The sequence below is a fragment of the Coregonus clupeaformis genome, chromosome 33, assembly GCF_020615455.1.
Source record: "Coregonus clupeaformis isolate EN_2021a chromosome 33, ASM2061545v1, whole genome shotgun sequence".
Taxonomy (NCBI): domain Eukaryota; kingdom Metazoa; phylum Chordata; class Actinopteri; order Salmoniformes; family Salmonidae; genus Coregonus; species Coregonus clupeaformis.
The window spans coordinates 40,525,032-40,669,210 of NC_059224.1; the positions used below are offsets into that span (position 1 = coordinate 40,525,032).

At 43.8% G+C, this 144,179-nt stretch overlaps 3 protein-coding genes across 15 annotated transcripts in view; 2 read left to right on the forward strand and 1 right to left on the reverse strand.

Moving 5' to 3' along the window:
• The window catches only part of LOC121549138 (eukaryotic translation initiation factor 5), a 20,743-nt gene extending 18,849 nt beyond the window's left edge, over positions 1 to 1,894 (forward strand). For all 3 annotated transcript variants that reach the window (XM_041861000.1, XM_041861001.2, XM_045210290.1), the window contains one exon: positions 662 to 1,894. In XM_041861000.1, the coding sequence (XP_041716934.1) occupies positions 662 to 751 (90 nt within the window). In that variant the 3' untranslated portion in view covers positions 752 to 1,894. The remainder of the gene's footprint in view (positions 1 to 661) is intronic.
• A 7,497-nt stretch (positions 1,895 to 9,391) lies between these two features.
• LOC121549137 (MAP/microtubule affinity-regulating kinase 3-like) lies at positions 9,392 to 105,916 on the forward strand. Of its 11 annotated transcripts, none has more exons than XM_045210292.1 (18): positions 9,392 to 10,131; positions 25,098 to 25,289; positions 25,816 to 25,869; positions 59,661 to 59,709; positions 63,428 to 63,493; positions 64,121 to 64,191; positions 64,981 to 65,037; positions 66,815 to 67,051; positions 67,666 to 67,806; positions 79,093 to 79,192; positions 82,238 to 82,350; positions 82,932 to 83,082; positions 83,353 to 83,573; positions 90,302 to 90,408; positions 92,353 to 92,526; positions 93,245 to 93,511; positions 95,425 to 95,451; positions 103,876 to 105,916. In XM_045210292.1, the coding sequence occupies exons 1-18, from the start codon at positions 10,081 to 10,083 to the stop codon at positions 104,249 to 104,251; spliced, it is 2,454 nt and encodes an 817-aa protein (XP_045066227.1). In that variant the 5' UTR covers positions 9,392 to 10,080; the 3' UTR covers positions 104,252 to 105,916. The 11 variants fall into 11 exon arrangements, with proteins under 11 accessions (XP_045066227.1, XP_045066226.1, XP_045066230.1 ...); XM_045210291.1 differs by lacking the exon at positions 95,425 to 95,451 and adding an exon at positions 102,381 to 102,425; XM_045210295.1 differs by lacking the exon at positions 95,425 to 95,451 and adding an exon at positions 102,381 to 102,425 and having other exon boundaries at positions 82,980 to 83,082.
• A 4,978-nt stretch (positions 105,917 to 110,894) lies between these two features.
• On the reverse strand, positions 110,895 to 118,364 carry LOC121549136 (creatine kinase B-type). The gene is made up of 8 exons (XM_041860998.2): positions 118,259 to 118,364; positions 117,275 to 117,479; positions 115,859 to 116,013; positions 115,448 to 115,580; positions 114,487 to 114,658; positions 113,580 to 113,703; positions 113,082 to 113,271; positions 110,895 to 111,321 (listed from the first exon to the last, which is right to left on the reverse strand). The coding sequence occupies exons 2-8, from the start codon at positions 117,465 to 117,467 to the stop codon at positions 111,143 to 111,145; spliced, it is 1,146 nt and encodes a 381-aa protein (XP_041716932.1). The 5' UTR covers positions 117,468 to 117,479; positions 118,259 to 118,364; the 3' UTR covers positions 110,895 to 111,142.
• Between the last annotated feature and the right edge of the window lie 25,815 nt (positions 118,365 to 144,179).

The following is a 144,179-nucleotide window of genomic DNA, read 5'->3' on the forward strand; positions in this document are numbered from 1 at the left end:
CTATACTAGAGGTGCTTACCAAGAATACAGTGAATGTTTCTGAGTGGCCGAGTTAGTTTTGACTTAAATCTGCTTGAAAATGTAGGGCAGGACTTGAAAATGGCTGTCCAGCAATGATCAACAACCAATTTGGCAGAGCTTGAAGAATTTTGAAGAGAATAATGGGCAAATGTTGCCCAATCCAGGTGTGGAAAGCTCAGACTCAGAAAGACTCATAGCTGTAATCGCTGCCAAAGGTGCATCTACAAAGTATTGACTCGGGTGTACAGAATAGATTTCTGTATTTCTTTTTTTTAATCGTTTTTATTTTATTTTTCCTATTAGTCATTTAATCAATTTCGAATTCAGGCTGTAACACAACAAAAGGTGGAGTAAGTCGAGGTATGAATACTTTCTGAAGGCATTGTACCAGTATGAAAATGTATGCACTCACTAACTGTATGTCGCTCTGGATAAGAGCGTCTGCTAAATGACTAAAATGTAAATTGTAGAAATGTGTTGAGCTGACACGATTCCCCTTTTCTGCATGACAAAGCACCATGTCTGTTCAACACTATTTATTTATGTTACTTATGCATCCTACTGAAGCGCCTGGTGAGAAATGAGTGACACTACAGTGTCTTAATTTCACCCAATTAACATTCCCCCCCTTTCCTCCCAGGTGGTCTACTCAGCCTCTGCCCGCAGGCTGAAAGTGGAGACTGAGAAGCCTGCAGAGGAAGAGGATGACTTTGACATCGACGCCATCTAAAAACAAAACTTAACAAACCTCCACCGTCATGGAACATAAATCCCTTGCAAGCGTGCTGACGATCATGCTGAAAATAATAACGGCATGCCTTTGGTTCTGGTCGACCCACCCCCACCCACCTGCAGCTTTACGAGATTAATCTATTTACTTTGTGCTTGTTTGATCAATCTCGCTAGATGGAGTGATGAGATGTTTGTACATGGATGAAGAGTTTTTATTTTTGGGTTGATACTAGAGAATTAAATGCAAATTCTGCATTTGTTTTCTCCCTGAAATATTTTCCTCAGTTCAGATGGTAATGTTATGATCTCAAGTAGTAAAGTGTAACCTGTTTGGGACTTTCCTAGGTCATGTGAGAATGGAGATGCCACGCTAAAATGACTGGTGTAAAATGTGCAACAAGCAACTCCTGTATGGATTTGCAACAGCCTTTGGTTAGAGAAAGACTTTGGGGTCATTTTTGATTTGGCACTAGGTTCTAAATCTACAAGACTGACTTCACATAAGTGCATAATCTGTGATTTAACAGGGAACTCCATCAGGATGTACGGTGCCCATAGAATGTCTACGCCCCCCTTGAACTTTTTCACATTTTGTGTTACGAAGTGGGATTGAAATAGATTTAATTGTAATTTTTGTCATTGATCTACACAGTACTCTGTCAAAGTGCAAAGGGAATTCTACAAATGTTTACAAATTTAAATAAAAAAAAGTCATTACACAAGTATTCACCTCCTTTGTTTAGGGTAGCCTAAACTAGTTGACATTTAAATTTGGCTTAACAAATCACAATTGTTTGTGGACTTTGAAATAATAGGGGTTCACATGATTTAAAAAGAAATTTCCCCATTCCTTTGTCCCATACATTCAACATCTGAGGTCCCTCAGTCAAGTATTGAATTTCAAGCACAGATTTAACTACAAAGGCCAGGGAGCTTTTTGAAAGCCTCGTAAAGAAGGGCAGTGATTTGGTAGATGGGTAACAATAACCAATCAGACATTGAATATATCTTTAAGCATGGTCAAGTTAATAATGCTGTGGATGATGTTTTAAACCACAGAGATGCAGTCCTTCTGAACTGAGCTGCTTTGGGGTGTAACCACGAGGCCATTGGTGATTTTAAAACGGCTACAGAGTTCAATGGCTGTGATGGGAGAATTGAGGATGGATCAACAACATTGTAGTGACTCCACAATAATGACCTAAATGCAGGGTTGGGGAGTAACTGATTACGTGTAATCTGATTACAAAAAACTGACTAATCAGTTACGTTACCAGCAAAATAATGTAATCAGATTACAGATACTTTTGGAAAAACTGAATTGCTTATAAATTTAGAAAGGATGTTTGCGAAAAATGCATTATGCCACCTTTCTGTTTTCTCAATGACATTCAGATCAGCATTGAAAAAATTTGGAAGTTTTACTTTTTTCTGCTTGCGTGAGTCTGACCATAAATCAGAGACCACTGACGACACAATTGTTTGATGGATCCTTTTTTTGTCACTCTTAAGGGGGAAAGTAATCTAAAAGTAACAAAGTAATCAGATTACGTTACTGCGTTTGGGTCATCCAAATGTCATGTTACTGATTACAATTTTGGTCAGGTAACTGTAATGGATTACATTTAGAAAGTAACATACCCTGCCTAAATAACAAAAATATACCACAACATGCATATGTATGCAACAAGGCATTAAAGTAATACTGCAAAAAAAATAAGGCAAAGGAGTGTACTTTTTGGCCTAAATGCAAAGCCTTATGTTTGGGGCAAATCCAACACATCACTGAGTAACTGCCTCCTTATTTTCAAGCATGGTGGTGGCTGCATCATGGCTGACATCGGCAAAGACTGGGGAGTTTTTCAGGATGAAAAGAAAATGGATGGAGCTAAAGACGGGCAAAATCCTAGAGGAAAACCTGCTTCAGTCTGCTTTACACCAGACACTGGGAGAGGAATTCACCTTTCAGCAGGACAAAAACCTACAACACAAAGCCAAATCTACATTGGAGCAAGACTTGAAAATTGCTGTCAAGCCATGATCCCCAACACCTTGACAGAGCTTGAAGAATTTTGAAGAGAATAATGGGCAAATATTGCACAATACAGGTGTGCAAAGCTCTTATGAGACTTACCAAATAAGACAGCTGTAATCGCTGCCAAAGGTGTTTCTAACATGTATTGACTCGGGGGAATACTTCTCTAATCAAGGTATATTAATGTGTTATTTTTTTATTAATCTTTTAAAAAATGTTAGAATTTTTCTTCCACTTTGACATGATATAGTATTTTGTGTAGACAAAAAATGAATATTTCGTTGACAAAAAATGACAAATCAATTTTAATCCCATTTTGTAATACAATAAAATGTGTAGACTTTCTATAGGCACTTTCTACAGTGCTTTCGGAAAGTATTCAGGCCCCTTCCCTTTTTCCACATTTTGTTACGTTACAGCCTTATTCTACAATGGATTAAATTAATTGTTTTCCTCATCAATCATATTTAGGACAAAGTTTAATGCTATGGAATCATCCGTTTTCACAAGATGGCGCCATTGACTTCAATTTAAAGGATAATTGATTTCATGAAGCGCATACAAGTAGTCATATTCCCACATAAAACAGAGGGAGCTATTACCTACAATTTCAACTTCAAACCAGCAACAACAACAAGAAGGCACCGATGTAAATGAATAGCAGAGCAGTACATCGACTCAAGTAGTATATTCAACATAGGAAAATAGACTACACTATCCTATGAAAATAATTAATAAACCAATGCCTGAGTGCAAATAGAGAACTGAATATCAAAACCGATGTTACCGTCTGTAGCTGTGATTTAAGTTAATAAACATCTTAAGTGTATTCCATATAAGGGGTTAGGCATACTTAAACTCATTAGATGTATTTAGTACCAGTATTGTTAGATACGCCTTAACCATGCACTTACAGAGATTGTGGACATCAACAATACTTAATCTAAAGGAATGTTCTTCGTTGTCTAGAATACACTTTGTCGAGAAATTGTTATACTATATATGTCGAGAAATTGTTATACTATATAGTAGGGTTGAATCCTTCAACACTGGTAGATAGAAACCACTTTCCAGTTGTAGATTCATATAAATTAACTTGAATAACAAATCCTGTTGGTGGCAAGATGGCGCCGACAGACATGGCAGCTCTGCTTTTAGCTCCTAAGCAACTTTTGTTTTTATGTGTGTTATTTCTTACGTTATTAGCCCAGAACGTTTTTTTGTGTTATTCCATTCAGACGGAAATAACTTTTGGATATCAGAGTGGCGGTATCTAACCAGCATTACTACCAGGAATACGACTTTCCCGAATTGGATCCTTTGTTCGTACCCCCCAGGGCAATTAAACTTATCAAAGAGGCTGCGCCAAGACGCCGCCGGCGGAGAAGAGGTATTCGGAGTGGACTTCTAGTCCGACTCAGGAGGAGTGCACACCATCCACCGCTTCTGAGTATATTACTCGCTAATGTTCAGTCTCTGGACAATAAAGTAGACGAGCTCAGGGTGAGGATCTCCTTCCAGAGAGACATCAGGGACTGTAACATACTCTGTTTCACGGAATCATGGCTCTCTCCGGATATACTGTACATAGTACATCGCACAGACAGCAATAAATAACTCTCAGGGAAGAAGAAGGGCAGTGGTGTATGTTTCATGATTAACTACTCATGGTGTGATTGTGATAACATACAGAAACTCAAGTCCTTTTGATCACCTGACCTCACAATCAAATGCCGACCGTATTACCTCCCAAGAGAATTCTCTTCGGTTATTGTCACAGCCGTGTATATTCCCCCTCAAGCCGATACCACAACGGCCCTCAAGGAATTACACTGGACTTTATGCAAACTGGAAACCACATATCCTGAGGCCGCATTTATTGTAGCTGTGGATTTTAACAAAGCACATTTGAGGAAAACGCTACCGAAGTTCTATCAACACATTGACTGTAGTACTCGCTTAGGAAAAACACTAGACCACTGCTACTCCCACTTTTGACATTTCTACAAGGCCCTCCCCTGCCCTCCCTTCGGCAAATCAGATCACGACTCCATTTTGCTCCTCTCTTCCTATAGGCAGAAACTCAAACAGGAAGTACCCGTGCTAAGGTCTATTCAACGCTGGTCTGACCAATCGGAATCCATGCTTCAAGATTGTTTTGATCACGCGGACTGGGATATGTTTCGGGTAGCCTCTGAGAATAACATTGACATATACACGGACACGGTGACTGAGTTCATCAGGAAGTGTATAGGGAATGTTTTTCCACTGTGACTATTAAAACCTACCCAAACCAGAAACCGTGGATAGATGGCAGCATTCGCGCAAAACTGAAAGCGCGAACCACCGCATTTAACCATGGCAAGGTGACTGGGAATATGGTCGAAACAAACGTTATTCCCTCCGTAAGGCAATCAAAAAGGCAGAACATCAGTACAGAGACAAAGTGGAGTCGTAATTCAACAGCTCAGACACGAGATGTATGTGGCAGGGTCTACAGACATTCACGGATTACAAAGGGAAAACCAGCCATGTCACGGACACCGACGTCTTGCTCCCGGACAAGCTAAACACCATCTTCGCTAGCTTTGAGGATAACACAATTCCACCGACGTGGCCCGCTCCCAAGGACAATGGGCTCTCATTCTCTGTGGCAAAGCTGCCGGCCCAGACGACATCCCTAGCCGCGTCCTCAGAGCATGCGCAGACCAGCTGGCTGGAGTGTTTATGGACGTATTCAATCTCTCCCTATCCCAGTCTTCAAGATGTCCACCATTGTTCCTGTACCCATGAAAACAAAGGTAACTGAACTAAATGACTATTGCAACGTAGCACTCACTTCTGTCATCATGAAATGCTTTGAGAGGCTCGTTAAGGATCATATCACCTCTACCTTACCTGACACCCTAGACCCACTTCAGTTTGCTTACCGCCCCAATAGATCCACAGACGATACAGTCACCATCGCATGGCACACTGCCCTATCGCATCTGGACAAGAGGAATACCTACGTAAGAATGCTGTTCATTGACTATAGCTCAGCCTTCAACACCATGGTACCCTCCAAGTTCATCATTTAGCTCAGGACCCTGGGTCTGAACCCCGCTCTTTGCAACTGGGTCCTGGACTTCCTGATGGGCTGCCCCCAGGTGGTGAAGGTAGGAACAACACCTCCACTTTGCTGATCCTCAACACAGGGTCCCCACAATGGTGCGTGCTCAGCCCCCTTCTGTACTCCTTGTTCACCCATGACTGCGTGGCCACGCACGCCTCCAACTCAATCATCAAGTTTACACACGACACAACAGTAGCAGGCCTGATTACCAACAATGACGAGACAGGGAGGAGGTGAGGGCGCTGGCGGAGTGGTGCCAGGAAAATAACCTCTTCCTCAACGTCAACAAAACAAAGGCGCTGATCGTGAACTTCAGGAAACAGCAGAGGGAACATGCCCCTATTCACATCGACGGGACAACAGTGGAGAAGGTGGAAAGCTTCAAGTTCCTCGGCGTACACATCACTGACAATCTGAAATGGTCCACCCACACAGACAGTGTGGTGAAGACCTCAGGAGGCTGAAGAAATTCGGCTTGGCCCTTAAGACCCTCACAAACTTTTACAGATGCACAATTGAGAGCATCCTGTCGGGCTGTATCACCACCTGGTACGGCAACTGCACCGCCCGCAACCGCAGGGCTCTCCAGAGGGTGGTGCGGTCTGCCCAACGCATCACCGGGAGCACACTGCCTGCCTTCCAGGACACCTACAGCACCCGATGTCACAGGAAGGTCAAAAAGATCATCAAGGACATCAACCACCTGAGCCACGGCCTGTTCACCCCGCTATCATCCAGAAGGCGAGGTCAGCTCAGGTGCATCAAAGCTGGGACCGAGAGACTGGAAAAACAGCTTCTATCTCAAGGCCGTCAGACTGTTAAATAGCCTTCACTAGCCGGCTACCACCAGGTTACTCAACCCTGAACCTTAGAGGCTGCTGCCCTATATATATAGACATGAAATCACTGGCCACTTTAATTAAAGAACACTAGTCACTTTAATAATGTTTACATACTGCTTTACTCATCTAATATGTACTGTATTCTATTCTACTGTATTTTAGTCAATGCCACTCCGACATTGCTCGTCCTAATATTTACAGTACCAGTCAAAAGTTTGGACACGCCTACTCATTCCATGGTTTTTCTTTATTTTTACTATTTTCTACATTGTAGAATAATAGTGAGGACATCAATGAAATAACATATGGAATCATGTAGTAACCAAAAAAGTGTTAAACAAATCAAATATATTTTATATTTGAGATTCTTCAAATAGCCACCCTTTGCCTTGATGACAGCTTTGCACACTCTTCGCATTCTCTCAAACAGCTTCACCTGGAAGGCTTGAAGGAGTTCCCACATGCTGAGCACTTGTTGGCATCTTTCCTACACTCTGCAGTCCGACTCATCCCAAACCATCTCAATTGGCCTGATTGAAGGCCTGAAGGCCTGATTCACACAGTCTCCTCTGAACAGTTGATGTTGAGATGTGTCTGTGACTTGAACTCTGTGAAGCATTTATTTGGGCTGCAATTTCTGAGGCTGGTAACTCTAATGAACTTATCCTCTGCAGCAGAGGTAATTCTGGGTCTTCCTTTCCTGTGGCGGTCCTCATGAGAGCCAGTTTCATCATAGCGCTTGATGGTTTTTGCGACTGCACTTGAAGAAACTTTCAAAGTTCTTTAAATGTTTCTGTATTGACTGCCCTTCAGGTCTTAAAGTAATGATGGACTGTTGTTTCTCTTTGCTCATTTGAGCAGTTGTTGCCATAAAATGGACTTGGTCTTTTACCAAATAGGGCTATCTTATTCTTTGAATAAAAATGTACACTGAACAAAATTATAAACGCAACATGTAACGTGTTGGTCCCATGTTTCATGAGCTAAAATAAAAAAGGCCAGAAATGTTCCATACGCACAAAAAGCTTATTTCTCTCAAAGTTTGTGCACAAATTTGTTAACATCCCTATTAGTGAGCATTTATCCTTTGCCAAAAAAATCCATCCACCTGACAGGTGTTGCATATCAAGAAGCTGATTAAACAGCATGATCATTACACAGGTGCACCTTGTGCTGGGGACAATAAAAAACACTTAAAAACGTGCAGTTTTCTCACAAGCCACTATTAATAATTTCTCTACCATAAGCTGCCTCCAACGTTAGAGAATTTGTCAGTACGTCCAACCGGCCTCACAACCGCAGACCACGTGTAACCACACCAGCCCAGACACATAGTGTGATTGATTGATTGAGTCACTATGATGCAACATGGTGAGTGATGAGTGTGTTTTGCTGTCAGATGTTCCTGAAACTGTGGGATGTGCTTTTTGGATGTTTAAAGAGTGAGGTGTGTGTGTGTGTGTGTGTGATTGTGTGTGTGGGTCTGTGTGATCTCCCTGGGCCCGTGCAAAGACACCTTTTTTCTAATGATATAATATAATATAATATAATATGCCATTTAGCAGACGCTTTTATCCAAAGCGACTTACAGTCATGCGTGCATACATTTTTGTGTATGGGTGGTCCCGGGGATCGAACCCACTACCTTGGCGTTACAAGCGCCGTGCTCTAGCAGCTGAGCTACAGAGGACCATATGAGGTCAGTGTGACGTGAGTGAACTCTTAGGCTCCTCTCTGCTGTTTGCGTACTCTCCCTGCGACAGCCAGGGCAAAACTGCACAATGTTGCTCCAGAGTCCATCTCATGGTGAGAGAAGAAGTCAGCTGTTATTCCCACGTGAAGAGATAAACTATTTTCCTATCTTTCTTGTTTGCTCTTACTCTCCCAGTCTTTCTCGCTCTCTCCATTTTCTCTCTCTCTCTGTGAATAGACCCTTTGACAGTGTGTGTGGCCCACACAGGAAGTGCACTGCTAGAGGTGCGGCTCATCCTCCCTCTCATGTGAGAAACACAAGACAGGACGCTGTGTGTGTGCACACTATTTTGAGTGCCAGGGTTCCCCTAATGCAATACAAATCTGAGAGTTCCATCTGTATTGTAACTATAACAGTCATTAAGTCTCACATGCTTCATCACCCCCCCTCCCGATTGTTAGTCCCGATTGTGAGTTTATTTTCTTTCAAATCCATTTCAGAATGAAGTGTGGCAATGAATGTATTTGCACTTCCTTTTTTGTTTCCACCCAACCTCCATCCAGCAATCATTAAACTGTAAAAAAAAAAAAAGTCTGTCTGTGTGTGATGAAGCATGTGAGACTGAATGATGGTGGTTACAATATAGATGGATAGATTTGGGTGTTCAGAATCATGAGAGATGGAGCAGCACACAAAATAAAAAACAGCAAAGTCAATCTGTGCTTTCAGTTGATTCAATGACAATACATGCATGGGACAGAGGGGGCAGCCTAAATGCCTTTAGGTACAGTAGGCAGGGTATTTAATGTATTGTGCAGCAGGTAGAAGGAATCACCCTAGCAACAACAACGCGCTACCCTCAGCCGAAGCGCCAATAAGCTTTAAAGCCGTCTCTTTCCTCACTTCCTCTCAAAGCAATGGGTTTGGCTTGGCACTCTCCAGCTAGTTGGCGGCCATCTTGGATCTAGCAATCAAGCAAACAACCCTTACTTTATAGATGGGAGGGAGGACTTTAACCGAATTTGAGTCTTTCGGGGTACCAGCACCATCGGAAAGCGAGGCCGTGGGATGGGAGGGAGGACTTTAACCGAATTTGAGTCTTTCGGGGTACCAGCACCATCGGAAAGCGGTGCAGTGCGCGTCGGAAGCCGAAAATCAACAGGAACCCAAGCCGCGAAAACTGTCTGCAAATCTGAGACAGGTTTTACGTGAACTCCCCCCCCCATTTCCTTGTCTAAACGTTCTGTGAATTTGGTGAGGGCCTGTGAACTATTGGAACACCGTTTGAGCTTTACGATAGATTTGTTCCCGAAAAACGGATTGTTACATTTTGGAGCTCGGGGTTATGGTTTGTTTTTGGACAACTTTTTTGGGGGAATTGTCTTTGTCGCAATCTGTCCCACCGGTGTACGGTGCGTTCTGTACAGTAGTGCGGTTCGATAATTTACTTAATGAGTCTGTGCTATAGACATCTTCCGGCGCATGTTTTGCTGAACTTGGCTTCGGCGTTGCGTTAATGTGGGCGAACGAATGAATCCATGTTCTTCAATATCCGTTCTAGACCTGCTTTCCTCTCGTTAGACTAAGGTGCAGCAAAAGCAAAAAGGAGACGCAGAACCACTTCGGGGATCAAGACATTAAAATGACAACCAGAACGCCACTACCTACTGTCAATGAGCGTGACACTGAAAATGTAAGTATTTGTTCAAGTTGACAAACGTTAATTCTTTACCATTTTCAGCTCTCAAATTGGTGTTGGTTTGAATTAATTGGTGTTGACCAACTTTTAAGAATTATGCTTCTGAAAATGTGTCAAATGTTAGGTTACTGGTTTAAAATTGCCTTGTACCCAACAGTGATACAAAGTAACCATCCAATAGTGCCTAACTAAGCTTTGTATCAGAATGTCAGACTGATGCAGAACGCGTAGACTATGTGGCCCAAACTTTAGATTCACAGTAGGCCTATTGTTACAGAATCGATTTCGGACTGTGACACATTTTCACAGACAATCGGCAATTAGGTGGGACAGAAAGCTCTGTAAGTAAGACTACTTGGCACGCAGTTTATGCAAGATGCACAGGTTGCGTAGCATTAAAAACAACAACAATTTAATCCGTTTTAGAATAAGGCTGTGACATAAAAGTGGAAAAAGTAAAGGGGTCTGAATACTTTACGAAGTATGCATGCATGAACACGTGTGTGTACATGCATACAGTGCCTATAGAAAGTATTCAGACCCCTTGACTTTTTCCACTTTTACCTTACAGCCTTATTCTAACATTTTATTAACTATTTTTTTGCCCTCATCAATCTACACACACAATACCCCATAATTACAAAGCAAAAACAGGTTTAGAAATTTTGCTAATTTATTAAAAATAAACTATCACATTTACGTAGGTATTCAGACCCTTCACTCAGTACTTTGTTGAAGCAGCGATTACAGTCTTGAGTCTTTGGTATGACGCTACAAGCTTGGCACACCTGTATTTGGGGAGTTTCTCCCATTCTCTGCAGATCCTTTCAAGCTCTGTCAGGTTGGATGGGGAGCGTCGCTGCACAGCTATTTTCAGGTCTCTCCAGAGATGTTCTAGTCCGAGCTCTGGCTGGAGAACTCAAGGACATTCAGAGAATTGTCCCGGAGCCACACCTGCATTGTCTTGGCTGTGCGCTTAGGGACGTTGTCCTGTTGGAAGGTGAACCTTTGCCCCAGTCGGAGGTCCTGAGCGCTCTGGAGCAGGTTATCATCAAGGAGATCTCTGTACTTTGCTCCATTCATATTTCCCTCGATCCTGACTAGTCTCACAGTCCCTGCCGCTGAAAAACAACCCCACAGCATGATGCTGCCACCACCATGCTTCACCGTAGGGATGGTGCCAGGTTTCTTCCAGACGTGATGCTTTGCATTCATGCCAAAGAGTTCAATCTTGGTTTCATCAGATCAGATAATCTTGTTTCTCATGGTCTGAGAGTCCTTTAGGTGCCTATTGGCAAACTCCAAGCGGGCTGTCATGTGCCTTTTACTGAGGAGTGGCTTCTGTCTGGCCGCTCTACCATAAAGGCTTGATTGGTGGAGTGCTGCAGAGATGGTGTCCTTCTGGAAGGTTCTCCAATCTCCACAGAGGAACCTGTTTTCGGTTTGTCATTATGGGGTATTGTGTGTAGATTAATGAGGATTTTTTTTTATTTAATCCATTTTAGAATAAGGCTGTAACGTAACAAAATGTGGATAAAGGGAAGGGGTCTGCATACTTTCTGAATGCACTGTATAATGTATGTATGTATGTATGTATGTATGTATGTACAGTACCAGTAAAACGTTTGGACACACCTACTCATTCCAGTGTTTTTTTCTTTATTTGTACTATTTTCTACATTGTAGAATAATAGTGAGGACATCAAAACTATGAAACACATATGAAATCATGTAGTAACCAAAAAGGTTTAAACAAATCAAAATATATTTGAGATTCTTCAAAGTAGCCACCCTTTGCCTTGATGACAGCTTTGCACACTCTTTGTACTCTCTCAACCAGCTTCATGAATGTCACATGGAATGTGTTTCAATTAACAAGTGTGCCTTGCTAAAAGTTAATTTGAGCCAATCAGTTGTGTTGTGACAAGGTAGGGGTGGTATACAGAAGATAGCCCTATTTTGTAAAATACCAAGTCCATTTTATGGCAAGAACTGCTCAAATAAGCAAAGAGAAACGACAGTCCATCATTACCTTAAGACATGAAGGTCAGTCAATCCAGAAAATTTTGAAAGTTTCTTCAAGTGCAGTCGCAAATGCCATCAAGCGCTATGATAAAACTGTCTCTCATGAGGACCGCCACAGGAAAGGAAGACCCTGAATTACCTCTGCTGCAGAGGATAAGTTCATTAGTTACCAGCCTCAGAAATTGCAGCCCAAATAAATGCTTCACAGACACATCTCAACATCAACTGTTCAGAGGAGACTGTGTGAATTAGGCCTTCATGGTCGAATTGCTGAAAAGAAACCACTACTAAAGGACACCAATAAGAAGAAGAGACTTGCTTGGGCCAAGAAATAATAATAATAATAATAATTGGTTATTTAGCAGACGCTCTTATCCAGAGCGACTTACAGGAGCAATTAGGGTTAAGTGCCTTGCTCAAGGGCACATCGACAGATTTTTCACCTAGTCGGCTTGGGGATTAGAACCAGTGACCTTTCGGTTACTGGCACAACGCTCTTAACCACTAAGCTACCTGCCGCCGGACATTAGGCCGGTGGAAATGTGTCCTTTGGTCTGGAGTCCAAATTGGAGATTTTTGGTTCCAACCGCCGTGTCTATGTGAGATGCAGTGTAGGTGAACAGATGATCTCCCCATGTGTATTTCCCACGTGAAGCATGGAGGAGGTGTGATGGTGTGGGGGTGCTTTTCTGGTGATGCATTTATTTAGAATTCAAGGCACACTTAACCAGCATGGCTACCACAGCATTCTGCAGCAATGCGCCATCCCATCTGGTTTGGCCTTAGTCCCACTATCATTTGTTTTTCAACAGGACAATGAGCCAACACACCTCCAGGCTGTGTAAGGCCTATTTGACCAAGAAGGAGAGTGATGGGTGCTGCATCAGATGACCTGGTCTCCGCAATCACCCGACCTCTGACCAATTGAGATGGTTTGGGATGAGTCGGACCGCAGAGTGAAGGAAAAGCAGCCAACAAGTGCTCAGCATATGTGGGAACTCCTTCAAGACTGTTGGAAAAGCATTCCAGGTGAAGCTGGTTGAGAGAATGCCAAGAGTGTGCAAAGCTGTCATCAAGTCAAAGGGTTGCTATTTTGAAGAATCTCAAATATAAAATATATTTTGATTTGTTTAACACTTTCTTCGTTACTATATTATTCATAGTTTTGATGCCTTCACTATTATTCTACAATGTAGAAAATAGTAAAAATAAAGAAAAACCCTTGAATGCGTAGGTGTGTCCAAACATTTCACTGGTACCGTGAAATTTTAAAGCCTGTGGGCTATTTTTTGACCATTTTGTTGCACTTCGTAATGTATGAATTTAAAATGGAATAAATTGAGATTGTTTTGTCACTGGCCTACACACAATACCCCATAATGTAAAAGTGGATGGTATTTTCAGAAATGTGAGATGCAGTGTAGGTATACATGTGGATGTATTTCAAGGCCTACCTTGCTTGACATCATGGGAAAATCAAACGAAATCAGCCAAGACCTCAGAAAAAAATGATAGACCTCCACAAGTCTGGTTCATCCATGGGAGCAATTTCCAAACGCCTGAAGGTACCACGTTCATCTGTACAAACAATAGTACGCAAGTATAAACACCATGAGACCACGCAGCCGTCATACAGCTCAGGAAGGAGACACGTTCTGTCTCCTAGAGATGAACGTACTTTGGTGCGAAAAGTGCAAATCAATCCCAGAACAACAGCAAAGGACCTTGTGAAGATGCTGGAGGAAACAGGTACAAAAGTATCTATATCCACAGTAAAACGAGTCCTATATCGACATAACCTTAAAGGCTGCTCAGCAAGGAAGAAGCCACTGCTCCAAAACCACCATAAAAAAGCCAGACTACGGTTTGCAACTGCACATGAAGAAATGTCCTCTGGTCTGATGAAACAAAAATAGAACTATTTGGCCATAATGACCATCATTATGTTTGGAGGAAAAAGGGGGGACTTGCAAGCCGGAGAACACCATCGCAACCGTGAAGCACGGGGGTGGCAGCATCATGCTGTGGGGGTGCTTTGCTGCAGGAAGGACTGGTGCCCTTCACAAAATAGATGGCATCATGAGTAAGGAAAATTATGTGGATAGATTGAAGCAACATCTCAAGACATAAGTCAGGAAGTTAAAGCTTCCAAGCATACTTCCAAAGTTGTGGCAAAATGGCTTAAGGACAACAAAGTCAAGGTATTGGAGTGGCCATCACAAAGCCCTGACCTCAATCATATAGAACATTTGTGGGCAGAACTGAAAAAGCATATGTGAGCAAGGAGGCCTACAAACCTGACTCAGTTACACTAGCTCTGTCAGGAGGAATGGGCCAAAATTCACTCAACTTATTGTGGGAAGCATGTGGAAGGCTACCTGAAACATTTGACCCAAGTTAAACAATTTAAAGGCAATGCTACCAAATACGAATTGAGTGTATGTAAACTTCTGACCCACTGGGAATTGGATGAAATAAATAAAAGCTTAAATAAATAATTCTCACTACTATTATTCTGACATTTCACATTCGTAAAATAAAGTGGTGATCCTAACTGACCTAAGACAGATAATTTTTACTAGGATTAAATGTCAGGAATTGTGAAAAACTGAGTTTAAATGTATTTGGCTAAGGTGTATGTAAACTTCCGACTTCAACTGTACATAATCCCAATTTTAGCTTCAAGACGCCGGCAATTTAAAAACCGTAAAATGTAGATTGGGCTCTGTGTGCCCAGCCGCTTTGAATTGAGCGACAGGTGGCCACGATTTGTTCACACTTGTCTGAGCATCACTGAGCGCTATTTGGATCAATAACCTGCCACCAGCACAAAACCGGACAGGCACTCTGTTTTGATGCCATTCAGATCGCCAATGCTAGAATGAAGGGCTCACACTCTGTAAAAAGGCACCGCATCACCATAGTAAGTATCTATTTTCTTCCAGAAGTGACGCATTTTAGTTAAAGCTGCAATATTTAACTTTTTGGGCAACCTGACCAAATTCACATAGAAATGTGAGTTATAGATCTGTCATGCTTATTGAAAGCAAGTCTAAGAAGAGGTATATGTTCTATGTTCACAGGCCTCCTATAGCTCAATTTGTAGAGCATGGCGCTTGCAACGCCAGGGTTGTGGGTTCGATTCCCACGGGGGGCCAGTATGAAAAATGTATGCACTCACTTAACTGTAAGTCGCTCTGGATCTTTACATTGGGTTTCTATAAATCGTCAAGGCGACAGTGAAGATAACGTTGAAGTTATTGAATTTGCAAAAGTATCAATCAGGCTATTTTAAATATCAGGGTTCATAGTTTTTATTGTAAGCCTTGGTTTAGGTGTTTGGAGATTTTCGAATTCTGTGCATAATGTGCGCAAATCGGCTAATTTTGTGCGTTCGTGTGCGTCCTATTAAGACAGAACTGCAATTTCGAAAACCTGTATTCTGCTACTCAGACTGATGTCACATTCAAGTTTGAGTTGAACAACCGGTGCTGTGTTTAAAATTAGCCCCCTCGCTCACACAGCACATACTGTAATTAGGCTACATCCGACCCATGACACCATTAATGGGAGAGCCTTTCACAATGGAGCCATTCCTTGACACCGACCGACTCCATCCCTGACCAAGCCTTTGACACTACGGTCGCAACCTTGGTCTGTTATTTTGGGACACAATGTTGATTCATTGTCTGTGTGCTTTACTTTGAAAGGCATTCAACTGCAAGTGGTTTGGCAGAATGAGAAACCCACAGATGGGCCTTCTGACGCTATCAAAGAGGATCGGCTGTACCTATCTCTTTTTAAATTGTATGTTTTGTGTGGGTTTTATTTATTTTATTGAGATAGGAAAATTTAAGAGAGAGCGAGTCAGAAGGGCAGTGGGTCATATTTGAACTCTGGTAGCCTAGGCTGTACATGACTGGGTCCGCAGCACTAACCGTTGGTGTAGCCTACCTATATCAATACTGGGTTCACATCGCTATATGGTCCTAGGATTTAAGATGCTTTGATTCTTAGGGCCTGTTCCATAGAGCCAAATTGTTATGGTGGCATACAGACTCCTCCTCAGTCCCATTGAACTGCACATTGTAGGATTATATTTCACAATTGCCTTTTGGATTATCTTTTGAAAGTTCAGGAGAATCAGGTTTTCTTTTTAGTTTGAGCTTTGAGCGTGCCCCAGTTCGCTCAGAGCTGTCAGAACTAGGGTATATACAGGGCAGGGTGTCTGTTTGCCGGTAATAGCCAGCTTTTGGCAATATATATATATATATATATATATTATGCCCCGTGTAGCTCAGTTGGTAGAGCATGGCGCTTGCAACCCCAGGGTTGTGGGTTCGATTCCCACGGGGGACCAGTATGAAAATGTATGCACTCACTAACTGTAAGTCGCTCTGGATAAGAGCGTCTGCTAAATGACTAAAATGTAAAATGTTCTACTATGGGGGATAGAAGATTGACAGGCTCATAGGCGGCACGTCCATAAGACTAGGGGAAGCTAAGCTTTCCCTAAGTAAATTGAATTAAATTGCCAAAATTATATAGCCTAACTTAGGCTACTCCTGTCTATACAAAAATAAATAAAATAATTAAATGGGCTACTAAAGCATGATTTGGCCACTAAGTTGTGGATTGTTTTAAATCGCATTGCCTACAGTCGTAAGGAAAGGCAGCATGCGCTGCAAATACCAAATAGATGATTGTTGAGTTGCGACTGTCAGTGATAAGTAGAGAGGCCCAGCCAGGCATATCGCAATATTTCAACATTCAATTGTGGGAAAACATAGTTTGGAAAGCAAATGGCTATTGCTGTAAAGAGAAGATAATGAAAAGACTCTAATCTGTCTTTTAGTTATCAAAATTCTCAGTTTAATGGAGCGAACAACAGTAGGGCTATAACCTATCTTATTGGCAGCAGCGGAGAGCATCGGCCATATCCTTTATCATTGTTGTGGCACTAAAAAGATTGTTTTTGGACAATAATTTCCTCCTCCAGTTTAGATGGACGTCATATTCCATTTGCCCCTTCTCTTAGGCCTATTACATGGTCAACGTCTTTTTAATTGATCTGTTTGTCAGTGTCAACAGAGTAGGCTACCCTGTAATTTGTGGTATTAAAAAAAAAAAAAAATTCCAGTGCAAAGAAAGAAGAAACTTATCTGATCTAGCCTATATCCCAGGCCTCTACGCAATACGTGCTCAGCCATGCATAAGAACAATCTTTTTTGCGAACAGTGATTTGAGTTATATTATTAGCGTAAATTATGATTATCCAATCTACTCATCACATTACGAATAGTAGGCTATTTTACATAAGTCTGCAAATGCGATGATACGTGGAATGCTTTATTATAAAGGTTTATGGTGAAAATGTGTTTCTCCAAACTTGAAACTCACGCTCCACCTATGCATAGGCTAGCGATTTTGCTTTTCATTACAAGTCTTGTTGGCTGAGGAAAAGGAATTGTGGACAGTTATTCTAACATCTTCAAAGTGCGTGGTAAAGACACACGTCATTTCATCCTCGACTTGCATGTTCTATTAAGATGAATTACCATAAACTAAATGTGATTTCGGTCCTTCTGAGCACCGTGGGGGATGCCCTAATCAGGTTATGCACGCAATGCAAATGACCCGGTGAATTTCTCATGTCCGGTGAATTAAAATGCTGCCGGTCAAATGTTCGGCGCCACATTTTCCTAATGGAAACCCTGATAGAGGGTAGGCTACTTTGTTGCTGGTGTCATTAGCATTTTAAGGATAGGCCTAATCTGTGAGGAGGGAAAGACAAGTTCAACACAGTAGTTTTAGGCACATAACTCGCTGTGCACACAAGGAGCAAAGATGTTACCCCTCCATGAACAGTGTTTTGTTTCTGTTTTTTGAACAGTCACTGTGTCTTATGAAACACTTGGTCATAGACACATAGAAAGTGTTGTGACTGAAAAGGAGAAACCACAAACTAAGGGGTTGTTTTCACAGCGTAACATCCCAGCAGTGTGTCAATGTTGCCACAATGTTACAACAATGCTCTTTGTGTGTGTGTGTGTGTGTGTGTGTCTACTTAAATGTAGACTGAAGCATCATCTTATGATGGGAGTTGGTTATGATTTCTCTCATTCATCAGTAACCAGGTTTCCATCTAACCATTTCATGCAGAGTTTATAGGCAGATGTAATAAGTTATGATGAACTTCATTAACTTATTTCATAACTTCATGATGTATTGTGGTTATGTGCACGGTGATGAGCTTCATGCAAATTTCCAATAAATATTTGTGAGGGTAGGCTATCGGTTGAATGATGCTGGTGACATGATGATCGGTGCTTGGTTATCATTTATTTGATTTTTGAAAATTATCTTGCTTTTATCTACATCTCATCATATAACATACCCTGTCCACTTTATCAGTGAACTGTTGTCTATAGAGCATGCGCCAAAACGAGATTGGGCAAGTATGCTATTTATCCCAACAGTTTGTGACTAAACCGTCTGTAGAGTTGAAAATGCGCTGGAAACGTTATGTCATCATGCGAAGCATTTTATCTGCTTAAAAAGTATGTTTGATGTAAACCTCTCTGGTGGGAAAATGATAAATGATAAATCTTTCGCCAATTTCATGGAATCCTAGCTACTGAAACCAATGACAACTTAAACTAATCAGGGGTCGCATTAGAGTTAAGAAATCTGCATTTTCAAAACGCAGATCTTCAAAAAACCATTTCACCTGCATTTTGTATTGAAAGTCAACATTATTATTTTTTTTTTTGCTTCAATGGAGTGATCAGGGGCGTACAACTATAGTTTTCCGTCACAGAAGATACATTAGTGCAACACATTCGGCAGAAAATAGCTTCATTTTCATCAGATGACAACAGAAGTGCAACGCTATTTGGCTGGCAGCCACACAAGTAAATGAGCTTACATCAAGTTAATTTTTGCAAAAAACGATGCATGGCCATCATATTTCTAATGTTTATCATAGAATGTAGCCAGCTACATTTCTTAATGTTTTGCTTTAAGTTAATCTTTCATTTTACCAGAGAAAAGTACCAGAGAAAAGTAGCTACATGTCAGTCTGAGTGCTGTCTGCTAATAGAATGCCCGTTTGACATCCGAGTGGTGAAGTGCCATTGAAGCACAACATTTGTTTGATTCCAAGTAGAAATTACAATAGATCTGCATTTACATTTACGTTTACGTCATTTAGCAGACGCTCTTATCCAGAGCGACTTACAAATAGGTGCATTCACCTTATAGCCAGTGGGATCACCACTTTACATTTTTTTTTTTTGTAAGGGGGGGTAGAAGGATTACTTTATCCTATCCCAGGTATTCCTTAAAGAGGTGGGGTTTCAAATGTCTCCGGAAGGTGGTGAGTGACTCCGCTGTCCTGGCATCGTGAGGGAGCTTGTTCCACCATTGGTGTGCCAGAGCAGCGAAGAGTTTTGACTGGGCTGAGCGGGAACTATGCTTCCACAGAGGTAGGGGAGCCAGCAGGCCAGATGTGGATGAACGCAATGCCCTCGTTTGGGTGTAGGGACGGATCAGAGCCTGAAGGTACGGAGGTGCCGTTCCCCTCACAGCTCCGTAGCCAAGAACCATGGTCTTGTAGCAGATGCGAGCTTCAACTGGAAGCCAGTGGAGTGTGCGGAGGAGCAGGGTGACGTGAGAGAACTTGGGAAGGTTGAACACCAGACGGGCTGCGGCATTCTGGATGAGTTGTAGGGGTTTAATGGCACAGGCAGGGAGCCCAGCCAACAGCGAGTTGCAGTAATCCAGACGGGAGATGACAAGTGCCTGGATTAGGACCTGTGCCGCTTCCTGTGTAAGGCAGGGTCGTACTCTCCGAATGTTGTAGAGCATGAACTTACAGGATCGGGTCACCGCCTTGATGTTAGCGGAGAACGACAGGGTGTTGTCCAGGGTCACGCCAAGGCTCTTCGCACTCTGGGAGGAGGACACAACGGAGTTGTCAACCGTGATGGCGAGATCATGGAACGGGCAGTCCTTCCCCGGGAGGAAGAGCAGCTCCGTCTTGCCAAGGTTCAGCTTGAGGTGGTGATCCGTCATCCATACTGATATGTCTGACATGCAGAGATGCGATTCGCCACCTGGTTATCAGAAGGGGGAAAGCCCAAAACGCAGCAAGATATTTATTATGCGTTAAGGTGACCCCTGCTCATTGTAAGTCAAGAAGAAACACATTAAGGTCCTGGAGTGGCCTAGCCAGTCTCCAGACCTTAATCCCATAGAAAATCTGTGGAGGGAGCTGAAGGTTCGAATTGCCAAACGTCAGGCTCGAAACTTTAATGACTTGGAGAAGATCTGCAAAGAGGAGTGGAACAAAATCCCTCCTGAGATGTGTGCAAACCTGGTGGCCAACTACAAGAAACGTCTGACTTCTGTGATTGCCAACAAGGGTTTTGCCACCAAGTACTAAGTCATGTTTTGCAGAGGGGTCAAATACTTATTTCTCTCATTAAAATGCAAATCAATTTATAACATTTTTGACATGCGTTTTTCTGGATTTTTTTGTTGTTATTCTGTCTCTCACTGTTCAAATAAACCTACCATAAAAATTATAGACTGATCATGTCTTTGTCAGTGGGAAACGTACAAAATCAGCAGGGGATCAAATACATTTTTCCCTCACTGTACAAAGTGGGATTGAAATAGATTGAATTCAAATTTTTTGTTTTTGATCTACACAAAATAGTCCATAATGTCATTGAATAGAACATTTGACAAATCTTTACAAATAATTACAATTAAATAACTAAAATATAGTTGTTGCATAAGTATTCAACCCCTTTGTTTAGGCAAGCTTAAATTAGTTCAAAGTAAAATTTGGCTTAACAAATCACACGTTTTATATTAGATTTTTTGAATGTCTACACCTTTCTCTGTTCCCCATACATACAGTAGACGTCAAAAGTTTGGACACACCTACTCATTCTGGGGTTTTTCTTTATTTTTTACTATTTTGTACATTGTAGAATAATAATGAAGACATTACAACTATGAAATAACACATGGAATCATGTAGTAACCCAAAAAGTTTTATACAAATCAAAATGTTTTTGAGATTCTTCAAAGTAGCCACCCTTTGCCTTGATGACAGCTTTGCACACTCTTGGCATTCTCTCAACCAGCTTAACCTGGAATGCTTTTCCAACCGTCTTGAAGGAGTTCCCACATATGCTGAGCACTTGTTGGCTGCTTTTCCTTCACTCTGCGGTCCAACTCATCCCAAACCATCTCAATTGGGATGAGGTCGGGTGATTGTGGAGGCCAGGTCTTCTGATGCAGCACTCCATCACTCTCCTTCTTGGTCAAATAGCCCTTACACAGCCTGGAGGTGTGTTGGGTCATTGTCCTGTTGAAAAACAAATGATAGTCCCACTAAGGGCAAACCAGATGGGATGGCTTATCGCTGTACATCTGTAAGGTCCCTCAGTCAAGTATTACATTTCAAGAACAGAATCAACTACAAAGACCAGGGAGCTTCTCGAAAGCCTCGCATTGGTCAAGTTAATAATTATGCTGTGAATGACGTACAGTGCGTTCGGAAAAAGTATTCAGACCCCTTTTTCCACATTTTGTTACGTTACAGCCTTATTCTAAAATGGATTAAATAGTTTTTTCCCCCTCAATCTACACGCAATACCCCATAATGACAAAGCAGGTTTTTAGAAATGTTGGCAAATGTATTAAAAATACAAATCTGATATCACATTTTACATATGTATTCAGACGCTTTACTCAGTACTTTGAAGCACTTTTGGCAGTGATTACAGCGTCGAGTCTTCTTGGGTATGACGCTACAAGCGTGGCACACCTGTATTTGGGAGTTTTTCCCATTCTTCTCTGCAGATCCTCTCGAGCTCTGTCAGGTTGGATGGGGAGCGTCACTGCACAGCTATTTTCCTGTCTTTCCAGAGATGTTCAAGTCTGGCCTCTGGCTGGGGCACTCAAGAACATTCAGAGACTTGTCCCGAAGCCACTCTTGCGTTGTCTTGGCTGTGTGCTTAGGGATGTTGTCCTGTTGGAAGGCGAACCTTCGCCCCAGTCGGAGGTCCTGAGCGCTCTGGAGCAGGTTTCATCAAGGATCTTTCTGTAATTTGATCCGTTCACCTTTCCCATGATCCTGACTAGTCTCCTAGTCCCTGCCGCTGAAACACATCCCCAAAGCAAGATGCTGCCACCACCATGCTTCACCGTAAGGATGGTGCCAGGTTTCCTCCAGACGTGGCGCTTGGCATTCAGGCCAAAGTGTTCAATCTTGGTTTCATCAGACCAGAGAATCTTGTTCTTTATGGTCTGAGAGTCCTTTAGGTGCCTTTTGGCAAACTCCAAGTGGGCTGTCATGTGCCTTTTTTCTGAGGAGTGGCTTCCGTCTGGCCACTCTACCATAAAGGCCTGATTTGGTGGAGTGTTGCAGAGATGGTTGTCCTTCTGGAAGGTTCTCCCATCTCCACAGAGGAACTCTGGAGCTCTTTCAGAGTGACCATCGGGTTCTTGGTCACCTCCCTAGCCAACAACTAATAACAAGATAACTAATAATGTAAGCATACTGTGTCCATAATAAGTATATAGGTTATAGGTTTGTGAAAGAGCACAGTTAGAAAGATATGGCATATAGAAGCAAACCGGATGGACATCATGAAAATGATCGGAGAGGTTGAGAGTAGAAGAAGTTCAGGAGAAAAAACAAACAAAATATAAATATTGCAAAATTGACTGTCCATAAAATGTATATATTAAGTAGAAGCTGGAAGTAGAGGCCTAAGCATTGTTGTTCACTAGTTTACTCCAATTAGGGAAAGGGTGGTGGGGTTGGAAAGTAATAAAGGGGAATATAAAAAATAAAAATAATGCCTAACCTTAAATTAAAGCACATTCTTGTTTTTACAATATAGCCAATTCTGACATTGCATTTGGCCTATCTAGTGGAAACCGCTCAGTACTGCCTCCAGGACAAAACTCATCCCAATCAACGTCAACCTGCATCTTTGTATGGGGATCTCATTAGTTGATAGCAGTGCCATACTGCACACTGTTGTTTAGTCCGTCAGTCAGTCAATAAATGGATTGATATTGAGCTTATGTGAAGATAAGACACTGCAAGACATTGTATACTTGGATGGATTTCTGTAAAATGGAATTGATTCTGAGAATGTTGTTGGGTGACATGGGTGTCCACATCTAAACATGCCTTTTACTTCAAGTTATTTTTGCCTTGTCCTTTTTTGGTTTTCTTTCCCCCCTCATCACTAAGACATCTATACGGTCAATTTCAATAAAAAAACGTCTCTTAAAAGACAGGCTCTTCTTAAGCTATTTTGAGTCTGTTCTGGGTTAGTTATTACACTGTGTGAACGTTTCTCTAGATGAGTTATTATACCGTGTGAAGGTTTCTCAATGTCTAGTTTGTGTACATGCAGCACGCTCACTCGAGTCATTTACTAAATTTTTAATGCTAATGACTTTACAACGTTGTTCAAACATTTAGCAATCTCTACCAGGCAGTGCTGTTATGATTTACTCACCAGCACTTTCTTCCCCTTATAATGTCAATTCATGCTAATGCCTGTACAACATTCACCAATTGTTTGTATCCTTTGCAATCCTTACCAATGGTGATATAATGTCAACAGGACATTCTTCCCCAAAACATCAGCTTGACGAAAAAGCAATAGTATTTTTAAATTTTTTTTAACACATATTTTAAGGTGTTTTGACACTTAATTCAGACAGTAAGGAAATGAGATGGGGCGACAGTCAAGTATGAAAAACTGTGGGAAGGGTGGACGCGGGCATTGAACCCCGGTCTCTGGTGGATAATTTGATATGGGTCATTCCACCTCAAAAGCACAAGAAAGATGATTTTGACACCCACCATCTCTGATTGTTCTGAAATAGTTTCGGTTAGAAACAGGTAAGATTAGCTTTCCTGCAAATGTTGTTGAAATATAATTTGATCTCCGAGAAATTAAGGTAGTTGATTGCACCCAAATTGGCCATTTGAATTTATAGGATTCATGAAGTATTCAATAAATATAGTACCTAAGAGCCGATTTGGACCAAACCCTTTTCTAACAATGAGGAATCCAAAGAAATGTTCAAAAGCCACCCACGGACCCCCCACACTCACGATAATCCCACACCAACAACGAGTATATAGTATCAGTTCTCTATGTTTGACAAGCAGTGTGGAGCTGTGGCTCAGAGTATTGTTTCTTTATCCTATGTAATGTATTCTCAGTGAATGTGGATGTTTCCTTCCTCTGTTCAGAGAAATTAGTCATTTAAGTTGTTGGGTTTATGTCCCATCCTACATTTTGATATTACCAGTGTCTGACCACTAGATGGTGCTGTTCCTGCTATTAGGTGGTTATTTTTTTTCCTGTTAAACTCGGATCGGTTGTTTTGGGCCCGGTACTAGGTTCGCAGAGCTTAAGTACCCACTAGTCAATGTCGGTCAGAAAATAGAAAGTGACATCCTTCGAACGCTACAGCGCTTATATTTTTGGAAATTGAGCTGAAATCTTACTGCTAGCGAAGCGCCCCACACAGGTCATAAATCATGCGATATGGTCACATTCATAGAGTATGCAATTTAGGTAAAGTCACCAAAAGTGCAAACATTTTGTATGACATGGAACGACCAATATGTGACACGTGCCGGGAAGTGTTACCAGTATACCACGGCTCTACCCATAGTGATTGTTTGAATGTCTATTGACAAGTTGAGCTCTGATCAATGCCCTCTAGGCAAGGAACATTGTACCTTTTCTGGCTTTGGCTTTTCATTGTGTCATGTTCTTTGCTGCTGTCTGTCTACACAAGATCAATGTCCCCTCTAGTCGATATCCTCTGACACGCGACTTCAAATGACTTCTGACAGTCTTTTCATCTTCTGTCCACAGCACACCTCACACACCGATGGGCGCAACGAGGTCACCCCGCGACCCGGCCGCTTGGGCTCCCGCTGCCGGAACTCCATCGCCTCGTGTGTTGACGAGCAGCCGCACATCGGCAACTACCGACTGCTCAAGACCATCGGCAAGGGCAACTTCGCCAAGGTCAAGCTGGCGCGCCACATCCTCACGGGCCGAGAGGTGAGACGCCATCAGACTCCGGAGGGACCTGCCATGTTTGATAGCGCATTATCTAATTTGTTTGGCTAGAATATAATACAGTAAAGTAGGATTGTTTGTACTTTATGGATGAAGTTATTTTCACAAAGTTCGTTGGTGGACTTAGCTAATACCGGCCACCTCACCCTTCCTGTACCTGAAAAGTCAAGGGGCAACGCACTGCACCAATCGTAACAATAGTCACTGTAATTGCAAGTTAATAGCCTGAGAGCAATAGGGAAATTGAATTAGATGTACTGTGCTTAAATGCCGTAAACTAAACTTATTGAAGCAACAAACTAGAGGAACTGAAGCCCATTGTATTAAGACCCCTCCAGCCCTCGCAGTTCTCCTAGAGGCGCAATGCTTTACACACTCTAAAATTGCACCTATGCAATCTGAGAAACACGTTTGTCATTGGTGGCCCGTTTATAGGCTTGCCAATTCCTGAGTCTTTAGGAGTGGTTTCAGCAGGAACTGATTGTTTTCCTTTACTCTTTCTTGTCAGGTTGCCATTAAAATCATCGACAAGACACAACTGAATCCTACCAGTCTTCAAAAGGTAAAAGAAAAACCTGTGTGTCTCCCTATTGAAAAGTACACATCCTTCTCCAACGTTATTTCCACCTTAGTGCATTCTCTGGTTGTGGATGACAGGAATATCATTAGGCCTGCATGTAATATTCCCACTTTGAAAGCTGTATGCGGTGAAAAGCATTAGTAAAACACTTTATATGCCCTATATTCATTATGTATTATAAAATCAATCTTGTTTCTATTTTGATGGAGGTGCCCTGTGAGTGTATGGGACTTCCCTTCATCGAGTAGCCCTTGAAACAATTTTTGTAGCAAAACGTACTATTATAGCTAATTAATCTGATTCCTATGGGTTCTTGACATGTTGTTGTAGTGGGTGCTACACACCACAGTACGTGTCTTTCGGCGACATAACTAGCTTAATTTCAGTGTGTAACTCACTAACTTCACAGAGGAGGTGCGGAGTCCAGACCCCCTTAAAGGTCTCAGTTGTTGTGCCGCACTGCATGATGGGAGGCAGGGGGTAAAGCGGTGGCTGTTAGAGAAACCCTCGGCGGACTTGAATTTCAGAGGCTGCTAATAATAGCCTCGGAGGAGAAATCAGAATGGGTGGCTGGTGAAAGAAGAGCGCTGGCCCTGCCAAGATGGAAAGAGAAGCAATAACTTTGGGCTGTAGTGGGGAAAGGGAAGGGGGCCATTGACCCATTGGAGGGTTGGAGCGCAGAGGGCCTATTGAACACAGTACCCACATTTCCTCCTCAAGGCCCATTTATTATTATGCTCTGATGAAAGCTGGAATGATCCGATGCTAAAACACACCAGCTAGCCCAAAAAATAGTTAAAGGTAACAAATGAGGTGCATCTTTCTGGACTTTTATTTAACTTGGACATCAGGACTTTTTCCCCAATAATGTTTTGTGGCAGATTAACCCTAACCCAATTATTAGGACCTGTGTCAACTGGTAATATCATGTATACAAATATATTTTTACAACCCCCCCCCCTAAATATTTTCTGAGATCCACTTGGAACTGTAGTAGACCTTGCTATGGTGCCCTTGGGTGGCTCTTTACACGGCTGCTGCCCTGTCCTGTCCTGTCGCCTTTCCTTGCAGCTATATAGATCAGACTGTCACATTGGGGCCAGTGTGAAACTGATGATGTTCATCCACCCCACCAACCCCTATAATTAGCCAGCACTTGTTTTTCCAGGCCATCGATTCAGTTTTCCATTCGCTGGCCAATCGACAGCCCGTGGCTCGGACTGTGGGTATTCGGGATGGGTAGAGCGAGGTAGGTAGAAAGGGAGGGGACAGGGACGATGAGGGAGAGGAGAGCGGGCGAGTGTCATGCTGCTCTCTCTAGTTTCTCACTCTCCACCCGGGTGCTCTTCATCAGGAGCCCACTTCTTTCTGGGTCGGCAGCCAAAGCGTACAGGCCTCTGAGTGATGAAGTGGTCTTAAACATTACCAACACAAAAGCCACCCTTTAACCGTAGCTACAGTGGGGGAAAAAAAGTATTTAGTCAGCCACCAATTGTGCAAGTTCTCCCACTTAAAAAGATGAGAGAGGCCTGTCATTTTAATCATAGGTACACGTCAACTATGACAGACAAAATGAGAAAAAAATCCAGAAAATCACATTGTAGGATTTTTAATGAATTTATTTGCAAATTATGGTGGAAAATAAGTATTTGGTCAATAACAAAAGTTTCTCAATACTTTGTTATATACCCTTTGTTGGCAATGACACAGGTCAAACGTTTTCTGTAAGTCTTCACAAGGTTTTCACACACTGTTGCTGGTATTTTGGCCCATTCCTCCATGCAGATCTCCTCTAGAGCAGTGATGTTTTGGGGCTGTCGCTGGGAAACACGGACTTTCAACTCCCTCCAAAGATTTTCTATGGGGTTGAGATCTGGAGACTGGCTAGGCCACTCCAGGACCTTGAAATGCTTCTTACGAAGCCACTCCTTTGTTGCCCGGGCAGTGTGTTTGGGATCATTGTCATGCTGAAAGACCCAGCCACGTTTCATCTTCAATGCCCTTGCTGATGGAAGGAGGTTTTCGCTCAAAATCTCACGATACATGGCCCCATTCATTCTTTCCTTTACACGGATCAGTCGTCCTGGTCCCTTTGCAGAAAAACAGCCCCAAAGCATGATGTTTCCACCCCCATGCTTCACAGTAGGTATGGTGTTCTTTGGATGCAACTCAGCATTCTTTGTCCTCCAAACACGATGAGTTGAGTTTTTACCAAAAAGTTATATTTTGGTTTCATCTGACCATATGACATTCTCCCAATCCTCTTCTGGATCATACAAATGCACTCTAGCAAACTTCAGACGGGCCTGGATATGTACTGGCTTAAGCAGGGGGACACGTCTGGCACTGCAGGATTTTAGTCCCTGGCGGCGTAGTGTGTTACTGATGGTAGGCTTTGTTACTTTGGTCCCAGCTCTCTGCAGGTCATTCACTAGGTCCCCCTGTGTGGTTCTGGGATTTTTGCTCACCGTTCTTGTGATCATTTTGACCCCACTGGGTGAGATCTTGCGTGGAGCCCCAGATCGAGGGAGATTATTAGTGGTCTTGTATGTCTTCCATTTCCTAATAATTGCTCTCACAGTTGATTTCTTCAAACCAAGCTGCTTACCTATTGCAGATTCAGTCTTCCCAGCCTGGTGCAGGTCTACAATTTTGTTTCTGCTGCCCTTTGACAGCTCTTTGGTCTTGGCCATAGTGGAGTTTGGAGTGTGACTGTTTGAGGTTGTGGACAGGTGTCTTTTTTTATACTGATAACAAGTTCAAACAGGTGCCATTAATACAGGTAACGAGTGGAGGACAGAGGAGCCTCTTAAAGAAGAAGTTACAGGTCTGTGAGAGCCAGAAATCTTGCTTGTTTGTAGGTGACCAAATACTTATTTTCCACCATAATTTGCAAATAAATTCATTAAAAATCCTACAATGTGATTTTCTGGAATTTTTTTTCTCAATTTGTCTGGTATAGTTGACGTGTACCTATGATGAAAATTACAGGCCTCTCTCATCTTTTTAAGTGGGAGAACTTGCACAATTTGTGGCTGACTAAATACTTTCCCCCCCCCACTGTAACAGTAGCCAGAGAGCCTCTGCCCCATACACCAATCACTCACTCGAAATGGACAAGCCTCCACATGCAAAGGTAGCTGAGGGGACACCATGTTGTCCCGTTCCTTCCATAATGCACAAGTACCTTCAGGGAACCGTGCCGACTAGATAACTGCATGGCACCACGCAGTTTGGCTGGCAGCCTGCAGTCAGACTGGCAGCGTACCATGCTAAGCCTTACCAGTCTGTTACTGCCTGCTCGGTGCAGTATCAGTCTCACGTCACACCCTCCTCCACATCTCAGCTCTGCTCAGGGCATCGTGACAGGGATGGTATAGGAGCCAGTAATGAATTTAGTTTTGCATTTCGTCCTGAGGGAACACAATTCCCAATGGTGGTTTGAACTGGCCTTTTTTTTATCAATCGTTTGAGGGGTCATGTATGTATGTATGTATGTATGTATGTATGTATTGTGATGTCACGAGAGGCTGTGTCCTGGAGGGACGTTACATCCCCCTGAGGTGGCTGCAAACCCAGACAGCTATGGCTCCATCTGCTGGTATGGTCGGGAACTCCACCCCTCTATGGCCAATCTTCCCACGCAGCTGAAACAAATGAGGAGCTGATGAGCTGAAGGTTTGGGAAGGGAAGAGACACAGTCTCCAACCTGGGCTCTCTGGAGGACAAGAGTGCTGCACGTCCACTTGCATGAGGAATATAAGGATTTGGAGATACTTACCTTTGGGAAATACTCACCTGTGGATATATGCACCTGTGGAAATACGTGTGGGACATTTGGAAGGACGTTTTGCTGGGTTGGCCACTAGCTGCAACGTGGAATACAGTAAGACTGGGGAAAAGTTATTTGAGCGAGGGAGAGTTATGATTTTGGATGTGGAAGAGACATCCCTGAACTGTTAACCCTTAAAGAGCCACCAGAGAACAGAATTGTGTTATACTTTCGTTAGTTTCCCAAGACCTTTAATAAAATCCTTGTTTTGGTTGAACCTGGTCTCCTTGCACTCCTTGAGCAATCCCGCTGAAAGCTGTGTAGCCTCTCGTGACATCACAGATGGTGGAGAATACGGGCACGCTCAAGCGTTAATAGTGCATGTCAGAGGAGGATACCGAAGGTTTGATCACCCAGTTTTCCAAGTTGGCCGTGAGGCTCCCCGCCCGACTGAAATGGAGGACATATTGAAAGCCCTTGTTGCTGGCCAGCAAGCCCAGATGCAAGCAAACATGGCTCTCTTGGAGGAGCAAAAGAAAGCCAACCTTCTGAAGGCAGAGGAATTGCAGTTGCAGAGACAGAGGGTGGTCCAAAATACCCGCCCAATAAAGGCAAGTGACTTTATATCTAAGATGGGAGCTACCGATGACATTGAGGCATACCTGCATGCATTTGAGGCCACGGCCACTAGGGAAGCCTGGCCCAAGCAACAGTGGGTTGGTCTGTTAGCCCCCTTTCTAACCGGGGAATCGCTGAATGCTGTCCGGGACCTGGGCCCTGACCAGGTTACTGACTATGATGCCCTGAAGTCTGAGATCCTCAGCAGATATGGACTCACAAAGTTTGGTATGGCCCAGCGCTTTCACGGCTGGACCTTCCAACCAGACCAACCTCCTCGGGCGCAGATGCATGAACTTGTCCGAATCGCAAGGAAATGGCTGGATCCGCAGAGGAATACAGCAGCGGCGGTGGTGGAGGCCGTTGTGGTGGATCGTTACCTACGCGCCCTGCCTTATGAGGCAAAACGGTTCATCAGTCAACAGGCCTTGACCACGGCTGATCTGACCGTGGAAGCTGTGGAAAAGTACCAGGCCACAGCGGAGATGCTGAATGCTTCCCGAAAAGACCCCAGGAGTGCGGCCCCACCACAAATGGGAAGAACCCGTCCAAAGGACCCCAAGGTCTCGAACCCAGCCACGTCAGGACTTATCCCGGCTCCAGGGGGAGCCAGAAACCAGGCGGGTCCAAGAAGAGTACACCAGGAGGGGGAAACTTCGACAGTGTTACCGGTGTGGGGAGATGGGACATATCTCCTGGCAGTGTGGGAAACCAGCCGATGAACCTATGCCCACTGCGGAGTCCTCCAGCTCAGCCCCCACACACCGTTTTGCCTCGCTCTTGGGAGTCGTAGATGGCGGCCCAGATCGACCCCCACCTGCCCGGTAACTGTGAATCACCATGATGTGGAGGCCTTACTGGATTCTGGTAGCCGGGCCACCCTGGTGCGTAAGGATTTGGTGGGCCCAACGTGTCTGACCCCGGGAAAGTCCTCCCAGTTTCCTGTGTCCATGGGGACACCAGAGAATACCCCATTACTGAACTTACAATGACCAGCACACGGGGAACCATACACACGACGGCGGGGGTGGTTGATTCCCTCCCCGTCCCTGTCCTAATTGGACGAGACTGCCCAGCCTTTTACCCACTCTGGAGAGAGTCTCAGGAGAGGATAACCCGAGTACCTCGGAAACGGAGAGGCAAGACTCATCCTGGGAAGGCTCCGGTGCAATCCTCCGAGTTACTCACTCCCGCCCGGGCTCTGATAGGGATGGCAGGTGCCCAGACCGACACAGAGACGGAGCTACAGAATCTGGACAAAGAACTGTCTGGTCTGAAGGGGACCGCTGAGAGGTATCGTTTGTTAAAGCAACAGTTAGACATGAAGACAGAAGAGTTAGATATCCTCCAGGCTAAACTCCAACAGAGCTCCTTCCATAAGCAACAGGAGGAGCTGGAGAGGCTGCGCAGGACCATCGAGGAGTGTGAGGAGACCCTGCGCAGTAGTAAGGAGGTCCAGAAGAAGGCAGAGGAGAAGTACAAGGTGTTGGAGAACAAGATGAAGAATGCGGAGGCAGAGAGAGAGAAGGAACTGAAAGCTGCTCAACAGAAGCTAAACTCTGCTAAAACCAAGGCTGATGCGTTCAGTAAGAAACTCAAGGAGAGACAACAGGAGGCTGAGTCCCTGGTCCTAGAGGTGGAGGAGTTGAAGAGAGAGCAGGCTGGCAAGCACCACGGCAATGCGGACGCCCCTCTCCCGGCGTGATGCCTTCTTCGCTGCCTTTACCCGACGAGGACGTCGGTCCCGAGGAGGGGGATGTGTGATGTCACGAGAGGCTGTGTCCTGGAGGGACGTTACATCCCCCTGAGGTGGCTGCAAACCCAGACAGCTATGGCTCCATCTGCTGGTATGGTCGGGGAACTCCACCCCTCTATGGCCAATCTTCCCACGCAGCTGAAACAAATGAGGAGCTGATGAGCTGAAGGTTTGGGAAGGGAAGAGACACAGTCTCCAACCTGGGCTCTCTGGAGGACAAGAGTGCTGCACGTCCACTTGCATGAGGAATATAAGGATTTGGAGATACTTACCTTTGGGAAATACTCACCTGTGGATATATGCACCTGTGGAAATACGTGTGGGACATTTGGAAGGACGTTTTGCTGGGTTGGCCACTAGCTGCAACGTGGAATACAGTAAGACTGGGGAAAAGTTATTTGAGCGAGGGAGAGTTATGATTTTGGATGTGGAAGAGACATCCCTGAACTGTTAACCCTTAAAGAGCCACCAGAGAACAGAATTGTGTTATACTTTCGTTAGTTTCCCAAGACCTTTAATAAAATCCTTGTTTTGGTTGAACCTGGTCTCCTTGCACTCCTTGAGCAATCCCGCTGAAAGCTGTGTAGCCTCTCGTGACATCACAGTATGTATGTATGTATGTATGTATGTACACAGATAAAAGCTTGATTCTCTGGGTTTTAAGTGCCGGTCCTGCATTAAAAATCACATTCAATGGAGATTTTCCATTGAGCATGCTTTTTTGTTCAGGACTGGGCTTAATCTGTGTTTGGGAAACTGGCCCTTAAGATCGTTAAGCTAGTTTTCTTATCTATCGAAACCCCATGCAGAGGGCACTTTCACTGAAAGCACACTGGTCACTTAACACTAGAACCGCTGGACCTCGAGGGACCCCCCTTCAAGCTAACGAGCAGACATTCTGACTTCAACATTCTAACAGTGTAATTAATACATTTCATATGCTATTGCTAAAATAGTCATTTGGTTGTGTTCTTGAAGGTGTCAAGTAACATTAGAATAATATTTTTATTTTTGTAAAAAATAAAAAGATAAAATAGTGTTTTCATTAGTTTATGTTACTGTCTGTAAAAACAAAAAAACAAACTGTTCAATCAATTTTATTTGTGGAGTGCTTTTGTTACAACTATGAAACAGAAACCATATGTGTTAGAACACGTTAACGGCTTCTTTTTATTTATTTATTTATTTGTTTTTATATATATATATATATATATATATATATGATCAATCTATAATTTTAATGGTAGGTTTATTTGAACAGTGAGAGACAGAATAACAACAAAAAAATCCAGAAAAACACATGTCAAAAATGTTATACATTGATTTGCATTTTAATGAGGGAAATAAGTATTTGACCCCCTCTCAATCAGAAAGATTTCTGGCTCCCAGGTGCCCTGCACCTCTTTCATTATCAATATGTATTTACGGCACTGTAGTAAACTACAGTCTAATCATATTTAAGTTACTGTCATATTGAAGTTAACGGCCACGTGATTTTCCGTCCCATGTATGTAAAAATATGCGCTTTTAATACAATAGGAAGGCTAACACATACAAAGCAGAAAGACAACCGTTTCCAAATAATCTGTCTGACCTCTCTCCTGCAGCATTAAAAATGCAGACTGTGCTGCAATGATCTCTGTCGGAACCCACAGGTCCTGAGGGCATCCCACGGGAATGCAGCCCTCTAGTGTGCGTTTTCACGCAATGGCATTAGTTGGATTTCACAGTTGACACAAATCTTCGCCACTTACACTTGCTTGACACACTTCCTACAAACTTGTCGCTTGCAGGTGACCGGTGTCTTGGGTTCTGTTCTTTGTGCATCTGGCCACCTGGCACTGTCTCCTTCCTGGGAGCTGTGTGCAATTTGGCTTGCGCAAAGGCTCCTGTGGAATCTTTGCTGCTGCCTTGGCCCTCATGTCTCTCACATAGCCCGTATGCCAGACTCATGATGAAGTCTCACCTGGGCATGGTGTTATTGATGCACTGCTTGAACAACACTGCGTTGATAGCAGCCAAGTCAAGCTTGTTTTAGAGCACAGCATCAGGTCAGCGGTGGGTGCCTCCTTTCACAGAGTTCAGCCGTGCCATCTGATCCAAAACATCCAATCCAACCTATGGAACAGAATAGAGTAGAAAACATTAGGATTATTTTCCCCTAGGAAAAACAACAGGTGTTATACAGAAGAGCATAATGCATTGCAGAAGTTTATCTACACTGAACAAAAATATAAACGCAAGATATAAAGTGTTGGTTTCATGAGCTGAAATAAAAGGTCCCAGAAATGTTCCATACACACAAAAAGCGTATTTCTCTTTTGTGCACAAATTTGTTTACATCCCTGTTGGTGAACATTTCTCCTTTGCCAAGATAATCCATCCACCTGACAGATGTGGCATATCAAGAAGCTGATTAAATGACATGATCATTACACAGGTGCACCTTGTGCTGGGGACAAAAGGCCACTCTAAAATGTACAGTTTTGTCACACAACACAATGCCACAGATATGTCTCAAGTTTTGAGGGAACGTGCAATTGGCATGCTGACTGCAGGAATGTCCACCAGAGCTGCTGCCAGAGAATTGAATGTTAATTTCTCTACCGTAGGCTGCCACCAACGTCGTTTTAGAGAATTTGGCAGTACATCCAACGACCTCACAACTGCAGATCACGTGTAACCACGCCAGCCCAGGATCTCCACATCCAGCATCTTCACCTGCGGTATTGTCTGAGACCAGCCACCTGGACAGCTGATGAAACTGTGGGTTTGCACAACCGAAGAATGTCTGCACAAACTGTCAGAAAGCTCATCTGCGTGCTCGTCGTCCTAACCAGGGTCTTGACCTGACTGCAGTTCAGTGTCGTAACCGACTTCAGTGGGCAAATGCTCACCTTCGATGGGAACAGGCACGCTGGAGAAGTGTGCTCTTCATGGGTGAATCCTGGTTTCAACTGTACTGGGCAGATGGCAGACGGCGTGCATAGCGTTGTGTGGACGAGCGGTTTGCTGATGTCAACGTTCTGAACAGAGTGCCCCATGGTGGGGTTATGGTATAGGCAGGCATAAGCTACGGACAACGAACACAATTGCATTTTATCGATGGCAATGCTCTGGATCGACATGTACGACAGCGTGTTCCAGTTCCGGCCAATATCCAGCAACTTCGCACAGCCATAGAAGAGGAGTGGGACAACATTCTACAGGCCACAATCAACAGCCTGATCACTCTATGCAAAAGGTATCTGTGACCAACATATGCATATCTGTGTTCCCAGTCATGTGAAAGCCATAGATTAGGGCCTAATTAATTTATTTCAATTGACTGATTTCCTTAAATGAACTGTAACTCGGTCATCTTTGAAATTGTTGCACTTATTTTTGTCTAGTGTATAAATGGTAATGCATATTACGTAATTTTGACAAACCTTTGTTTGGTTGTAGTGCGTAATAGTATCCGGTTTTCTCTTTTATTGTGTCCCTGTCGATGGCAACTGTTGGATGCATGGTGCTCATGACAGAAACGTTATTTCTTGCCTTGGTAAAGTGAGTGTTGGCTTGTCGTTCTTCAGCACTGTTGTGGAGTACAACGGCTGTGCAGGTGCCTTATTTTGTGCAGTGGGAGGGAGCTTCCGTCTTGCTTTGTTCATGGTGCCGACTAGGCTTGTTTTATTTGCAAGCAACTTGTTCGCCAATGAAGTGAAGAAATTGTCCATGGCGACAATTTTCCCCTTGCCAACGTAAGGTTCCACAAGCCTCATCACCACATTCTCCGACACTCTCACCTGCTGCACGATGTGGATCTTTTCCCAAACGGTGCAGTCCCTTCCTCTCTCTTGTCTCACCGTTTCATTTGGTGGTGGCGCAAGCACCTGCTCAGTGCGTACCGTTATGGCTTTTTTTGCGCTTAGGTGTAGGTTCAGGCTGAGGCTCAGAATCAGAAGAATAATCATCAGAGATGTCATGATTCATTTCTTGCACACCATCTGAGTCGTTTTGATTCAGATCTTGTAGCAGCGCTAATGCAGCATGTGCATCCATTCGTTTTGGTCTTCTTGAAATTGTGAATTATGCACGATCTCACTGTGTACTCCAAGTAGGCCATAGTAGACTGATAAGACTGCTTGGATTTGGTGGACTGATATAGGGTACAAACAATTTTGAGATTATAATTAGAATATACCAGTACAATAGTACAAATGGCGTATCACATTTTAACAAACCAAACATTGAAATATAGTTATAGGAAAAATTAAAACCAGTCCGTGCATCAATACCGGTATATAGTAAAGTACGGTATATCGCCCAGCCCTAGTCTGGATTAGTGTCCCGCTCCTTGAAAGCGGCATCTCTAGCCTTTAGCTCTGTGCGGATGTTGCCTGTAATCCATGGCTTCTGCTTGGGGTATGTATGCACTCACTAACTGTAAGTCACTCTGGATAAGAGCGTCTGCTAAATGACAAAAAATTTAAACAAATGTAAAATGGATGTACATTGGGGACTCGTCAATGCACTTATTATTAAAGAAGCTGCTGACTGATGTGGTAAACTCCTCAATATACTCCTCATATTCCAGTCTGTGCTAGCGAAACAGTCCTGTAGCTTAGCATCCACTTCATCGTACCGTATTGAGCACGTCACTGGTACTTCCTGTTTGCGTTTTTGCTTGTAAGCAGGAAGCAGGAGGATAGAGTTATGGTCTGATTTGCCAAATGGAGGGCGAGGGAGGGCCTTGTATGCATTTCTGTGTGTGGCGTAAAGGTGCTCCATTTGTTTACTCATCTGTGTCTGGACTCAACCTCCGTTTTCGTAACGTCTAAGCGAGCTGTCTGGCTTTTGCGATTGCGCTCTATTTTGGGGGGTGGGGGGTCACTTCAGAATGAAAAACAGGAATGCTTTCATAGGATTTTAGCATGCGTTCTCAAGTGACTGCACATTCACCAATAGAACAGAGGGCAAAGGCGGTCTATTTGCTTGCTGACATAGTCTCGTCAGGATGCCGCCTCACTTGCCGCTCTTTTGCTGCCACTTCCTCTTTCGAGTCCTGGGGGTTAGGGCCTTGTCCCGAGTAAGCAGAAAGTCCAGAGCTGCCGGCTCGTTGAAGTAAAAATGTTTGAGGTTACTGATCGCTCTTCTGATGTCCAGAAGCTGTTTTCGGTCATAGGAAATGATGGCGAGACAGTATGTACAAAAAAAGGACCTCATTCGGACAACTCAGGACCTCATTCAGACAATGAGCACCTTACCTCCCCTCTTGCGCGCCTCAGTTTTTCACAGAGTCGTTCGCTGCAGCTATTTTAATTTGCGTCGGTGTGACCTCTTATGTAATTGGTGGGAGGAGAACCCCGCTACCGAGTCAGTCAATCTTCCTGCTTTTAGAAGTGAGTGGTTTTATTAAGACTGGGGTCGGGACGCCGGGGATGTGGATAAATGTAGCAGAGGATGACTCTGAAGTGTACTCGTGAAACCCCTCAAACACCTTAAGGGATCTGCTAGAGGTGTGGTAAAGTCACCCTTACCTGGGCGTCATGAGCTATGTTAGTCAGCCATAGGATGTGAGGGGGTGGAAGGAGGGGATTAGAAGGATATTGGTCAGAGATGTTGGGCAGAAGAATAGTGTACCAGCTTTGGTAGATAACATCAGCAGCGAAGTTGTCTTGTCTGCTTTTATCTCTAAGTTAGTGTTACATACACAGTTTATATTCTATACAGCTTCGCAGTGTCGGCTCCTATCAATATAGCGGTTTCACATTCAAAATGTTTTCATACTAGTATGAGGCCATATTCAATCCAAGCTGGCAACAGTGAATGTCTGGGGAAAAACCAAACAATAGTCTGTCTGTGCTGCAAGAATGCATGTTTGAATTAACATAATCAGTAAGAGAATGACACGTGTGAAAGAAAAAGATACCTAATTGGGTAATCATTCACCTTCCTCACATTACGGGAAGAAAATGTTTTTGTCCAATCGATAACTCCCAGTTAGCGCTTTTGATTGAATAATACCATTTAGTGAATCCCAACTCCTGAACATACGGCAATTACCCTATTGTGGAAGCAGAGGGGATGAGCAGGTACTATGAGGTGTTTTTGTAGGTGTAACCTGCAAACCGGTGAGAACAGTTTTGAGAGGGGCTGTGGGGCTGCAGTTAGCGATGCCTCAGGAATGTGTGCACCGGAGCGATCAGGGTTGTCTATGTGGTCCAGTCCCATTTACTTTTGGCAGGCAGTGACCTCATTGGCGTTGACATCAGCCAATAGCAGAAAGGGACTGTTGCTGTTACGTCTGTGTCGCTCCATTTGTTTACTAATCTGTGGAGCTATTGTGTCTGGACTCAACCTTGCGTTTTCATAATGTCTGAGCGATCTGTCTGGCTTTTGCATATTGCGCTCTTTTGAGGGGTGGGGGTCACTTTAGATTCAAATTCAGGAATGCTTTTATAGCATTTTAGGATGAGGAGCCAGCCAAATTAATTATATAAATATGCCTCTGGTACCATTTTAAAGAAATGAGCGTCTACAGTGAAATGTGTAGCACCCCTCACACTTGATCTTTGAGATCCACAGATGCCCATCATCCAAGGGCTCTGCAAAGATAGATTGTGTGAGTCTTTGTATCTCCACCATTACTCAATTTCCTCCTAGTGTTCCTTGCTGATATGTCTTCTACAGACTGAGTCACTGGGCATTCTGTATCACGGTGTGGGCTGCAGCTGCAGACAGTTTTCCTATCGGGTTGGAAAATTCCACCAGGGCACGTGCTAGAGGTGGAGAGGAAACACATTTTGGGGCACTCCAGAAAAGTTACTTTCCCCAGCCACAAAATTGACCAATTCTGTTTTATTAGCTTTGAAAGACTGTAAAGGAAATAACTAGGCCTATCTGGGTCGGCTGATGTTGAGTTCTCAGTCTTGGTTAGAGTCTTGAGGCATTGAGCCTCCACCCTCTGGATCTTAATGTAGGTGCAGGGCATTGGCCTGCCTCAGCTGATGTCTGTTCCCCCAGACATCGTCATTATGTCGGAGGAGAATATTGGTGGGCACGCCCCCCCAGGGGGAAGCACAGGTCCGTAAGTCGTTCCTCTTGGCCCGGACCGGACCCTCTCTCCGGCACTCCAGAGGCACGCTGCCATCCGATGTTACTGGAACGTTTCCTTTCCTGTTTTTCTTTCTCTAGGAGAGTGAGATTTTGTTTTCGCCATGCAATGTAATTGTATTTTTTTCTCCCTTCCACTTCATAGTGCAGCGTTAGAAACAGAACCCTGGGCCTTCCTTTTAAACCATCTCGCGCCACCTTTCGAACGGTTTACTCGACTCCAAAATACTGTGCATGCCGTCCCATCGTCATTGCAGCTTTAGAGTCCATTTCATTACTCAGCATTGTAATGGGAGTGTTTTTGTTTTATGTTTGGGTCAGCTCGACTGAGCCATCGTCATACAGCACATATTATCTTATTTCCTAATGATTCTCTCTGTCAGGCATTTGACCTCGGAGATGCTCATGTCCTGGTCGTATTTGAGGGGCCAATCCAGGCGACAGTCAGAGGCTGGTTTCAATCCCTCCATGACCCCAGGCAGACAGGCAGCCTTACCCAGGCAACACTCACTCCCACACCCACGCCACCGAGTTAGCCTGCTTCCTTCCTCCCAGGCCCTGTTTGTCAAGCGATATGTCACCCGGCATTACGGGTGTTTATCATTCATAACCCAGGATGGCCTCAAACAAGTAATTTCAGCAATGGTGGGAGTTGGGTGACTAACCCCCTCACTGAAATGAATTGCTTCAAGTGTTCATATGAGCAATTGGAGTACAACAATACCTCGAGAGCCACAGCCAATTGTGATTTAGTTTCTCTTTATTACATTGTCCCTTGCCTTGAATGGGTAAACCTCTTTTAGGGCCGCCTCCCTGGTATGAAGAGATATTTGTGCTGTGCTGGACGGTACAATGGGTGTCCAGGTCATATTTCCGTAGGATCTTGTTATTCCCCCCATTCCTGTGTTTTTTAACACGATTTAGACAGACCGGGATTGAACACTGGTCTCAAAGAGTGGTATGTGTGTATAGAACTGGGAGCGTCCGCTGGACCACAGGCTCTGCACTTCCTTATGTGTGTTCAGGAGTCTTGTAGGGGACTGTTTATTTCCTGCAGTGTGTCTTGGGTGCAGCAAATTGGGTCACGGGTGGAGGTATGTCTCGTTTTTGCTCCTCCTCCCAGGGCATCTCTTTTCCCATTCTCCTGGTTCAGCATACGCTGGCCCTGTTGGAGTATTTTTAACATACACAGAACAAAAATATAAACGCAACATGTAAAGTGTTGGTCCCATGTTTCATGAGCTGAAATAAAAGATCACAGAAAATGTCCATATGCACAAGAAGGTTATTGCTCTCAAATTGTGTGCACATATTTGTTTACATCCCTGTTAGTGAGCATTTCTCCTTTGCCAAGATAATCCATCCACCTGACAGGTGTGGCATATTAAGAAACTGATTAAGCAGCATGATCATTACACAGGTGCACCTTGTGATGGGGACAATAAAAGGCCACTTTTAAATGTGCAGTTTTGTCACACAACACAATGGCACAGATGTGTCAAGTTTTGAGTGATCGTGCAATTGGCATGCTGACTGCAGGAATGTCCACCAGAACATTGAATGTTCATTTCTCTACCAACATCGTTTTAGAGAATGTGGCACTACGTCCAACCGTCCTCACAACAGCAGACCATGTGTAACCACGCCAGCCCTGGACCTCCACATTCGGCTTCTTCACCTGCTGGATGGTCTGTGACTAGCCACCCAGACAGCTGATAAAACTGAAAGAAAAAAATGTCTGCACAAACTGTCAGAAAGCTCTTCTGCGTGCTCGTCATCCTCACCAGGGTCTTGACCTGACTGCAGCTTGGTGTCGTAACTGACTTCAGTGGGCAAATGCTCATCTTCGATGACCACTGGCACGCTGGAGAAGTGTGCTCTTCACAGATTAATCCCGGTTTCAACTGTACCGGGCAGATGGCAGACAGCGTGTATGGTGTTGTGTGGGTGAGTGGTTTGCTGATGTCAACGTTCTGAACAGAGTGCCCCATGGTGGCAGTGGGGTTATGGTATGGCCAGGCATACGCTACGGACAACGAACACAATTGCATTTTATCGATGGCAATTTTAATGCACAGAGATACTGTGACGAGATTCTGAGGCCCATTGTGTTGCCATTCTTCCGCCGCCATCATGTCATTTTTCAGCATGATAATGCACGGCCCCATGTCGCAAGGATCTGTACACAATTCCTGGAAGCTAAAAAAAAAAAGACCAGTTTTCCATGGCATGCATACTCACCAGACATGTCACCCATTGAGCATGTTTGGGATGCTCTGGATCGATGTGTATGACAGCGTGTTCCAGTTTCCGCCAATATCCAGCAACTTCGCACAGCCAGTGAAGAGGAGTGGGACAACATTCCAGTAGCCACAATCAACAGCCTGATCAATTCTATGCGAAGGAGATGTGTCGCGCTGCACGAGGCAAATGGTGGTCACACCAGATACTGACTGTTTTTCTGATCCACGCCCCTACCTTTTTTAATTATCCTCCTTTAAGTTATAACTGATCGAACACAAATGGATAGGTTTTAGCAAGGGTTGCATTACATAGCTTTCACCTATCCAGTTAAGTGAAATCAATGACTACTACTTCAAGAAAGGGTGGATGAAATGATGCACTTTTTTTGTATTTGAACAGGGCCTTGATATAGTGGTTCATTGAATATGTACATGGACTGCAACCATCTCCCTGTGATACTGACACTGCCATCAGAGGACATTCATTACAACCTTTTGTCCAGTAGAATTTAAAGAACTGGAGGCCAGTGTCAATCCAATAAGAAAAAGCCACATTCAACATCTTGAACCTAGAAATGTGATTTGTTTCAAGCCCTACCTCAAGACACTGAAAATGAAAATCACGGTGGTGACATCTTGTCAACCTTCGTGGACTGGATCAATGTTAACATTTTCTGCCCGTTCCGAAAAGCACTTGGCAATTGGCGTGTAGGCTATTTGGTGCGCATACAGTTAGGCCCTAAAGCTTAGGCTTACTCTATGCACTAATGCAAGATAGCTTAAAATCATGAAAGAAAAACCTCAATGTAGCATATACAGTGCCTTCAGAAGGTATTCACACCCCTTGACTTTTTCCACATTTTGTTGTTACAACCTGAATTTAAAATGGATTGCATTTATATTTTTTGTCACTGGCCTACACACAATACCGCATAATGTCAAAGTGGAATTATGATTTTTGAAATCTTTACAAATTAAATAAAATGAAAAGCTGAAATGTCTTGAGTCAATAATTATTCAACCCCTTTGTTATGGCAAGCCTTACTAAGTTCAGGAGTAAAAATGTGCTTAACAAGTCAAATAATAAGTTGCATGGACTCACTCTGTGTGCAATAGTAGTGTTTAACATGATTTTTGAATGACTACCTCATCTCTGTACCCCACGCATACAGTTAGCTGTAAGGTCCCTCAGTCGAGCAGTGAATTTCAAGAATCAACCACAAAGACCATGGAGGTATTCCAATGCCTCGCGAAGAAGAGCACCTATTGGTAGGTGATAAAACATTTAAAAAAGCAGACATTGACTATCCCTTTTGAGCATGGTGAAGTAATTAATTACACTTTGGATGGTGTTTCAATACACCCAGTCACTACAAAGATACAGGCATCCCTTCTTACTTCGTTGCTGGAGAGGAAAGATACCGCTCAGGGATTTCACCATGAGGCCAATGGTGACGTTAGAACAGTTAGAGTTTAATGGCTGTTATAGGAGAACTGGGGATGGATCAACAACATTGTAGTTACTCCACAATGCTAACCTAATTGACGGAGTGAAAAGAAGGAAGCCTGTACTACAGAATAAATATATTCCAAACATGCATCCTGTTTACAAGGCACTAAAGTAATACTGCAATAAATGTGACAAAGCAATTCACTTTTTGTCCTGAAAACAACGTGTTTTGTTTGGGGCAAATCCAATATAACACATTACTGAGTTCCACTCTCCATATTTTCAAGCATAGTGGTGGCTGCATCATGTTATGGGTATGCTTGTAATCATTAATGACGGGGAGTTTTTTTTGGATAAAAAATAAATGGAATGGAGCTAAGCACAGGCAAAATCCTAGAGGAAAACCTGGCTCAGTCTGCTTTCCACCAGACACTGGGAGATTAATTCACCTTTCAGCAGGACAATAACCTAAAACACAAGGCCAAATCTACACTGACAGTGAATGTTCCTGAGTGGCTGAGTTAGTTTTGACTTAAATCTACTTAAATCTATGGCAAGACCTGAAAATGGTTGTCTAGCAATGATCAACAACAATTATTATTTGTACACTTTATTTTACCAGGTAAGTTGACTGAGAACACATTCTCATTTACAGCAACGACCTGGGGAATAGTTACAGGGGAGAGGAGAGGGGATGAATGAGCCAATTGGAATTTGAGAGCTTGACGAATTTTGAAAGGAATAATGGGCAAATGTTGCACAATCCAGGTGTGCAAAGCTCTTAGACTTACCCAGAAAGACTCACAGCTGTAATCGCTGCCCAAGGTTATTCTACAAAGTATTGACTCGGGTGTGAATACTTATGTAAATGAGATTTCTGTATTTCATTTTAAATAAATTTGCAAACCTTTCCAAAAAACATGTTGCACTTTGTCATTATGGTGTATTGTGTGTAGATGGGTGAGAGATTTTTATTTTATTTAATCCATTTTGAATTCAGGCTGTAACACAACAAAATGTGGAATAAGTCAAGGGGTATGAATACTTTCTGAAGGCACTATAGATATAAATTGCACAAGAATGATACATTTATGAATTTAAGGAATTATTTTCTCTTTATTCAACCCACCCGCCCTTCATACACACTATTTAATTACCCTAAATCCGCCTGCCCCGCAGATAATACCGTGGGGACTGCGGGTTATGAGTCAACCCGCGCATCGGTAGTGTACATGTGTCTGTGTGTTAGTGTTGTTACGATACCCACATTTTGACTTAGATACCAGGTTTAGTATCACGATACTCGATACCATGATGATACTCAATTCCAAAACGATACCAAGGCAAAATAAGGCACATTAGCCAAAGTCACAGAATGTCACTTGATCCAGACAGATAATCTCAGCTACTGCTCTGTTCAATCGTTGGCCGTCTTGAATTCGATATCATTACATTTGAATTGTTTTACGTACATTTTTCAGAGACATTCATGTATGCATTTAATGAATGAATCATACAATCAATCTGACTTTGTTTTTACCACTCTAACTACATAACATTGGTAATCATTTATTTGAATGGTATATTGATAAACTGTGTAAATCAAGATGTAGCCTAGGCCTATTGACAATACAAGTAAATGCATATTCAATAAGAGTGTGTGCATGCATTGAGTTATTGAGCTTGTTTTGGCTGATTTCATGGGGCTACAGATGAAAATCTGTTTCCCTTCCATTTGGGACTTTTTTATTGTACTGATTAGGGCTGTCCCCGGCCCAAAAAATAATAATATTGGTCGACTGAGTCGTCCTGTTCTTTCGATCAACTGATTGGTTGAAATGTTGAAATGGGGAAGTCAGATCTGTGGAAGACATTTTACTTAGTTGTGGAAACTACTGGAGGTCAAGAAAAAGGAGGGTATAGGAGCAAGCCTTGCATGAGTATTATGTGTGCCAAACAGTTGCCGTTAGATTACAATTTTACTTTTTCGAACCATTTGCAAAAGTGTAAACAACCCTAAATAAATAAGTGTACCAGAGTCCGTTCTAACAAACATGTATAAAGCCTTTACAGCAGACTAAAAACAGTTGCATGTATTTGTGAATTGTGGTTTATTTATTATTTAGGCTAATTATTCAAAGCTCCCTTTTATTAAACGTTTTAACAAAAATGCTTGTTTGCATTTCAAAGCATGAATCTCTCGTATGCTGTGTGCTGGCATGAACAAATGTATGATTGATTGATACAGTAGGCTATATATTGAGAAATAGGCCTAAGTAAGTTACGGTATTAAGACTAAACAGGACGCGCTCTTAGGCCTACAGCTCGATGGTGGTTATACAAGCCTACTATACAAAGCCTACTAATGATAACGACATTACTTATTATTATAATTATCAATTTCAGTTCTGCCCACAAATGTTCTATAGGATTGAGGTCAGGGCTTGGTGATGGCCACTCCAATACCATGACTTTGTTGTCCTTAAGCCATTTTGCCACAACTTTGGATGTATGCTTGGCGTCATTGTCCATTTGGAAGACCCATTTGCGACCAAGGTTTAACTTCCTGACTGATGTCTTGAGATGTTGCTTCAATATATACAAATTTTCCTTCCTCATGATGCAATCTATTTTGTGAAGTGCACCAGTCCCTCCTGCAGCAATGCACCCCCACAGTTGATGCTGCCACCCCTGTCCTTCACGGTTGAGATGGTGTTCTTCGGCTTGCAAGTGATCCCCTTTTTCCTCCAAACATAATGATGGTCATTATGGCCAAACAGTTCTATTTTTGTTTAATCAGACCAGAGGACATTTCTCCAAAAAGTACGATCTTTGTCCCCATGTGCAGTTGCAAACCGTAGTCTGGCTTTTTTATGGCGGTTTTGGAGCAGTGGCTTCTTCCTTGCTGTGCAGCCTTTCAGGTTATGTCGATATACAGTGAGGGAAAAAAGTATTTGCAAAACATGACTTAGTACTTGGTGGCAAAACCCTTGTTGGCAATCAGAGGTCAGACGTTTCTTGTAGTTGGCCACCAGGTTTGCACACATCTCAGGAGGGATTTTGTCCCACTCCTCTTTGCAGATCTTCTCCAAGTCATTAAGGTTTCGAAGCTGACGTTTTGGCAACTCGAACCTTCAGCTCCCTCCAGATTTTCTATGGGATTAAGGTCTGGAGACTGGCTAGGCCACTCCAGAACCTTAATGTGCTTCTTCTTGAGCCACTCCTTTGTTGCCTTGGCCGTGTGTTTTGGGTCATTGTCATGCTGGAATACCCATCTGCGACCCATTTTCAATGCCCTGGCTGAGGGAAGGAGGTTCTCACCCAAGATTTGACGGTACATGGCCCCGTCCATCGTCCCTTTGATGCGGTGAAGTTGTCCTGTCCCCTTAGCAGAAAAACACCCCCAAAGCATAATGTTTCCACCTCCATGTTTGACGGTGGGGATGGTGTTCTTGGGGTCATAGGCAGCATTCCTCCTCCTCCAAACACAACGAGTTGAGTTGATGCCAAAGAGCTCCATTTTGGTCTCATCTAACCACAACACTTTCACCCAGTTCTCCTCTGAATCATTCAGATGTTCATTGGCAAACTTCAGACGGGCATGTATATGTGCTTTCTTGAGCAGGGGGACCTTGCGGGCGCTGCAGGATTTCAGTCCTTCACGGCGTAGTGTGTTACCAATTGTTTTCTTGGTGACTATGGTCCCAGCTGCCTTGAGATCATTGAGAAGATCCTCCCGTGTAGTTCTGGGCTGATTCCTCACCGTTCTCATGATCATTGCAACTCCACGAGGTGAGATCTTGCATGGAGCCCCAGGCCGAGGGAGATTGACAGTTATTTTGTGTTTCTTCTTGTCACCTTCTCACCAAGCTGCTTGGCGATGGTCTTGTAGCCCATTCCAGCCTTGTGTAGGTCTACAATCTTGTCCCTGACATCCTTGGAGAGCTCTTTGGTCTTGGCCATGGTGGAGAGTTTGGAATCTGATTGATTGATTGCTTCTGTGGAAAGGTGTCTTTTATACAGGTAACAAACTGAGATTTGGAGCACTCCCTTTAAGAGTGTGCTCCTAATCTCAGCTCGTTACCTGTATAAAAGACACCTGGGAGCCAGAAATCTTTCTGATTGAGAGGGGGTCAAATACTTATTTCCCTTTTTAAAATGCAAATAAATGTATAACATTTTCGACATGTGTTTTTCTGGATTTTTTTGTTGTTATTCTGTCTCACTGTTCAAATAAACCTACCATTAAAATTATAGACTGATAATTTCTTTGTCAGTGGGTAAACATACAAAATCAGCAGGGGATCAAATACTTGTTTCCCTCACTGTAGGACTGGTTTTACTGTGGATATAGATACTTTTTTACGTGTTTCCTCCAGCATCTTCACAAGGTCCTTTGCTGTTGTCCTGGGATTGATTTGCACTTTTCGCACCAAAGTACGTTCATCTCTAGGAGACAGAACACGTCTCCTTCCTGAGCGGTATGACGGCTGCGTGGTCCCATGGGGTTTATACTTGCGTACTATTGTTTGTACAGATGAACGTGGTACCTTCAGGCATTTGGAAATTGCTCCCAAGGATGAACCAGACTTGTGGAAGTCTACAATTTTTTTGATTTATTTTGATTTTCCCATGATTTCAAGCATAGAGGCACTGAGATTGAAGGTAGGCCTTGAAATACATCCACAGGTACACCTCCAATTGACTCAAATGATGTCAATTAGCCTATCATAAGCTTCTAAAGCCATGACATTATTTTCAGGAATTTTCCAAGCTGTTTATAGGCACAGTCAACTTAGTGTATGTAAACTTCTGACCCACTGGAATTGTGATACAGTGAATTATAAGTGAAATAATCTGTCTTTGAACAATTGTTGGAAAAATTACTTGTGTCATGCACAAAGTAGATGTCCTAACCGACTTGCCAAAACTATAGTTTGTTAACAAGACATTTTTGGAGTGGTTGAAAAACCTATGTGTATGTAAACTTCCGACTTTCACAGGTGAGCCCTGTATACAGATCAATACACAATTATAGAAAACAAACACATTATTCTGTCAAAAGGTACTCATTCAGCCTTTCGAATTACCCTAGAGCAGTGGTCTCCAACCTTTTCTAGCACGATAACTACTTTTTAAAAAAAATGAAACGTCGCGAGCTACTCATTATTTTTATGTTTTTATAGCTTTCAAATAGGCACTGTCTTCTTCTCATCTACCCTGCAACTCTTCTCCAGGTCTTTTGTGTACAAGAGGTGTTTTCTGTCAATATACCTAGTAAAATAATGGTTAAAGGGATTTTTCACCCAAATTACAAAATGACACATTGGTTTCCTTACCCTGTAAGCAGTCTATATACAAGGTATGACAGCAATCCATGCTTTGGTTTAGTTTCCCTGGCAGTGGCTGGCACGGTTTCCAAATGCTAACATTTTTGCATTTGAGGCACAAATCCCATTCAAGTCATGGGACCGATATTAGAATTTTTTGCATATCATGTTTAAGTCCTCTAAGTGACTTTGGTGAGCTTCAAAATACATTTGAGGTACTTTCGCATGATTTGGATATGATGCGCAACAAAATGCTAATATCGGTCTAACATGACCTGAATGGGATTTGTGGAAACCGTGCCAGGGAAACTAAACCAAAGCATGGATTGCTTTCATACCTTGTGCATAGACTGCTTAACAGGGTAAGGAAGCCAATATGTAATTTGGGTGAACTGTCCCTTTAATAAATAAACTCTAAGGGGGCCCATACATTTATATTTAGTATTTTCCTGAATTCTGTTTTATTATTCCTGGTTTGGGATTTTTTCCTTTTTTCTCTCTCTCAATATTTCAATTATTCATAGAGAAAAAATGTAAAATTGATGTTTTGAGTCTGTCAATGCTTAAATCACATCAGAAGAAACATTTTTGGGTCTGGAAACACAAAACGAACAAATTCATATTTTTAAGTGTAATTCCCCATTAATTGCGCATCTAAGAAGAGAGGAACGTGTCGGTCTAACAATGTTTCTGCTGTTAAGCCTACTGCTTTAGAGTTGCCTTTGGCAAACTCTGTGGGCTGTCTATGCCTTTTACTGAGGAGTGGCTTCCGACTGGCCACTACCATAAAAGCCTGATTGGTGAAGTGCTGCAGAGATGGTTGTACTTCTGGAAGGTTCTCCCATCTCCACAGAGGAACACTGGAGCTCTGTCAGAGTGACCATCGGGTTCTTGGTCACCTCCCTGACCATCTTGGTCACCTCCCTGACCAAGGCCCTTCTCCCTCGATTACTCTGTTTGGCTGGGCGGCCAGCTCTAGGAAGAACCTTGGTGGTTCCAAACTTCTTCCATTTAAGAATGATGGAGGCCACTGTGTTCTTGGGGACCTTCAATGCTGCAGCAATGTTTTTGTACTCTTCCCCAGATCTGTGCCTACGACACAATCCTGTCTTGGAGCTCTACGAACAATTCCTTCGACCTCATGGCTTGGTTTTTGCTCTGACATGAACTGTCAGCTGTGGGACCTTTCCAAATCATGTCCAATCAATTGAATTGACCACAGGAGGACTCCAATGAAGTTGTACAAACATCTCAAGGATGATCAATGGAAACAGGATGCACCTTAGCTCAATTTCGAGTCTCATAGCAAAGGGTATTTTGTTTTTATTTTTTATACATTTCTAAAAACCTGTTTTCACTTCGTCATTATGGGGTGTTGTGTGTAGATTGTAAAGGACATTTTTTTTTATTTAATCAATTTTAGATTAAGGCTATAACGTAACAAAATGTGGAAAAAGTCAAGGTCTGAATACTTTCCGAAGGCACTGTAATTATGTCTGGTTTAAAAACTTTAAAGGTTAGACCTTTATGCATTTTCATTTTCATGCTGTTATATTATGCATCTGCCAGTTCTGACTGCATTTTTTAAACTGTGAAATCTGATTTCTGCCATTGTCATTTCGGTGGGCTATCCCTTTAAGCGGGCACATCTCTCTAAGAAATGGAGGAGAGTTTTGAGCACTGTTTGGTGTGTACCTGGCTGAGGTTCTATTTGTTTGAAATACCTTTTAAGAGCCTATATTAGCCATTCCAAGTGAAAATTGTTGCTCATTCTTGTGGAATGTTAACCCCAATGACAAAGAATGTGTATGTTGATCGTTTTGGATGATGCCATGAACATTGAGATGTAAGGAAATCTCCACCATGCCGGATTTTCCTCTTCCTCAGCCATCCGGGGAGATTGAACCTGTATTACTTTATGCCTTTACTGGTTTACTTATATTTTTGCATTTTGAAGGGGAATTGCAAATTATTTTCTTATTTTCATACTTTGTTCGTACTGGTCCCCCGTAGGAATCGAACCCACAACCCTGTCGTTGCAAGCGCCATGCTCTACTAACTGAGCCACATGGGACTGATGTCAATTATTCATGGGTAGCTAGCTAACAATTATTTGTGGCTATCTGGCTAGCTAACAGTAGTAGCTAGCCAGTTAGCCCTATTGACTTATTATGGGCTTGCGATCTACGGTCCATAGGCAGGTAAATATGCCAAAATTAACACAGCATATATTTATTAACGTATCAAGATAAAATATTGTAGTCAGGCAACATATGAGATGTGAAAAGGCAACATTTCATTCTGAAGTCGGAGTGTTTTTTCTCTCGCTTCAGCTCAAATAAAGGCCACCATTGATTTCAAGAAATGTTGTGTCATATTTCTTTGCCTACTTTCCGTTGAAGCTTGCCTCGATGCATGCTTCAAAATATGTACAAACGGAGTACGCATTCGAGAAGTGCCCTTCGTGCGCCGTTTCGCATACTTTGATTTGGGCTCATACTCCGACCCTCCCGTGCTCCAATTCACGTGCTCGGAGCACGGTAGTGTGCATTTTGAGAAACACCCATTGTGTCCTGTCTGTCAATTAATTTTCGAACCAATTACATGACGCCTGATCCATACCGATTGCAGACCATCTTTGAATCAATAAAGAGCGGTCAACAGTATCGAAAGCCTTTGATAAGTAAATAAAGATGGCAGCACACTGCTTCTTCCTATCCATACCCTTTAACACATAATTTAACACCAAGGTTGCAGCAGAGGTGGTGCTATGACCCAGACTTGTGAACACTTAGATTACATCTCGTAGCTAGGAAGGATCTAAGCTGAAAGTTGACATAATGATTATAAAAATTTTGCTAGGCAAGACAATTTCGAGAGATGGCGATAATTAATTAGGTCTGAGGGGTCACCACCTTTGTAGAGAGGGAGCACACCTTCCAAACCCTGGTGATAGCACCTGAGATAATCATCAGTTTAAAAATGTGTAAAGGACTCCACAATCAGGGGAGCAGAAAGCTGCAGCAAGAAAGGATCAAGCAAATCAACCCTAGGTGATTTTTTAAAACAAATCTTAGGCAAGGCATCTAGCACATCACAAGTAGAAAGTTGTTGAAATGAAAACTAAGATTCACTAGAAGTTGACTGATCTTCCATCGAGCCAACTGGAGGCTGGGAGAGGGAAGAGCTGACTGACTGACCAGGGTCGATTTAACCACCATTTCTTTCAAATAAAAAGCCTCCAGAGATTACTTAGTTCATTTCTGACAGAACTTGCTTAGGCAGGGACGGAGAGGAATTTACATGCTTTAGTGCATTAACTGTTTTCAGAAATGTAGATGGATCACCAGCAGAGTCTGAGATAGAACTTAGAAAGTAGCTTGATTTTCTCAGTTCCCTGTGTGTGTGTGTGTGTGAACTGTGACTAGTAGGGCTAAATGGTTTGGGTCATGGCAGGCAGACCGGCAGCAGCCACACTGGACAGTGGCTAACTAGCTCCATAATATGGGCCACCCAACGTTAATGCTTAGCCCAAGTACCAGACGGAGTCCATGCAAGGTCAAAGGTCATCCAACAATACAATGGCCCTTGGCCCTGCTGTCAACTCTCACACCCATAGCTATAGAGCCAGGTCAGGACTTCAACTCTTATGTTTGGAGAGGTGCTTGCTGCAACTGTCCAAAATTAAGAGGAATTGTGTAGGGGGTTAGTTATGTTGAGGTAGGTAACGTTGAGTAGTGAAACGCAAGTGGGTGGAGGCAGATGTTTTGATTTTCTGTGTGGGTCTAAATGGCCCGCTTTCATCTCACGGGGTCAGGTCCTCAAAAGCTCCCTGTGTAGGCATATGGTGTGTGTGTTCCCACTAGTGTCATAATGATTTCTAGGTGATCTGTTAATTAGCCCTGATGAAGTGGAGCCGGTGACCTTTGAGACCTCTACAGGGTAGCTGGAGCGAGCGGGTTGAAAGGTCAACTCTGCAGTCTATGGTCTTAGTCTTTATTTGAGATCCCAGTGTAATAGTTGTAGCTAATATTTTCACCCAAAATTCCCATTGGCATCAGTGCAGTATTTTATGTGAACGTCTGCTCACATACCTCAAGTTAGGATTAGGCTCATAGTGTTCAGGGTTTGGGATCAATTCCGTTTTTTATTGAACCTTTATTTGATCAGGGAGGCATGCTGAGACAAAGGTCTCTTTTACAGATGAGCCCTGGATTTAATAAATTACTGAAAATACACGCATCAAAATATAAATGCAAGCAGAAAGAAAGAAAAACACGTTCATAAAGAAAACACATTCATCAGTAATAAGGCCCTCAATCAGCTTTCTGAATTTCCCTAGAGGCACCAGTACATCAAATGTAAGAACATTTTGAAGATCGTTCCACAAATAAGGTGCAAGAAAACTAAAAGCTGATTTACCTAACTCCGTAGAGACCAAAGGAATTAAGTGGCAGCTGCGTTCATATTGATGATGTCGCCATAGTCTAGGACCGATTTTAGGAACGTCGACTGAATAATCTGCTTTCTACTATTTAGCGAGAAAACAAAGATCCTCTAGAAGTTTAACCGTCGAGTCAGCTAGAGGCTCGCAGAGGGAAGAGTAGTCGATTTCCTGACCAGGGTCAACTACTCCACAGCTTCTATAAAATAAAAAGCCTGCAAAGATAAAATTATGATTAAAAGCATCACTATCCCATTCTTCTCAGTTATGATGCCAGAGTCAGACAGAACGCTTCAATGCATTTACTGTTTTACAAACTTTAGAAGGATCACCAGCAGAGTCCGAGAGAGCGCTTAAAAAATTAGCTTGATTTAGATTTCTTAATTGAGAGAGTACATCTGTTTCTCAATTGTCTGAAAGATTGCCAGTCCACTACAGTCAGTTTTCCTTGCTTTGGCCCAGGCTTGATTTCCCCTCTGAATGAGCTCAGATTAATTCAGAAGAAAACCAAGGGTTCGATCTATCTTTGACTGAATTGTTTAAAGGGGCGTGTTTATCTGCCAGAGGAATAAGTATGGAGGATACATTTTCTAGAGCCAGCTCAGGGTCAGGAATACAGGAGACAGTGGTTTTCAATTCAGTTGAAAAATTGCGCATTATTTCCATCAGAATTGTTTAATTTAAAAAGCTAATTTATATTATCTTTCTGAATTGGCTGCATTGAAAAGTAAATGGACCCCATGTTGCACCAAAGCTCTGGGTTAGACCATGGTGTCTTATCTAAATTCAGTTTTCTTATGTAAACATAATGTACAGATATGATTGTGAAAGCTTAACAATAGTAGCTTTCCAAATATTTGTGCTGTAGCCATAGTTTGATAAGAAGCATATTGTGGTCCTGCCCACAAAAGAACAGGTGATGGAGGGAGAAAATGTGACAAAGATAGTTATGGAAGGGAGATTTTAATTGAGGGAGAGACAGAAAAAGAGAGTATAGGAGAGAGACTGAGGGATACATTGAGGTCAGAGCATAGGGTTGTAGCAAAGAGGAAAAGCAATAGACATTGACTTATGTCTTTGCTATCTTTTCTTATCTCTCCTAATAACCTCTCCCTTACCTTCTCTCTCACTTTATCTCTCCTAATAACATTTTACATTTGAGTCATTTAGCAGACGCTCTTATCCAGAGCGACTTACAGGAGCAATTAGGGTTAAGTGCCTTGCTTAAGGGCACATCGATAGATTTTTCACCTAGTCGGCTCGGGGATTAGAACCAGCGACCTTTCGGTTACTGGCGCAACGCTCTTACCCACTAAGCTACCTGCCGCCTCTCCCTTCCCTTCTCTCTCCCTGTCTGTCTTTCTCTCCCCCCTCTCTTTCCACCATTCTCTCTACCCCTCCCCATCCATCTCATCCCCTTCTCTCCTTCCTTCCCTCCTTACTCCACCCACCACTCTCTCACACATAAGTGAGCCTTGACTTCTTTTTGTCTCTCCCTCTGTTTGCCACTGGATACGTCAGGCCCATGTGCTCGCGAACACAGGGGTAACTAGCTGTAGTGGTGGTACTAGCAGCAGAGTTATGGCAACGGCGGAGGGGAATGCCTCGTAGACTCACAACACTAGGGCCTAACTCACACAGGAGGCAGGAAATGGTATGTCTGCCCTGTGTGTGTGCGTGCGTGACAAACAGGAAGGTATGTACAAGGAGGGAATAGTATGGCTACCGTGTGTGTGTGAACGGAGCAATAAATGTATGCATGTGAAAAACAGCTGAAGCTGGAGAGGTAAACACATTCATGGGGGTGTGGAAAGTGGGCCAGTGGCCAATTAGCCTAGCGAGCCATATTGACTGCTGTGCGTGTAAAGGAATGTGTGTGTCTCTTGTGTGTTTGCATGCATTTGCGTCTGTCTTTCTGTCTGTCTGTCTGTCTACCGTTCTATGTGGATACCTCTGTTTAGCTGTATATTTTAATGGTTCCCACAAGACACTAACCCATTGCCTAGTCCCCACTAGTTGACAGCTCATCCTGACCTGTTGAACTAGGGCCAGGGCTCGACCTGTAATCTATAGCTACCTCAACCCACCTCTAGCCCTGTTCCCACACCATCTAGATCAGTGTCTACTAGTATAGATCCCAACCCAGTCCTCAGAGACCAGGTCCTCAGCCGTTGCACATAATTGATGGACACACCCTATTAACACACACTATTAAACAAATCAAGGGCTTGATGCTTAGTTGATTTGTTTAATCTGGTGTGTTAGTGCTGGGCTGGAACAAACATGTACAGCTCTGCCTCAGATCGTCTCGTTAACCTCAGCTATTATGTTGATTCACTTTTTCTGCTGTGTGTGTGTGGCTGATATGAAGGAATAGCTGGCGGAGTGTGTTCTCTCCAGGGACACTTGTTTGCTCAGCAAAGCCCCCTGTTAACCTACAGGCTTCTGTCCCCTTATCCTGTCTCCTCCACTGAGAATAGTGTGTGTGTGTGTGTGTGAGAGGGAGAGAGAGAGCATTCATATGCATCATATTTGTAGATACATTTATTTTAAAACCTCCTATTCTGTGACATCCATGCAGGGTTGCGTCAATGGACATAATTTATTCATCGTTAGCTGAGCAGCATACATTTGTACGCAAATGTTATTTGCATGAGGATTTTTTTCCTCCATTGCAATACCATGAATAATATTTGTAGTGATAGTACCATTTGGATGTGTGTGTGCGTGCTTGTGCGTATGTGTGTATCCACATGACCTAGAGTGAATTATTCAGTACTCACATCTCTCCCACTGAACAGCTGTGTTTAGTCATGGTGAAACACAGGATGCTGCTGCCACTGCCCTGCGGGCACCACACACACACACACACACACACACACACACACACACACACACACACACACACACATCGTGCAGACATGCGTATACCGGTAAATACTTGCATGCAATGACCTATACTAGCTCACAGATGTGCAGCAGACATACACACACAGGGAGATATAACTCCCCATGCAAGAGAGACCTGTGTGGGCAGACTGTTCAGATGCTCCATAAAATGTTTTATTACGGTAAAGTGGCTGCCTGGATGAACACTCCTGCTGTTGCTCACACGTGAATCGTGTGTGTGTGAGGGTCTGTCTTGTGTGTGTCTGGGTGTGACAAAAGAGGCAATCATGTGTGTGTTCCTGTCTTAAGCAGATTCTCAGGTGTAATGCTGACACATGAACTGTGTATGTTGCCTGTGTGTGTACTTCACAGCTGGACTCGCAGGTAGGTAACAGTGAACACAGGACTGACTTACATCACCGCTGTACACTCCTGATAGTTGCTACTCCCAATCTAACTTTTAAGACCATGTGTGTGAATCTATTTTTGAGTTGCCTCTCTCAAAAATGTTTCTATGGTGCTGTTATGGATAAACAAAAAAATGCTCATCCAGAAGCGGCACTTAATGCAGGGAAACTAAAATCAGTTTTTACCTCATTTCTACCAGCATGTCACCTGTGCAACTAGAGGTGAAAAAACTCTAGATCACCGTTACTCCACACACAGAAACGCATGCAAAGCTCTCCTTCGACCTCCATTTGCCAAATCTAACCATAACTGTATCCTCCTGATTCCTGCTTGCAAGCAACAACTCAAACAGGAAGTGGTCCGATGAAGCGGATGCTAAGCTACAGGACTGTTTCGCTAGAACAGACTGGAATATGTTCCGGGATTCATCCGATAGCATTGGAGTTTACCACATCAGTCACCGGCTTCATTAAGAAGTGCACTGACTGCGTCATCCCCATAGTGATCATACGTACATATCCCAACCAGAAACTATGGCTTACAGGCAACATCCGCACTGAGCTAAATAAATCCTACTACACCGGCTCTGACGTTCATCTGATGTGGCAGGGCTTGAAAACTATCACGGATTACAAAGGGAAACCAAGCAGCGAGCTGCACAGTGATGCGAACCTACCAGATGAGCTAAATGCCTTATGCTCACTTCGAGGCACGTGACACTGAACCACGCATGAGAGTACCAGCTGTTCCGGATGACTGTGTGATCACGCTCTCCGTAGCCGATGTAAGACCAATAAACTGGTTAACATTCAGACTGATTACCAGGACGTGTACTCAGGATGCATACTCATGCGCTAAGCAGCTGTTCAACCTCTCCCTGACCCAGTCTGTAATACCTAAATTTTTCAAGCAGACCACCATAGTCCCTGTGCCCAAGAATGCCAAGGTAACCTGTCTAAATGACTATCACCCTGTAACACTCACATCTGTTGCCATGAAATGCTTTGAAAGGCTAGTCATGGCTCACAACATCAATGATGGATCGGGATGGGCCAGTTCCGGGGCTGAGGTGAACAGAGCCCTCAGGTTACTGAAAGCCCTGTCAGCCTCAGCAGACCAGCAGAGCCGGGACGGCCCACCCTTCAACAGAGAGGTGATTGGAGCTGCGACCTTGCCAAAGCACCGGATAAACCTCCGATAGTAATTGGCAAAGCCAATGAAGCGCTGCACCTCCTTTACCGTGGTTGGAAAAATGGGTAAAAAAATAATAAAACTATTTGCAACGGAAAATCAAGATGAGTGTTTCTTATTGGACAAGTCCATGTAGGACCTCCCTTTTTCAGTATATGGTGTCCAATAAGAAACACATCTTTTGACCAATGGGTAAAATAATAATAATAATTTAATTGTGTAGATACTCATATGAGAAAACCAATGGTCCAAATCTCAAGTCTCTATCATAATCAGTTCAAAAGTTATTGGAGTTTTTACCGTTGTAGGATGGGCAGAATTAGGGTGAATAAATCAATGATAAAAAAAAGTGGTCAAAAATCTGGAAAATTGGGTCAGCTAGGCTGGATTCTGTGCAAGAATTGTGTTTACTGGCTACCTGACAGGCTCACTTTCCCATTGAACTTATCTTTCTTCTTGAAATCCACAGAAAATCAAACAATATAGAGGTAAGATTGATATCGATTTTGAGACGACATGTAGTATTTAAGTATACACTTTTCATATTCATTCGAAATGTCTGTTCTTTTTCGAAAATGTCTGTGAAATATCAACGGAGCACTGAGTGGATAACACACTTTTTATTTTCAAAGCCTTTTACATTTAATTCCGCTCGTGTCATGCTCATTTTGATTTCTGCGACCCGCGGAAACATTGAAGACGAAGACCACAAAATGTAAAATCCTCAAGTTATTACGAGAAACCTGCACAGCTATGTCAACAAAGTTCTGTGCTTATTATCGGATGTATTATGTTATGAAATCTGACTTTTTGGATATAATGTTAATGATATGTTAAAGACCCCACTGAACTATTCAGAACATGAATAATCATATTTATCCTGATAAATGTATTTTATAACATACGGAATTGAAATTTCATCACCAAAGCGCGTTTTTACCCACTCTGGGCAAAGAGGGTGGATAACCTATTTAGTATGTTTTACACCATTTGGTGCCTAATGATCATGACCCAGGAGATTTAGTCTAGGCAGGGAGATCTCCAAACTCCATAGAAATCTATGTATTCTTATTAATGTTTCAAAACCAAATATGATGTCTTACATTACCAGGAAGTCAATTGTGGTTAAATGGTGTCCTGTGGAATAAAGTTCTGCCAAATAATGTTTAAAAAGATTACATACCCCACCATCTCTCATTTGCTAGGGTGGGTTTCAATGATTGAGGGGCCACATTCTTATGTTTTCACATAAGTTGCGGGTATGGACAGAGAATGATCACTAGCAAGATGAAGCTAGAAGAAAAGCTAAGAAAGCTGCATGTGTGAACCTGTTCTGTGTGTGTGTGTGTGTGTGTGTGTGTGTGTGTGTGTGTGTGTGTGTGTGTGTGTCAGTGAAGCTGTGTGTTTGTGCGCACAATGGTGTGCACACATGCTTCAGTAAGATCAAATCAGTTGCTATACCAGGCGGTGATGAAACCAGTGACTGATGTGGTGTACTCCTCAATGCCATCAGAAGAATCCAGGAACATATTCCACATACATTCTAAGTGATTGCAATGGGTCTTTCTCCATTTTGATTGTTATATACTGTTCAATTCAATCCAAAATCATTTTCAGCACTTTCGTCAATTTCTGCATTTCCTGCACTCATTTGAGATAATTTCCACAGTTATAGGCCTTATATTTAACCAAATGTTGCAGTTAGACTTGTGATTTTAGACCAAAACACTTTGGTGAACTGTTGGCATTATGGAAATATAATGATTATTCTAATTCTATAGTTATAATATAATAGTGGGCACTTTGAATACAGTGTTGTTTGACATGACAACTAATGCAAATGCCAGGGAGGAGTTATGTGTTTCCTAGGGGACCGACCCAATAATTTTTGGCTACATTGAATGTATTCTCTTAGGGAGAGAGGCGAATAGATGTAGGGAGGGGAATTCCAAGGGTAGCCCTTACCGTCTTGTGTGGGCGACATAAACCACGGCTGACAGCCGGCCAATCAGATCATCTACATCCGAGGGCAATGACGAGAGATCGGGGTCAGAAGGTCACCTGAGACCCCCATACTCCAATAGCATCACAGTGGGCGGCTACAGGAACGAGAGACTGTCTTGCTCCTTCATTCATGACAGAAAGAGCGAGAGAGGGAGGGAAAGGAAAAGAGGGAGAGGGAAAGAAAGGCAGAGGAAGTGTTTACCAAACTCACCAGGAAGTCATAGTCTGGGAAAGTTGGGAGGCTCTCTCTCTCTGTCTGTCTGTGTTGTTCTGGGCTTTCATGTGGAAGTAACTTGTGGGAAGTGAGATTGTTTTAGGGGCGGTATGAGGGGGGGGACTGGAAGTTACCAATAACAATGAAAAAAGTAATGTGATTGTGTGTGTTGTGAGAGTATGTGTGGAAGCCTGTATTATAGTACATACTTTAGTTTTATTGTCCAATATTGGCCTATACTATCCCCCTCACAACCAGAGAATGTCACCAGTGATGTACCTGTTCTTCTAAATGTCTGGAGGAAAGAAAATGTCTCACTTCTTCTAAACGTCTTTCTTTTCTCACTCTGTCTTCAGCTCTTCAGAGAAGTCCGAATAATGAAGATTCTAAACCATCCAAACATTGGTAAGTGTATCACTGACATACTGACTCACTTCTGGAAATCCTCATAACAATGTGTGCCCATACGTGTTTGGGACAAGTTGATTTCAACTCAGTCGGATTTAATTTATAGCTAAACTTAACTAGCTACCTACTTAGTTTACCGTACAGCAAAAAATACACTTTTTATTTTTTACACTTAGCAATGCTTAAAAAACAACACAAGAACATATGACAATGCCCCTGTGCACAAAGCGAGGTCCATACAAAAATGGTTTGTCGAGATCGTTGTGGAAGAACTTAACTGGCCTGCACAGAGCCCTGACCTCAACCCCATCGAACACCTTTAGGATGAATTGGAACGCCGACTGTGTCAGTGCCCGACCTCACTAATGCTCTTGTGGCTGAATGGAAGAAAGTCCCCACAGGAATGTTCCAACATCTAGTGGAAAGCCTTCCCAGAAGAGTGGAGACTGTTATAGCAGGAAAGGCGGGACCAACTCCATAGTAATACCTATGTTTTTGGAATGAGTTGTTCGACGAGCAGGTGTCCTCATACTTTTTTTTACCTCCCAATCCCACTCATTCATTCTAATGAACTGGAGAATGGCACTTCACTTCCTCCTGTGGCTATCTTTAGCCTGATTGTGTGTGTGTGTGTGTGTGTGTGTGTGTGTGTGTCCGTGTTGCTGTGTGTCCACACTCATACACACCAGCCCTCTCAGGAAAACCTGGAAAGAGCCCAAAAAGTCAGAGGCCATGGGATGTGGTACCAGTCGTCATGGCAATGACATATTTCCTTTCTCTGTTCATATCAATAGGAGGGCTACTCCCTCCTGGAGAGCTGAGTTGCAGTGTATGTATGCAGGCTTATGCTCTAGCCCGGCACTAACAGACCAGAATCAACTAATGGTCCAGATTGAAGACCAGGATGCGTTGATTATTTATTTGAATCAAGTGTGTAATAAATTCTGGGCTCGAACAAAAACCTGCACGCGCTGTGGCTCTCCAGCACAGGAGTTGAAAAACCTGGATGTTAGCCTCTATTTGAATGTTTTGGTCTTACGTTTCATATACAAAATGGGAAATGTCCTCTACAAAGCCGATTTGTGATCGCCCCGCCTTGCCTTGTCCAGCAGGCTCCCCTTTGGTGGTCTGAATCCGCCGGCGCATGGTTGGTATGAAAAATTTATGCACTCACTAACTGTTAGTCGCTCTGGATAAGAGCGTCTGCTAAATGACTAAAAATGTAAAACATTTTGGCGATCGTTTGGTTAAGCCTGGGGTAAGCCATTTTGTTGGTGCTTCTCACGCTCAACTTCCTCTCTTCCACTGATCCACTTTCTCCCTCCCCAAGCCAGGTAGGTCAGGGAGGGAAGGAGGGTGATATGGCGAAAGAAAGGATGTTAGTTAATCAAGAGAACGGGAGGGATGGGAAGATATGCCCTCAGTGAATTTCAAATTGCAATACCAATAAAGCTTATTGAGTTAAAATATGACAATGGTCAAGAAAAGTGAGAGACGAGGTGGGCAATGTTCCCTCAAATTATTTGGGGCACTGAGCAAATTTTAGTTCTTGTGAACACTGAGGCTGTACCCTTACAGTTTTAGACAGTTTTAGGCTATTGTGGCAATTTGAGTATAATGTAGGCCTACCAACAAAACCAATGGAACAAATCCCATAACATTTTCACATGGAAATAGCTTTTTGATTTCTATAATATAGCCTACAGTAGCCTATATGTGGGGTTCAGTGCAGGCCAACATTGCATGAGACTTTTAAAAATGCTTTTTACATTATGAAGGGCTTGACATTTTAATGATTTTTTTACTTGGTTGGTAACACCATGGGCCAAATAGGACCTGTAAATTGCATTGTACTGTGTTGTATGATGAAAGAAACCACTTTACAAAATAAAATGAATTATTATTACCATACAGAGAATTAGACAATGTAAGCTACCCCTCTGCCTATTGGCTTATTTGCATATTTTACCTGACTGGCTTTTCAAAGACAGCTTGAAATGTAGCCTACACGTTTTGTGCTCTTGTAGGAAGCAGTAACTCCCAATTGCTGACCTATACTTATCTATAACTGGGCTAATAACTCTCTAATTAGCAAAGAATATCAACAAATGTGCACACACGCGTCTCCGCGCTCTGAACTGAACTGATCTGAAAAGCGCTTTCACTTGCCAATAGAATTCTACTCCATTGCGCTCTGGCTCTGCCTACAACAAAATCACAGACTCAATCTTGCAAAGTTAGATATTGGTTTGTTTTGTTGCATTGAAAGGGGCTGACATGTTGATTCAATCACAGAAAAAAACGTTGATCTATATAATGCAAACTAATGGCGCGAACTCAGTGAAGTTCAATCTCTTGCCTGGCATTTTTTCTGCGCTGCAGTCCTGGAGGAGGTGTCCGGCCGCGCACATGCTCACCTTAGGCGGGGAAGAGAGACAGAGGGATACAGACATTGGGAGAGAGACGGAGTGATAGACAATGAAGGAGAGCGAGCGACAGAGGGACAGACTGAAGGAAAGACAGAGGTATACACCCATTTAAGAGGGAGAGAGACTGAGTGATACAGACAAAGAAGAAGTAATAGAAACAGACTGAAGGAGATGGCAAGACAGAGGGAGAGATACGAGACTAACTGATACAGACAGTGACTGTGGGATTAGTTGGCTATGGTCTCATTTCAGAACAGTATGTTGCCATTGAGCCTGGCACCGACATATGCTCTCAAAATCTGGAGGCTTTCTCTCATAGACAATTTCTTCGGCGGGATGCAAGGTAGCCCAAAGCAACATTTTAAGCACGCAGATACATAAATGTTCAGATTATGCAAAATGTTGGTAAAAGTAACAAGGTGAATTTTGGGCCATATTTTCAGTCTTCTTACATTAATAGCAGGGTTTCCATTCTTGGTGGGGACACCCAGGGAGCGCACAGTTTTGTTCCATCTCAGCTCTAATACTCCTAATTTTCCCAATCATGGGCTTAGTGATCAGTTGAGAAAGAGGCTGAATGACAGACAGACAGACAGTAGGGCTGTACGATGTGGGCAAAAAATCGAATTGCGATTTATTTATTTTTGTACCAAATATTGCTATTTGACTTGATATAAACCAAAACACTTGGGTGAACTGTTGGAATCATAGAAATAGAATGATTTATATTAAGAAGCAAGGTGGAAAGCAACATCGTTCTTCAAAATATTGCATGCCATATACATTTCTTGCGATATGGATATTGCACATGTCAGTATTGCAATTTCGATGTGAATTTTATTAATTGTGCAGCCCTAACAGACAGACAGACCGACAGACAAGCAGGGTGCATTCCATGTACACAAAATCTGTGCAATTCAACGTCCGCAGAAGTTAATGTACCAGACATCAATATGTTGTAGTTATCCTTATCCTGCAAAATTAGTGTATTCTGGAGTGCACCCACAGACACAGTGAAATAGATAGTGATTTAGAAAGCGAGAAAGAGAGTCGTGCTCATCTCTGCTCCAATTCAATTAGATGGGAAGTGATTTAGCCTGCTAGCTGGTGATTTCCCATCTATCTCTCTCTCTCTCTCTCTCTCTCTCTCTCTCTCTCTCTCTCTCTCTCTCTCTCTCTCTCTCTCTCTCTCTCTCTCCCTCTCTCTCTCTCTCTCTCTCTCTCTCTCTCCCTCTCTCTCTGCTCTCTCTTCTCTCTCTCTCTCTCTCTCTTTCTTTCCCCCACAGTGAAACTGTTTGAGGTGATAGAGACTGAGAAAACTCTCTACCTGGTGATGGAATATGCCAGTGGAGGTAAGTTACTTAGTAATATGACATACAGTATAGTACATTATCATATTTATAATATGCTTTGAGCATAATCCATGAAAAGCTCATTTATAAATATAAAATACATGTATTATGGTTATGATTATTAAAGTATGACACCCTTCTCTTGGAGAGCTACTGGGCGTGCAGGCTTTTGCCCCAGCCCTGTGCTAACTCACCTGCTTCAGGCAATCAAGGTCCTGATGAGTTGCTTATTAGTGGAATCAGCTGTGTTTGAGGGCAGGGCAGGGCTGGATCAAAAGCCTGCACAACCAGTAGCTCTCCAGGAGGAGGGTTGGTCTGACTCCTGAAATTCATAGTACTTTATTATAAGACATAGTATTGCCTTACCTAGGACAAATGAGGCAGCCTAACTAGCAATTGATGCTTTGTTGGTGGGTTCCAGACATTAAAAATTATTTCGGGGACTGAGAGGAAGTTTTGGAATGTATCTATTCAGTCAAAGTTTAACTTAAATCTCTCTCTCTCTCGGTCTTGCTCTCTCTCTGTCTCTCTCTATCCCTCTCTCTGTCTCTCTCTATCCCTTCACTCGATCTCTCTCTCTCCCCCACTCTTTCTCTCTCTCTCTCTCTCGCTCCGCCTTCCTTTCAGGGGAGGTCTTTGACTACCTCGTAGCTCACGGGAGGATGAAGGAGAAGGAAGCCAGGGCTAAATTTAGACAGGTACTGCAGCGTACTGGATTCAGCCCTACACATACGCACGCACGTACATACACTAACATACACACCCCATGTTCAAAGACACACTGGCTGGGTGTCACACAAACACACTTTCAAGCCCCCCCCCCCCAACATCCTTGCCATCCTTAATTTTCAGCCGATCAAACCCCCCCGCTACTCAGTGAAAGGGGGTCTACCGTAAGTCCATACAGGGGCTCCCCTGATATCTGGGTCACTTGATGTAAGAGCTGTGGACAGGGAGCTAGGAGAATTGGGCGGGGGGGGGGGGAGGGGAGAGGGAGAAAGAGAAAGGAAGATAGGAGAAAATATGGATGGGATAAAAGAGGAGGATAGCAGGGGAGAGGAACCAGTACATGTCTTAAATTCATAGACGCTGTGTATCATTTTTGTATGATTATATGTATTATACCAGTACATGCATTTATACGTATAATACAGTGTTATGGATCTCTAAAGATACTAGATAGTGGGTGAAGGACTTTGGATATTTGCATAACGAAAGGGGAGGTTATTGGCATGAGCAGTAGGCCTATTATTAATTAATTAATTAAGGAGAGGCAAAAATGACCAAAACAAAAAATCTGGTAAATGAATAAAATAACAATGTATTACCCACACACACACCAGACAGTGTTGACCAGTCCCAAATGAACCTCAAGCTCCTCTGTCACATGTCAAACTGTAGTTATAATAACTTTTATAAAAACGGATAAACTGTCTAATAATGTGTTCTAACTTCTAATTCTATGGTTTTGGTCCATTCCTTTCTAGATTGTGTCAGCTGTGCAGTACTGCCATCAGAAAAAGATTGTACACAGAGACCTGAAGGTAATGAACGCTTTATGTACACACACGCATACACACGTACCCTGGCACACATACACGTACCATGACACGCGCACACACACCCCCCCCCTTCACAGCCATGGGAGAAACACTGTTCATTATCACCTCCCACCTCCCATCTACATCCTCTCACCTGCTACGACACGGGATGTTGTGTTACCATCCCCCAGAGGGGTGTGTGACATACTGTAGTAGTCTCTACAGGGCATTACACGCTCGGTTTCCACGATGACATGGCCTAAATTATGCATTTGCACAAGATAGAGGGAGAGTAACAGAGAGAGGGAGAAAGTGGGAGGAAGGAACAAAGAGTTGGATAGACAAACGAAGAGGGAGAGTGGTAGAAACAAGAAGAAAGAAAGATGTTGGATACCATGTCAGGGAGCAAGTAGGTGGCAATGTGCGCTCATTCTATGCCTGTGCTCCCTTTCTCTTCCCCCTCCGTTTCTCTTTTACCATCCTTCTCTCCCTCTTGTCAACCCCTCTCGCTCTCCCTTTCCATTTCTCCCTTCTGTATCTCTCTCCTCTCTTAATATCTTTCTCTTTCCCCGAGCTCCCCATCTCTCTCGCTCTCTCTCGCTCTCTCTTGTCCCTCTCTCCTTGCCCAATTTAAACTGACAACTGTGCTTTTTTGTGTCCCCCCTCCTTCCCTCTCTCCATCTCTCTCTCTGAACTGTAAGTGAACCAAGAGGGGTTTGACCCAGGCACTTCAATGGAATCCCAGAAAAAACTATTTAGAAACTATTTATATTTAATTAAAAATATACATTTTGATGTATCCTCCACATTGCATGTGCCTTTGGTGTTACTGAACGGTATAGCTTAATAATTTCTTTCCAAAATGGCGTCTCCTCTCTATTTCATGTAAGATTCATTCGGCCATATCTTTTTGAAGAGCTGAAGACAATCCCAGCCATTTTGTATGCTGAGTGAAAGTAGGCAATACTACATTACTTGCAGTATTGAAGGGTAAAAGGAATTTGAACTGTTTCCCTTCTAGTTCTTATTTCTTATTATACTGTGAACGCACTTATTTATTAGTGCATTAGAAGTGCCTATTATTATTATTATTATTATTATTATTATTATTATTATTATTGTGTGCATTATTACCTGATATAACTTGTTGTTGTCATTCATAACAACAAATGGCTCATTTGAAGAGATCCATAGGCATGTCACGAGACCTGTGTCCTGTTCAGGAGGATGTAATGTTACAGAGCGTACCGATATAAATGTATCGTGTAAAACATATATTATATTATTGCCAGAACAATTGTGAATCGTGTCGGCTCTATTCATTCTTTTTCTACCTGCAACATTCAAGACTGTAAAGTGTGGGTGACTGAGAGAGTCTGACAACGTTACTGCCCATGTAAATATCCAATGTTTACTTCGCTATTAGTATCTCCTACATTTACATTTGAGTCATTTAGCAGACACGATAATCCAGAGCGATTTACAGTAGTGAGTGGATACATTTTTCGTACTTGTCCCCCGTGGGAATCGAACCCACAACCCTGGCATTGCAAGCGCTATGCTCTACCAACTAAGCCACACGGGATCTACGTCTTGTGTCACACTGAATGATGTCCCCGCACACCCCACTTAAAGTTCACTAGTCCCGGTGTAAAACCGACCCATCTACATCCCCCTTTTTTAAAATTAGAAACAACAATGTTCAGCGTTTCACATCACTGAATATATAGCACACAAATAAACACCCACTTCCACCCCTCCTCACCCCCCCCCCCACCAGGCTGAGAACCTACTCCTGGACGCTGACATGAACATCAAGATTGCAGACTTTGGCTTTAGTAACGAGTTCACCATGGGCAGTAAGCTGGACACGTTCTGCGGCTCCCCGCCCTACGCCGCCCCGGAGCTGTTCCAGGGGAAGAAGTATGACGGGCCTGAGGTGGACGTCTGGAGCCTGGGGGTCATACTGTACACGCTTGTGTCAGGGTCACTGCCCTTCGACGGTCAGAACCTGAAGGTGTGTTTGTATGTGTGTTTAACCTTTAACCCTGGCCTCCACTCTTATGGCCCAGTTTGCTACCCATCTGACCTAAATGTGCACTTGCTTTCTAAGGAAAGGACTGGTGTAAGAATGGTGGAAACGCCATCTAGTCCATGCTTACACTTGCCTAACATGCCAACTGCGTGGGGAAGAGTGCATGTTTGCACACTTTGGGAGACAGGTTGAGAATTGGGACAAAGGGTCTATATATCCTCTGTAGGAGCTGAAAGAGTGTTGTCTGAGGGGGAAATACTGTATCCCCTTCTACATGTCCACCGACTGACCCCTGACTTCTAAACTTCCAACCCTGCCTTTAACCTCTCCTCTCTATCTCCCCCTATAGGAGCTGAGAGAGCGTGTTTTAGGGGGGGAAATACTGTATCCCTTTCTACATGTCCACCGACTGACCCCTGACTTCTAAACTTCCAACCCTGCCTTTAACCTCTCCTCTCTATCTCCCCCTATAGGAGCTGAGAGAGCGTGTTTTAGGGGGGGAAATACTGTATCCCTTTCTACATGTCCACTAACTGACCCTGACCTCTAACCCCCGACACCACCTTTTAACCTCTCCTCTCTATCTCCCCCTATAGGAGCTGAGAGAGCGTGTTCTAAGGGGTAAATACCGTATCCCTTTCTACATGTCCACCGACTGCGAAAACCTCCTCAAGCGCTTCCTGGTGCTCAACCCATCCAAGCGCGGCACACTTGAGGTGAGGGAGGATGCCCAAAATGTAAATATGTCTTACGCTTACTACTTATTGTACTTGGCCGTCCACCCCCTCGCAAGGACTCTTTCCTTCTTTACGTCACTCCTGCCTGGTTTTTATCTGTGGAGATGTATGGGATGCAAGGTTTGAACACAGCACCTTCATGTGGTCACCCACACGCAGGCGTACATGCACACACTGATATACGTGCGCGCAAACACACACCTCTTCCATCCGCTGAAGTAGATTTCCCACTTCTAGACGCGCACACACACACACACACACACATCCTCACACACCTATCCCTCCTCCATAGTCCTGTCTGTACACACACTCATCTCCCTGTGCTGAAGAAACAGACATAATTAATTAAACAGCAAAAGGTAGTCCTACCACTCACATCACGTCTGTGTGAGCATTCTTTGTGTGTGTGTCCGTGAGTGTGTATATTTGTGTACATTTTTCTATTTATCTAAAACTAACCTTAGATCAGTGTCTAGGGGCAACTTAATTCTAGTCCTTTTTGTACAGTACCACATCACCCAGGGGAATAATAAAACCGTGTCCCAAATGATACCCTATTCCCTAAATAGTGTCTATTACAGCTAAGCACACCTTAAGGCAGGCCAGTGTGTGTATCCCTTAAGCACTTCACCCTACGTAGGCAACATGCTTTTAAAGTGCAACTAGCTAGCTATATCCCCCCGTACCTCTCTTGATTCAGAGGGGTTGGGTTAAATGCGCAAGACCACATTTCGGTTGAATGCATTCAGTTGTGCAACTGACTAGGTATCCCCCTTTCCCTTTATTTGGATACCAAGGGGTAGCTTAGCGTGTCTAAGCATGTGCACCGATGCGAACACTTACACACGCACACACACACTCTTACTCATCCAACCACCTTGTACCCTCCTGGCTACCCACCTGCCTTCCCCAGTCGATCCATCTCTAGCTCCATAGAGGGCCCACTCCCACCAAGACAGCAGCTGAACTCGTGTGCCTCGTGTGCTTCAGTTTGTTTTTGTTATAATCATTCCAAATACTCTGGTAATTTTTTGATATAATTGTAGGCTCGGACCTAATTTAGGTGTTCTCTGTCACCTGGAGTTGCATGGAAAATGGTCCAGGAACAAAGAACAATGCCAAAGGACTATTATGAGTCACATGTGATTTATATTTAATATACTGTATATTCACATATAAAATATTACTGCCCACTACATAGTCAACAAGTAACTTGGCTATATAAAATATCCTCTATCTTTTCATTTATTGGAGAAAGCAAACATATAAATCACTCCGGTTCCATTGCTGAATGCTCCTCCACCACGCACCTGGTTGGTTGAAAGCCTCCTGTCCTACCGACACAAGCCTCTCCCAAGCGGGTGTGATACCTAGGCTACTCCCGTGGTGTGCTGCACTGCTTGCCACCCACCTTTCGGTCTGCTCCTGACTACCCAGGCCTGCTCCCCTCTTGTCTGGTACAGGTACCCTTGCCCCCTTCTCCCCCGAGCTTCGCTCACTGCTCCAGCATGCACACACTGCGGTCTCTGATCCAAATTGTATCTTTAGCCTGTGGACTTTTGTGGACTTTTACTTGGGAACTTGTATGCATTTAGAGTTGTATTACTTGGCCTTTATTGTTATTTTAGTGTAGCTTAGGCCTATTTGAGGTTAGTGTGCAACCTCATAGGCCTAATTTTTTAGATCCGATAACTTTTTATGGTTATTTCTCACATTGATTGATAGGCTACAAAGGAACATGTTGCTATTGTCTACCCTTTACTCTTACACTGAGGATGATGCATTTAGCTTGCCCCGCTATTGCAGTGGAGAACTCGGTGCATTTTTCTAATTCGACATGGGAGAAACCGCACGCTTACATTTACATGTCTGGATTGTTATTTTGGTACTTAACCATGTTTCTGGACTGATTGGTGGAGTGCTGCAGAGATGGTTGTCCTTCTGGAAAGTTTCTCCAATCTCCACAGAGGAACTGTGGAGCTCTGTCAGAGTGACCATCGGGTTCTTGGTCACCTCCCTGACCAAGGCCCTTCTCCCCCGATTGCTCAGTTTGGCCGGGCGGCCAGCTCTAGGAAGAGTCTTGGTGTTTCCAAACTTATTCCATTTAAGAATGATGGAGACCACTTTGTTCTTGGGGACCTTCAATGCTGCAGGCATTTTTTTGGTACCCTTCCCCAGATCTGTGCCTCGACACAATCCTGTCTCGGAGCTTTACAGACAATTCCTTCGACCTCATAGTTTGGTTTTTGCTCTGACATGCACTGTCAACTGTGGGACCTTATATAGACGTGTGTGTCTTTCCAAATAATGTCCAATCAATTGAATGTACCACAGGTGGACTCCAATCAAGTTGTAGAAACATCTCAAGGATGATCAATGGAAACAAGATGCACCTGAGCTCAATTTTGAGTCTCATAGCAAAGGATATGAATTGGTATGTACAGTTGAAGTCAGAAGTTTACATACACTTAGTTGACTGTGCCTTTTAAACAGCTTGGAAAATTCCAGAAAATGATGTCATGGCTTTAGAAGCTTCTGATAGGCAAATTGACATAATTTGAGTCAATTGGAGGTGTACCTGTGGATGTATTTCAAGGCCTACCTTCAAACTCAGTGCCTCTTTGCTTGACGTCATGGGAAAATCTAAAGAAAAAATTTGTAGACCTCCACAAGTCTGGTTCATCCTTGGGAGCAATATCCAAACGCCTGAAGGTACCACGTTCATCTGTACAAACAATAGTACGCAAGTATAAACACCATGGGACCACCCAGCCGTCATACCACTCAGGAAGGAGACGCGTTCTGTCTACTAGAGATGAACGTACTTTGGTGCGAAAAGTGCAAATAAATCCCAGAACAACAGCAAAGGACCTTGTTAAGATGCTGGAGGAAACAGGTACAAAATTATCTATATCCACAGTAAAATGAGTCCTATATCGACAATTATGTGGATATATTGAAGCAACATCTCAAGACATCAGTCAGGAAGTTAAAGCTTGGTCCCAAATGGGTCTTCCAAATGGACAATGACCCCAACCATACTTCCAAAGTTGTGGCAAAATGGCTTAAGGACAACAAAGTCAAGGTATTGGAGTGGCCATCACAAAGCCCTGACCTCAATCCTATAGAAAATTTGTGGGCAGAACTGAAAAAAACGTGTGCGAGCAAGGAAGCCTACAAACCTGACTCAGTTACACCAGTTCTGTCAGGAGGAATGGGCCAAAACTCAACCAACTTATTGTGGGAAGTTTGTGGAAGGCTACCCAAAACGTTTGACCCAAGTTAAACAAGTTAAAGGCAATGCTACCAAATACTAATTGAGTGTATGTAAACTTCTGACCCACTGGGAATGTGGTAAAATAAATTAAAGCTGAAATAAATCATTCTCTCTACTATTATTCTGACATTTCACGTTCTTAAAATAAAGTGGTGATCCTAACTGACTTAAGACAGGGAACTTTTACAAGGATTAAATGTCAGGAATTGTGAAAAACTGAGTTTAAATGTATTTGGCTAAGGTGTATGTAAACTTCCGACTTCAATTGTAAGTAAGGTATTTCTGTTATTTATTGTTAATACATTTACAAAAAAATCTAAAAACCTGTTTTTGCCTTGTCATTATGGGGTATTGTATGTAGATTGATGAGGAAAGAAAATAATTTAATCAATTTTAGAATAAGGCTGAAATGTAACAAAATGTGGACAAAGTCAAGGGGTCTGAATACTTTCCGAATGCACTGGCTTGCGAAAGTATTCACCCCCCTTGGCATTTTTCCTATTTTGTTGCCTTACAAAACCCATTTTAATTCCAGGTTGTATCATTTGATTTACACAACATGCCTACCACTTTGAAGATGCAAAATATTAGACAAGAACAAGAAATTAGACAAAATAACAGAACTTGAGAATGCATAACTATTCACCTCCCCAAAGTCAATTCTTTGTAGAGCCACCTTTTTCAGCAATTACAGCTGCAAGTCTCCTGAGGTATGTCTCTATAAGCTTGGCACATCTAGCCACTGGGATTTTTGCCCATTCTTCAAGGCAAAACTGCTCCAGCTCCTTCCAAGTTGGATGGGTTCCGCTGGTGTACAGCAATCTTTAAGTCATACCACAGATTCTCAGTTGGATTGAGGTCTGGGCTTTGACTAGGCCATTCCAAGACATTTAAATGTTTCCCCTTAAACCACTTGAGTGTTGCTTTAGCAGTATGCTTAGGGTCATTGTCCTGCTGGAAGGTGAACCTCCGTCCCAGTCTCAAATCTCTAGAAGACTGAAACAGGTTTCCCTGAAGAATTTCCCTGGATTAAGCGCCATCCATCATTCCTTCAATTCTGACCAATTTCCCAGATCCTGCCGATGGAAAAACATCCCCACAGCGGATTGTGTTCTCGGGGTGATGAGAGGTGTTTGGTTTGCGCCAGACATAGCGTTTTCCTTGATGGCCAAAAAGCTCAATTCTAGTCTCATCTGACCAGAGTACCTTCTTCCATATGTTTGGGGAGTCTCCCACATGGCTTTTTGCGAACACCAAATGTGTTTGCTTATTTATTTCTTTAAGCAATGGCTTTTTTCTGGCCACTCTTCCATAAAGCCCAGCTCTGTGGAGTGTACGGCTTAAAGTGGTCCTATGGACAGATACCCCAATCTCCGCTGTGGAGCTTTGCAGCTCCTTCAGGGTTATCTTTGGTCTCTTTGTTGCCTCTCTGATTAATGCCCTCCTTGCCTGGTCCGTGAGTTTTGGTGGGCAGCCCTCTCTTGGCAGGTTTGTTGTGGTGCCATATTCTTTCTATTTTTTAATAATGGATTTAATGGTACTCCGTGATATGTTCAAAGTTTCCGATTTTTTAAAATGTTATAACCCAACCCTGATCTATACTTCTCCACAACTTTGTCCCTGACCAGTTTGGAGAGCTCCTTGGTCTTGGTGGTGCCCCTTGCTTGGTGGTGCCCCTTGCTTAGTGGTGTTGCAGACTCTGGGTCCTTTCAGAACAGGTGTGTGTGTGTGTGTGTATGTATGTATGTATGTTGATATATATATATATATATATATATATATATATATATATATACTGAGATCATGTGACAGATCATGTGACAGGTGGACTTTAATTAACTAATTATGTGACTTCTGAAGGTAATTGGTTGCACCAGATCTTATTTAGGGGCTTCATAGCAAAGGGGTTGAATATATGCACGCACCACTGTTCCGTTATTTATTTTTTCAAATTTTTTGAAACAAGTTATTTTTTTCATTTCACTTCACCAATTTGGACTATTTTGTGTATGTCCATTGCATGAATTCCTAATAAAAATCAATTTAAATTACAGGATGTAATGCAACAAAATTGGAAAAACGCCAAGGGGGATGAAAACTTTTGCAAGGCACTGTACGTTGTAAAATTTTATTCATAGGCTAGGTTGTAGCAACCTCATGATGGGGATAGGGAAATTTAGAGTGTCACGTAGTAGCCTCAACCTATGAATGTTACATTGAGCTGGGTGAATGGAATATGAATGACAGTCATCCAATATGCTGTAATAGAAATAAGGCCATGCACATTTTTAAAAAATAATCGTCCGCCCTCATCTTAAACGGAACTGACCGCCATTGTTGTTAACAATGTAACAAGGTTGAATGCAGTGTCCTCTAAAATCCTCATTGATTGATCTTAATTTAACTAACATCCACATCATTTTAATGCTTCTGCTTCAAATTATATAAGTGATCACTGTGCTGCTGCCTGTGTGAGGGATTGTAAAATTCCTAAACTGCCTCCACGTATCATCATGAAAATAAACTGGAAGCAGTTTGATACTCAGGGTTTTATACATTGTTTTTTACTTTGCCTGGAATAGAGTTGAATTCATCCTTGATGTTGAATTAGCCTTTTCCTACTTCCATAAAGCATTCCAGGATGTATGCAACAAGCATTTACCTTTCAAACAATACAGAATTAAAGGCAGAGACAACCCTTGGTTCTCAGATGAACTAGCTAAAATCATAAGGAAACGGAATGCTTTGTGGGCTAAAGCAAGAAGGTCTGATTCAGCTGATGGTTGGATGGCTTTTAAACGCCTTCGGAATCAGGGTGTGGCTATGACCCGAAAGCTGAAAGCAGACCACTATCTCAAATCAACTGCTGATAATCTGAATAATCCTTCAACATTTTTGAAAAGTTTATAGTGCAAAGGAGATGCACAGCTCCCTAAACAGCTGCTAGTTGACTCACAGGTGGTAATTGAGAACCTTTATTCTGAACTCTTTTAATCAACATTCTCTTGATGCAGGCATATTATTTGATAGGCTTAAAGGTCAACATTTGCACACCTGTGAAATTACCTGACACTCCCAAGCACTCCTTCTCCAGGTTCTCCTTCTCGCCCTTCTCTGTCTCAGAGGTGCGTAGAGCCCTGAAAGCAATTGATGTAAAAAATAAAAAATCCCCTGGCTCTGATGATCTAGACTCACGCCTACTACAATTAGCTGCAGACATCATTGTGCCTCCTTTCGATTCAGATCAACTTTATTATCCCACCAGGGGGAAATTAATTTGGTAATGTGCTTAAAAAGACAGTACATAAACACAGAAACTACACAAAATAATTAATTCAAAGTGCTATAGCTACACATTTAAAGTGAAAGTGCAAAATGCTGTATACTCGAGGAACCAACAGACTATCTATTATACAGTCTAATGGCTGTCGGAATAAAAGATTCCCCATATCTATGAGTTTTAATTTTCTTTTGAAGAAGTCTCTTTCCCCTTGTCCGGCTGCTGCTGTGACTGAATTTTGAGTCAAGGGGATGAGTACTGTCCTGTAAAATGCTTTCAAGTTTTAGTAGGATGAGTTAACATGCATCTTTAAGCTCACCCTAGAATGAAATCCCCAAGTTGTGGAAATCAGCATTTGTCCAAACTCTTTTGAAAGGAGGTGATCACACTCTTCTGAATAACTATCGGCCCACATCTAAATAGTCTGTTCTGGCAGAGGTATTGGAGTCCCTGGTCAATAAGCAGCTTAAGGCCTACCTCCAGGAAAACAATATTTTGAGTGGGATGCAATCAGGTTTCAGGTCTAGCCACTGCGCTGTCACAGCAACTTTGAGGGTTTTGAATGATATTCACTGTGCTCTGGATAAGAATCTGTGTATCTGTATCGATAGACTTGTCAAAGGCGTTTGACAGTGTGGACCATACGGTTTGTCATGCTCTGGAGTGGTTTGTGAACGAGTGCCTTGACTTTTTCCACATTTTGTTATGTTACAGCCTGAATTTAAAATTGATTAAATAGAGATTTTTTGGTCACTGGCCTACACACAATACCCCATATTTTCCAAGTGGAATTATGTTTATTTTATTTTATTTATTAATAATAAAAACTGAAAAGCTGAAATGTCTTGAGTCAATAAGTATTCAACCCCTTGTTATGGCAAGCCTAAATAAGTTTAGGAGTAAAAATTTGCTTAAACAGAGTTTAATGGCTGTGATAGGAGAAAACTGAGGATGGATCAACAACATTGTACTTACTCCACAATACTAACCTAATTGACGGAGTGAAAATAAGGAAGCCTGTACAGAATACAAATATTCAAAAATATGCATCCTGTTTGCAACAAGGCACTGAAGTAAAACTCAAGCTGCGTATTTGGTATTATTACCGGCACTAAGCTTGTTTTCCTATGCCACCAGAAAATAGTTTTCTTGTACTATGGTGATACTATTTATGTGCAAGACTCAAGCTCTACACTGAAGGCTCTTGACGCTGTGTATCATGCAGCCCTTTGTTTTGTCACCAATCAGAGGCGTCTAACTCATTGTAATTTCTACAGTGCTGTCAGGTGGACATCACTAGCAACATGCAGGCTCAAACACTGGTACATTCTTATTTATAAAGCCATTTTAGGAAAACTGCCATTTTATCTATCCTCTCTTCTGGCTCGGAATGAAAACACATACAAACTCAGCTCTCAATCTTGTTTTATGCTAAAAGTCCCAAAAACTAGAACCAAGCATGGGGGAAAAAAAAGGTCATTTCATTACTCAGTTCCTTGGTCTTGGACGTGTCTTCGGTCTGTGTTGTCCATTTTGTATTACATTGTTTTTTTTTGTATGTTTTTTTTATTTTTTATACCCCATCCCCACAAGGAGGCCTTTTGCCTCTTGCAAGGCTTTAATTGTAAATAAGGTTTGGGCTCAATTCCATTTAAAGTCAGTCGCCTCAGGAAAATTGCCATTGAAATAATAATGGCTCATTTCCAGCAATCCATGAGCTGAATTCCAATTCAATTCCCTGAAATGGCTGAAGCGAAATGGAACTGAGCCAAACCCTGGCTCTCCCATTCTCCCAATTTCAACTTATCAGATGCTCCCCAATGGAATGGATCCTGGGTTGCGTTCAGGATGTTGCAATGTTCCAAAATGTTGCAAATATAAATATATTGAGTTGACACGATTCCCTCTTGAGAGAGAAGGATGTCTATTTCTATCTGAATGTTATGTAAAATTCTCGCTGAACGCGACCCCAGTAAACTACTCTACTGACCCACAGTCCTTCTATAGACCCTCAACCAGGGTTGGAATCAATTATATTTCAATTCAGTCAATTCCGTATTTGAAATGGAATTGGAATTGGTCCCAACCCTACCTCCCTCTGTCAAATCTGGACCTGGAGGTCCACCACTCTGCTGGTTTTCATCCTTCCCCTCTAATCAGGGACTGATTCAGACATGAAACACTAGGGTCGATTTCATTTGGCACCAACGGTTGTTTGTGTTTTCTGTTGAAAAACGTTTTGAAATGTTTTCCATGGTGTGCCCAAATGAACACAACCCAGGTGAGTGGCATCTCTGGCCATTCAGTGACATGAATCCATGAATCAGTCAATCAATCATTTTACTACCAGGAAGAACAGAAAACCAGCAGTACTGCAGACGTCCAGGCTGTGACTTGAGTACCAGTGTTGGGGACAATACTATTTCAATTCAAAGAATTGAACCAAATCTGAATTGAAATGGAATTGAATCCAACCATGTCACTACCCCTGTACTAAAGGATCCATTCATTTACATTTACATTTTAGTCATTTAGCAGACGCTCTTATCCAGAGCGACTTACAGAAGCAATTAGGGTTAAGTGCCTTGCTCAAGGGCACATCAACAGATTTTTCACCTAGTCGGCTCGGGGATTAGAACCAGCGACCTTTCGGTTACTGGCACAATGCTCTTACCCACATTCCTAACATTCAGGGTGCCAGGCTGGTTCTGCATTCAACAACCCCACTTCCTGGTCTTGCCAAACAAGCCCATGAGAAAAGAGTTGGCCAAAGTAGAAAGACACTGGCACATAGTGCATTCGGAAAGTATTCAGACCTCTTGACTTTTTCCACATTTTGTTACGTTACAGCCTTGTTCTAAAATTGGTTAAATAAATGTTTTTCCCTCATCAGTCTACACACAATACCCCATAATGACGAAGCAAAAACAGGTTTTTAGAAATTTTAGCAAAACAACAAAAACAGAAACTGAAATACCTTCTTTACATAAGTATTCAGACCCTTTGCAATGAGACTCGAAATTGAACTCTGGTGCATCCTGTTTCCATTGATCATCCTTGAGATGTTTCTACAACTTGATTGGAGTCCACCTGTGGTAAATTAAATTGATTGGACATGATTTGGGAAGGCACACAACTGTTTATATAAGGTCCCACAGTTGACAGCGCATGCCAGAGCAAAAACCAAGACATTAGGTCGAAGGAATTGTCCGTAGAGCTCCGAGACAGGATTGTGTCGAGGTACAGATCTGGGGAAGGGTACCAAAACATTTCTGCAGCATTGAATGTCCCCAAGAACACATTGGCCTCCATCATTCTTAAATGGAAGAAGTTTGGAAACATCAAGACTCTTCCTAGAGCTGGCCGTCTGGCCAAACTGAGCAATCGGGGGAGAAGGGCCTTGGTCAGGGAGGTGACCAAGAACCCGATGGTCACTCTGACAGAGCTCCAGAGTTCCTCTGTGGAGATGGGAGAACCTTCCAGAAGGACAACCATCTCTGCAGGACTTCACCAATCAGGCCTGTATGGTAGAGTGCCAGACGGAAGCCACTCCTCGGTAAAAGGCACATGACAGCCCGCTTGGAGTTTGCCAAACGACACCTAAAGGACTCTGACCATGAGAAACAAGATTCTCTGGTCTGATGAAACCAAGATTGAACTATTTGGCCTGAATGCCAAGTGTCACGTCTGGAAGAAACCTGGCACCATCATTACGGTGAAGCATGGTGGGGGCAGCATCATGCTGTTTTTCAGCAGCAGGGACTGGGAGACTAGTCAGAATCGAGGGAAAGATGAACGGAGCAAAGTACAGAGAGATCCTTGATGAAAACCTGCTCCAGAGCGCTCAGGACCTCAGACTGGGGCAAAGGTTCACCTTCCAACAGGACAACGACCCTAAGCACACAGCCAAGACAACTCTTGAGTGGCTTCGGGACAAGTCTCTGAATGTCCTTGAGTGGCCCAGCCAGAGCCCGGACTTGAACCCGGTCGAACATCTCTGGAGAGACCTGAAAATAGCTATGCAGCGACGCTCCCCATCCAACCTGACAGAGCTTGAGAGGATCTGCAGAGAAGAATGGGAGAAACTCCCCAAATACATGTGTGCCAAGCTTGTAGCGTCATACCCAAGAAGACTTGCGGTTGTAATCACTGCCAAAGGTGCTTCAACAAAGTACTGAGTAAAGGGTCTGAATACTTAAGTAAATGTGAAATTAACGCTTTTATTTTAATTGTATTATTGCTAAAATGTCTAAAATCAGTTTTTGCTTTTTCATTATGGGGTATTGTGTGTAGATTGATGAGGGGGAAAAACTATTTAATCAATTTTAGAATAATGCTGTAACGTAATAAAATGTGGAAAAAGTCAAGGGGTCTGAATACTTTGCAAATGCACTGTATATGCCACTATTCTACCCAATCCCAAATCGACCCCTTGCCCCTTTCCCTCGGGCTCTCGCCCTTACCGCACTTGTGTAGTACTGAAAGCATTAGATACGCAATATTATAATGGCTCCTAATTTTGCCTTTTGATAGCCTAGGTGGAAATATTGACATATTGCTTATAGTACCTATCCAATCCTTTACAGATCTAAGTGCATAGGCACACGGTGTAGGGGTGAGGGGTTGATTTAGGATTGGGCATCACTGTTATCAAATTCCCCTTCGTTTGGCGGGTAATTGGGCCTGCAGAGCGAAGACTAATGTATGTGTCTGTCCTTCGCCCTCATAGCAAATCATGAAGGACCGGTGGATAAATGCGGGCCTCGAGGAGGATGAACTGAAGCCATTCATGGAGCCAGAACAGGACATCACGGACCAGAAGAGAATAGGTACATTGAGTCAAACACTCCTCTATATACACTGCTCAAAAAAATAAAGGGAACACTTAAACAACACAATGTAACTCCAAGTCAATCACACTTCTGTGAAATCAAACTGTCCACTTAGGAAGCAACACTGATTGACAATAAATTTCACATGCTGTTGTGCAAATGGAATAGACAACAGGTGGAAATTATAGGCAATTAGCAAGACCCCCAATAAAGGACTGGTTTTGCAGGTGGTGACCGCAGACCACTTCTCAGTTCCTATGCTTCCTGGCTGATGTTTTGGTCGCTTTTGAATGCTGGCGGTGCTTTCACTCTAGTGGTAGCATGAGACGGGGTCTACAACCCACACAAGTGGCTCAGGTAGTGCAGCTCATCCAGGATGGCACATCAATCCGAGCTGTGGCAAGAAGGTTTGCTGTGTCTGTCAGCGTAGTGTCCAGAGCACGGAGGCGCTACCAGGAGACAGGCCAGTACATCAGGAGACGTGGAGGAGGCCGTAGGAGGGCAACAACCCAGCAGCAGGACTGCTACCTCCGCCTTTGTGCAAGGAGGAGCAGGAGGAGCACTGCCAGAGCCCTGCAAAATATCCTCCAGCAGGCCACAAATGTGCATGTGTCTGCTTAAACGGTCAGAAACAGACTTCATGAGGGTGGTATGAGGGCCCGACGTCCACAGGTGGGGTTTGTGCTACAGCCCAACACCGTGCAGGACGTTTGGCATTTGCCAGAGAACACCAAGATTGGCAAATTCGGCACTGGCGCCCTGTGCTCTTCACAGATGAAAGCAGGTTCACACTGAGCACGTGACAGACGTGACAGAGTCTGGAGACGCCGTGGAGAACGTTCTGCTGCCTGCAACATCCTCCAGCATGACCGGTTTGGCGGTGGGTCAGTCATGGTGTGGGGTGGCATTTTTTGGGGGGGCCGCACAGCCCTCCATGTGCTCGCCAGAGGTAGCCTGACTGCCATTAGGTACCGAGATGAGATCCTCAGACCCCTTGTGAGACCATATGCTGGTGCGGTTGGCCCTGGGTTCCTCCTAATGGAAGACAATGCTAGACCTCATGTGGCTGGAGTGTGTCAACAGTTCCTGCAAGAGGAAGGCATTGATGCTATGGACTGGCCCGCCCGTTCCCCAGACCTGAATCCAATTGAGCACATCTGGGACATCATGTCTCGCTCCATCCACCAACGCTGTCCAGGAGTTGGCGGATGCTTTAGTCCAGGTCTGGGAGGAGATCCCTCAGGAGACCGTCCGCCACCTCATCAGGAGCATGCCCAGGTGTTGTAGGGAGGTCACACAGGCACGTGGAGGCCACACACACTACTGAGCCTCATTTTGACTTGTTTTAAGGACATTACATCAAAGTTGGATCAGCCTGTAGTGTGGTTTTCCACTTTAATTTTGAGGGTGACTCCAAATCCAGACCTCCATGGGTTGATACATTTGATTTCCATTGATCATTTTTGTGTGATTTTGTTGTTAGCACATTCAACTATGTAAAAAAAAATATTTCATTCATTCAGATCTAGGATGTGTTATTTTAGTGTTCCCTTAATTTTTTTGAGCAGTGTATATCAGCGGCTCCCAATTCGCTTCCTTACCTTTCAATGTTTGCAGATCTGAACAGTCTGTATAGATATAAAGAGTGTAGTGTTGGAGCTTACACCTTAGACCTGCAAACATTAAGGAAGGGTTAGGGAGGGAATTGGGGACCGGCTTTACATCTATAAATCTATACACCGTATCGTCCTAAATGGCACCCTATTCCCTATATAGTGTACTATTTGATAGGGCTCTGGTCAAAAGTAGTGCACTATGTAGGGAATAGGGTGCCATTTGGGACACTGCCAATGACTTTATTAAACCAGGGATGGTCATACCTCTACATGGAGAGTTACTGAGTATATAGGCTTTTGTTCCTGCCTAGCGCTAACACACCTGATTCAGGGCTAGAGCAAAAGCCTGCACCCCAACTAGCTCTCCAGGAGGAGGGATGGTGAATGTTAAAAGACATTTTTAAAAATGCTGGAACTCTTATTTGGCGGTTGCAGGGGGGGGAGTAGATGGGTTGGCACATGTATTTAGAGGGAATCACCCCTTACCCCCTGTGTTCGGGGCTAGCCTTGCATGCTGTGCTAAAAGTGAGCCTGACAGAGCTGTGTTTTTCTCAGACACATGCGGGCAGCACATGGCCTAGAACTTCACTTAGACACACACACATTAACACACACACAGTCATTAAAACGCACACAGTCATTAAAAAGCATGCACGACCATGCATTAACACAACCACACTCAGTAACACACTGTCATTACTGAAATACATGTGTGCGTGCACACAAACAGATCCACAAGTCGATACTGAGTCTGGCAGGCCTTTTTCTTTCCACTCTGACCCCCAGGGCTGTCGATGGCAGCATTGATCTCACTCAGCAGTGTGTAACTGAGGATAGAGAGATTGAGTAGGAGAGAGACAGGGAGAGAGACGAGTGTGTGTCTGAAAGGATATTCCAAAACCTCAACAAGAAGGCCCTGTTTGGTTTACTCCCCCACATTATGTGCAGTTTATTCACCTTTTATTTACTGCCTTCGTTTTAGGTTTAGTTTTTGGGTTGGGTTTTGTTTCTTTCACCAGCCATCAGTCAATATGTCTCTAATGTATGCATTAGTATGTTGCTGTACATCCAATTTCCCCTTGTGGGATTAATAACGTTTATTCAATTCAATTAAGTTCAATGCCTAGTATTCTGGGTTCCCCCTCACCAAATAGGAAATGGGGATAGATGTTCACACAGTCCCAGCCTATTGGTTGTTTGCTTTTTTTTTTCTCACATATTTGTTTCTTTATTGGATAGAGACCGTGAGAGGGAGAGACTGGAACATTGAGAGGGTTTTGTGTCAGAAGGGTGTGGGCCGGATTCAAACCCACAGCGACACGGTACATGTGTAGGCAGCAGCCCTAACCGTTAGACCACCCCAGGCCACAGCCTATTGGGTATTTAATGCTAATACCTGTCCTGTCCCACTCCTGATCCCCTGCAGACATCATGGTGGAGATGGGCTACACTCGGGAGGAGGTCAGTGAGTCTTTAACCAGGATGAAGTATGATGAGATCACCGCCACCTACCTGCTACTGGGCAGGAAGTCCACAGAGGTAAGGACAGACTGGGCGAGAGCGGCCTCATCCCAAATCGTTCCCCAAGAACCTGCGTCCTATGCACTGAGTGGATGCTGAGAGTATTTGACAGGTGTAATCAATCTGGTAATAGCTCCACCTTACCCTCTGATATGCTCGGTGGAAGTTTCACCATATTGCTTATACCAATCAAATCCTCTCAGATCTCCACAAGTGTGTAGGGTTAAGGGAACAATTTGGGATTGACCCAGTACCTGGCCATAAATGACCATGTTAGAAAGCACTGGCTCTATCATGTATTGGTTCCTTGTTTTTAGCACAAATTATTTGTTTTAATCAAGGTTTAGGGGTATGTAAGTGGTTGAAATTATACAGGTTTTAAACCAAATGACATGCAGAATGTCTGAAGTGATAGTCTGTCTGGACGATACCGTCACATTATTTGCGCTGTCAAAATGTCCCCATTTAAATGCTATGTTATACATATTGAGTGACTTTTCGTCACACAAAAGAGCACAGATCTGTGCAAAAAAATACAGTAAAACTCATCTGCAGCGTGATTTAATTGGAAACCTTTCTTCTCTCATCTTCTCTCCCAGTTGGAGGCCAGTGACTCCAGCTGTATCAGTAACCTGTCTCTTCCCAAGGTGCGACCCGCCAGCGAGCACAACAACGGCCAGTCTCCAGCCCACCTCAAGGCCCAGCGGTCCATCTCCAGCACCCAGAAACAGAGACGTTACAGCGACCAGGGTGAGAGAGAGAGGGAGGAGAGGGGGCATGGAGGGAGGAGAGGAGGCAGGGAGGAAGATGATGTAAGTGGGTTGGGAGGAAAGAGGGAGAGGGAGGAAAAAGACATGAAAGGGGAGATGAGGGACACGGGAGAAGTGTGAGGGGGGACGAGGAAGAGGGGATATGGGATAATATAGGAAGAAGGATGTGAACCTCCAGTGCAGCACAGTTCCCATTCTAACTCCACACTGATCCCTGTGTCTCTCTCTCTCTCTCCCTCCATCCATCCAGCTGGTCCGTCCATCCCCTCAGTGGGCTACCCCAAGAGGAGCCAGACCACATCGGCCGACAACAGCGACCACAAAGAGGAAGGGGGTGCCCAGCCCCGGAAGTCTGGTTCGTCGGGCGGGCGCGTTGGCGGCGTTGCCCCTGCCAGTCCCCTACTGGGTAACGCCAACAACCCCAACAAGGCCAACATCCCTGACCGCAAGAAAGGCTCAACCACACCCACCGTGAGTACAGAGAGATCACATAGAATATACACATGGAATATACACTACATGACCAAAAGACACCTGCTCGAATGAACGTCTCATTCCAAAATCATGGGCATTAATATGGAGTTGGTCCCCGCTTTGCTGCTATAAAAGCCTCCACTCTTTTGGGAAGGCTTTCCACTAGATGTTGGAACATTGCTGTGGGGACTTGCTTCCATTCAGCCACGAGCATTAGTGAGGTCGGGCGCTGATGGGCGATTAGGCCTGGCTCGCAGTCGGCTATCCAATTCATCCCAAAGGTGTTCGATGGGGTTGACAAACCATTTCTGTTTGGACCTCGCTTTGTGCACAGGGGCATTGTCATGCTGAAACAGGAAAGGGCCTTCCCCAAACTGTTGCCACAAAGTTGGAAGCACAGAATCTAGAATGTCATTGTATGCTGTAGCGTTAAGAGTTCCCTTCACTGGAACTAAGGGGCCTAGTCCGAACCATGAAAAACAGCCCCAGACCGTTATTCCTCCGCCACCAACCTTTACAGTTGGCACTATGCATTTCCACTGCTCCAGAGTCAAATGGTGGCGTGCTTTACACCACTCCAGCCGACGCTTAGCATTGCGCATGGGGATCTTATATATTTTTTCTCCCTTTTTCTCCCCAATTTCGATCTTGTCTCATCGCTGCAACTCCCCAACGGGCTCGGGAGAGGCGAAGGTCGAGTCATGCGTCCTCCGAAACATGACCCGCCAAACCCCTCTTCTTAACACCTGCCCACTTAACCTGGAAGCCAGCTGCACCAATGTTTTGGAGGAAACACCATTCAACTGACGACCGAAGTCAGCCTGCAGGCGCCAGGCCCGCCACAAGGAGTCGCTAGAGTGTGATATCCAAGTAAAGCCCCCCCGGCCAAACCCTCCCCTAACCCGGACGACGGTGGGCCAATTGTGTGCCGTCCTATGGGACACAGCCTGGGATTGAACACGGGTCTGTACCCGTGACCGCTGCGCCACTCAGGAGGCCGCGCATGGTGATCTTAGGCTTGTGTGCGACTACTCAGCCATAGAAACCCAATTCATGAAGCTCCCGACAAACAGAGGCAGTTTGGAACTCAGTAGTGAGTGTTGCAACTGAGGACAGACGATTATGACGCGCTACGTGCTTCAGCACTCGGCGGTCCCGTTCTTTGAGCTTGTGTGGCCTACCACTTTGTGGCTGAGTGGTTGTTGCTCCTAGACTTTTCCACTTCACAATAACAGCACTTACAGTTGACCGAGGCAGCTCTAGCAGGGCAGACATTTTACGAACTGACTTGTTGTAAAGGTAGCATCCTATGACGGTGCCATGTTGAAAGTCACTGAGGTCTTCAGTAAGGCCAATCTACTAACAATGTTTGTCTATGGAGATTGCATGGCTGTGTGCTCTATTTATACACATTTACATAAAAAAAAAAAAAAGGATTACTTTATCCTATCCCAGGTATTCCTTAAAGAGGTGGGGTTTCAAATGTCTCCGGAAGGTGGTGAGTGACTCCGCTGTCCTGGCGTCGTGAGGGAGCTTGTTCCACCATTGGGGTGCCAGAGCAGCGAACAGTTTTGACTGGGCTGAGCGGGAACTATGCTTCCGCAGAGGAGGGGGGGAGCCAGCAGGCCAGAGGTGGATGAACGCAATGCCCTCGTTTGGGTGTAGGGACTGATCAGAGCCTGAAGGTACGGAGGTGCCGTTCCCCTCACAGCTCCATAGGCAAGCACCATGGTCTTGTAACAGATGCGAGCTTCAACTGGAAGCCAGTGGAGTGTGCGGAGGAGCGGGGTGACGTGAGAGAACTTGGAAAGGTTGAACACCAGACGGGCTGCGGCATTCTGGATGAGTTGTAGGGGTTTAATGGCACAGGCAGGGAGCCCAGCCAACAGCGAGTTGCAGTAATCCAGACGGGAGATGACAAGTGCCTGGATTAGGACCTGTGCCGCTTCCTGTGTAAGGCAGGGTCGTACTCTCCGAATGTTGTAGAGCATGAACCTGCAGGATCGGGTCACCGCCTTGATGTTAGCGGAGAACGACAGGGTGTTGTCCAGGGTCACGCCAAGGCTCTTCGCACTCTGGGAGGAGGACACAACGGAGTTGTCAACCGTGATGGCGAGATCATGGAACGGGCAGTCCTTCCCCGGGAGGAAGAGCAGCTCCGTCTTGCCAGGGTTCAGCTTGAGGTGGTGATCCGTCATCCATACTGATATGTCTGCCAGACATGCAGAGATGCGATTCACCACCTGGTTATCAGAAGGGGGAAAGAAGAAGATTAGTTGTGTATCGTCAGCGTAGCAATGATAGGAGAGGCCATGTGAGGATATGACAGAGCCAAGTGACTTGGTGTATAGGGAGAATAGGAGATGGCCTAGAACTGAGCCCTGGGGGACACCAGTGGTGAGAGCACGTGGTGCGGAGACAGCTTCTCGCCAGTAGGAGCGACCGGTCAGGTAGGACGCAATCCAGGAGTGAGCTGCGCCGGAGATGCCCAGCTCGGAGAGGGTGGAGAGGAGGATCTGAGGGTTCACAGTATCAAAGGCAGCAGACAGGTCTAGAAGGACAAGAGCAGAGGAGAGAGAGTTAGTTTTAGCAGTGCGGAGAGCCTCCGTGACACAGAGAAGAGCAGTCTCAGTTGAATGACCAGTCCTGAAACCTGACTGGTTTGGATCAAGAAGGTCATTCTGAGAGAGATGGCAAGAGAGTTGGCTAAAGACGGCACGCTCAATAGTTTTGGAAAGAAAAGAAAGAAGGGATACTGGTCTGTAGTTGTTGACATCAGTGGGATCGAGTGTTGGTTTTTTGAGAAGGGGTGCAACTCTCGCTCTCTTGAAGACGGAAGGGACATAGCCAGCGGTCAAGGATGAGTTGATCAGCGAGGTGAGGTAGGGGAGAAGGTCACCGGAGATGGTCTGGAGAAGAGAGGGGGATGGGGTCAAGCGGGCAGGTTGTTGGGCGGCCTGCAGTCACAAGTCGCAAGATTTTATCTGGAGAGAGAGGGGAGAAAGAAGTCAAAGCATAGGGTAGGGCAGTGTGAGCAGGACCAGCAGTGTCATTAGACTTAACAAACGAGGATCGGATGTCGTCAACCTTCTTTTTCAAAGTGGTTGGACGAAGTCATCCACAGAGAGGGAGGGGGGGATTCAGCAGTGAGGAGAATGTGGCAAAGAGCTTCCTAGGGTTAGAGGCAGATGCTTGGAATTTAGAGTGGTAGAAAGTGGCCTTAGCAGCAGAAACAGATGAAGAAAATGTAGAGAGGAGGGAGTGAAAAGATGCCAGGTCGGCAGGGAGTTTAGTTTTCTTCCATTTCCGCTCAGCTGCCCGGAGCTCTGTTCTGTGAGCTCGCAATGAGTCATCAAGCCACGGAGCTGGAGGGGAGGACCGAGCCGGCCGGGAGGATAGGGGACACAGGGAGTCAAAGGATGCAGAAAGGGAGGAGAGGAGGGTTGAGGAGGCAGAATCAGGAGATTGGAGGGAGAAGGATTGAGCAGAGGGAAGAGATGATAGGATGGAAGAGGAGAGAGTAGTGGGAGAGAGAGAGCGAAGGTTGCGGCGGCGCATTACCATCTGTGTAGGGGCAGAGTGAGTAGTGTTGGAGGAGAGCGAGAGAGAAAAGGATACAAAGTAGTGGTCGGAGACATGGAGGGGAGTTGCAGTGAGATTAGTAGAAGAGCAGCATCTAGTAAAGATGAGGTCAAGCGTATTGCGTGCCTTGTGAGTAGGGGGGGACGGTGAGAGGGTGAGGTCAAAAGAGGAGAGGAGTGGAAAGAAGGAGGCAGAGAGAAATGAGTCAAATGTAGACGTAGGGAGGTTGAAATCCCCCAAAACTGTGAGGGGTGAGCCATCCTCAGGAAAGGAACTTATCAAGGCATCAAGCTCATTGATGAACTCTCCAAGGGAACCTGGAGGGCGATAGATGACAAGGATATTAAGCTTAAATGGGCTAGTGACTGTGACAGCATGGAATTCAAATGAGGAAATAGACAGATGGGTTAGGGGAAAAATTGAGAATGACCACTTGGGAGAGATGAGGATTCCTGTGCCACCACCCCTCTGACCAGATGCTCTCGGGGTATGCGAGAACACATGGTCAGACGAGGAGAGAGCAGTAGGAGTAGCAGTGTTTTCAGTGTTAATCCATGTTTCCGTCAGCGCCAGGAAGTCGAGGGACTGGAGGGTAGCATAGGCTGGGATGAAGTCAGCCTTGTTGGCAGCAGAACGGCAGTTCCAGAGGCTGCCTGAGACCTGGAACTCCAGGTGTGTGGTGCGTGCAGGGACCACCAGGTTAGAGAGGCAGCAGCCACGCGGTGTGAGGCGTTTGTGTAGCCTGTGCGGAGAGGAGAGAACAGGGATAGGCAGAGGCATAGTTGACAGGCTGTAGCAGATGGCTACAATAATGCAGAGGAGATCGGAATTAAATGAACTAAACATCTGGGAAAGGAGAGAGCAGGGCCTCCCTCACCAAAAAACTCCCAAATATAACTCTCCCAACTTCCACCTCAGAAACTATAATTGTTTCACTGAGCCACCCGAATAAAACTCTCCCAACTTCCACTTTAGAAATTAGAATTGTTGTAAACTACAGCGGTTCAATGTTTCAAGGAATAGACTCAACTTACTTTATTCAGCTAGCTAACTATGACGCCATAGCTAACTAGCATGCTAGCATCCAATAACACACAGTTTAGTACCAATACTTGGTTACAACAAACTACCAATAGTGTGTTAACACACTAAACAGATAATTCGTGTCCGTGTCTAGTTCCTTTCATAACACAGTGCATTCGGAAAGTATTCATACACCAGCAATGGGTGTGGCTGAAATAGCCAAATCCACTAATTTGAAGGGGTGTGCACATACTTTAGTATGTACAGTGCATTCGGAAAGTATTCAAACCCCTTGACTTTTTCCACATTTTGTTACGTTACAGCCTTATTCTAAAATTGATTTTAAAAAAAAGAAATGCATCAATCTACACACAATACCCCATAATGACAAAGCGAAAACATAAGTATTCAGACCCTTTGCTATGAGATTCGAAATTGAGCTCAGGTGCATCCTGTTTCCATTGATCATCCTTGAGATGTTTCTTCTTGATTGGAGTCCATCTGTGATAAATTCAATTGATTGGACGATTTAGAAAGGAACACACCTCTACATAAGGTCCCACAGTTGACGGTGCATATCAGAGCAAAAATCTAACCATGAGGTCGAAGGAATTGTCTGTAGAGCTCTGAGACAAGATTGTTTCGAGGCACAGATCTGGGGAAGGGTACCAAAAAATGTCTGCAGCATTGAAGGGTCCCCAAGAACACATCATTCTAAAATGGAAGAAGTTTGGAAACACCAAGACTCTTCCTAGAGCTGGCCGCCCGGCCAAACTGAGCAACTGGGGAGAAGGGCCTTGGTCAGGGAGGTGACCAAGAACCCGATGGTAACTCTGACAGAAATCCAGAGTTCCTCTGTGGAGATGGGAGAACCTTCCAGAAAGACAACCATCTCTGCAGCACTCCACCAATCAGGCCTTTATGGTAGAGTGGCCAGAGTAAAAGGTACATGACAGCCCACTTGGAGTTTGCCAAAAGGCACCTAAAGGACTCTCAGACCATGTGAAACAAGATTATCTGTTCTGATGAAACCAATATTGAACTCTTTGGCCTGAATTCCAAACGTCACGTTTGGAGGAAACCTGGCACCATCCCTACGGTGAAGCATGGTGGTGGCAGCATCATGCTGTGAGGATGTTTTTCAGCGGCAGGGACTGGGAGACTAGTCAGGATCGAGGGAAAGATGAACGGAGCAACGTATAGAGAGATCATTGATGAAAACCTGCTCCAGAGTGCTCAGGACCTCAGACTGGGGCGACGGTTCACCTTCCAACAGTCAACGACCCTAAGCACACAGCCAAGACAATACAGGAGTGGCTTCGGGACAAGTCTCTGAATGTCCTTGAGTGGCCCAGCCAGAGCCCGGATTGAACCCGATCAAACATCTCTGGAGAGCCCTGAAAATAGCTGTGCAGCGTCACAGCTGGAGAGCCCCATCCAACCTGACAGAGCTTGAGAGGATCTGCAGAGAAGAATGGGAGAAACTCCCCAAATACAGGTGTGCCAAGCTTGTAGAGTCATACCCAAGAAGAGTCAAGGCTGTAATTGCTGCCAAAGGTGCTTCAACAAACTACTGAGTAAAGGGTCTGAATACTTACGTAAATGTGATATTTCAGTGCAAACATTTCTAAAAAACAGTTTTTGCTTTGTCATTATGGGGTATTGTGTGTAGATTGATGAGAAAAAAAAATATTTAATCCATTTTAGAATAAAGCTGTAACGTAAACAAAATGTGGAAAAAGTCAAGGGGTCTGAATACTTTCCGAATGCACTTTATAGTGTATATACACACAGGTTCGCACACCAACCACATTCACACTGCGTGACTTTCTTTCTTCTGTTTGTTCTTTCATTATTTTTATTTATTTCTGTATCTATTTCTCTCATTGTCTGCACCATCTGTCTCACCCTCTCTCTCTATCAATTAAATTGAATAAACTTCATTGGCACGAAAAGTGAAAGAACTGACATTGTCAAAGCACAACAGTGTAACTGGGTCATGTTCTTCAAAAACAACAACAACAACAACAATTCCTCTCTTTCTTTCACTCTCCCCCCCTCCTTACCTCACCCTTATCCTCTTTCTCTCCTTTCATCACCCTCTCTCTCTCTCCTTCCAGACTAACTCAACATCAGGGGGCATGACGAGGAGGAACACGTATGTGTGTAGTGACAGGAACGCCTCGGACCGCCACTCCGCCGTCATCCAGAATGGAAAAGAGAACAGGTGAGAGGTGTGAGAAGCCAAAGCTCTGTCTGTCATGTTGTCCTTCTTGGCCCCCTAAATACAGGCACACAGACCCAGACGCAGGCATACACACAATTAAAAAACAACAACATTTTAGTCATTTAGCAGACGCTCTTATCCAGAGCAATTTACAGGAGCAATTAGGATTAAGCGCCTTGCTCAAAGACACATTGAGAGATTTTTCACCAAGTTGGCTTGGGGATTCGAACCATCGACCACTCGGTTACTGGCCCAATGCTCTTAACCGCTTGGCTACGCACGCACGCGCTCTCATGCACGCACGCGCTCTCACGCACGCACATACTCTCACATACACTCTCACGAACGCACACACTCACGAACGCAAGCACTCACTCACACACACACACTCCCACGAACGCACGCATGCACTCTCACACACATACACTCCCACGCACGCACGCACTCTCTCACACACACTCCGAAGAACGCACACACGCACACACTCACTCACACACACACTCCCACAAACCCACGCACACACTCACTCACACACTCCCACGAACACACGCACTCGCTCACATTCCCACGAACGCACTCTCGCGCACACATTTATTGTTTTTGTCTCAGGCGCACACGCTTTCTCTCACAAACACACACACATTTGTTGTCTTTGTCTCACACGCACACACTCCCTCTCACAAACAAACACAAATACACACCCAATTTCTCTCCACACTATTGGAAGAAACACTATAGCCCGCGGCAGCTCCGTACACCACCCTATGCAAAATTCATGCTGGTCTTGAATATGGTGTTCTAGTTAAACGCTGCGTCTGAAGGGAGATTGTTGTTTCAATAGAGGCCTTCAGTGCCGGAAGCCCTATTCATCATTATCACACACACGCACGCACACACAGTGTTTTCTCTGTAACATTAGGGACACAGAGCCATGTGAAATAGCCATTGCCAAAAACCCATTGGTTTGGAACATCAGAGGGATACATTGGGGCCTGTAAATGTCAAGCTTAATAAAAACCAAAGTGTATATTTACCCAAGACATTTGCTCATTTAAAAGGACTCTCTTATCCATTTTTCTTTTTAAGTAGTCTGTATGTGGTGTTGGATAAAAAAAACACTTTTGAAAGTCACAACATAACTCTGTGTTGTTAGAAAACACAATAGATGGCCTACTTGGGGAAGTGTTCTGATTACAATTCTACGAGCCTGGTCAAGATTAAAATAGACTATGCCAAGAGAATCTTGAGGACTTGGAAGATATGTTTTTAAAACTGAGACGTAAGCTTGTCCTTTATTGGTTTTTGACCGTTATTTGACCGGTTAGTCTGTCAGCAGTGGTCACAGCCTTTCATCTCTCTCGTGTTCATAGGCACCAAATGGAAGAAAATGGAACGGGAATGGACTTACCTGGGCTTGTCCACTAAGAAACGTTCATTTGGTTTTCCGAGATTACTTGTGTTACCATGGCAATTAATGTTGAGTTGTCAGATTTATCAACAAGATGACTTTTTGAATGTCATTCATGTCGCGAATGAGTCATTCACGACATTCACAAAGGAAATTGGTGCAATGCAACATTGCTATACATTGATCCAATTCCCCTCAATTATAAATAAAAACTGATATGTATTGAGGACTGAGGGCAACACAGCAGATTGAGGCACACTCCTATCCATTCAACAATCCACACCCTTTTACCAGTGTAACCCAATACAGACGCAGTCACCACTGCCAAATAAGCTCCCTTAAACTTCTGCTTGTCTAAGCTATACCACACTGCTGCTACAGTACATTCATTCAAGAGAGCCTTTCTGTCCTCTACCTCTCTCTTATGAAGTTTGACTCTTTTTGTATGCCCTCAAGGCTTTATTAAAACCCACGTTTTCTTCTCTGGCCCTGTGGCCTTTTTCGCCGCACTTTGCCTCCTGTCCTCTTGGGGGCAGCATGAGTGAAATGTCGGCGGCCTGTACCACTAGCCCCGCTGCATACGCCAAGGCCCTCACCGCCTCCTCGGCCTCAGTCCACCTGCGCCACCAGAAGGCCGCGTCCCTCTCGGCTTCGGGCCACACATGCCGCCAAACGCTGCCGCCTACCGACGGCGACTTCTTCAGGCCTAAGTAAGAGGCTTCCCACCCCAACTCCCAGGGGTTTGACCAGGGGGCCCCGTTTGATCTGTCTGCTTTTTTCTCTAACCTCGTTTTCCATCCCCCTCTCTGTCCGCACTTTATCTCTCTCTAACGCCCTCTGACCTCCCACCGAATGAGCTTCTGACCAATCGTACCCTTTCCCTCCCCAACACTCATCCCACGCATTTTCCCACTTCTCATTCCGTTAGCTCCACCCCCAAAGCACCTCCTCCAATGGCTGAGGACCTCTTTTAAAGGTCCATTTGTGTCTTAACGTGAAGAAGGATTGCCTCCTGCTCTGGTCTCTCTTTCCACTAACTTACCCCAGTGTCTTTGGTCCGAAGTAGTGCTAGCCAAATCTCACCTGATAAACAAACCATCCTTAATGTAGCAAAGATAAGCAACCTCTTTGTCATTGGCTCAAATGTCCTAAAGGTTCTGTTTAGGTTCCCTTTAACTCTTTAGTCAACTAAACGATAAAAACAAGTGTTTCACATTATGTGGTTGATAAAGTCATAACTAACCAAAACCATCCGAGTTGACATCTGCTGCAGGGTAATGGTACCCCCTCTTATGAACATGAATAACCTGGAACCCGGTCTGCTTTAGCCAAGTTCTTGGCTAACGTAGAAAACAGACCGTGACCCAGGCTTGATTGTGTAGTCTTGACCCTTAACTCCTCTCCTTCCTCCACCCGTTTCCTCCCCAGCACGACGTCCAGCCAACGGAACCCCGGCGGCGCCTCCACCCACAGCATCAGCAGCGGTACCACGCCCCCCGACCGGCTGCATTTCCCCCGCGGCACGGCCAGCCGCAGCACCTTCCACGGCGGCCAGCTGCGGGAGCGCCGCACGGCCACCTACAATGGCCCGCCTGCCTCGCCCACGCTCTCGCATGACGCCACGCTCCTCTCGCAGTCCCGCAGCCGTGGCTCCACCAACCTCTTCACCAAGCTCACCTCCAAGCTCACACGCAGGTAAGCCAAAGCCGCCAACGGTATCCCCGAAACAATGAAAACGACCCACTATTTCATACTCAAGTCTTTGTTTAATTTAGGTGAATATAATATCATCCTTCACATCGTAAAGATTAGACTCAATAAAATGTGAAAATTTGTGATATGGATTTTAGTCCATATCCCCCATTCATATAAAGTGAGCTCCAAAGGTATTGGGAAAGTAACCAGGTTTCCATCTAAACTTTTTATGCGAGGAAAGTACGTATCGGATAAAAAAAATTCAAGACAGGCCAGTGGAAACGCTTTTATGCGCAAATATTGATATAATAACCATCATATTGACATAAACTTGGAGTCACGATGACATGTTGTATGTGGTCTTCCCACATCGGGAAAGCATGCAAGGTATTGGTCTACAGATTAAGTAAGTTATTCAGCCGCGGGACAATTTTTATTTATTTAGAGGATGGTCGGCGGGCCCGGAACATAATTACAAGTAATTTGTAGACTGCAAATTGACCAAGAAGCCCAAAGAGATCATATTTGACTAAAACATTGTCATTTCAAACCTTGCTTATACAATCACGTGTCTCTATTATGGGTGGGAATACTTGGGAACAGCTTTCCGAAATTAAAATCACTTTGGGCAGATTTCCTGGGCTTTTTAGTCATTTAATTTCAACAATGATAATAAAAAAAAATACAGTTTTAATTTTTTTCTTAGAAAACCTGGGGGGCCAAATAATTGTTTATTTGGTACATGGGAATTTAACTGCATTACGCACACTGATGGTAACACATCTCTGGTGGGAAAATACGTTTTGTCCCCTAAAATGGGACGGGACTTTGTACAAAAGTGCTATAATTTCTAAACGTTCACCCGATATGGATGAAAATACCCTGAAATGAAAGCTGACAGTCTGCACTTGAACCTCATAGTCACAAAGTGCTGGAGTACATAGCCAAAACAACAAAAAATGTCACACTCCCAATACTTTTGGAGCTCACTGTAGTTTATGACTCGCTGAGTGAAATGAAAGTTGTTTTTCTCTTACCTCAGAAACCCATTTACAGTACTTTACAGTACCTTAGTCTTAGTGCAGCTACATCATTCCCTCAAAGGTCTACCATGTGTACACTTGGATTTAGTGTAACTCTGAGTAATAGACCTGCCCTGCTTTAACATGAAATGTCAATCTATCTCTCACTTCTCTTTGTAGTCCTACACATTTGTATATTCATGTTGGCTTCCCCCCTGACAAAATCTAGCAGTGCGGCTTTTCATTTGTTTGTGTGCCTGAATTAGAATGAATAGAGGCATCATCTCTGTTTTTGTGGGTAATATTCATAATTCTGTCCAGACAGATATGGTCATAGACTGAAATTATTTTGAAAAGTAAGACGAATAGTCTCCTCTCTCAGAGTCAATCTTAGCTCCAGGTAGTTCTACATTTTACCCAGAATTATAGTTTGATGTCACGATGCTCTGTCATGTACAGAATGGCTTCATTACTTTTTGGGGCCTTTATGCATTAGATGAATAAAGAACAAAGACCCAGTTAAGTCAGAAAAGTAACAAAACATTAAAGTATTCTTTAATACATTAATGTAACTCTTTTTCACAACTCTATCCTTTCATAGCTGCTGTTCAGGATTTTCCTGGACCAGATTTGAACACCTAAGCTCTAGAATAATACTATATCCTAGGGAAGCTGCAATGGTTCATTATCTAAGCTGTCTGCAATATGCCAGTAACAGATGCTAGCAGCCAGGCTCAGACAAGAGATGTCTCACAGAAATGTTGACACCTAAAATGATTTTTTTATTATGCTGCTCCAAAAAAACAAGTTAATTGTTTTATTTTTTTAAACTAAAGACTTCTTATTACAACTTTTGACTGGTTGTTGTTACATTTTTGTATTTTTTTATAGAAATATGTCATTCAGGTTTATCAAAAGGTAGGAGGACCCCACCAACTGGCTCGGTGTGCAATTAATCAGAAACACTTGACTAATCGGTCAACTGTGTACTTTTTTAAAGAGCTCGAATAAAATGCCTGAAACTGACTGACCTCTTGGCTCCTTGAGCCCTAATCGGTGTGCAATTTAGCATGTCTAAGACCTATATGCTTTCTTATCGTTTTTTTAGTTCAACTAGCCAACAGACTATACTAATCAACCATGCATGGCTCTCTACAGAGCAGGTCTGTGCACAATTACTAATGTAAATGCTGACCTATTTCTTCTATAAATACAGTAGGTTTTTATTTATTATTGAAGGTAAGTCTTGTGCTCATTTCACATATGTATATGATTGCACAACTTCTGCACCATACAATGCATTTATGACTGTACATCAAATGCATACAAGTTAGTAAAAGGTTGGTGATAGCCATTCACTAGTTTGGCAGCAGCTAGGGGGATGGTATTCAGGCAAGAACCCTCCCTTTTGGTGACAAGGCTTTTATTAATTGTATGAAGTTGGTACCAAACTTTATGGATCAATGACTTCAGGGTTGCCCCAAGAGTCTGTTCTAGGCCCTGTGGAAATACATTTTTAGAAAAAAAAATTTTAGTTTGCAATTGAGATATAGTGCATTTGATATATATACATACTACCGTTCAAAAGTTTGGGGTCACTTAGAATTTTCCTTGTTTTCCATGAAAACATACATGAAATGAGTTTGAATAGGAAATAGAGCAAAATGCATAGGAAATGTATCATTGACGAGGTTAGAAATAATGATTCTTAATGGAAATAATAATTGTGTCCTTCAAACTTTGCTTTCGTCAAAGAATCCTCCATTTGCAGCAATTACAGCCTTGCAGACCTTTGGCATTCTAGTTGTGAATTTGTTGAGGTAATCTGAAGAGATTTCACCCCATGCTTCCTGAAGCACCTCCCACAAGTTGGATTGGCTTGATGGGCACTTCAATAGGGTTGAGATCCGGTGACTGTGCTGGCCACTCCATTATAGACAGAATACCAGCTGACTGCTTCTTCCCTAAATAGTTATTGCATAGTTTGGAGCTGTGCTTTGGGTCATTGTCCTGTTGTAGGAGGAAATTGGCTCCAATCAAGCGCCGTTCACAGGGTAAGGCATGGCGTTGCAAAATGGAGTGATAGCCTTCCTTCTTCAAGATCCCTTTTGCCCTGTACAAATCTCCCAATTTACCACCACCAAAGCACCCCCAGACAATCACATTGCCTCCACCATGCTTGACAGATGGCATCAAGCACTCCTCCAGCATCTTTTCATTTGGTCTGCGTCTCACAATTGTCTTCTTTGCGATCCGAACACATCAAAGTTCGATTTGTCTGTCCATAACACTTTTTTCCAATCTTCCTCTGTCCAGTGTCTGTGTTCTTTTGCCCATGTTAATCTTCTCTTTTTATTGGCCAGTCTGAGATATGGCTTTTTCTTTGCAACTCTGCCGAGAAGGTCAGCATCCCGGAGTCGCCTCTTCACTGTTGACGTTGAGACTGGTGTTTTGTGGGTACTATTTAATGAAGCTGTCAGTTGAGGACCTGTGAGGCGTCTGTTTCTCAAACTAGACACTCTAAGGTATTTGTCCTCTTGCTCAGTTGTGCACCGGGGTATCCCACTCCTCTTTCTATTCTGGTTAGAGCCAGTTTGCGCTGTTCTGTGAAGGGAGTAGTACACAGCGTTGTACGAAATCTTCAGTTTCTTGGCAATTTCTCGCATGGAATTGCATTAATTTCTCAGAACAAGAATAGACTGACGAGTTTCAGAAGAAAGTTATTTGTTTCTGGCCATTTCGAGCCTGTAATCAAACCCACAATTGCTGATGCTCCAGATACTCAACTAGTCTCAAGAAGGCCAGTTTTATTGCTTCTTTAATCAGCACAACAGTTTTCAGCTGTGCTAACATAATTGCCAAAGGGTTTTCTAATGATCAATTAGCCTTTTAAAATGATCAACTTGGATTAGCAAACACAACGTGCCATTGGAACACAGGACTGATTGTTGCTGATAATGGGCCTCCATACGCCTATGTAGATATTCCAATATAAATCAGCCGTTTCCAGCTACAATAGCCATTTAGAACATTAACAATGTCTACACTGTGTTTCTGATCAATTTGATGTTATTTTAATGGACAAAAAAATTGCTTTTCATTCGAAAACAAGGACATTTCTAAGTGACCCCAAACACACACACACACACACACACACACACACACACACACACACACACACTATAAGTCAAAGGTTTGGACACACCTACTCATTAAAGGGTTTTTCTTTGTTTTTACAATTTTTTTCATTGTAGAATAATAGTGAAGACATCTAAACTATGTAATAACACATATGGAATCATGTAGTAACCAAAAAAGTGTTAAACAAATCTAAATATATTTTATATTGGAGTTTCTTCAAATAGCCATCCTTTGCACACTCTTGGCATTCTCTCAACCAGCTTCATGAGGTAGTCACCTGGAATGCATTGCAAATAAACAGGTGTGCCTTCTTAAAAGTTAATTTGTGGAATTACTTTCCTTCTTAATGCGTTTGAGCCAATCAGTTGTGTTGTGACAAGGTAGGGGGGTATACAGAAGATAACCCTATTTGGTAAAAGACCAAGTCCATATTATGACAAGAACAGCTCAAATAAGCAAATAGAAACGACTGTCCATCATAACTTTAAGACATGAAGGTCAGTCAATCTGGAACATTTCAAGAACTTTGAAAGTTTCTTCAAGTGCAGTCGCAAAAACTACAAGCGCTATGATGAAACTGGCTCTCATGAGGACCGAGAGTTACCTCTGCTGCAGAGTTCATTAGAGTTACAAGCCTCAGAAATTGCAGCCCAAATAAATGCTTCACAGAGTTCAAGTCACAGACACATCTCAACATCAACTGTTCAGAGGGGACTGTGTGAATCAGGCCTTCATGGTCAAATTGCTGCAAAGAAACCACTACTAATGGACACCAATAATAAGAAGAAACCTGCTTGGGCCAAGAAACACGAGCAATGGACATTAGACCGGTGGAAATTTGTCCTTTGGTCTGGAGTCCAAATTTGAGATTTTTGGCTACAACCGCCGTGTCTTTGTGAGACGCGGTGTGGGTGAACGGATCACCTCTGCATGTGTAGTTCCCAACGTAATTCATGGAGGAGGAGGTGTTATGGTGTGGGGGTGCTTTGCTGGTGACACCGTCTGTGATTTATTTAGAATTTAAGGCACACTTAACCAGCATGGCTACCACAGCATTCTGCAGCGATACGCCATCCAGTCTGGTTTGGGCTTAGTCCCACTATCATTTAGTTTTTTAACAGGACAATGACCTAACACACCTCTAGGCTGTGTAAGGGCTATGGAGTGCTGCATCAGATGACCTGGCCTCCACAATCCCCCGACCTCAAACCAATTGAGATGGTTTGGGATGAGTCGGACGGCAGAGTGAAGGAAAAGCAGCCAACAAGTGCTCAGCATATGTGGAAATTCCTTCAAGACTATTGGAAAAGCATTCCAGGTGAAGCTGGTTGAGAGAATGCCAAGAGTGTGCAAAGCTGTCATCAAGGCAAAGGGTGGCTATTGGAAGAATCTCAAATATAAAATAAACGTTGATTTGTTCAACACTTTTTGGGTTACTACATGATTCCATATGTGTTATTTCATAGTTTTGATGTCTTCACTATTATTCAACAATGTAGAAAATAGTAAAAATAAAGAAAAACCCTTGAATGAGTAGGTGTGTCCACACTTTTGACTGGTAGTGTATATATATGCACACAAACTGAAGACAACCAACACTCTTTAGGATAATAATTTTATGGGCTAGGCTGTACCTTTTTACCTTTCTTTCGTTTTGCACGCAATGGACACCATCTTTAATTTCAGAGATCTCTTCGTAATTTAGGGTACCCTACTGGGCTCTTAATGTGGCTGCCGATCGAGATGATGATTGAGAGATGGTTCGTTGCAGGACTGAGTTCAGGTACCGAATCCCCCAGACTATAGAGAATTCCTCCCCATCGTCCTCTCTCTCCTCGCGTTGGTTTCCCTGAAAGCTTTTCTTGCCCAGCTATGGAACTTGTCCTTCAATTTCTCCTTGATTTGCTAGCTGGTGGCCCAGACCTTATCTACCTGGCTAAGGAACTTGTCCCTCGATTTCTCCTTGACTTGCTAGATGATACCTGGCCCCTATTCTAGAACTGGTAAAAGATAGAACTGGGGTATAGGGAAATAGTCAGTCCCAGACAGACGCACAGAGTAGTATGACTTAGAATCAGTTCCACAGAGCCTTTTTTAAGTCCTTTGTGCAATAGACGTTTTCTCTTAATGACTGTGATTACTTGCACAATGCAGCTCAACAGTGCAGACCTTTGACTAGACTGCCGCTAGCCATGCATTGTGGACTTCAATTGTAGCTGTATTTTGAAGCTCTGCAGTTCAGTTAAGTCTAGCTCTATTAATAGGATGTAGTTCAATGGTGTAGTACCACAATCGTTGCTCCACCAGTTCTAGTATCCTGCCTCTCTTCAGGGGAACTCCAGTCCATCCAGCCCATAGATAGTGCTCCTTCTGTCAGAGCATTAAACAAACCCTTCTCTCTCTCTCTTTTGTTTTTTCAATCTCACAGCCAACTACGTCCAGCACTCTCCATCTGCATGACTCAGACTGAATCCTCTTAGATGCGTTTTCTTGTTTCTTGTGTGTGTCTGCGTGCATTTGGCGTGTGTGGGGGTCTACATATACAGTGCATTCGGAAAGTATTCAGACCCCTTCCCTTTTACCACATTTTGTTGTTACAGCCTTATTCTAAAATTGATTAAATAAAATGTTTTCCTCATCAATTTGCACACAATACCCCATAATGATGAAGCGAAAACAGGTTTTTAGAATCTTTAGCTAATTTATAAAAAAATTAAATAATACCTTATTTACTTAAGTGTTCAGACCCTTTGCTATGAGACTCGAAAATTGAGCTCAGGTGCATCATGTTTCCATTGATCATCCTTGAGATGTTTCTACAACTTCATTGGAGTCCAACTGTGGTAAATTCAATTGATTGGATATGATTTGGAAAGGCACACACCTGTCTATATAAGGTACCACAGTTGACAGTGCAAGTCAGAAAACCAAGCCATGAGGTCGAAGGAATTGTCCGTAGCGCTACGAGACAGGATTGTGTCGAGGTAGAGATCTGGGGAAGGGTACCAAAACATTTCTGCAGCATTGAAGGTCGCCAAGAACACAGTGGCCTCAATCATTCTTAAATGGAAGAAGTTTGGAACCACCAAGACTCTTCCTAGAGCTGGCCGCCCGGCCAAACTGAGGAATTGGGGGAGAAGGGCCTTGGTCAGGGAGGTGACCAAGAACCCTATGGTAACTCTGACTGAGCTCCAGAGTTCCTCTGTGGAGATGGGAGAACCTTACAAAAGGACAACCATCTCTGCAGCACTCCACCAATCAGGCCTTTATGGTAGAGTGGCCAGACGGAAGCCACTCCTCAGTAAAAAGCACATGACCGCTCACTTGGAGTTTGCCAAAAGGCACCTAAAGGACTCTCTGACCATGAGAAACAAGATTCTCTGGTCTGATGAAACCAAGATTGAACTCTTTGGCCTGAATGCCAAGTGTCACGTCTGGAGGAAACCTGGCACCATCCCTACGGTGAAGCATGGTGGTGGCAGCATCATGCTGTGGGGATGTTTTTCAGTGGCAGGGACTGGGAGACTAATCAGGATCGAGGGAAAGATGAACGGAGCAAAGTACAGAGAGATCCTTGATGAAAACCTGCTCCAGAGTGCTCAGGACCTCAGACTGGGCTGAAGGGTCACCTTTCAACAGGACAACAACTCTAAGCACACAGCCAAGACAACGCAGGAGTGGCTTCGGGACAAGTCTCTGAATGTCCTTGAGTGGCCCAGCCAGAGCCCGGACTTGATCCCGATCGAACATCTCTGGAGAGACCTGAAAATAGTTGTGCAGCGACGCTCCCCATCCAACCTGACAGAGCTTGAAAGGATCTGCAGAGAAGAATAGGAGAAACTCCCCATACAGGTCTGCCAAGCTTTTAGCGTCATACACAAGAAGACACGATGCTGTAATCGCTGCCAAAGGTGCTTCAACAAAGTAATGAGTAAAGAGTCTGAATACTTATGTAAATGGCATATTTGTTTAAAAAAATATATAAATGTGCAAAAAAAATATTAACCAATTTTTGCTTTTTCATTATGGGGTATTGTGTGTAGATTGGGGAAACAATTATTTAATCCATTTTAGAGTAAGGCTATAACGTAACAAAATGAGGTCCAGGGGTCTGAATACTTTCACTGTATCTGCGCTTGAGTTTGTGAATATGCCTTAAATTATTTTCATCTGAACACACACACTGCTGCCTGCACGCCTCGACCAAACGCCTACATAAAACAAACAGTCTCTCCTCACTCTTTTGTACTACCCCTCTGTTTTTCCTTCCCATTGCCAAAAAATAATGTATATAGGTAATCAAACTCTCTTGAGCTGCATGGCAATATTGAGGACAGGAAGTTCAACACTGACACAGAGCATCTGAGGGGATGCCTTTTGTTTCATCACACAGGACTTCTCTGCAGTTTGCATGTCCCATACTGGTGGTGTGAAATGTCCGACTACCAGACGTGCCATTAGGCATTGTCCTTTATGGAGTAGATACAGTTTAACAATGCCTTCCTGTTGATACTGTCTTTTCCCCTTCTTTTTTTCCTCTCTCGCTCTCGTTTCTTGATATCTCAAATTTGAGCTTTTTTCCCCCTTCTGTATCAGTATTTTTGTTCCGCTCCCTTTTTAACTGGATTGTAAGATCATCTTTTCTCTCTCCATGTCTTTCTTCCGCCCTCCTCCTCTCTGTGTTCTCTCACGCCTCCATATCTCAGAGGCCCAGCAGAGTTTGAGAGAAACGGGAGGTTGGATGGCTCAAGGTGAGACGGAATACTTAAAATAATCAGTGTTTTCTTCCACCTCCATCTCTCATCCCCCCCAACCCCATGTACAGTCAACCTAGCCATCTGCTCTGCCATGCTGGGTCTCCACTCCAGGCGAGCCTGGGGTTTTGGGGCCTATCTGGAGTAGGGCCCTATAAAATCCGCATTGTGGAAAAAGCAGACGGAATCACGGAATCCAGACATTAAAACGGAATTCAACAATATTCAAAAATCTATTGAACTTAGTAGGAAATAAAGTAAATGTATTGAAAATTAATTCATTTGCCCAAGTTAATCATAAGACTTGAACAAAATGCATCAGTGATTCATATTTTTTTCTGAAACGGCACAGGAATGCCCGTCTGTGTGCGGTGCGCATTTATGTCAAGTCTAGGCTGTGTAGCCGTTAGCGACAATGCTAATTTGAGGCAATGGCATTACCTTGCCCATGTAGAACAACGGTTCTGGTTGAACATAATGCTCTTTCCCATGTGTTGTAATTATTTTGAGTAGTGGCAAATTATTGTCTGCTTTGCCTGCATGCAGAAGTGAGGTCTGCATTTTCTTGTGCCTGTCACTAGATGTATTGTGAAATTACATTGTTGCCTGTGTGTGACCCCACTGCATGACTGCCTGTTGAAAGAACACAAGAGCGCCCCTTCATGGACGTGGGGTGTGAATGCACCAATGACGTTAATATGAATCTGTCACCAGTGCCTGCTTGTAGCCCTCCTGTAGCTCAGTTGGTAGAGCATGGCGCTTGCAACGCCAGGGTTGTGGGTTTGATTCCCACGGGGGGGCCAGTATGAAAAATGTATGCACTCACTAACTAAGTCGCTCTGGATAAGAGCGTCTGCTAAATGACTAAAATGTAAAATGTTGTATTCACTGAGTTTACAAAACATGGCAGACTGACCAGGTGAATCCAGGTGAAAGCTATGATCCCTTATTGATGTCAGTTGTTAATTCCACATCAATCAGTGTTGATGAAGGGGAAGAAGGATTTTTAAGCCTTGAGACATGGATTGTTTCAGTGCCTTTGAACGGTGTATGGTAGGAGGTGCCAGCCGCACCGGTTTGTGTCAAGAACTGCAATGCTGTGGGGTTTTCCACCCTGAACTCAATATTAGGATGGCGTTCGTAATGTTTTGTACACTCAGTGTATATGCCATGTGTCTATATGGTGTTGTAGCCTAAGATATTCATGAGCAGGCACAATTAAATGTGTGAACAGAATGATCATGTGACATATATTTAGACACATTGGTACTTGCATTCAAAACTCACTTAGGCAGATGCATAGATTCTCAGACACTCTCACACACACACACACACACACACACACACACACACTTGTACCCAGCCTCACCCCTCCAACTACTTTCACTCACACTCACCCTCCATTTCCCATTGCCACCCCTCTAACTAACTCCTCTCCCCCCGGCAGTCGCAACGTGTCAGGTGATCAGGAGGACCAGCAGCAGCCTCAGCCCCCCCATGGCCAACACCCCAAGGACACCAAGCCACGCTCCCTCCGCTTCACCTGGAGCATGAAGACCACATCATCCATGGAGCCCCACGACATGATGCGCGAGATACGCAAGGTGCTGGACGCCAACAACTGCGACTATGAGCAGCGCGAGCGCTTCCTGCTGCTGTGCGTGCACGGCGACGGCCACGCCGAGAGCCTGGTCCAGTGGGAGATGGAGGTGTGCAAGCTGCCGCGACTCTCGCTCAACGGTGTGCGCTTCAAGCGGATCTCGGGCACATCCATCGCCTTCAAGAACATTGCGTCCAAAATCGCCAACGAGCTCAAGTTGTAGGGCCTCCTAAAGATATGAGGGGTGAAAAAGTGTTGAGCGAGCAGGTAAAATATTGCGATTCGAAATGGTCTAAAGCAGGGGTATTCAACTCTTACCCTATGAGGTCTGGAGCCTGCTGGCTTTTCTCTTCTACCTGATGATAAATAATTGCACCCACCTGGTGTCCCAGGTCTAAATCAGTCCCTGATTAGAGGGGAATAATGAAAAAATGCAGTGGAACTGGCTTCGAGGTCCAGAGTTGAATTTGTGGGGACTAAAGTAACATAACGTGGGGAAAGAAAGCGCTTCGAAATGGACTTGTCAAGTCAAATCTGAACGAGCTGGACAGTCGTTATAAAAAACTTAAGTTGCAGATTCACAACGGTTTTCCTCCAAGACACTTACGAAGTATGTATTGAAAACTATGTATAGCTTTAGGCAATAATTTCCTGTGTCTTTGGAGCATTATTATTACTATTACTATTATTATTATTGATGATGATGTGAAAGGTGGTCTTGAGCTGTTGGGACATTGGTCTAACATTGACATTTAGTTTTTGTCTTGTTTTGTTGTTGAATGCACTACTGCATTATTGCCTTTGTGGCTCTGGAACAGGGCTCTCCAACCCTGGTCCTGGAGAGCTACCATCCTGTAGGTTTTCGCTCCAATCCTAATCTACTGCACCTGATTCTTTTAATTAGCTGGTTGATAAGCTAAATCAGGTTAGTTACAACCGGGGTTGGATTCAAACCTACTGAAGGGGAGCTCTCCAGGAACAGGGTTGGAGAGCCCTGCTCTGGAAGATGCCTCCCCATTGGGAGTTTAAACTCTCATACAAGGGAGGGAGAGGAGTGGAGGAAGAACATAAAAACGGACCCCTTCCTCTTGCCAAGAGAATATGGCTGCCAGATATGAGTGGTTGGATAGCCTAGCTAATTGCACAACAAGTTACGGTATTATCGTTATCATTGTCAAATACTGTTGATTTTGGCAGTCGATTGCGCTCTCTCTCCTTACTAAGCCAGCCTCTACACACTTGCACACACACACACACACACTCTCATTCTATGATTTGAACCCGTTGTTCATCAGCGTTTATCCGTGTGGGTTACCAAGTTATCTGTACGGGGTCACCCAACCCTGAGAAGAGGGCATTGAAGGCGACACACTTTGGTATACCCCCGCTTCATAATGGGGGACTGTTGCAAAGTATCATGGGACTTTGAGTCATTCACTACAAAAAAAAGAGACTTCAGAGAAATAAGGAAGATTTTCCTTCCTGGTGTATCTGAATATTTAGTTGTTTTTCCTTTTGTTACAATTTTTTTTTAAACAGTTCTCTTCTCGGATATTACTGAAATGCCCCCTTCTATCTGGTCCCACCCACCCGGACCGGTTCAGATGCGGTCGGCCATTCCCGGGACACATAAGATCAAAGTTCAAACATGGCCGTATTCAGGCCTTCAGTATTCACTCCCACCCTCCTAAAAACGCTGGCACTGTATTTTTTTGTGGGGAATGTAAATAATATACCTTAGTTTTACAACAGCTGCATATTGATATACTTCCTCGTTTTTTTATTTTCTAAGTCCGGACTATGAGCCCGGAACTGTGTAATTAATGTTAACTCATTCATCACCGGGTAAGTTTAACCAGTGTCTCCATTAAAATACCTTAAGTGACTAGCCTCTGTGTCTGACTGAATCCATGGCAACTTCAAGGGTTGTGGGTTTGATTCCCGCATGGAGACACCTAACGTGAATGTGTGTTGACGCTTTAGAAATAAAAACGTCTGAAGTGACCATATTCTCTCTTGTAAAATAGATTTTATGTCAATAAAACGAACCTGTATCAATAAAGGTTTAGATGAAAATGCAATATTAAGTGACTATAGTTTTGGAAAAAGGATGTGGGTAATGTGAGATCTTTCATATTTTTCCATGTTATCTATTGCAGTAATGAAGGTAGTAAAAAGTGCCTTCATTGTTACATTACTCACTAGCCATCACTGACACTGAAAAGGCATTAAAGGGTAACAAAAGCAATAACAAAGCAGGAACCCTGCCACTGTTTTAGTAAAAAGCTAAGGAATGGAGCTGGAGAAATGTAACCACTCAAATTCATAGACCGAGACAAAGGGTGCAAGGACTGATCAGGGTGCAAATTAGGGGGGAGCGAGGGGGGGCTCAGCTCCTATGAATGAGACATTAGCTCCCCTAAATGCAACAAAAGTCAAACTTTGGGGGGGGGGGTCTCTAAATAATGCTTATTTAACCATTCTCCTATTTGTTTAAAATGTTGTGGTAAATGTTTTATAGTGCTAAATATTAAAATAAAAGCTTCCAAATGAAACGAACACCCACACCTCTGTCATGGTTTAAACCAGTGTTTCCCAACCCTGGTCCTCAAGTACCTCCAACAGTACACATTTCTATTGTAACCCTGGACAAGCACACCTAATTCAACTTGTCAACTAATCATCAAGCCCTCAATGAGTTGAATGAGGTGTGTTTTGTCCAGGGCTACAACAAAAACGTGTACTCTTGAGGGTACTCGAGGACCAGGTTTGGGAAACACTGATTTAAACCATTTATTTCTACCTGGCTGCACAAATCGCTTCCTTGTCCACGGCGCTATCAGCTCAGTAGTGCTGAATTTGGCCTGAGCTGAGCTCCTTTAAACGCGTAGATTTTCGTCATTTGTTTGCCGTGCACCCTTGATAAATAGCCTATGCCTTTATTCCAATGCATTTCATTTATCATTGTTTGCTTTTGTCAGTCAGCAGTTTAGAGCGCTCATTGCTTTGTTTTTCAGGTGTGCGAGGGTACTGATGTTCTCTGAGCCGTCTGTGGCCAGAAGTAGACAATTTATTTAGCTTTATAATTTTCTATCAATATTTGTTTTCTTTCCTGGATCAGTTGATGATGGTCACCAATATCACTAGCCTACAGCTAGACACCAATACACACCCAATCCATCCAACATGAATGACAGTAGCCCTATAATTGACTATTTCGGTTAGAAGCATTTGATTTTGCAATGGCATAGGCCTACATTATTTGGGATTTGTGTGCCCATGAGAACTGTTATCACAGCGAAACATAATGAAATGTTACGTAGGCATAGTTACACTTACAATGCATTTTCCGAGATCTCCAAGATCCAGGAATCGAATTCAATTGTTAAATGGTTAATAATTACAAATAACACTGTCATAAATGTAATGAATGTAAGGAAATAAAGGTAGTGTTTTGTCACACAATCTGTGAAGACTACAAGCATTCAACTCATGAACTAGGGTGTAAATACGTTTTAATTCAACTTGTGTATTATATTGATGTAGGCTACGTGTTCTGCAGGTGTTCATGTGTGTAAAACTGCCTCGGCTTAGAGGGTAAGCTACCAGCAGTGGTGTAGGCCTAGTTGAGGGTAAACGCAACTAAACGCAGTTTACCCACCTTTTTCAGAAAAATGCATTGAAAGTATAGGGAGCGTAACTTTTTTTACGCGACCGGCAATCGGAGATTACCCACCTATTTACCACACATTGTAGCCTAGTCTAGGAAATTGACCATGTGTTTTAGGGTGACCATCCCATTTTTCCCAGGACAGTTTCAGGCCCATTTCAGGCTACAAGAAAAGGTAAATTTGTCAGCAAGAATGTCATTGGGCACACTTTTTTGTGTTTGGATATAGACATCTGTTTACAATTCTTCAAATGGCGCGAGTGTACATGCATTGCACTGTTTGGATTATTTTGGAGTGGACGAACATGCACAGGTAGCCTACTTTTTGCTGTGTTTTGTTTGATAATCAGTTGAAAGCATCATGACTGGTTGTGTTCATGCCACATTGAATGGTAAATAATTTTTACCATTAAATTATCCAAGCGCGTGCACCCAGTAGAGACCCCCCGGAATATCATGGTGTAATTCGCACTATGGGACTGACCATCCATGATTTTTAAAATTATAGTTTTAACCATGCTTGGAGGCTATACAGTGTTTGTTTACAATTAAAATGTTTACAAACAGTGATCTAAAACAAGCGTGTTTTTGGGGTTCTGATGGAGTACGACAGTTGAACTAAGCTCATGAGGAATTTAAGTTATATTCTTCAAGAATCAATGGGTATGTATCATACATTTTAAAGTCCAAAAATGGATGCAGCAATCGCAGATTGCCCTTTTAACTCTACATGGGAATCGAAATAGAAGGCCTATTGCTCTCAGCTTGCAATTACCTGATATCTGGGCCCCGTGTAGCTCAGTTGGTAGAGCATGGCGCTTGCAACACCAGGGTTGTGAGTTTGTTTCCCACGGGGGGCCAGTATGGAGAAAATAAATGTATGCACTCACTAACTGTAAGTCGCTCTGGATAAGAGCATCTGCTAAATGATTAAAATGTAAAAATGTAATCTGGATAATCATGTCTCAATCTTCAGATGTACTGTAGATCTATGTCACTCTAATTATTTAGATCACTGTATTCAAGGTCAGCTCCATAACTCTGGATTGTAGGTTTCTGGCCCCATCAGTTGTCTGTGTTTTAGCATGGCTGTAGTGGAGTACTCTGGAGATGTGTCCTAAATGGCACCCTATCCCCTTTGTAGTGCATTACTTTTGACCAGGGCCCATTTGGAATAAGTAAGATTCCATTAGGGACGCATCCTGGGTCATTGAGTGAATTGTGATCACAGCCATGGTTCACACTATCACGCCTATCTGTTATGATAATGAACTGTTTTGTATTTAACAGGTGTCTTAATACTTTGGCTACGGCTAGCAATGTTGGCCTGAGTGGATAAGTAAAGTGTTACCATGGCTTCTGTTGAATTTAATTTCATGACTTCCCCCACAGGTAGGCTCCCCTAAACGGGACCACTGTATGACAGTGGTCTCCAACTGGTCCTGAAGAGCTGGAGTACACAGGCTGTTATTCCAGCCCAGCAGTAATACACATACTAACAATAATCGTGGTCCAGACTGAAGGCGGTTAGTTGATTATGTTAAACAGTTTGGCTATAAATAAGAATATTAAAATATGAATAGATTCTCAGATCATAAGGTCCAGTGGATACCAAAATGTTGTAGCTAGATATGTCATCAATAGCTTGTCAAGGACGAGCATTCCAGTATTAACAAATTCTTAACAAGGCTTAAGAATGAGAAAATAAACTAATCCTATAAAATTATTACAACTAAATTGTACTCTACTGCATAAGCCTATTGAATCAAGACCTGGGTTCAAATACTTTGAGCGGTTGATCTAGACTGCATGGAGTGCCAAAATGGGCGGGATTTACAGTTCTGACTATTCTATTGGGGCCCGATTCAGAAGTGCCTAGGAAAGGCGCACGTTTCAGTAGTTGGTATTCAGACTTACCTTATGCAGGTGCGTAACAGGCGTGGTTTTCTTACACGCGCTGAAGACATTTAATTCAACCGCTGAAAACCCTCCCACTTTCTGGCCAACAGATTTTCAATAAGTATCGAAAGCCATCCCTTTAAATTTGGTGTACCTTTTAATTGTAATTTTCTCAACTAGAATATATGGAGAGAACGGTTCAGAATATTAGATTAATGTAAAAACATGCATATGTCTTTTCACCACCAATTGGTAGATTAAAAATACTGATTGTGTATATTTGGGATTTGGAGAGCCTTTACGCACAATAGTGGTTTGATTCATCCTGGAAGTTGCCATATTCAATTGTTCAAGCCATGAAATATTGGAAGGTGAGAAGTGTAGAACTCTTCAATGATGTAACTTATGACAACAGTCCAGTCATTGTGAACCAGGCTCCAGGTTTAAACTGCTACTTATGGTCTGCGTTCCATAATGATTCAAATCAGCTACACGTCCCAAATTATTGCACAACTTAATACATTAGCCTAACAGGAACAACCACATGAGAGGAAAGAAATGGTATGGAAACTAACACTGAAGTCAGTGAGTTAAATATAGGTTTAACTGACGGTGGCTACCGATAATGGCTAATATTTAACTAAACATTTAGTCTGGGGATATAATTAAAACAAATAAACTAGGTTTGGCGCTATACTGTCATTTGCACATGGCTACAGAAGCCTATAGCGTGGAATGAAATTTGGAGACCCAAGTTTTTTTTTTTTTTCTTCCAGCATTTCATAAACTTGTAGAAAAGGTGATATGCTTCAGTTTGTTGCCAGATGACTGGTTTCACATGTCTCCCGTGTTAAGATAAAATAGATCTGAAACCATAGTATTTACAAGCTTATCCAAATGGCTTAGTCATTGATCTAGCTCTCGTCAATTTGTAAATTGTGTTATTGCTAATCGGAAAGAGGTAGATGTTCCTCTTGGAACTGACAGGTTGCATGACCTTATTCAAAGTTACATTGCACATAAAGGTGGTACAATTGAGGGAATTAACTCACAGAATACAGCGCATCTATAGATCCCTCCACACCATTTATTTGGTCTCCAACCCCTATGAATAGCATGCTATTCTCATGCTTAAGTTAAAGGTCAGAATAGTTTTGAGAGAAGTGCATGAAGGGAATTATGTCAGAATTCCCCCTTGGTCAATTGAGCTAGGCAAGCTCAATTAAGCACAAAAAGTATTTGAAATGACTAATCTCCAAACAAATCTCTTGCTCAAAAAAGTAACGACAAAAACACATTCCATGGGCCAAAGATACTTTTATTTCAGGTGTTCATATCCATCAAACATTCTGCAAAAAGACTGCATTTGAGATACAAAATCCATCACACAGATGGAAGACTCGTCTAACTTTTGTGCCACTAAACATGTCGGGCGGAGTGCATTTCCTTGATGTAGTTAAGATTGTTTTTGGAGACAAGGGGGCGATATTGGTGAAGGGGGGGGGGGGTGAGAGATAAGAGGTCAGAAGGTTTGAGGGAGCGTGTTCACTTCTGGTCAGGCATCAGGTCGTCGAAGGACTGGCCGCCCTCCAGACGCTTTTCCATCTCGACGAGGGTCTTGACGCCGTCGACAACCATCTGCACCAGCTCCACCTCGGAGAAGCCCAGACGGTCGGCGTTGGAGATGTCGAAGACACCGCCTACTGCTGCGGTGTCTACACCACCTGAGGGGGGAGTGGGAGAGACACAGAACGTACATGTTTAGTACAAAAGAAAAGCTGAGCTAAAATGGTGGTGGATAAGGTTGGCTTCTCCGCCACTAGGGTGACAGGCCAATCCTGCTCCTGGAGAGCCAGTGGGTATGCAGGTTTTAGTTCCAGGCAGCCCTAATTTAACACATTTCAGCTACTGTAATCAAAGTCCTGGGGCCTCTTTAGAAATGTTGCATATGTACAAAATGCGCCAGTTCACGCAAAAGTTGGAATTTATAAAAACAGAATTTGATGTGAGAATGTGCTTAGCTTCCCGCAAACTTTACACCAGGGTTCCCCAACTGGCAGTCCGTGGGTGGTTTTATTTGGCACCCCCAAGTTCTGAGAAAAGACACTTAAAATTCATTGTTGGACAAAAACACCATGAAAATCGGCTCCAATTGATTTTAATTTTGTAAATCTGTTCAAGTATTCCCACGCATAGAGAGACGTGATTGTGTACAAAATGTAAGCAAGGTTTGAAATGATTATTAGTCAAATATTCTGTTAGGGCTTGCAGTCAATTTGCAGTCTACAAATTTGTAATTCTGTTCCGGCCCCCCGACCAAAACCCACTCAATAAGACCATGCATATGCACAGTTTCTAGTGGTTGAAGTATTGCATTGCAAGCAGGCAAGTTGCCTACCATTTGACATGCTTTTTCATAAAAAAAGAAAAGAAAACAGGTAGCCTTAATCTAACAAGATGGAATCATTTGCCATTAGTGAAAATAGCAATTTTTGGCATCTTTGCATTCTAAAAGTAAGAAATAGGCATCCATTTCCTATTTCATTCCATGATCCAGAATAAATTAACCTTTTCTGACTGATGGTTTCATACTCATGAAGTAGCCAAATATGTCTACAACATCCTATCATTTAATTGGACCCACTTTACAGTCGTTTAAGTATTTTGCTCCATGCAATCCAAATCGAGCGCAGTTTAAGGGTAGAACAGACGGTTCACCTTTTCGATTTACATTTAGGGTACTGTACATCTGAATAGCCTACTGTAATTTGAAATGTTTCACATAAACAATATTTCACTTATAAACATAACATTTTCATAACCATTGCAGAATAAGCTTTAGCCTACAACAAATTACCATGCGCATCCCTAATTTAATTGGGCCTATTAGATGAACTATTTGAAGTGTTTTGCTCTATGCATCCGAAAGGGAGTGTGTAGGCTACCACTAAGTAGGCCTACTGTAGTTTTAAATTCGACATAGACAATGTTTCAGAATTCGCGGGCAGTGCATCATATTTAGGTTCGGGAAAAAGTAAAACAAACCATGTTTACAGGTCCACAACAATTTACAATAGTTTCTTTCAGAAACTGTCAGAGCAAATGTCACACCTCCAGAGAGACATTTGATGAAGTTTGCCATTGCCTTTAGAAACTGCCTTGGCCTAATTCCAATAAGGGCGTTATTGTCACCCAAAAAAGGGAATGAGCGTTTCAGGCAGAGTTTTAATGCTTGTTCATACGTGCACAGTTTCAGGTATGAATCTGATTTTTATGAATCAATATTTTTGTATGTGTGCAGTCTTTTCAGAAATGGTACATCTTGAATGTTTTACCAACCTACAGTAACAAACATTGGTTAATAAATACAATTTGGAGAGACTATTCCAGGGCAATATATCAGATCTGCTGGATGTTCGCTAAATCCCAATAACTGCTAGACAGAATGTCCCATCTACATTTCCTAACAGGAAAATGTACATACCTGTGCCACGCTTCTGCAGCCTCAACCTCTTGAGGACCTCGCCGAATTTCTCGTGCTTGCTCATGGTGGGCAGCTTGACGTGCACGCCGGCGCGCAGCCCTGTGCCCAGGTTGGAGGGGCAGGTGAGCACGTAGCCCAGGTGCTCGTTCCACATGAACTCATGGCCCTTGTCCTTGAACAGTGTCTCAATCTGTAGAGGTCAGAGGAAACTGAGGTAAGGGGCTGAAGGTTATAAGTTGTGTTGAGAAAGCAACTGCAGTGTTGGGACTATTCTAGTTTAAGTTTAAAGGTTACCCCCTTTTTTGCAACAGTTTTTAAAGTGCCATTTCGCATTGAATTTTAAGTAGACTCCCAAATTGACTGCATTCAAATGCAACTAACCCTAAAGCAGTTGTTTGCTTTGCAATTTCTTTTGAACGTTACATTGTAGAATTGTGCCTTGGACTGGACTTTACACATTTGACATCCTTGACTCCTGAGTGCACATCACACACACACCTTTGTGAGGCCAGTGCAGAAGCGGTGGAACACCTCCTTCATGTTGCCACCCTTCTGCATAGAGATGACTCGCAGATGATCCTCCTCATTCACCCAGACCAGGAAGGTCTTGCCGTCATTGTGCCTGTCAACAAAATCAACATATTAGTTCACCATCGGTTGGAAGGAGACACGATTGTACATAACGATCAGGTTTATTCTCACTGAAGGCACCCTCCAGCTGGTACTCCAGTGTAGGGTGAAGTTATCCATAGACGCTGATCTTGGGTCAGTTTTAAAATGTTCCGCCACTAATGGTTAAGGTTAGGATTTAGGGAGGGTAGCTTATCCTAGATCTGTACCTAGGGTAACTTTACCCCAGAGCCTCCTTTAATTGACCCACAACATCAGAACACATAACTGCATATCACTATTTTAGAGCAGGGCTCTCCAACCCTGTTCCTGGAGAGCTAACATCCTGTAGGTTCACTCCAACCCTAGTCTAGCACACCTGATTCAAAAAATTAGCTGGTTGGTAAGCGGAGTCAGAAAAGTCATAATTGGGGTTGGACCGAAAACCTGCAGAAGGGTAGCTCTCCAGGAACAGGGTTGGAGAGCCCTGTTTTAGAGTATGGAATGTGGATTGAAGAATTGTAAAATGGGGCCTCCTTTGAAATTTGACCATTGAAGCGGTCAACTAATTAACGTCCATTTTATTGGCACATATTCCTTACTGCACTTTCGCTCCTTCCTTCATGAACACCGACAGCCCATGGGAGGAATTCACTGGAAAAGCTGCATGGCAGGAGAATGCCAGAATCTAAATCCCTTTACTCATCTGCCATCATGAAAGGAAGCAATTTTGGACTGTTCAAGTCTACATGGAGAACTCACTCTGCCGTGGTGCCCCTTGGGCTGGGGAACTCACCAGATGCCCCTGCCGTCGGGCCAGTCACGGCCCATCCCGGACGCCAGCAGCAGGGGGGACACGGGTTTGTCGAACAGGAAGTGGTCGTCAATCAGCTGTTGCTGCTCATCGTCTGTCATGTTCTTCAGGGCGTAATACTGGCCATTGAGGTCTCCATCCAGTGAGGCTAGACCTGCGAACAAAAACATGAGAATGTCAGTAAAACAAGTAGGCCTACGGGAGTTGTCATCCTTTTTCACCAACTATAAAGCAAATTGCATATTTGTAAGGATTAGATCAACAATCAAGCAGTTATATTTTTCAAAGTGCCAATTTTAGGTAAGGATTCCATTATACAGTGGCTTAAAGTACTACTTAAGTAGTTTTTTGGGGTATCTGTACTTTACTATTTATATTTGACAACTTTTACTTTACTACATTCTCTACTGCCTCTGATCTGGCAGACTCACTAAACACAAATCCTTAGTTTGTAAATTATGTCTGAGTATTGGAGTGTGCCCCTGGCTATCTGTAAATAAATACAAACAAGAACATTGTGCCAACTGATTTGCTTAATATAAGGAATTTGAAATTATTTATGTTACTTTTCATACTTAAGTATATTTTAGCAATTACATTTACTTTTGATACTTAAGTACATTTAAAACCAAATACTTTTACTCAAGTAGTATTTTACTGGGTGACTTTCACTTCTACTTGAATCATTTTCTATGAAGGTATCTTTACTTTTACTCAAGTATGACAATTGGGTACTTTTTCCACCACTGCCATTATACAAAACGTATCTAGAATAAGTAAGTCTTAACCGATGCAAGTCAAGAGCAGCAAGCCAATTGCAGTGTGGCATCATTTCAATAGTATGATTAAGCCAAAGTTCCACTCAGTGCAGTCAGGGGGCAGCATCACAAAGGGCATGCAGCGGGACTCAAGGCATTGGAGAATAGAGGGCTCGGTTACGCACTTTCGATGGCCATGTTCTCGATGGCGCGTCGCTCCCCACGGCTGCAGTGTGGGGGGAGGCAGAACCCACGGACACTCCTGCCAGTTCGCACTCTGGAACTCAGGACGTAGTTGGGGTCCAGGTCATCCCCACCCTGTCAAAACAACGATAACCGCCGCGTTAGCAATTAGCATGAAAGCTAACAGGTATGGACATTTGAGCGACTGTAAACCAGGGATGGGCTACATGGAGGTTTGAAAACAATGGGTTGTGTGGCCATTATGACCAATATGGATTTTTATTGATGAATTACATTTCAAATTGGTTTCCTGAATAGTTTGCGACACTGACTCATGTATGCCAACCTTGGGTGTGTGTATGTGGTGAATCACGTTGTGTGCATGCGAGGCGATTCGGCATGTGTGTCCTTACCACAAGGTTATCTGGGTTCAGGTCGGTCTTGTGTTTGTCTGAGGGCTTGTATCCGCCGTGGCGGTCTTCGATGATGGGGTCCAGCAGCTCCTTGAACACCTCGTACGTCTCCTCATCTCCGGCCACACAGCCCACTGTCATGATGAAGGGGTGGCCTGGAATAAAATAGGGACAGGGTGAAACTGGGCCTTTAGGAATAAAATGGCAGCCAATGGTGCCAACAGTTGATGCCCTCCAAGTGACGATTTCACTGACAAAATGCAGTCCATTGGTTTTGACAGTAATCGGTTTTGGAATTTTATACAAAATGGTGGTCAGTTGTGCCAGCGGTCACATTGGTCTTAGTTCCAATAAAAGCTTTAGCCACCCTCTAGATGCAAACTCCTGTCAGAATAACACCATCTACGGTGAAGCCATTGGGCATTAATCCACATTTGTGTTGATATTCATAATGCTGTACATGTCAAGTGGTTAAGAAAAACATTAGGTTGAGGTGACTGAGGTTTGCATCAGACTTGGGTTCAAAAGCATTTGTATTTAATTATTTGTCATTTAAATACTTGTGTTTTCAAATGCATTTATTTAAAATACTACTAGTGTAGGACCTGGGTTAAGATGCATGGGAGTATTTAAATATTTGTTTTTGAAAATACATTATAGATTTTTTTTAATGCATGCCAATACCGTCCATGTGCATTTCCAAATACATTCCAATATCCAACTACTAGTATTTTTTTACAAAATCAGAAAACGCTACTCCTCAAAATGTATTTGAAATAGTATTTAAACCCAGGTCTAGTTTGCATACCGGTACACATCTTCAGCTGGTTGACGCTTACACTGGATGTTGTAGTAGGGCCTCACAATAGAGTTGATCAAATTAAAGGCCTACATTACAATGCAAAGTCACAGTAATTCAGGTGTTAAATGGACATGTGACCCAACAACCTTGAGGACTAGAGGGGAATAAAATACAAGGCCTCAATTTAGCCTGTAATGCCACTTCCTCAGCAATGGTTCTATGTAGACAAATGGTGGACTTGACCTTGCTCAACAAAGTGGTTGGTGATGCTGCTGTGACAAATGGAACAATAAATTGGCTATGACCATGGATCCCATGTCAGTCCTAAAGCATTGATACCTAACTGGAACAATGAGCTCGACAGGGCCACAAATAATGCATTCCTTGTTTTATACTGAACATTGCATTAGTGGACACGGCACAGGCCCTTGGTAACAAGGTCACCGTTTCAACAGAGGTGGTTTTTCACCCGGTACGTGACTGACATTGCAAAATCCAAGCACCGGATGAGTGGGTTGGGCTATAACTAAAGCCCTCTACCCTCTCGACCCACTTCACTCGAAGCAGCATAACAGTCGACTTGGGACCTAAGTCGGCAAGCTATGACTATTTACCTGGGTTATCAACCCCAGTTTGAATGACATCATCCACGGTAAATCCACTTGGAGTTTCTTTGTCCCGCAGGTTGGCGTACATCTCTGGAGTGAGCACCTTGGCCATGTGGTTGTTATGCTGGCTGAGGTCGGGGTACTCCTGCTCCGCGGAGTAGTTCATCTTCAGTTTGTTGTGGGTATTACCGAAAGGCATGATTGCGTTCACCTGTGCACAAGGATGAAACTATGTGATGTCAGTGGCCAAGAGCCTATTCCCGACAAATGAAATAACTCTAATAGGAAAAAGGTCGACAAAGACTTTCTTTATAGGCTACTGTGACGCAGTGGTAGGCTATTTCGACACCCGGTTTTGAGAGGTAGCAAACAAATTCCTGCCATTTGCTTGCCCTTTCCTCATAATCTGAGATGGAATACACGCAACATACAATCGGTGCCCAAATGTAGCAATTAATTTGATCTTTAATGTCAAATCTCCAACATAAAGGGAATGCATGAATTAAAATGCATGTTAATCCAAATATCTAGGTTACAGTGTGAGGTCATACTGTGCACCTTTGTTTGAAGCGACCGAATGCGTAATGTACAGCACCAGATAAGACCTTGCAGATAGACTACGACCTTGCGGTCTCTTCTATGTAAACTGCTATGGCAAACGGAAAATACAACCCTTCTCTACACTAGTTGGAGGCGATTTTAACCAGGATAAAATATTTTACAAGTCAGTTCGATTTAATCGTTTTGATGTGAAACCAAATCACTGACGTCTCCCCATTTCTCTACGGTAGATGCGCTTTACCGAGATGCTGTCTAAAATACCAAAGTCTTTGTTCAACCTACATTCCAAACGTTTTACCATTGTCATCATATAGCCTATTTAACCAATACATGTATTAACTACAAAGCACATTCGACATAGCAATTCTGCAAATATGATGACATACTTATGAATTTATGCATGTAAACACCGTAAAAAACATATCTTACCGTAGGACGTTTTTCTTTGGGAAAGACACAAAAATCCTTTCTTGCAACACACACCAAAGCTAATACTGGTGCCCAGAATTAATCAGCTTTGCTATGTCTTTATATGCCTGAGGAGCTCTCATCTGATTGGATACTATTTAGAATCCATTCATTCTATTGGAGAGGGAATAACTCAATTGCATATAGCGACAGCGCTGCGATTTAACAGCCGAGACCTCTCAGATCACGTGGTGCTTTCCTTGACAGCTCTCTTTATTGACAGCAGTTAGACATAATTTAATGGTACCGGTGGCTACATTCAATTTATCCGCACTGGGATGAATGGATATTGATGCTCCTAGTAAGCCTGAATGTCTCCACACACATAACCCTGCCTTGCTCAAGTAGCAATGTCAAATATGTTAATATGGTCAAATGGGCTTCAGGTAGCTTATACATAAGCTAAAATGTCTGGCTATTTCAGGGGAATGTTCTTGATGATGATGGTGATATTTAGTGGCCTATTAATAGATATGAATAATTTTAGATTTTCATATTCCAGTACTTTTGTGTGGCTCGTTTGCAATAACATTATAACAATAGGCATATTATACACTCCATGGGGCAAATACATATTTATCCTAACAAAGACATTGCCTTATGGATGTGCCATATTGATATGCACAACATAGCATTTTAGTCTTAACAACTTGTGTGGGTAGGCGTATGATAAAAGTGCTCAACAAATTCTTATTATAAACTGGGTCGTTCGAGCCCTGAATGCTGATTAGCTAACAACCGTGGTATATCAGACCGTATACCACGGGTATGACAAAACACATATTTTTACTGCTGTAATTACATTGGTAAACAGTTTATAATAGCAATAAGGCACCTCGGGGGTTTGTGATATATGGCCAATATACCACGGCTAAGGGCTGTGTCCAGGCACTCCGCGTTGCGTCGTGCTTAAGAACAGCCATTAGCCGTGGTATATTGGCCATATACCACACCCCCTTGGGCCTTATTGCTTAATTATACCTCAGAGAGTTAATACTGCACGGTTGCCTTCCATGTAGGGAGCATTTCTATTAAATATAACATCTTGCTGATGCCTGTATGGAGCTCTCATTAAGATTACTCTCTGAAGCAGAAAATGCACTACACAACTGATGTGTTGTTTTCTTTCCATTTATGTGTGACATAATTTGGAAAGGCACACATCTGTCTATATAAGGTCCCACAGTTGACAGTGCATGTCAGAGCAAAAACCAAGCCATGAGGTCAAAGGAATTATCCGTAGAGCTCCGAGACAGGATTGTGTCAAAGCACAGATCTTGGGAAGGGTACCAAAACATTTCTGCAGCATTGAACACAGTGGCCTCCATCATTCTGAAATGGAAGAAGTTTGGAACCACCAAGACTCTTCCTAGAGCTGGCCGCTCAGCCAAACTGAGCAATCGGGGGAGAAGGGCCTTGGTCAGGGAGGTGACCAAGAACCCGAGGGTCACTCTGACATACAGTTGAAGTCGGAAGTTTACATACACCTTAGCCAAATACATTTAAACTCAGTTTTTCACAATTCCTGACATTTAATCCTAGTAAAAATTCCTTGTCTTAGGTCAGTTAGGATCACCACTTTATTTTAAGAATGTGAAATGTCTGAATAATAGTAGAGAGTGATTTATTTCAGCTTTTATTTCTTTCATCACATTCCCAGTGGGTCAGAAGTTTACATACACTCAATTAGTATTTGGTAGCATTGCCTTTAAATTGTTTAACTTGGGTCAAATGTTTCGGGTAGCCTTCCACAAGCTTCCCACAATAAGTTGGGTGAATTTTGGCCCATTCCTCCTGACAGAGCTGGTGTAACTGAGTCAGGTTTGTAGGCCTCCTTGCTCGCACATGCTTTTTCAGTTCTGCCCACACATTTTCTATAGGATTGAGGTCAGGGCTTTGTAATGGCCACTCCAATACCTTGACTTTGTTGTCCTTAAGCCATTTTGCCACAACTTTGGAAGTATGCTTGGGGTCATTGTCCATTTGGAAGACCCATTTGCGACCAAGCTTTAACCTCCTGACTGATGTCTTGAGATGTTGCTTCAATATATCCACATAATTTTCCTTCCTCATGATGCCATCTATTTTGTGAAGTGTACTAGTCCCTCCTGCAGCAAAGCACCCCAAAAGCATGATGTTGCTACCCCCGTGCTTCACGGTTGGGATGGTGTTCTTCGACTTGCAAGCACCCCTGTCACGGAATCAGCCGAGGCTGCTCCTCCTCCTTGCTCGGACAGGCTTCGGCGTTCGTCGTCCCCGGAGTACTAGCTGCCACCGATCTATGTTTCGGTGTTTGACTTGTTTTGTCCTGATTGTGTACACCTGTTTCCCATTACGTTGTATTGTATTCCCTATTTAACCCTCTTGTCGTTCATTGTGTGTTGTGTGTTATTGTATTCGTCATCGGCAGTGTTCGTGTGCGGGTTGTTTTTCCTCCTTGTATGGAGATTTTTTTATTCTCTGGTTACTTTCAAGTAAAGTACGTTTCCAGTAAGCTCTGTGTCCTGCGTTTGACTTCGCCTACCGCATTTCACCGTCGCATTCTGACAGAATAACACACCAACGATGGAGTCAGCAGGATCGTCCGCGCCAAGGGGAGCACTGGAGGAGCGTGTAACCCAACAAGAGGCCATGATCCAGCACCTGGGCACCACCATCCAAGGGGTGATGGACACCTCCGGAGTCCAGTGGGATTCGGCTCTCGCTCCCAAGGGCTTATGATGGCACCGCGGCCGGGTGTCAGGGTTTCCTACTCCAGGTTGAACACTACCTAGCAACCATTCACCCGGCGCCCTCGGGATATGAGAGCGTGTCCGCCCTCATCTCCTGTCTGTCCGGCAAGGCGCTGGAATGGGCCAACGACAAATGGGGTGGGATAGACGCCGCGACGGTCAGCTATGCAGAGTTCACCCGCCGCTTCCGGGCAGTATTCTATCATCCCCCAGAGGGTAAAGCGGCGGGTGAGTGTCTATTCCACCTTAGACAGGGGAGGAGGAGCGCGCAGGAGTTCGCGCTGGACTTCCGGACGCTAGCTGCCAACACGGGATGGAATGAGAGGGCCCTCATCGACCACTACAGATGCAGCCTGAGGGAGGACGTGCGTTGGGAATTGGCCTGCAGGGACACCAACCTCAGCTTTGACCAACTGGTGGACATGTCGATTCGCCTGGATAACCTGTTGGCTACCCGCGGACGTCCGGATTCGGGGCCGTCCATTCCATCCCCCAGCACTTCCGAGCCGACCCTATGGAGCTCGGGGGTGCTGGTGCTAGGGAGACCAGGAGGGAGACCAGGAGGAAGGCCGTCCCCTGCACCAACTGTGGCCGCAGAGGACACACTGCTGGTCGGTGCTGGGGAGGGTCTCCTAGGAATCGAGGCAGTGGGCGATGCACTGATGAGTCATTCCAGGTGAGTAGGCACCCATCTCACCCAGAGCTCTCTGCTGATCATATGTGTATTAAAGTGGTGTTTCCCGAGGTTTCTCCTCACTCCCAGCATAAGGCGCTAGTAGATTCAGGCGCAGCTGGGAATTTTATCGATCGCCAGTTCACCTATAAGTTAGGGATTCTTATCGTACCTGTTGATGTGCCCTTCCCCATTCATGCCCTAGATAGCCGCCCGTTGGGGTCAGGTTTGATTAGGGAGGTCACGGCGCCTCTCCGGATGAAAACGCAGGAGGGTCATGAAGAGATAGTACGGTTGTATTTGATTCATTCTCCTGCGTTTCCCGTGGTGTTGGGGCTTCCCTGGTTAACAGCTCATGACCCCAACATTTCATGGCAGCAGAGAGCTCTCCAGGGATGGTCTGATCAGTGTACTGGGCGGTGTGTAGGCGTTTCCGTAGGGGCAACGACGGTGGAATGCCCGAACCAAGTTCCCACCTTGCACATTCCACCTGAGTATGCCGATTTGGCTCTCGCCTTCAGTAAGACGAAGGCGACTCAATTACCACCTCATCGACAGGGGGATTGTGCGATAGACCTCCAGGTAGGCGCTGCGCTTCCACGTAGTCACGTGTATCCTCTGTCTCAGGAGGAGACGGCCGCTATGGAGACCTACGTCACCGAATCTTTGAGACAGGGGTACATACGGCCGTCTACTTCCCCTGCGTCCTCAAGTTTCTTTTTTGTGAAGAAGAAGGATGGGGGTTTACGCCCGTGTATTGATTACCGTGGTCTAAATCAGATCACCATCAAATACAGCTATCCTCTCCCTCTGATTGCTAGTATGACGGAGTCATTACACAGGGCGCGATTCTTCACAAAATTGGATCTCAGGAGCGCGTACAACCTGGTGCGCATTAGGGAGGGAGATGAGTGGAAGACAGCATTCAGTACCACCTCGGGTCACTATGAGTACCTTGTCATGCCATACGGGTTAAGGAATGCTCCTTCAGTCTTCCAATCATTTGTGGACGAGATTTTCCGGGACTTGCATGGACAGGGTGTTGTGGTATATATTGATGACATTCTAATATAGCATGTGTCCCTGGTGCGTCGAGTGCTTCGTAGACTGTTGGAGCATGACCTGTATGCGAAGGCGGAGAAATGTCTGTTCTTCCAGGAGTCCATCTCCTTCCTGGGACATCGGTTGTCCGCGTCAGGGGTAGAGATGGAGATTGACCGCGTTTCTGCCGTGCGTAATTGGCAGACTCCCACCACGGTAAAGGAGGTGCAGCGCTTCTTGGGTTTTGCCAATTACTATCGGAGGTTTATCTGGGGCTTTGGACAGGTAGCAGCTCCCATTACCTCTCTGCTAAGAGGGGGTTCGGTGCGCCTGCAGTGGTCAGCGGAGGCGGACAGGGCGTTTAGACGTCTGAAGGACCTGTTTACCTCGGCTCCGGTGCTGGCGCATCCGGATCCCTCTTTGGCATTCCAGGTGGAGGTGGACGCTTCCGAGGCTGGGATCGGCGCTGTGCTGTCTCAGCGCTCGGGTACGCCACCTAAACTCCGCCCCTGTGCTTTCTATTCTAAGAAGCTCAGTCCGGCGGAGCGCAATTATGACGTGGGGTATAGGGAGCTGCTGGCTGTGGTTCAAGCCCTGAAGGTGTGGAGACATTGGCTTGAGGGGGCTAAACACACTTTTCTCATTCTGACTGACCATCGTAACCTGGAGTACATCTGGGCAGCGAGGAGGCTGAATCCTCGCCAGGCAAGGTGGTCAATGTTTCTTTCCCGCTTTGTATTTAAGCTCACATATATACCAGGGTCCCAGAACGCTAAGGCAGACGCCCTGTCCCGACTATATGACACAGAGGAGAGGTCCATTGAGCCCACTCCCATACTCCCGGAGTCTTGTTTAGTGGCACCGGTGGTGTGGGAGGTAGATGCGGAAATCGAGCGGGCGTTACGTTCCGACCCTACTCCTCCACAGTGTCCAGAGGGTCGGAGGTACGTGCCGCTCGAGGTTCGCGACCGTTTGATATACTGGGCGCATTGCACCGTCGCATTCTGACAACCCCCTTTTTCCTCCAAACATAACGATGGTGATTATGGCCAAACAGTTCTATTTTTGTTTCATCAGACCAGAGGACATTTCTCCAAAAAGTATGATCTTTGTCCCCATGTGCAGTTGCAAACCGTAGTCTGGCTTTTTTATGGTGGTTTTGGAGCAGTGGCTTCTTCCTTGCTGAGCGGCCTTTCAGGTTATGTCGATATAGGACTTGTTTTACTGTGGATATAGATACTTTTGTACCTGTTTCCTCCAGCATCTTCACAAGGTCCTTTGCTGTTGTTCTGGGATTGGTTTGCACTTTTCGCACCAAAGTACGTTCATCTCTAGGAAACAGAATGCGTCTCCTTCCTGAGCGCTATGACGGCTGCGTGGTCCCATGGTGTTTATACTTGCGTACTATTGTTTGTACAGATGAACGTGGTACCTTCAGGCATTTGGAAATTGCTCCCAAGGATGAACCAGACTTGTGGAGGTCTACAATTTTTGTTCTGAGGTCTTGGCTGATTTCTTTTGATTTTCCCATGATGTCAAGCAAAGAGGCACTGAGTTTGAAGGTATACCTTGAATACATCCACAGGTACACCTCCAATTGACTCAAATTATGTCAATTAGCCTATCAGAAGCTTCTAAAGCCATGACATTATTTTCTGGAATTTTCTGAGCTGTTTAAATGCACAGTCAACTTAGTGTATGTAAACTTCTGACCCACTGGTGATACAGTGAATTATAAGTGAAATAATCTGTCTGTAAACAATTGTTGGAAAAATGGCTTGTGTCATGCACAAAGTAGATGTCCTAACCGACTTGCCAAAACTATAGTTTGTTAACAAGATATTTGTGGAGTGGTTGAAAAACGAGTTTTAATGACTCCAACCTAAGTGTATGTAAACTTCCGACTTCAACTGTAGCTCCAGAGTTCCTCTGTGGAGATGGGAGAACCTTCCAGAAGGATAACCATCTCTGCAGCACTTCACCAATCAGGCCTGTATGGTAGAGTGGCCAGACAGAAGCCACTCCTCAGTAAAAAGCACATGACAGCCCGCTTGGAGTTTGCTAAATGGCACCTAAAGTACTCTCAGACCATGAGAAACAAGATTCTCTGGTCTGATGAAACCAAGATTGAACTCTTTGGCCTGAATGCCAAGCATCACGTCTGGAGGAAACCTGGCACCATCCCTACGATGAATTATGGTGGTGGCAGCATCATGCTGTGGGGGATGTTTTTCAGCGGCAGGGACTGGGAGACTAGTCAGGATCGAGGCAAAGATGAACGGAGCAAAGTACAGAGAGTTCCTTGATGAAAACCTGCTCCAGAGCGCTCAGGACCTCAGACTGGGTGAAGGTTCACCTTCCAACAGGACAACGACCCTAAGCACACAGCCAAGACAATGCAGGTCTCTGAATGGTCTCTGAATTTCTCTGAATGTCCTTGAGTGGCCCAGCCAGAGCCCGGACTTGAACCCGATCGAACATCTCTGGAGAGACCTGAAAATAGCCGTGCAATAACGCTCCCCATCCAACCTGACAGAGCTTGAGAGGATCTGCAGAGAAGAATAGGAGAAACTCCCTAAAATCAGGTGTGCCAAGCTTGTAGCGTCATACCCAAGAAGACTCGATGCTGTAATCGCTGCCAAAGGTGCTTCAACAAAGTAATGAGTAAAGGGTCTGAATACTTATGTAAATGTTATTTTTCCATTTTTTATATGTAATACATTTGCAAACATTTCTAAAAACCATTTTTTGCTTTGTCATTATTGGGTATTGTGTGTTTATTGATGAAGAAAAAAACAAATTTCATTAATTTTAGAATAAGGCTGTAACATAACTAAATGTGGAAAAAGGGGTCTGAACTTTCCAAAGGCACTGTATGTGTGGGGTACAGAGATTGGGTAGTCATTCAAAAGTCATGTTAAACATTATTATTGCACACATTGAGTCCATGCCACTTATTATGTAACTTTTTAAGGACATTTTTACTCCTGAACCTATTTAGGCTTGCCATAACAAAGGAGTTGAATACTTATTGACTCAAGACATTTCAGCTTTTCATTTTTAATTAATTTGTTAAAATGTCCAAAAACATAATTCCACTTTAAAGTATTTTTACACCACTGGATGTTATGTCACAATACCCCATAATGTCAAAGTACTACTTAAGTATTTTTGGGGGGATCTGTACTATTTATTTTTGACAACTTTTACTTTTACTGCACTACATTTTCTAAAGAAAACTACTTTTTACACCATACATTTTAGTCATTTAGCAGACGCTCTTATCCAGAGCGACTTACAGTTAGTGAGTGCATACATTTTCATACTGGCCCCCCGTGGGAAACGAACTCACAACCCTGGCGTTTCAAGCGCCATGCTCTACCAACTGAGCTACAGGGGACAATACATGTTCCCTTACACCCAAAAGTACTCGTTACATTTTGAATGCTTAGCAGGACAGGAAAATTGTCCAATTCACACACTTATCAAGAGACTCACTAAACACACATGCTTAATTTGTAAATGATGTCTGAGTGTGTCCCTGGCTATCCGTAAATAAAAAAGAAAAAAAAAGAAATGGTGCCATCAGGTTTGCTTAATATAAGGAATTTGAAATGATTTATACTTTTCCTTTTGATAATTAAGTATATTTTAGCAATTACATTTACTTTTGATACTTAAGTATATTTAAAACCAAATGCTTTTAGACTTTTACTGAAGTAGTATTTTACTGGGTGACTTTCACTTTTACTTGAATAATTTTCTATGTAGGTATCTTTACTTTTACTCAAGTATGACAATTGTGTAATTTTTCCACCACTGATCAAATCTCAATTAAATCCATTTGAAATACATTCTGAAAGTACTACTGTTTGTGGCAGATGCTAAAATGCACACTGAACGGGTCTTGTTTTTGCGTCAAAGTGTAATCCTGAGTGGGAACTGTTAACGAGATGCAGCGCCATCGTCGTAACTGGCGTGTCGCAGGAAGCAGTTTGATGACAGGAAAGTCGAGGTGAGGAGGATAATTATTTAAGATACTCTTTGAAGAGGTAGGGTTTCAGGTGCTTTCGGGAAGATTTGCAGGGACTCTGCTGTCCTAGCTTCAGTGGGAAGCAGGTTCCACCATTGGGGTGCCAGGACATAGAAGAGCTTGGACTGGGCTGAGTGGGAGTTGCCCTCCTGTAGGGGTAGCTGGGCCAAGAGACTAGAGGTGGCAGAACAGAGTGCTCGGGTTGGGGTGGACGTGAGACTAGGAGTGTGTGTGTAGGGTTTTAGCATAGCCTGAAAGTAGTTCTTATAAAGGAGTTCCTATTGCTGCACCATGGTCTTGTAGTGGATGCGAGCTTTGACTGGAAGCCAGTGGAGTGTGCGGAGGAGCTCCACTGGTTGAAAACCAGGCAGGCTGCAGCGTTCTGGATAAATTGCAGGGGTTTGATGGCACAAGCGGGGAGCCCAGCAAAAAGAGTGTTGCAGTAGTCCAGACGGGAGATGAGAAGTGCCTGGATTAGGACCTGCGCCCTTCCTGTGTGAGGTATGGTCGTACTTTACGGATGTTGTAGAGCATAAACCTGCAGGAGCGAGTCACTGCTTTGATGTTTGCAGAGAATGACAGGGTGTTGTCCAGGGTCACGCCAAGGTTCTTTGCACTCTGGGAGGGCGACACTGTGGAGTTGTCAACCGTGATGGCGAGGTCTTTGAGCGGGCAGGCCTTCCCCGGGAGGAAGAGCAGCTCCGTCTTGTTGAGGTTGAGCTTGAGGTGGTGGGCTGACCTACAAGCTGAGATATCTGCCAGGAACGCAGAGATGCGTGTCATCACCTACGTGTCAGAAAGGGGGAAGGAGAAAAGTAGTTGAGTGTCATCCGCATAGCAATGATAGGAGAGACCATGTGAGGATATGACGGAGCCGAGTGACTTGGTGTATAGAGATAAGAGGAGAGGGCCTAGAACCGAACCTTTGGGGACACCAGTAGTGAGAGAACGTGGTGCCGACACATATCCTCTCCACATCAGCTGGTAGGAGCGGCCTGCCAGGTAGGATGCAATCCAAGAGTGTGCAAAGCCTGGGACGCCCTGGGAGGGTGGAGAGGAGGATCTGATGGTTCATGTTGTCGAAGGCAGCGGATAGATCTAGGAGGATGAGAACAGAGGAGAGAGAGTCTGCTTAAGAAGTGTGGAGAGCCTCTGTGACACAGAAAAGAGCAGTCTCGGTTGAGTGACCAGTCTTGAAGCCTGACTGGTTATGTTCAAGAAGATCATTCTGAAAGAGATAATGAGAGAGTTGGTCAGAGACAGCACGCTCAAGTGTTTTGGAAAGAAAGAAAGAAGAGATACAGGTCTATAGTTTTTGACGTCAGATGAGTCGAGTGTTGGTTTCTTTGGGAGGAGGGGAGCGACTCGGGCCATTTTGAAGTCAGAGGGGATGCTGTCAGTGGTCAGGGATGAGTTGATGAGGGAAGTGAGGAATGGGAGAAGGTCTTCAGAGATGGTCTGGAGAAGGGAGGAGGGGATGGGGTCGAGCGGGTAGGTTGTCGGGCGGCCAGACCTCACTAGTTGAAGGATTTCATCTGGAGAGAGATGGGAGAAAGAGGTCAAGGCGTAGGGTAGTTCTGTGTGAGTGGGACCAGTGGACTCAATAGGCTGAGTGAATGAGGAGTGGATGTCGTCAAAAAAAAATTCTAAGTTGTTGACAAAGTCGTCCACAGAGAGGGAGGAGGGAGGGGGAGGGGTGGACAATTAAGGAGGGAGGAGAAGGCCGAGCAGGCCGTGAGGAAAGGGGACAGTGCGAGTCATAGGATGCAGAAAAGGAGGAGAGGCAAAATGAGGAGACAGGAGGGAGAAGGATTTAGCAGAAGGGAGAGAAAATAGGATAGAAGAGGAGAGAGTAGTGGGAGAGAGAGAGCGAAGATTGCGACGGCACATGACCATCTGGGTAGGGGCTGACTGGCTAGGGTTGGAGAAAAGGGAGACAGAAAAGGAAACAAAGTAGTGATCAGAGACCTGGAGGGGGGTTGCAGTGAGATTAGTAGGCAAACAGCCTCTTGTAAAGATGAGATCAAGCATATTGAGGAAAGGGGAAAGGAGGGGAAAGAAAGAGTTGGAAAGAAATTATTCGAAGTCAGACGTCGGGAGGTTGAAGTCGCCAAGTACGAAGAGCGGTGAGCCATCGTCAGGAAATGAGCTCATCAAGGTGTCAAGCTCATTGAGGAACTCTCCAAGGGCACCTTGTGGGCGATAGATGACAACAATGTTAAGCTTCAGTGACAGTGACAGCATGGAATTCAAATGAGCAGATGGACAGGTGAGAGAGGGAGAAAATAGAAAATCTCCAGTTAGGAGAAATAAGTAGCCCTGTGCCAACACTGCGACGACCAGATGCTCTTGGACTATGAGAGAAAACGTAGTCAGATGAAGAGAGAGCAGCTGGAGTTGCAGTGTTCTCTTGGGTGAGCCATGTCCCCGTCAGGGCCAAAAAGTCAAGGGACTGAAGGGCAGCATAGGCTGAAATGAACTCAGTGTTCTTGACCGCTGATTGGCAGTTCCAAACGCTGCCAGATACCTGGAATTCCACATGGGGGTTGTGTGCGCAGGGTACACTTAATTAGAATGGTTGCAGCCAAGGGGTGGGGAGCGTCTGTAAAGCCTACAGGGAGAAGAGCGAACAGGTATAGAAAACACACACATAGTTGCCAAAGCTACAAAATAGCAAAATTAGATAATCCGAAAATAACTAGGTAAGATACTTAAGTGAGAGAGTGGTGTGGAGCCTTCCTCTCTTTCCTTCCTCAAATAACTCTCCAGAACAACTTGGCAGAACCGACTTTGTTTTCGCAACGGTCTTAGTTTTGCCGACGAGACCACCACTGACACAACCGCCGCTTACAGCTGCAGCTGAGAAACCAGGGGAGACTGAAGTACTAATACTAATTGCTAATTGCCTAGCAGAGGTGAAGAGCACACCTCCCTGGTTGTGAGATGACATTACAAGACAATGTTTCCTGAACGTTATTAGAAGGTGTTCAGTTAAGCATGGGGTTGCGGAAACATTCAGACATGTTGAAAGGCAAACTTCTTCTTCAGGACATCATGTCAGTGTTCCAGAGATGTCTCAGTGCAGTTGTGAAACACTGGACAAAACAAACATTAGAAAAGTGCTATCTTAACCAACCAATATATTCTGGAAACCTAAGCTTTGTTATTGCTTAGTAAGCACCATCTCGTTGCAGTTCTGTCAGAGGTGACACAAGAAAATGTCAGTGGCACGGGCACTTTGTGAGACTCCGCAGGCCCAGAGTCGCCCTTGGCTCCCTATTTCTGACAGACGGATGCGTGGGTGAGGATATTCATGAGGAGGACGGACATCAGACAACGGCACAGCGGGAGAGAGGCAAGGTGAAAGGTGACAGAGGCTCAGCTGACACATTGTAATGTTAAGAGAGACCAAAATGCCCAAAGTATCACTCCAGTTGGTCTAGAACGGAGGGGTTCTCTTTTCAAAGAGCCCTTTCAATAGCTGAAGAAGGGAAGGAAATCATGTTTCTTGGAGATTGAGAGGTGACTGTCAACATTTGGTTTCGCACAGTCCCAAAAGACTGCGATTTCAGTTGTTCCATTGATAGTTCAAATGGGAATTACAGTGCAGAAAATGTGAAGTGTTTCATATAAATTATGCTTACCTCAATGTGGGATGATGTGACGTTTCTTTCCCATACTGGACTAGCCCTTCATTACCCTGCAGTACCTCACTGAATTGCCTGTCACTCCCATCTGATCATCGATGAAACACTGTCTTTGCATTTCTCCAGAAACAAATATGTGTCAGGCCCACATGAATGTATTTACAGATGCACTCATAACTACATATTCACCTCTACCTAAATAATCACTGCATTCCCTGCCCACAGTCATCCCACTGGGCACACCAACGTGGAAATGTGGGTAATATTTGGTTGAGACGTTGATCAATGAGATTTCAACCTTTATTCACCCACTCAAATAGACAGCCAGACGATTGTTGAATTCCCAATGTGTTATCACTATGCTTTCAACCATCTAAAAGCAAAACCAAATTTCAATGGAAAAACAATGTCAGATTTTTGGTTTAGTTGGCATCTAAATGTGTTTTTACTGCACCTGCAACCATTTTAAAGCACAACATAGCTCAAATGGGAATAGAATGTGTTATCACTGTGCTTCATCTAATAGCACAACCAAATGACCAGGCTTGCAGTTGAGATTACATTAAAGGTACAAAGGGCAAGTGATCAATGCTGTTCAAGATTCTGCACAGATTATTATAGCAATTGTGAAGATATTCAGAGATCGGCCACTTTTGCACGCTATCTTGAACAAATCAAATCAAATCAAATTGTATTGGCCGAATACAACAGGTGTAGACATTACAGTGAAATGCTTACTTACAGCCCTTAACCAACAATGCATTTTTTATTTTTTTTAAGTAAAATAAAACAACAACAAAAAAGTGTTGAGAAAAAAAGAGCAGAAGTAAAATAAAATAACAGCAGGGAGGCTATATATACAGGGGGGTACCGGTACAGATTCAATGTGCGGGGGCACTGGCTAGTTGAGGTAGTTGAGGTAATATGTACATGTGGGTAGAGTTAAAGTGACTATGCATACATAATTAACAGCAGCAGCGTAAAAAGATGGGGTGGGGGTGGGGGGGCATTGCAAATAGTTCGGGTAGCCATGATTAGCTGTTCAGGAGTCTTATGGCTTGGGGGTAGAAGCTGTTGAGAAGTCTTTTGGACCTAGACTTGGCACTCCGGTACCACTTGCCGTGCGGTAGCAGAGAGAACAGTCTATGACTAGGGTGGCTGGAGTCTTTGACAATTTTGAGGGCCTTCCTCTGACACCGCCTGATATAGAGGTCCTGGATGGCAGGAAGCTTGGCCCCAGTGATGTACTGGGCCGTACGCACTACCCTCTGTAGTGCCTTGCGGCCGGAGGCTAAACAGTTGACATACCAGGCGGTGATGCAACCAGTCAGGATGCTCTCGATGGTGCAGCTGTAGAATTTGTTGAGGATCTGAGGACCCATGCCAAATCTTTTCAGTCTGAGGGGGAATAGGCTTTGTCGTGCCCTCTTCACGACTGTGTTTGGACCATGATAGTTCGTTGGTGATGTGGACACCAAGGAACTTGAAGCTCTCAACCTGTTCCACTACAGCCCCGTCGATGAGAATGGGGGCATGCTCAGTCCTCTTTTATTTCCTGTAGTCCACAATCATCTCCTTTGTCTTGGTCACCTTGAGGGAGAGGTTGTTATCCTGGCACCACACGGCCAGGTCTCTGACCTCCTCCCTATAGGCTGTCTCATCGTTGTCAGTGATCAGGCCTACCACTGTTGTGTCGACGGCAAACTTAATGATGGTGTTGGAATCGTGCCTGGCCATGCAGTCATGGGTGAACACTTGCCAGTTGGTCAGCGCATGCTCGGAGTACACGTCCTGGTAATACGTCTGGCACTGCGGCCTTGTGAATGTTGACCTGCTTAAAAGTCTTACTCACATTGGCTACGGAGAGCGTGATCACATAGTCATCCGGAACAGCTGGTGCTGTCATGCATGCTTCAGTGTTGCTTGCCTTGAAGTGAGCATAGAAGTGGTTTAGCTCATCTGGATGTCTTGTGTCACTGGGCAGCTCGCGGCTGTGCTTCCCTTTGTAGTCTGTAATAGTTTTCAAGCCCTGCCACATCCGACGAGCGTCAGAGCCGGTGTAGTACGATTCAATCTTAGTCCTGTACTGACTCTTTGCCTGTTTGATGGTTCGTCGGAGGGCATAGCAGGATTTCTTATATGCGTCCGGGTTAGAGTCCCGCTCCTTGAAAGCGGCAGCTCTACCCTTTAGCTCAGTGCGGATGTTGCCTGTAATCCATGGCTTCTGGTTGGGGTATGTACGTACGGTCACTGTGGGGATGACGTCATCGATGCACTTATTGATGAAGCCAGTGACTGATGTGGTGTACTCCTCAATGCTATCTGAAGAATCCTGGAACATGTTCCAGTCTGTGCTAGCAAAACAGTCCTGTAGCTTAGCATCTGCGTCATCTGACCACTTTTTTATTAACCGAGTCACTGGTGCTTCCTGCTTTAGTTTTTGCTTATAAGCAGGAATCAGGAGGATAGAGTTATGGTCAGATTTGCCAAATGGAGGGTGAGGGAGAGCTTTATATGCGTCTCTGTGTGTAGAGGAAAGGTGGTCTAGATTTTTTTGTCCTCCTGGTTGCACATTTAACATGCTGGTAGAAATTAGGTAGAACTGATTTAAGTTTCCCTGCATTAAAGTCCCCGGCCACTAGGAGCGCTGCCTCTGGATGAGCGTTTTCCTGTTCACTTATGGCCTTATACAGCTCATTCAGTGCAATCTTAATGCCAGCATTGGTTTGTGGTGGTAAATAGACAGCTATGAAAAATATAGATGAAAACTCTCTTGGTAAATAGTGTGGTCTACAGCTTATCATAAGATACTCTACCTCAGGCGAGCAACATGCACGCTTTCTATGATTATTTAGTAACAGAAACCTCAAAATGTGGCCATGGATGTGTTACTCATTTTAAGGTTGAATAAATACTGTTACAGTAGTTTGTAAGATAGCCTTAACGTTAGGCTATTTACTGTATTACAAAAGTAATATTGAATTGTGTTTGGTTGACAACACAACCAAATATCAACATTTAAAGGAGATGTACTCTATCTAATGCTTGAATAATTTCACCTGAGCCACTGGCTTAATCTTATTCTTTAACTTAGATTTTTGGTTGAGATGGAGATGTGAATCCAACATATGAATTATGAATTTGTAGACAAACTGGAATTAAAGCCAGACTAAGTCAGTAGCACAGCTAGAACTATCCAAGCAGAAGATACATCTCCTTCAAATGTTGATATTTGGTATTGACAACCAAACACAATTCAATATCCAGTTTGTTTACAAATTAACATAATTGGTATGTTGGATTCAAGTCTCCATCTCAATCTATTCTTTCACTTTGAATTTTGGTTGAGATGGAGAAGTCTTTAACAAAATAATGGTGGGTCTGGAGTTCGGACTCACAGCCTTTTCTAATAATTAACTTAAAGATTACATTTTCAATCAACCAAAGCTTGAAAGCCTTATATGTATTGTCTGTTTTTTGTTGAATTGAAACAATAGCTGTTGATGACTTTGCAAATGCTATATAGGCCTATAGTATAGTTTCATTGATGATATACACTGCTCAAAAAAATAAAGGGAACACTAAAATAACATCCTAGATCTGAATGAATGAAATAATCTTATTAAATACTTTTTTCTTTACATAGTTGAATGTGCTGACAACAAAATCACACAAAAATTATCAATGGAAATCAAATGTATCAACCCATGGAGGTCTGGATTTGGAGTCACCCTCAAAATTAAAGTGGAAAACCACACTACAGGCTGATCCAACTTTGATGTAATGTCCTTAAAACAAGTCAAAATGAGGCTCAATAGTGTGTGTGGCCTCCACGTGCCTGTATGACCTCCCTACAACGCCTGGGCATGCTCCTGATGAGGTGGCGGATGGTCTCCTGAGGGATCTCCTCCCAGACCTGGACTAAAGCATCCGCCAACTCCTGGACAGTCTGTGGTGCAACGTGGCGTTGGTGGATGGAGCGAGACATGATGTCCCAGATGTGCTCAATTGGATTCAGGTCTGGGGAATGGGCGGGCCAGTCCATAGCATCAATGCCTTCCTCTTGCAGGAACTGCTGACACACTCCAGCCACATGAGGTCTAGCATTGTCTTGCATTAGGAGGAACCCAGGGCCAACCGCACCAGCATATGGTCTCACAAGGGGTCTGAGGATCTCATCTCGGTATCTAATGGCAGTCAGGCTACCTCTGGCGAGCACATGGAGGGCTGTGCGGCCCCCAAAGAAATGCCACCCCACACCATGACTGACCCACCGCCAAACCGGTCATGCTGGAGGATGTTGCAGGCAGCAGAACGTTCTCCACGGCGTCTCCAGACTCTGTCACGTCTGTCACGTGCTCAGTGTGAACCTGCTTTCATCTGTGAAGAGCACAGGGCGCCAGTGGCGAATTTGCCAATCTTGGTGTTCTCTGGCAAATGCCAAACGTCCTGCACGGTGTTGGGCTGTAAGCACAACCCCCACCTGTGGACGTTGGGCCCTCATACCACCCTCATGGAGTCTGTTTCTGAGGCCTGCTGGAGGTCATTTTGCAGGGCTCTGGCAGTGCTCCTCCTGCTTCTCCTTGCACAAAGGCGGAGGTAGCAGTCCTGCTGCTGGGTTGTTGCCCTCCTACGGCCTCCTCCACGTCTCCTGATAGCGCCTCCATGCTCTGGACACTACGCTGACAGACACAGCAAACCTTCTTGCCACAGCTCGCATTGATGTGCCATCCTGGATGAGCTGCACTACCAGAGCCACTTGTGTGGGTTGTAGACTCCGTCTCATGCTACCACTAGAGTGAAAGCACCGCCAGCTTTCAAAAGTGACCAAAACATCAGCAAGGAAGCATAGGAACTGAGAAGTGGTCTGTGGTCACCACCTGCAAAACCAGTCCGTTATTGGGGGTGTCTTGCTAATTGCCTATAATTTCCACCTGTTGTCTATTCCATTTGCACAACAGCATGTGACATTTATTGTCAATCAGTGTTGCTTCCTAAGTGGACAGTTTGATTTCACAGAAGTGTGATTGACTTGGAGTTACATTGTGTTGTTTAAGTGTTCCCTTAATTTTTTTGAGCAGTGTATGACTTATAAAGTATGGTTACATTTCATTTACTCTGTTAAACCTACTCTTTGGAAGGACTTCGATAGCAACCGTGAGTCTTTATAGTTATTAAGAGATCTCTCAATAGTCATTCGCACGATAGCACATTGGTAGTAGTCAGCGACAAATATCAAAGCCGGGCTTGGTTGGAACCCTGGATGGGAGACCAAATGAATAGCTGTAGATAGATCAACTCTCCAGTAGGAGGTGCTGCCCAGCCTATTGTTATTTTTCTGATAGTGGCTATAACGTTGAAGATCTGACGTTGTTTCAAAGGTACAAATTCAACATATTTTATACAAAACAACAGTTCATGACTTTTTTCAAATCCAATGTATTTTCCATGTAGATTCCACGTCACAATATGTTGACAAATTACGTTGAAACAACGTTGATTGTACCAGTTTGTGGCCAGTGGGATGTTTGTCGGCTAAACAATGTGACAGAGTTGAATGGCTGCCACTCTAACGCTACGAGAGGAATACACTGCAATACCATGGCAAGTGGCATTAAGAGTGTCCCAAAACAGCAAAGAGGGCCAAAAAACAGAAAAACAGGCTGCTTTTCAGATAGAAGCCCTCTCTTGTTGGCCCGTTTCAATGGGGGCCTTGTTTCTTTTCAGTGGTGACTGTCCTTTCAAGGTAAGTTACTCCATCTTCTCCACTAAGTCCACATGGATACAGAAAGGGAGTAGGGATTGGCCTGTACAGTGCATAGGGTATCCCAGACTGCTCTGTGTAATCTAATGCACTCAGTGCTCACCTGCCACTACGAGTGGTATAGGACACAGAGCAGGATCGAAAGAAGCTGTCATCGCCTGTCACAGTGCCATAGGCTGAAGCCACAAAACACATAGCGGTGACCATGTCACACCATGCTACTTCCTGGTCATGCCACCCCAGGGAACCTCAAAACTGGTACAAAGTCACACTTCCCATTGACGATACACACCTGGGGTGTGTTCAGAAGAGTGAAACACTATTAACATTGTAGATGGAAATGTAATGTATAGAGTTGACATGATTGCCTTGTCTCTGTGACAAAGAAGAATGTATGTTCTACATGTTACTTTTCTTTCTGAATGTTCTGTAATATTCCACCCTCCTGAATACGTTTCTGCAGTCTGCAGTTTTTAAAGAGATATGAATCATTAAGCAGACATGATTGGAATCATACAAGATTCTGAGGAGGAGAGGTCAATGCAAATTACACTACTCTTCTGTTTCCTTAGCTTGTCATGGTATACCTAGTGCTGATGAAGGGCATATTCCTTATTGAAGAAGGACAGGTTGTTTTTCCCCCTTTGCTTTTAACTGAGCCAGTTGATTAAAGGTAGACTCCAACCTTTTTGAATACAGTCAAGATTTGAAAGGAAAAACACAACAAGCACTCAAGAGCCTTGTCCTCCAGCTGAATCACATTGGATCAGTCAAGAGGCCAAACCGAGTTTTGAGCCAATGGTAATCATCCATGCTAGAGTGGGCGGCCCCATGCGTTGGTTATAGCTTGAAGGAGACGGGCTCTGGGCCAGGCAGCAGGCCAAGATTGCTTTATTATTGATGCTGATCTGTCCCTGTCAGTGCTGCCTGACAGGGTTTTTAATTAGACAGAGAAGCAGGAGGCTGAAGAAAGGCACTGGACAATGACATGACATTTCTGGTAAAGGATACCCAGAACTGGTCATCTAAGTTCAGAGAAGTCTTTAACAAAATATTGGTGGGTCTGGAGTTCAGACTCACAGCCTATTCTGATTGGGCCATGGCTTAAACGGATACTGCGATATTCTGGTGTTTTTCTACTTACCCAGAGTCTGATGAACCCGTGGATACAAATTGTATGTCTCTGCGCGCAGTATGAAGGTAGTTTGATTTAGTTCCGCAAGCCAGTGCTAACTAGTGTTAGAGCAATGACTGGAAGTCTACAGGTACGGTAGCATACGCAGTATCGCTTTAGACTAGGCTGGCTAGGTACATTGGGTCATAAGAGAATAAATACAACTTTAGGTAGTTCCCGTAGAATTACCGTTTGACAACCTCTAGGGCCGGTTTCCCAGACACAGATGAAGCCTAGTCCTGGACTAAAAGCACTCTCAATGGAGATTCTCTGCTTTTTAGTCCAGGACTATGCTTAATCTGGGTCCAGGAAATCATATATTAGTTTTGAGCAACAATGTCCTTCAATGATGCTTTCTAGCATAAAATGTTGGCACAAAATACCAAACAAAACACCATCAGCTACTGTATGGGTATTGCACCAATGACATATGAAGCCCGAACTCCAATGCCAGCTACGATTTTTTTCCCCTTCCATCATAGTAGCCCGCATGACAGTCAATAGTGGCATCTCTTGCATTTTTAACCAGCCACATGAATTTAGGTCACCAGCACTGTTTTATAAGAGCGTAATTATAGCTAGATAGAATAGAATTGCCAAGGGGGGTGGAGTTGCAATCTACTGTAGAGAGAGCCTGCAGAGCTCTATCATACTATCCAGGTCTGTGCCCAAACAGTTTGAGCTTCTACTTCTAAAAATCCACCTTTCCAGAAATAAGTCTGTTGCCGCTTGCTACAGACCCCCCTCAGCCCCCGGCTGTGCCCTGGACACCATATGTGAATTGATTGCCCCCCATTTATCCTCAGAGTTCGTACTGCTTGGGGACCTAAATTGGGATATGCTTAACACCCCGGCCATCCTACAATCCAAACTAGATGCCCTCAATCTCACACAAATGATCAACGAACCTACCAGGTACAACCCTAAATCCGTAAACATGGGCACCCTCATCCTGACTAACTTACCCTCTAAATACACCTCCGCTGTCTTCAACCAGGATCTCAGCGATCACTGCCTTATTGCCTGCGTCCGTAACGGGTCTGCGGTCAAACGACCACCCCTCATCACTGTCAAACGCTCCCTAAAACACTTTAGCGAGCAGGCCTTCCTAATTGACCTGGCCCAGGTATCCTGGATGGATATCGATCTCATTCCGTCAGTAGAGGATGCCTGGATGTTCTTTAAAAGTAATTTCCTCTCAATCTTAAATAAACATGCCCCATTCAAAAAATACAGAACTAAGAACAGATATAGCCCCTGGTTCTCCTCACACTTGACTGCCTTTGACCAGCACAAAAACATCCTGTGGTGTACTGCATTAGCATCGAATAGCCCCCGCGATATGCAGCTTTTCAGGGAAGTTAGGAACCAATATCATTGGACACTGTGTTAACAAACCTCCAAACGAGCTTCAATGCCATACAACACTCCTTCAGTAGCCTCCAACTGCTGTTAAACACTAGTAAAACTAAATGCATGCTCTTCAAATCAAACGCTGCTGGCACCCGCCACCACCGACTAGAATCACTACTCTACGTGGGTCTGACCCTAGAGTATGTGGACAACTACAAATACCTAGGTGTCTGGTTAGACTGTAAACTCTCCTTCCAGACTCACATTAAGCATCTCAATCCAAAGTTAAATCTAGAATCGGTCCCTATTTCGCAACAAAGCCTCCTTCACTCATGCTGCCAAACATGCCCTCGTAAAACTGACTATCCTACTGGTCCTTGACTTCGGCGATGTCATTTACAAAATAGCCTCCAACACTCTACTCAGCCAAATTGGATGTAGTCTATCACAGGGCCATCCGTTTTGTCACCAAAGCCCCATATACTACCCACCACTGTGACCTGTACGCTCTTGTTGGCTGGTCCTCACTATATATACTACCATATTGCCGTCGCCAAACCCACTGGCTCCAGGCCATCTATAAATCACTGCTAGGCAAATCCCTGCCGTATCTTAGCTCATTAGTCACCATAGCAACACCCACCCATAGTATGCGCTCCAGCAGGTATATCTCACTGGTCATCCCCAGCCAACACCTCCTTTGGCCGCCATTCCTTTCAGTTCTCTGCTGCCAATGACTGGACGAATCTCTGAAGCTGGAGACTCTTATCTCCCCTCACTAACTTAAGCATCAGTTGTCAGAGCACCTTACCGATCACTGCACCTGTACACAGCCCATCTGAAATTAGCCCACCAAACTACCTCATCCCCATATTGTTATTTATTTTGCTCATTTGCACCCCAGTATCTCTATTTGCACATCATCTCTTGCACATCTATCATTCCAGTGTTAATACTAATTGTAATTATTTTTGCACTATGGCCTATTTATTGCCTTACCTCCATAACTTGCTACATTTGCACACACTGTATATATATTTTCTGTTGTATTTTTGACTTTATGTTTTGTTTTACCCCATATGTAACTCTGTGTTGTTGTTTTTATCGCACTGCTTTGCTTTATCTTGGCCAGGTCGCAGTTGTAAATGAGAACTTGTTCTCCAACTGGCTTACCTGGTTAAATAAAGGTGATTTTTTTTTTTCATATACAGTGGGGAAAAAAGTATTTAGTCAGCCACCAATTGTGCAAGTTCTCCCACTTAAAAAGATGAGAGGCCTGTAATTTTCATCATATGTACACGTCAACTATGACAGACAAATTAAGAAAAAAAATCCAGAAAATCACACTGTAGGATTTTAATGAATTTATTTGCAAATTATGGTGGAAAATAAGTATTTGGTCACCTACAAACAAGCAAGATTTCTGGCTCTCACAGACCTGTAACTTATTCTTTAAGAGGCTCATCTGTCCTCCACTCGTTACCTGTATTAATAGCACCTGTTTGAACTTGTTATCAGTATAAAAGACACCTGTCCACAACCTCAAACAGTCACACTCCAAACTCCACTATGGCCAAGACCAAAGAGCTGTCAAAGGACACCAGAAACAAAATTGTAGACCTGCACCAGGCTGGGAAGACTGAATCTGCAATAGGTGAGCAGCTTGGTTTGAAGAAATCAACTGTGGGAGCAATTATTAGGAAATGGAAGACATACAAGTCCACTGATAATCTCCCCTCGATCTGGGGCTCCACGCAAGATCTCACCCCGTGGGTCAAAATGATCCGCAAGAACGGTGAGCAAAAATCCCAGAACCACACAGGGGGACCTAGTGAATGACCTGCAGAGAGCTGGGACCAAAGTACAAAGCCTACCATCAGTAACACACTACGCCGGGACTCAAATCCTGCAGTTCCCAGACGTGTCCCCCTGCTTAAGCCAGTACATGTCCAGGCCCGTCTGAAGTTTGCTAGAGTGCATTTGGATGATCCAGAAGAGGATTGGGAGAATGTCATATGGTCAGATGAAACCAAAATATAACTTTTTGGTAAAAACTCAACTCGTCGTCTTTGAGGACAAAGAATGCTGAGTTGCATCCAAAGAACACCATACCTACTGTGAAGCATGGGGGTGGAAACATCATGCTTTGGGGCTGTTTTTCTGCAAAGGGACCAGGACTCGACTGATCCGTGTAAAGGAAAGAATGAATGGGGCCATGTATCGTGAGATTTTGAGTGAAAACCTCCTTCCATCAGCAAGGGCATTGAAGATGAAACGTGGCTGGGTCTTTTCAGCATGACAATGATCCCAAACACACTGCCCGGGCAACGAGGGAGTGGCTTCGTAAGAAGCATTTCAAGGTCCTGAGTGGCCTAGCCAGTCTCCAGATCTCAACCCCATAGAAAATCTTTGAGGGGAGTTGAAAGTCCGTGTTGCCCATGTACAGCCCCAAAACATCACTGCTCTAGAGGAGATCTGCATGGAGGAATGGGCCAAAATAGTGTGTGAAAACCTTGTGAAGACTTACAGAAAACGTTTGACCTGTGTCATTGCCAACAAAGGGTATATAACAAAGTATTGAGAAACTTTTGTTATTGACCAAATACTTATTTTCCACCATAATTTGCAAATAAATTCATAAAAATCCTACAATGTGAGATTCTGGAATTTTTTTCTCATTTTGTCTGTCATAGTTGACGTGTACCTATGATGAAAATTAAGGCCTCTCTCATCTTTTTTAAGTGGGGAGAACTTGCACAATTGGTGGCTGACTAAATACTTTTTTTCCCCACTGTATATATATATAGTGAGGGAAAAAAAGTATTTGATCCCCTGCTGATTTTGTACGTTTGCCCACTGACAAAGAAATGATCAGTCTATAATTTTAATGGTAGGTTTATTTGAGCAGTGAGAGACAGAATAACAACAAAAAAATTCAGAAAACGATGTCAAAAATATAATAAATTGATTTGCATTTTAATGAGGGAAATAAGTATTTGACCCCCTCTCAATCAGAAAGATTTCTGGCTCCCAGGTGTCTTTTAAAAAATAAAATAAATGAACAACGAGGCTGAGATTAGGAGCACACTCTAAAGGGAGTGCTCCTTATCTCAGCTTGTTACCTGTATAAAAGACACCTGTCCACAGAAGCAATCAATCAATCAGATTCCAAACTCTCCACCATGGCCAAGACCAAAGAGCTCTCCAAGGATGTCAGGGACACGATTGTAGAACTACACAAGGCTGGAATGGGCTACAAGACCATCGCCAAGCAGCTTGGTGAGAAGGTGACAACAGTTGGTGTGATTATTCGCAAATGGAAGAAACACAAAATAACTGTCAATCTCCCTTGGCCTGGGGCTCCATGCAAGATTTTCACCTCGTGGAGTAGCAATGATCATGACGAAGGTGAGGAATCAGCCCAGAACTACACGGGGAGGATCTTGTCAATAGATCTCAAGGCAGCTGGGACCATAGTCACCAAGAAAACAATTGGTAACACACTACGCCGTGAAAGACTGAAATCCTGCAGCGCCCGCAAGGTCCCCCTGCTCAAGAAAGCACATATACAGGCCCGTCTGAAGTTTGCCAATGAACATCTGAATGATTCAGAGGAGAACTGGGTGAGTGTTGTGGTCAGATGAGACCAAAATCGAGCTCTTTGGCATCAACTCAACTCGCCATGTTTGGAGGAGGAGGAATGCTGCCTATGACCCCCAAGAACACCATCCCCACCGTCAAACATGGAGGTGGAAACATTAGCTTTGGTGGGGGGGGGGGGACAGGACAACTTCACCGCATCAAAGGGACGATGGATGGGGCCATGTACCGTCAAATCTTGGGTGAGAACCTCCTTCCCTCATCCAGGGCATTGAAAATGGGTCGTGGATGGGTATTCCAGCATGACAATGACCCAAAACACATGGCCAAGGCAACAAAGGAGTGGCTCAAGAAGAAGCACATTAAGGTCCTGGAGTGGCCTAGCCAGTCTCCAGACCTTAATCCCATAGAAAATCTGTGGAGGGAGCTGAAGGTTAGAGTTGCCAAACGTCAGCCTCGAAACCTTAATGACTTGGAGAAGATCTGCAAAGAGGGGTGGGACAAAATCCCTCCTGAGATGTGTGCAAACCTGGTGGCCAACTACAAGAAACGTCTGACCTCTGTGATTGCCAACAAGGGTTTTGCCACCAAGTACTAAGTCATGTTTTGCAGAGGGGGTCAAATACTTATTTCCCTCATTAAAAATGCAAATCAATTTATAACATTTTTGACATGCGTTTTTCTGGATTTTTTGTTGTTATTCTGTCTCTCACTGTTCAAATAAACCTACCATTAAAATTATAGACTGATCATGTCTTTGTCAGTGGACAAACGTACAAAATCAGCAGGGGATCAAATACTTTTTTCCCTCACTGTATATAATCTTGAATAATCAACCCTTCTCCCCTCCCTCTGCTAGGGGAGAGGGGACAGTAGTGCATAGAAAGTGTGCCCTGTTATTCTTCTATTGGCAGGATAAAGCTGGGATGGTTCTGTTCCAGGGTGGGGTGTTTCGATTGTAGGAAGGTATACCATGCTCACTGTCAGTGTGTTTACTTGTGTGTATTTAGCCTGTCTGTGTCTGTGTCCCATCTAGGGACAGGTGTTGAAAATTAGCATGAGGTATACATACTATGGTACAAGGGCTGAATGTTTATTCAATGTGTCAATGTGTTTGTACCTGTCCCTATCCAAATAAACTGTGTCTGATGATGGATTTGTGAGGGCTAGCAGAGATTTATGTGGCTGTGTAAGTGTGTTTGGCCGCCACTGTATGACCTTGGCGATGCAAAGTAACGTTTTCTGTGGCAATGGCAGAGGAGAGGGGGCGGAGAATGTGATGTTATGAGTCAGTGATGCTAAAGAGCGCTTGCTGTTAATCAACACAGCGATTCGAAGGGGCTGAGGCTTCTCACCATACATTTCCCCTTTTCGCACACTCCCCCATCCCCCACACAATCTGCTGTAGCAGCGGCTTTATTAGCAGGTGATTTTAAGGTGGCCCCAATGACAGTCCTTGGTGTCCAGTTGACCATATAACCCCCGATAAAGGCGAAGGATCCTCCTTAAGAATGAAGGCTGAACTGAAACGTTCATGGCTTCATTGAAGCTACCTCAGTGTAGGCTACAGTAGATCTGAGAGTTATGCATTGGATTACATAACGCCTCTTTCTCCATACACTGTGATTAAGACAGGCTTTATGCCTCATGTCAGAAGAGTGCCACTAATATTCTAAACGGTGGCCTCCCTCATCTCTTGGCCCCTGCCTATGCAGTATTTAGCTCGAGCTTTGCATTAAAACATCCTTCCTTTTGCACAATGCTAAAATTGCTTGATCCTCAGTGGATCAAGCGAAAGTGCAGTTGGCGGACGCACAGATTCCCTATTACGTAATACTCCTCTCTCTCTCTCACACACAGAAGCT

Coding starts and splice junctions, on each gene's coding strand:
- LOC121549137 (XM_045210291.1), top strand. CDS start 10,081: ATGACAACCAGAACGCCACTACCTACTGTCAATGAGCGTGACACTGAA. Junction 59,710..63,427: donor TCTAAACCATCCAAACATTG/GTAAGTGTATCA, acceptor TTTCCCCCACAG/TGAAACTGTTTGAGGTGATA. Junction 79,193..82,237: donor CACGGACCAGAAGAGAATAG/GTACATTGAGTC, acceptor GATCCCCTGCAG/ACATCATGGTGGAGATGGGC.
- LOC121549136 (XM_041860998.2), bottom strand. CDS start 117,467: ATGCCTTTCGGTAATACCCACAACAAACTGAAGATGAACTACTCCGCG. Junction 115,581..115,858: donor TGAACCCAGATAACCTTGTG/GTAAGGACACAC, acceptor TTGTTTTGACAG/GGTGGGGATGACCTGGACCC. Junction 113,272..113,579: donor TCTGCACTGGCCTCACAAAG/GTGTGTGTGTGA, acceptor TGACCTCTACAG/ATTGAGACACTGTTCAAGGA.